Source organism: Monodelphis domestica, chromosome 3 (assembly GCF_027887165.1).
Source record: "Monodelphis domestica isolate mMonDom1 chromosome 3, mMonDom1.pri, whole genome shotgun sequence".
Classification (NCBI taxonomy): domain Eukaryota; kingdom Metazoa; phylum Chordata; class Mammalia; order Didelphimorphia; family Didelphidae; genus Monodelphis; species Monodelphis domestica.
Window position 1 is genome coordinate 183,187,841 of NC_077229.1, and position 144,179 is coordinate 183,332,019.

The window sequence follows — 144,179 nt, forward strand, 5'->3', positions numbered from 1 at the left end:
AAGACAAATAACTGGAAACTTAAAGGATGTCCATCAATTGGAGAATAGATGAACAAATTATTGTATATGATTGTAATGGAACACTATTGTGACATAAATGACAAATAAGATGATCACACACACAGACACATACACACAAACCACCTAGAAAGACTGTGATACAGTCTGAAGTGATACAAAGTGAAATGAGGAGAACGAGGAGAATGTTGCACATATTAACAACAAAAGATGATCATGATCAACTGTGAATGACATCTTTTATCAACAAGGATATAGAACAATTCCAAAGCACTTATGATGAAAATGGCTATCCACGACCCTAGAAAGAACTGAGAGAATATATAGAATATGAATTCAGATTGAAGTATATCATCCTTTTTTTTTTTGGTTAAGCATACCATTCTTCATTTTATTTTCTTGATGAAGATTTTGCTAGTTTAAGCGATATATGCCTTCAACATGACATAGAAAATGTTCATTTTATTTGGTGTTTATTAAATTTAAGGTAAAAATATATATAATTAATTTTTCTATAAGATGGCATTGAGGTTATTAAACTGAGTTACTTGGAGAATAGAGGTATCTTAAATAGAAATAGGAATGTTTAGAAGAAATGAGAATTTAAGTAGTAAAAGAATGATGCTAACAAACATCCAGGTTAATTCATAAAGGAAACATTTGGAGCTTTGGGAAAAAAGTTCAGAGGAGAGATTAGGGATGGATATATTGACTTGAGATTTAATTGTGCATAGACAATGCACATGAAGTGCCAAAGGATGAAACACAAAAAACAAAAAGAAGGAATCAGAGCAGAACCTTTGATGGCATCAATGCATAGCAATTTGAGTTGGATGTCCTTATCTGAGTCTGAAAACAATCCTATGACAGAGGTGGTACAGATATAAATAACTTATTTTGCATACGGGAAAAACAAGATTCACATGAAGTGAGATTTTTAAACTATAAAATGACTGACAAGGCTTATAAACACTAGAAGCAAAACTAGAACTCAGGTCTATACTAATCAGTCAATCAATGAGCAATTATTTAATACCATTTGCCACGGCATTTGTGCTACACACTGGATACACATTTAGTGCTTTTTCTAGTCTACCATACTAACTCTCTCTTAAGTAACTGAGCTAGCAAAAACAAAATGACAAAGAAAATTGTTGTTGTTTTTTTTTAAGTTGGTCTCTAGCCTTTCAGAAGCTTCATTGATAAAATCAGTATAGGCAGAAACAGCTCAGTTGATATCAACTTTGGACAGCAGAACATCGTGGATGAGATTCTCCCATAGGTATACTCCCAAAACCCAGTTTTCCATGTTCTGAGATGTCTAGGACTGGCAAATTTTATAAATTCCTTAATTTCTCATTTCTGTCAAATGAGTAATCATGGCCCTCTCTGCCAATCTCTCCCCCCTCATAATGCTTCTCCATTCTCAGCTATCCAATATTACCATTTTAGAAATAAACTCCATGTTTTTCCCTATATTCTTCCTCTCTGTTTTTGTTCATACTATTGCCCAAATAATTACTCCTGTCAGGATTGAGGTTAGGGAAGGAATACCACCTAAGATACTGCAATACAAATTGAGTAGAGAAGCAAAAGAAGGGATAACACCTATCATAAATAGTTGTCATTTCAAAAATGTTCTTAATTTCTATATGTCTCTGTAACTAGTCTCTGCCTTTCTCTTGATTTATTGCAATAGCTATCCCTCACAGATTCACTTTCTTGCACAAAAATTTTCATTGTTTCTCAATTTTTTTTACTATTTTTAACTACAGCCTCTTTTTCACTATTTCTTCTATCTCCATTTGTCACACTATATACTTTAAAGGCCTGGTTTCATAACTCTTTCCTAACCATATCTGAGTACTTAGGTTTAGCTCCAGTTTTAATGGCATGTTGCATCTCTTGCAGATCAGATGCCTGCTTTGTGGACTTTAGCGTGTAGTGAGAACAAGTGGACTTTTTGTACCTAGTTTGTGAATTTTGTGTGTTCTTGTGTTCTTAATCTCATGTTTCTTCTTCAAAAAACAATTTTTAATCAAGTGACCTCGCTTGTGACAAAAGAAACATTCACTAGTTTCTCTCTGCACTGGTCTTGGTTTATAACTAGGTTTTGTGTAACTAGATTTTGTGTAAGGCTTAACCGTGTTTAGTTTCTTGATTTCTTCTATCTCTTTTTCCTTTAGATTTTTCTCTGTCATCTCTAATTTGTCTCTCAAGTCTTGGACTTGTTTTGTTCTCAATGATTATCATGCAAGTAACTTGATGTTTCACACAGTTTAATGAGGCTAACCTTATATTCTTAGGGAAATAATGCCTAAAGAAGTTTTTCAAATGTGGTGTGCAACCCCTCAAAAATTGCCTTCTTACATGACTTGCAGATTCCTCACTATTTGTCTCTAGACATAATATTGATTCCGCCATCTCTGACAGATGGTCAATGTATGTGGCAGGATGTTCCCCTTTGCTCTGCATGATCTTATCAAACCTAGCCCATGCATTTGGCTTTGAGCAGCACTTAATCATTTGAAGCAAATATTCCCTGCATTTCCTTAGGTATGACATGCTAGTGGGGTTAGCAAAGTCTAGATCTTCCCTTTGCTCCACAGTGGGCCAGCTAGTCAGGCTAAGATCAGCCCTGGTCTTTTCTAGGAATTGTCTTTGTTCATGGGGGCTAAACAGTTCAGATAGTAGGAACTCTACATCCTCAAAATCAGGATCAAAAATCCTAAAAGCACATTTTAGTTCCTTTTGAGATTTGAAAGGATGTTCTACAAAATTTGGGAAATGTCTTTTTAGGGACTCAAGTTACTATGAGGTGAATTGCCTGTGAACCTTAGACTGCAGTACACCAGTTGTACTGGATAGTTTGGTGACCTTTTTCAATGGACAAATTTTCTCAGGTTCACTGTCAGGTGTGGTGTCATTGTCACTTTCATTTCCCTTAGCTACACTATCTGCCTGTCCATTGTCTTTACCCTCAAACTTATCTAGCCCTTTTTCCTTGATCAATTCCTCAAACAAGTTCTTTATCACAGTTTCTAAGTTGTTATCAGTAACCAGTATCTTTTCTGCCTTTAGGGGAATCACAAATCTAAAGATCTTCATTACTTGGGTCAGAGTCTGAAGGGCTGCTATAACAAGAGTGTATACTTGAACCAAAACCTGCCATAGTATGGGGTCTGTTTGAAAAGGCAACTGTAATATAAACATTGTTGTGTTGCCAATGTAATCAATAGAGTCAAAGATCATATGGGTCATTTTACTGTAAAGAATGTTTTCCAGTAGACCCAGAAACACAATGGCTGCTATAACCACAACTCCAAAGATAACCTGCTTAAACATATCTTCTACTTCTCTGCCTTTCTAAGGATTGTGGGGTTCAGTCTGTCTTAAAGGTGCCAGTTGTAATAAAGTGATAATCTTGTAACAGAGAGATACTCCAGAGGATGTGCCTATTGATCAATACTGGATGACTAATGGATCAAGATTTTACCTACCCTCTTCCCTCATTCCAAATGGAAAGTTCCTTTTGATTGACAGCTCTTCTGTCCTCAGCTTTGTGTTGCATGCTTGCCTTGCAAATTCTCTCTTACATACTATATTCTTCCTCTCTGTTTTTGTTCATACTATTGCCTGAGCCCTTGGCTCATATCTTCCTATTCTTAACCATCCCTAAAAGCAATATTCAAAGGTAATTTATTTCAGGAAGCATTTCTTAATGTCATGGGTCAACAATGACATTTTTCCTCTACAGAACTTTACTTTTACCTCTCATAAGTCCTTTTTACCTATTATTTTGCATTATTGTTATTTATATTTTACATATTCCTAAACTAGATTGTAAGCTCCACAAACTCAGGAGGGACATTGTCTTATCTGAAATTTTTGTCTTCTCCTTTGCCAAACTCTACCACAGTAACATAGTGATTTATTACAATAAAAACTGAATATTTTTGTAAATGAATTGAACTACATTGTGTATTATTGTTGACAGCATTCCTAAATAAGCATCCAATAAATTTTTTTCATACATATATACACAAATATTGGCTTTTAAATTACATAATTGTTACATTTTGTGATTTATAGTTTATTAGGTTAATAAGAATTTTCCTTTTTATCATTTCATTGAAAATGAATGTAAATGTAGTCTTAAAAGATTCACTGATGCTGAGATTTTGCTTTTGCTTATGTTTCTATTGTCAAATTAATTGTCAAATTCTTTGCTCTTAAAAAAACAAAAAAGATTCAACATTTAATTCTGTTAAAGCTTACTTACAAAAGCTGCACACAAAATCATTTTGTTCACTGAATCTGGCAAAAATGATAAATTGTTTAAATTCATTTATTACCAAACTGTTTAATCTTTTGTAAGGCAAAATCCTGTCCTTCTTAAATAATGACATTTTGTACTTTGAGAATACCTAATTAAGTAAGAAACACCATTAGATTATAAACTAAAGCCTTTATACAGGTGTAATGTATTAATATTCTGATCTTTGATACTTGTTACTCTTTACTAATCTGTAACAAATTAAATTATATAAAAAGTTATAACAGGAGAGGCTGACTAGCATTAACCACCCTGAATTCTGTTTAAGCATATGTTTGAAGAATGCAAAGATATTTGGAAAAGAGAATTGTCAATGCATATGTGTGTGTGTGTGTGTGTGTGTGTGTGTGTGTGTGTATAGAGAGAGGGAGAAAGAGATATATACATATGTATGTGTGTCCCAAAATCTGTATAATACATACATTTATATATACAATAATATACTTGTATATATGTAGATATGTAAATACATATTGCCTGTAAAGATTAAATTTATTTATAATCAACTAATAATTCAATAATAATTTATTTATTAAATATTAATTTAATGACAATTAATTTAATAATAAATGATAATTATTTATTAATTATATTTATTATAAGTATTATGTGATGTGTGTTATATCATAATATTATGATAACAGGAGGTAAATATCAATAAATTATCAAAATAATAATTAATAAAAATCAAATAATTTTGACTTAATCATCTGACCCCCTTTTCCATGAAATTAGTATTCAAATAAAAGTCTGTATAAAAAATGGAAAGTATACAGTAGGATCAGACTAGTCATTCCCTCTAGAAGTACATTGGCCCTAATATGAATTGCAGTTAGGAGGTAGGCTAGAAGAAAGAACAAAGAAAATCCATGAAAAGAAAAAAAACAAGTTCACAAAACTTTTAAGGGTCATATTCTGAGCAGTAATATTCACATGCAGAGATTTCACAGACTTCAATAGAAGTCACCTCAGTTTCTCTAGCCAATAGTTTTTTTTTTAACTTCCAGAGTTGTTTTTCTATTTTTTTATTACCTTTTTATTACTAGGAATATGTCTGTATACTGTTACCTTTTTCAGCATTAATCTCTTCTTTTGGTACCCATTTCATGCCTAATATAACTATCTTCCATCTAATTCTGCCAAAGAGAGTCTATTTCTAGATTCATGAGCAATGGAAGTAAAAAATCTAAAAGATATTTTGGTTATTCTGACTTTCATAATTTGAATTATTCATCATTTCAATGAATATGTACATACATACATACATACACATATATTCTTATCCATATCTTCTCAAGTGTTCACAGAGAATCACCCAATATGTTGGAGGCTAATGACCTGCATTTATAAAACAGTTTAAGGTTTAGAAAGCACTATCAATTAATGAGCACTTATAAAGTGCCTACTATGTGCTAAGCACTGGGGAGTTAACTATAAGGAATGAAATAATCCTATTATTTTATAACACAATAAGCCTGTGAGATGAATAAGTAGTGCAGGCATTGTCCCAATTACTCTTTTAGCTGTCCAATTAATATTTCTCATTCTCATTCCATGACTGGTCCATCCTTCTTTTTCAATCAGACATAGTTTCAGAAATGTCCTTGATACCACTTCTTGCACACATTTATAACTGAGGTAATGTGGCTTCATGGATAGGAATGTCATGCCTGCAGTCATGAAGACATGATCATATCTTGATTCTAGTATTTACTAGCTCTGTGACAATGAGCAGGTACCTCAATAATTATTATATAGTGTATATAGATAATAAAGAAAAATCCCAACCTATAAGACATGTCATATGGGAAGAGCAATGACAAAATAGGCAAAGGCCTCCTGCAGAAGGTGGGATCTGAGTTGACACTTGAAATAACCTGGGTATTCCATGAAGTTTGAGGGTAGAGGAAGGAGAATATCCCAGGTCCAGAGGGTAGCTAGTAGAAAATCATGGAGATGAAATGTCATGTATCTTTAATGTTACTATAGAGTATATGGAAGAGAATAATGTGTAAGCCAACTAAGGGAGGTGGAAGGGAAGCTGGTTGTGAAAAGCTTTTATTATTGAAGAAATTTATATTTGATGCTAGAGATAACAGGAATTTGATGCTAATTAAATTTGGAGGGGGTCATATGCTTAGATCCATGTTATAAGAAATTTGCCTTGGTGGTACAATGAAAGACTGTTTGGAGTGTGGGGGGGGGAAGAGGGGGAGGAGTGGGGTAAATGTTAGGCAAGAATATAAGTTACTGCAATAGCCTGGGAGAGAGATGATGTTGTCCTAAAAAACCTGATGGCTATGTGAAAAGAAAACAATAGCTGTATACCAGAGGCATTATTGATGGAAAAACTAAATGGTTTTTTGACTGATTGGATCAGTAGGTGAGTGAGTGAAGAGTTCACAATGATTAGTGTAAAAATTGATACTTAAATCCAGGACTTCAATTCCCCAGAAGTCCTTGCTCCACTTCCCCAGAATATTTTGTAATATCACTGAATTCTCACCTGGGCCAAGACCAAGAAGGGGTATCTAACCTAATTGGAAAGGCTTTTGCGGGCTTTTCCAGTTTCCGCTTGCAAGCAGATACGGCTCTTTCATAATGTAGGTGAGGTTGTCTAGGCCCCTGGGCCTAGACATGTGCTTTCTTATCCTGTATTTTCTTTAATCCTTAATCTTCAATAAACCTCATAAAAATATAATACTCCTTGCAGAGAGAAACTAATTTCTACCTGCCTCAGCTTCCCCAAAATTTTCATCTTACAGTTGGCAACCTAATGGGAAAACGAAATACTCTCAATCTTCTGATTCTTTTCTTTACTGAGCCTTTAATAGCTACTGCCTAGAAATTTTTTAAGCCACGTTTCTCCAAGATGCTTTTTTAGAAAACCATCTTGATCAGCTCCTGCCAATTTTAATCTTTACATTAAGAACCTGAGAGACTGGAAGGATGGTGAGCCCTCAACCGTAAAAGGAAAGTTTGGTTATGTTGAGTTTGAAATACCTTTGGGACATCTACTTTTTTTTAAAACATTTTATTTAATTAGATGATTTAAAATATTTTTCCATGGTTACAAGACTCATGTTCTTTCCCTCCCCTCCTCTCACCCCCTTCCTGTATCTGATGCACAATTCCACTGGGTCCATAGGGACATCTACTTTGAAATGTCCATTAGACAGAAATATGTAGTGAGGCATCTGTATAGACATGAAACCTAAAAGCACTGGGGCTGAGGAGACAAGTGAGAGAGAAAATAAGGTCCTGAGAAGAGTTTTGATGGTATAAATATTATATATATATATATATATATATATATATATTTTTTTTTTTTATACATTTCTGAGCTCCTAAACTTTTTTCTCGCCCTCTCCTGGCATTTGTATATCATCTATGGCTTCCACAAAACTCCAATATTTCCATTTACTTTCTTATGCCCACTAGGGACATATCAAAGCAACAACAAGGAAAGTCAAGACATGGAATGGATATCCTGTCTAATAAGGCAATAGTTTAGCAGGGATTTTTACTTGCATAGTATTTGATGAAATTAGATGCTTCAAGGACTCCTACCACTTCAAGGAAAATGTGATTTTTTAAAACTACCAGTAAATATTTTTTAATAGTTCATTCTTGGTGCTGCAATTTATAGTTATATTCATAAGGGATAACTGATGCATTAGTGTGTCATTCCCATTTCTTCTACTTCAAGAGCCCAATATTGACCCAATTACCAAATATTGTGATCTTCCCCTCTCCCCACCAAGTCAATGCTGCCTCATATTCATTTCATATAAGCAATATCGTCCTTTGATCACAAGTTATTTTTGCATTGTAAGGGGCCAACATTAGAAAATAAAATTAACTGGCAAATACTAAAGATCTTTATGAATGCTTCTTTTCTTTGAGTGTGTGTATATTTACATAAATAGACACGTAACATATATATGTGTTGTTTATTTTTCATAACAGGTAGTAAAGTGTTTCATCTCCCCTCTTCAAGAAATGTATAGAGCTACCTGTATAGTAAACGAGAATAATAGAAAGAGCCTATCAAAAATCTGCAAATGTTACTAGTCCCTGCTGCATTGTATGATTCCAGAATCATGTGACTTGCAACAAATTAGAAATATCAAATGTTTTTGCTTTTCTGGCTTTACTGCCATTGTGGTTGATAATCTCCCCCTCCATCCCTAAAATCTACACTATTTCTATATAAAACTACTCTGCTATAATTTTCTATTATAAAACACAGCTTCTGTTATTAGATGAATGACATATTTTTCTCTTCTCCACAAATCTAAGTCTATCATTTCCTTTAAGTTACTTAAGGTCAGAACTCAATTCATCAAGGTCAAATTTGTAGGTGAGAACCCAATAAAAGAGAAAGAATGGAAAGGGTCATTGCAGGGGATAAAATAAAAGGAAAAGTGAGAGCTTGGATAGGAAAATAAAATAATTCAAAGAGAAGTAAAACTATAATATTATGTGCAGTAATTAGGGAAATTAGACAAAAGGGAAGGTTAATGGGAAACAGTTGTCTGTTATTTACATAAGATTAGCAATAAATTGTTTTCATCATTATGAAGCATTAAGTAATTATTATGTGCCAGGAACTATGTTAAGCTCTGGGGACTCAAAGAAAGGCAAAACTTTAGGGAGATGGAATTCTAATGGTAGACACAACATGCAAACAACTAGGTAAATTATAAGATTTATTGAGTGTAAATGAGAGGTCATCTCAGAGGGAAGGCACAAGTTTAGAGTTAGCAGGGCAGAAACTGGAAAAGGCTTTTCTAACAAGTTGGGATTTAAATTTTCTTAAAAAAAAACCAACAACCCCAAAACCAACAACAAACAAAACCCCCCTTAACCTTTTATCTTATAATCAATACTGAATATCAGTTCCAAAGCAGAAGAGTGGTAAGGAATAGGCAACTGGAGTTAAGTAACTTGCCTAGGGTCACACACAGCACAGAAGTGTCTAAGGTCATATTTGAACCCAAAACTTCTTGGCCTGCCCCTCCAGTCACCTAGCTACCCCTTGATTTGAGTCTTGAAGCAAGCTGGAGTAGCCAGGAGATGCTAAGGAGGGAGATTATTTCAGGTGTAGGTTCAGCCAATGAAAAGTGTCACTGGATTGTAACCTATGGGAGGGAGAAAAGTGCAAGAAACTTGGAAAGATAAGAAGGGGCAAGATTGTGAAAGGCTTTAAAAGTCACAAGATTTTATATTTGGTCCTGGAAATAATAGGGAACTACTGAAATTAAATGGGTAGATAATCAGATTTGTGCTTCATGAGGATCACTTTGGCAGCTGAATGGAGGAGGAGTGGGCTTGGGAAGAAGGATCTACAGGCTACAGCAATAGTCCAGTTTGAGAGAGCATGGGCCTGCAGCAAGATGGTGATGGTGTGAGTGAGGGCAATCCTGTAGAAGTGTTGACAAGACTTGGCAACAGACTGGATCTGGTGGGTAAGAGTGAGGAGTCATAAATGATACTGAGGCAGTGAGCCTGCATGACTGAGAATGGTGGTAACTGACAAGGATAGAGAGGGGTTCCATTCTGGTTAGGGTAAGTTTGAGAAATAAGATGTCTAATAGAGTTGGGGATATGAGACTGAATAGATTCTAACTAAAATGTATTCTGAAATGCAATTCAGAAATGAACTGAGATGACACTCAGAAATGACAACTTGGAAAGCTCCTACAGCATCCACTGAACTCCCAGAGATGTGGGTATTTCCTCTCATGGCAATTATCAACAAATATTTATTTAGCTCTTAGTATGGGGTAGGCAATTAACTGTGTGTGTGTGTGTGTGTGTGTGTGTGTGTGTGTGTGTGTGTGTGTGTGTGTCTACTAATAGAAGCAAAAAGACAGCCCTTGCCCTTGAGGATTTTATATTCCATTGGTGCAGGACAACACATTAAAGGAGACTGAAAACTGGAGAGGAGAGAAGAGAGGAATGTAGGGAAAACGTCTTTCTTGTGCATTCAGGAAAAAAAGGAGACCCAGCTGACTTGGGTATCTTCTGTAAATGAAGTTTTGGGAGAAGCTATCTAATCTGAGGAGGATATGGCAGGATACTTCCATTGTGTGAATTCCAGCGCTGGAGGGAGCTGCTTCTGCCTGAATGATCTTAGAGGCAAGTAGAACACCTTAGATAAATAGGATTTTAGAGATAGATGGAATTTTGGATATTAATTGCCATTTAAAAATAGGAAATAGGCCCAGTCTTGCTCCAAGTCACAAAGTAGTACAATCCCATCTCCAAGTCCATTTAATATGGAATTCAGTTTTTTGAAGTCTTCCTCTAGTTCACTAACTCTATCCCACCCCTCACACAGGACAGGGCATTGTCAACTTGCAATATGGAGACCCTAATTCTGCCTATTCCCCTGAGAATTCATCCTGAGGGAAGTTTCAGATTTAGCCATTTCAGATTGAATAATAGACCTTAAGGTATTTAAAGATCCTAGTTAGGTGGAACTAGTAGACCTAAATCAAATGTTAAGTACCCCCTTTGTCCTGGTAGTTTTTCTTTTTGTATCAGAGTCTTTGTATCCAATATAAAGCATCTCTCCCTGATAATACTGTCTTGGGCTTCTCATTTCCTTGTAACCATGATAACACCAATTAATCATATTCCCCAGTCCTTAGTTCCCCAAATAACATATAAATTCCCCAAATTCTATTGTTCCTTAGAGGTTCATCTAAGGGTAATCCTCTCAGGGATACTGTTACCAGAGTTCCAGTCTTTGGCTTTGTGTGGTTTTAGGAGCTTGACTCTGTGTGGAGGTGGAATATTGAACACTATCTCTTTCCTGATTAGACTTGGTTTTTCTGATTACTTTAGTAGTTCTGTGTTTTTCCCAGATTAACAGCATTAATCTCCTACCAAAGAGGAGAAAGTCCGTAATAAAGGGTCTTTGGGATGGTGGTTACAGTTGTAAGAGATCAAGTCAGGATCAGAACACAGGTCTTTGATTCCTAATAAGAGTGGGATGAGTTCTTCCCACTATACTTTGACTATTACATAGAGCCAAGCAAAGTATATTATATATGATAAAGTCTTAATAGATCTACTTGTTTAATGAATGGTTAAACTGACCAGGCATCATTTGGGTACAATGGAGAGATAGACCTTGGTTAGCAATTTTATAAAAAGTCAAGAGGTATATTAATTCCAACTTCAATAACTACCAGTAAATACAAAGCTCTTGCTTCTGAAATACACAGAATCTTTCCACTTGTATGACTTAACTTAAAAGGAAAGGGAATGCTTAAAACCTGCTATTTACTGACAATGATCAAAGGAAGGCAATCAATATTCTTTTGTAATTTCTAATTTACACAGACTTCTCCCTTCTCCCCAACCATGCTAATTGGATTGTAGGCTGGTAGAATTAACTTTTCAGAGCCCTATATTTCAAAGAGCTTCTATTTGTTTTATAGATTACCTTTCCTTGGAAAGTTTAAAGCTCCTAGAAACAAGAGCAAGATGTTGAGTTCCATTCCTTTACCCAAGCCCAAAGAATACATCTATAGCATATATCAGTAAGAAATTGAGGATGGGGAAGGCATTTCATAAGATATTAGGGGTGTCAACATGGAATCTAGAAACCCAAAACTTGTGGCCTAGTGGGATCTGGAAACCCTAGGTTTTTACCTTGCCACAAGAGAATTCCTCTCTGAGGGAAAGGCCAGACTTCATGGCCTCTCAGACTAACAATAGACTTTAAGATGTTAAGAAACTCTTAGGTCCCAATGGTCTCTTCCCCCCAAGGCCAAAGTCCTCTATCAAGGTAGCCCAGCTCTTGGCTGAGTCTTTCCTGTTTTTGTGTCCATAGTAAAACATCAGCCCCTCACTGTTATTCTGTTCTGGAATTCCTCATTTTCCTGTATTACCACTGTAAAATCAATCAACTGTCCCTCTCATCCTTAGCCCCCATGTTTCACCTAGAAAAGTATTTAAACTCCCCAACTTTAATGGCTTCTCGGAGTTGCCATCTAGCGTGGTGGCATTCCCAGGGATAACATCCCCAGAGTCCAGGGTTTATACCCTGAAAAAGTTGTGGCACCAGACTTTGAGTAAAGAATTAAATACTGGACTTATCTCTATCCTGATTAAAGACTTGATTTTTCTGACTATTTAATAGTTCTGTGTTATTTACAGTTTAACAGGGGAAAACGTGGGACAGAACTTCCAAAATGAATCCATAACTCCATTTTCTTAATATTAATATTTCCTTCCAACATTAACTTTCACCAAAATCATATGTATTTTTTTAAGGACTTAGGGGTCGAAATAAACTTGGATGCCCCAGTTCAAATCCTGCCTCACATATATACTATATGATTGGGGAAGTCACAGTTTCCTTTTCTGTAAAATGAGGATAACAATAATAATAGTGCCTACCTCATAAGGCTGTTGTGAAGATCAAATGAGTAAATACATGTAAAATATTTTACAAACATTAAAGCTTACATAAGTGCTAGCTATAAACACATATACAAAATATATAAATTCACCATGGAATTTCTCTAAATAGAACTTCCTAAAATAACTTACATTTATATAGCACTTTTCCTAACAACACTGAGGTTGGAGGTAGTATTATCTCCATTTTACAGATTAAAAACAAAAATAAAATAAAAACCTGAGGCCCAGGATGTCACAGCAAAGATTCAACCCCAAAGGGCAATTAAGAAAAAATGGGTGGAGGTCACAAAGAGACTGATTTTGGCTTCATGGAAAGAGAAACTTAACAGCTGTATTGTTAAGAAGTGGAATGGACAGCCTCAAAAAAAATAAAAATGAATTCCCTGACTCCATAAGTCTTCAAATGGAAAGTGGATGACTTAATGGGATGTTGTATACTGGGTTCTCAATAGAATAGATGTTGGACTAGATGATTTCAAAAGGCATTCAAATTATGCAGCTCCTAGTTCTTTTTTCTTTTTAAAATTTTAATCATTTTTTTCATTGGCTACTTCCTAATGGCTTCCTTCTCTTAAAAATAACCCATCCTTGAAATAACTACAATCTAGCAAAATAAATACATTGGCTATATCCATAAATATATACCTTATTTCCCAAATATTGTCCATTACTGTAATACTGAAGCTAGGGGCCCTTCATCAAATTCTCTCTAGTCCCCACTGCTAGTCAATGATCCTTCCTCTGGAGGCAGCTAAGGCTGGGATCAGGAAGACTGAACCTAGCAAGTCATTTAAATCTTTGAGTGCCTCAGTTTCTTGTATTGTAAAGTAGGGATAATAGCACCTACCTACTAGGGTAGTTTCGAGGAGGGAGATATCTATAAAGTTTAGCATAGTGCCTTGCACATCACTGTGGGTGCTTAATAAAACTTATTCCCTTGCACTTATTCCTACCGTGCCTCCCCTACATCACAATTTACAAATATTTTATTTCGGGAAAATTTATGCCCTTAGTTGAATAAAACAAGTAACATTTGTAAAAACCGATGTATTTCCATTCCCTGATCTACCACCACCTTGTTCCCACCCACCAAACCTAGCACTGGTGCCCACAAGTAATTACACTGTTTAAGAAGTGGCAAGTCAGAGCAAAAGAATCAGAAACCAGGGAAATCCACAAACTAGATAATTTAACACCTGGGTCAGAGAGGTGGCCCATTTTATGTTACTTTATGTGGTATGTAAAGTCCTAGGGTAATATCATGGCCCCGGGACAGCTGCATAAATCTAACATTCCTCCCAGTCTCCCTAGGAAGAAAAAAGCTCCACAGTTGGCCGGCAGAGATAGCTACCCCTCCAGGGCTGCCACCGAGGCTCAAAACCCTAAGGCCATTTACAGATCAGCAGAGGTGAGGTGGCACCGCTAAGCCCAGGCGTCCCGCCCCCGTCCCACCCCCTCTTAAACTTTTAGGTTAACGGTCCTGCAGCGCGCAAAGCCCCTTGGTCCAGGGACCTCCGGACACCCCCTTGTTCCCCGACTGAGTGCGTAGCCAACCAGAGTCCAATGGCTTAGCCCCAGGATCCATAAACCCTGCACAACAAGGTTTTAGGGTAAAAGCCATAGACTCAGCGCCCACTCCCCAGGCCCGCACTCTATCCAACTCAAGTCGCGCGCACGCGCACCGCAGCAAAGCGTTGTGTTGGAGGGTGCGCGCGCGCGACCGGCTTTCCCCGTTTACCCCTTCACCTCTTCCCACCCAATCACTGAGGCTTCCCTCTCGCTCCCCAAGGCGGGGAGTGGGTGTGGGTGGGTGCAGTCGCTCGTGATTCCTCCGACGGGGCCCCTCCCTAGCATCACTCCCTCCCTCGTATCCTCCAGAGCAGCAACCTAGTCTGTTCACCTCTTCCCGTCTTCCTCTCCCCTTCGACCCCTCGGGTTCAGTTGGGTCGGCGGCGCGCATACGTCACGAGGTCGGGGCGGGGCCTGGCGGGGCCCCGTCCCTTTTTTCTTTGCCCGCCCCAAGGGGGGTCGGGCTAGCCCCGGTCGGGGGCGTGGGGGGGGGCGGTGGGACTTTGCCTCGTTTCCCCGCAGGGTTGGGTTGACGCCGCGGTGGCGGTGGTGGGTCTGGCCCTCCGTTGTTTTTTGGTTCTCTTTTAAGGGGTGGCCTTGGGGTGAGAGTCCGGGCGGGGGGCGCGGAAGGAGGGGACCATGAGCTGCCGCAGCGGCCACCTCTGCCTTAGGGCCCCTGGAATCGCGGAGGGGCTGGCGGGCTGAGAGGCCGGGATTTCTTGGGGTGCAGGTTGGGGAGTGGGGGTGGAGCAGCGGCCGCCGGCCGTGGCATGTGGAGCTCCACTGGGAGCATGCTCCAGTTGCTCCCCAAGCTCCTCAAGTACGCCGCTTTGCAGAGCCGGCGGCAGGAGCTGCTAACTCGCTGGGGCCCGCCGCGGGCAGGAGGAGGCGGCGACCCGGCGGACCGGCTCCCTCGGGGGTGCGGCAGCGGCGGCGGCGAGAGCGCTGGGGCTGCGGGCGCATTGCTTAGCCCCTACCAGGAGCGCAACAGTTTGCAGTCAGACTTGGAGCTGCCCGCGGTGGGCAGCTCCTATCCCGGGAACAGTACCAGCGGCGGCGGCGGCGGAACAGCCGCTGCTGCCTCTGCTACCGCCGAGGTGAGGACCTGGCGTTACTGCTGCCTCCTGGGCACCTGTTGGTGCAAGAGCTTCCTGCTGGTGTGCGCCCTGGCCGCCCTGTGCTTCTCCTCTCTTTCCCTGGTCCGCCACTACCTGCAGCATCTCCTCCTGTGGGTCGAGAGCCTGGACAGCTTGCTGGGCGTGCTCCTCTTCATAGTGGGTTTCATTGTGGTCTCGTTCCCCTGTGGCTGGGGCTACATCGTGCTGAATGTGGCCGCTGGCTACTTGTATGGCTTTGTGCTTGGCATGGGGCTCATGGTGGTGGGGGTCCTCATCGGCACCTTCATCGCGCACGTGGTCTGCAAGAAGCTGCTGGCCCACTGGGTGGCCTCCAAGATCGAGGGCAGCGAGAAGCTGAGCGCCGTAGTCCGAGTGGTGGAGGGGGGAAGCGGTCTCAAAGTGGTGGCCCTGGCCCGACTGACCCCGATACCTTTTGGACTTCAGAATGCAGTGTTTTCGGTAAGTATTAACCTACACACCCCCAACAGAGCCCCGAAGGTACTGTTACCCTAAAAGAAGGTTCGAAAAAATTTTCTGTGACACTGGACATACTTTCTTACAGGCAAACATCCAAAGTGGGACAAAAATCTTTTAAGTATTAAAACTTAGCACTGCACCCAGATTTTTAGGACACTTTGTATAAGGGAGTCTGAAGTAGAAGTAATACCACTAGAAGCATCGTTATGAGTTCGATCCTGCTAAGTGTGCTTAAGAAAGGCTTGTTGACTGTTGGGGACATGGGGTTTGGAAGACACAGGTTTGAGATCAAATTTTACCAGCTAACTGACCTTAGGCAAGTCATTAAGCTCTACAAGCCTAAATTTCCTCACCTGCTAAATGGGGATATCCACCACTTTCGAGTCAAGATTCCTTTATTTATTTATTTTTAGTGTTTTTCTGTGTGCCAAGCTCTGGAGATACAAAGGAAGGCAAAAAACAGTGCCTGCACTTGGGGAACTCACATTCTAATGGAGGAGACGTTATACATTTACGTTGTGTTTTGGATGTACCTAGTTATTATTAATTACTAGGTACATACAATTAAAGGATAGATTAGAGGTATTTGTTGTTGATCTGTTGAGGATCTAGTGGGATAACCACTTAAAGTGCTGTTACAATACCTTAACAACAACAAAATTGTGTCAAATACCTATCTGATCTGTAGATACTGAGATAAAAATAAAAATATCTATTGTGTAATATTTTTCCTGGAGTTATTTGGTAAATAGCATTTATTGATAGGAATCAATTCAATGCTTATATATGGATGTATATGTATATATTTTTTAGGTTCAGGTATATATGATTTCATCTTTTTTTTTTACATTCTTATCTCTTGCCTATATTTTGATATTTAAGAGTACTGAAAAGAAGCATTTGTTTAAAACAAAATTTGGGGTATGTATTTAGAACTGGACAAATAATTTCATCAATGAGATTCTAGTGAACACTTTGCCCATTATAGTATTAGACAGCTTTCATGAACAAAGACTTGCTTAAGTTCAGTCATCTAATGTGCCAAAGGAAGGATTTGAAGACAGCTTTCCAAGTAGGCTAGTTCTTTGCTCATTTTTGTGTAAACAAAAATTGAAAAAAAAAAAAACAGAATGATTTTAGTGTAAATTCATAACATTTTAATACCATTTTTGAAGTTCAAAAAACTTGAGGAGCTATCTAACAAAAATAACCCTTGATTGCTGTGAAATTTTTGTTTGCTTAAAATAATATACAGGTCCTACAAATATCAGATAAGCATGTACCTTCCTATAGGAAGGCAGTTCTCTTCCATTTTTTATAAAATCTGATTTTGTTTTTATAGCGAATACTTTTATCCACATAGGTTTGAGTACAGATAAAGCTAGTATAAAGAACACTAGATCAGAAATTAAACATAAAATCCAATCAGAATTGTGCAACTTTTTTTCCAGTAGCCTCTGTGCCTCAGTTTCCTGATCTGTAAATTTAGTCTCTTCCAATTATGGTATTCCGAAATACAGAGTTTATGCAAAATATAGCTATCTTATAATGTAACTGAAAGAAACATTCAAAGTTATGAAGTTTATATTTTTTAAACATCACAGTAAGTCTAGTGTAATTGACTAATTCTGAAAGAAGGAATACTGTACATTTCTTTGGAAACTTGTTGATTTTAATGAACAAATGACTCTTCCTGTTAGTGCTCTTCTTTTCCCTATGGGCTTGTGATTCTTTAAAATCTTAACCATTTTTTAAAGTATATTTGAATTTCATGGCATTGCTCTTCATTAGAATCCTCATTGATGTGATCAGCCTAAAGAAGTAATAAGTTAAAGACCTTTCTTTAATGAAATATGGAATAGGAAATAGACTGGTCATTTTTTTTTGTGTAGGGAACTCTTGGATGAGAAAAAGTTCCCTACCAAAAAGAGTTGGGTACTTTTTTTTTTTTTTGCAGTTTGGTTATAGAGAGTTGCCCACAGCACTGAGAACATAAATGAAGTCACTCAACCAATATTTAAAGAGGTGGGAAGGAAAACCCAAACCCAAGTTTTAGCAGAAAGACAGATCCTTAATCTCTTCCCATTTGATTCTTAGAAACAAACTTTCCTGGAGTTCCTTCTGCAGAAAGAATAGAAACCCAAGTTGCTTCATTCCTGATACACTATTTGTATAAATCACTTGTCTGCACTGGTTGAATGGACTCCACATCAGTAGAGGGGGAATCAGTTAAGTTTTTATTTTAAGAATGATGTATTTTTTTCATATTAGTTACTTTAGAAAGCTGTTATTTCATCATTAGGAGTATCTTTTAACTGACACAGAAAGCAGTTCCTCTACATTTTAGTAGATGGTTGTGGGGAGTTACTATGGTTGAAAAAGTTATCACCATCTCTGTACTTGGCTTAGCTGGTCCTTAGACAACGGAATTAGAAACAGTCACCAACTGGCTCTACTTGAAGCATATAGGATTTTTTAGAGCTATCTTTCTCCTTTCATTACCTGGGAAGAACCCTTGGTTAATACCAGGCCCCAGTGAGACTTAGGAAAAGGAAAGGAAAAAGAGTAAAGTATTTATATAGTGCCTCATATGCACCAGATACTGAGCGAAGCACTTTACAAATATCTCATTTGATCTTTACTACTACCCTGTGAGATAGGTATACTATTATTACCCCCTTTTTAAGGGTGAGAAAACTGAGGTATACAAAGGTAAATGACTTGCTCAGGATCATGCAGCTAGTAAATACCTGAGCTGGATTTGAACACTGGTCTTCCTGGCTCTGGACCTCATGCTACTGTGAAATCTAGAATGCTAATGTGGGTCTTGCCTTTTTATGTGTAGGGTTGATAGTAATCCTTGGTGGTGGTCATGTTGCTTTCTTTGTTGCCTCTTCCTGTTTCAAAACAATAATTACCTTGCTAAAATAGTTGAAACATTTTTTGATGGATTTGATAACCTCTAGATCCCTAAGTATTATCTATGATTCTCCCAAAATCAGATGATGTCTTTTTCGGTTTTTAAAAAAACTTTTACCTTATGTGTTACTAACAATACTATGTATTGGTTTCAAGGCAGAAGAGCAGTAAGTGCTAGGCAATGGGGGTTAAATGACTTGTCTGGGGCCAAACAGCCAGGAAGGATCTGAGGTCACATTTTAACCCAGAACCTCCCATCTCTAGGTTTGACTCTCAATCCACCAAGTCATTTAGCTGCCCCTAAAGATAGAAATTTAAAAAATATCTTACTGTAGATATTATTTTCAGCTTCTCATGAATTAAGCAAAATAGAAATCCTTTGTGAAGTACTTGACTTACTTTAATCAACAAGATTTTTTTGTCTGGCCTTTTAAATCCATCTCCTTTAGCATGGGGAGCAGGAATGGGATTGGGTATAAGAAGAAAAGACTGAGTTTAGGAATTGTTGTTAGAAAGGTTAGAAATCTCACACTCTCTTGTTAAGGATCTTCTACCTCACCCATCTTGGCTCTTCCTGAAGGCATCCAATGAGTTTGCTTGAGTGTTTGGACTGGACTTTAGTTCAGGTATTTACTTTTTAAAAAGAGATGGCATTCCCACAAGATTCCAGGACCAGACATTTTGGGGGAGAGAAGGGACCTTAAAAGTCCTCTAATACAACTGTATCATATTACCTAAGTGTAGGAAGGTTACAATGATTTGCTCAAACTCTTACAGGTATTAAATAGCTATGGTGGAGAATGTGGGAATATCAAGTTCTCTCAAAGCCAATCCTTTTTCATTACTCTATTTCTTGGTAAAAATGTTTTTTAAGGGGAGTGAGGATGGAGTGGGAAGGTGAACGATTTGGCTTGTGCCTCTGTATGGTCTTTGTTGTCTGCTACTTCACAAAAGTATGGAGGAATCAACAAACTTACATTACCATTTTTAAAGATTTCTAACCCTTTTTAGATGCTCATAACTTATTATTTGCTTGTCTTTTGTATTTTTAGAAAGTTTTATAGTTTTCTTAAAATTTATACTTGAAATATTTTTCCTATGATAATCTTTGCTTTTGAAAAAAATAAAAATGAATCTTTGTAATAAAGACAGTTTAATTAGTACAGTATTTTTTGTCTAGTATATCAACTTTTTGTGCTTTTTACTTGTGTTCAAATAGTATCGCACATTAATATGTCTATATCAGACTTTAATGTTTAGAAATTATGGATGAAGACTGTAATATCCTACTTAACTTAGAAATGAGAGTCCTACCACCTACAGACTGGAACAAAAAGGCACTTCTTTCTCCCCACAAGCTGTTTTACTTTCCTTTAACTCAGAGGAAGATGGGTTTTTCTAGCCCAAAGGAGACTGGAAGGACTTAAAGGGCTTTGAGAAGCATCCTAAGCAATAACTTCTTTTTTTTTAAAACCCTTACCTTCAGTCTTGGAATCAATACTGTATATTGGTTCCAAGGCAGAAGAGTGGTAAGGGCTAGGCAATGGAGGCTAAGTGACTTGTCCAGGGTCACGCAGCTGAGAAGTGTCTGAGACCAGATTTGAAACTAGGACCTGGAGCTAGGACCTCTAGGCCTCCCTCTCAATCCACTGAACTACTCAACTGCCTTGCCTAAGCAATAACTTTGATAAGGAACAGGATAGACAAGAAGAAATGGGGAATACTGGAATCATAATGCCAGAGATTAGAAGGAAACCTCAGCATTCATCTAGTCTAAACTTTACAGGAGGCATGAATTAAAACATTCTTGACAAATGATCAAGCTTCTTTGTTTTAAATAGTTCCCCTTTCCTATCCTTGAATCTTTTAAACTAGAAAAATTAAAACTTTGAACAATTTTATTGAAATGTTTAATTTAAAATAAGATTTTGCATTTGTAGTATTTTAATTTTAAAAAATTAATTCTTAACTCATATGTCCTAGCTTTGAGTACTCACATCAAAAAAATGCTTAAAAAATATGTTGAAGGGCCCAAGTCAAGACTATTTTCATGAGTTAAAAAATGTAGTTTATAAAAAATGAGTTTAGATTTTTAGTGCTGTTTTGGATTTTTTCATTGAATATAGGAAATCATCAATTAGAAGAACTAGGATAACTATTGTTTCAGTTTTGTGTTATGTACCATCCCTTATAGTAATCATGCATGCATATATATATATATATATATATATATATATATATATATACACACACACACACACATATATATACACATTTCTCACAATCTTGTCATAATAAATCCATGAAGAGAGATGGTCTTGATTTAAGCCAATTTTTTGACCATTGGGAGCTGTAGAATCTACTACAATAAATCATTAATATTGAGAAGTAATAAGACTTCATTAGCTATAGGAAGATAAGAACAAAAACCTCTAGTTATAAGTGTGGTGTTCCTTTCTGAAAACTGTGGAACAAAATCCCCTGATCTCAGTTCTTCAAAATTACTATGAGGAAATACATATTTTCATATTTGCATGAAAAACCTGAACTATTTCAACATCTTAAGAATATAAAGTTGTATGAAGGTTCAAATTTCTAATGGTTTTCTTATGCCCTAGAAGTATTAAATTGCCACCTCATAATTGAGAGAATTCAGAAGGCTTTTTTAAAAAGATATGTCAAAAATTGTGATTACATTCACAGCACAACCTATAAGAACATATTTAATTTACAGTTAAAAGAGTATTAGGTTTGCTCAGATTCTTCTGAGCCTTGAGTTCCTTGAATTATGAAAACAACAGGGAGTAGGTTAGAAATTAAGCATGTGGAAGAGGTTCCAGTGGTTGGGCAGCAGCAGGCAAACTGCCTTTGAATAGTTAGCCATCAGAATTAGAAGCATAAGCAGAACTTTGGAATTGGTATCATACCAGGGCTAAAAATTATGTTTTCTGAAATGGGAAATAGATTCTTTTTACTGAATTAATTTCTTTCCTCTTCATCTGATTTAGCTATGTGCTATGGAAAGTGATAATGCAAATTCACATTCATATAGCACTGTTTTACAAAATTAAAGCCCCCAACTCTGTGAGTTAAAAGTATTAATTATTCTCCTTATAACTAAGGAGACAAAGGTTCAGAGAAGTCCTGGGGATACAGTAGTAAGTAGGAGAGCCAGAACTTGAATTCAAGCTCTCTGACTCTCCAGGGCTCTTTTCTGTTATATCCTGAATGGTAACAGTAAAGGAAACATGGTGAGTGGGTGAACATGCAAGCACATCATTTAATTAACAGAACCATGTTTGACTCACCTTTTGTATAGCTGTAATTTTGAGGAAGTTTTTTTTTTTCTTTGTATGTAGTGTTCCATTTCCAGCTAGACCATCAAAAAAAGTCACTTAATCATCCTGGAGCTCATTTTCCTCAGTGCAAAGTGAGAGGTTGAAACTAAATGACTTCTGAGAGTACTTTTGGCTCCAAAGATTTGATCCTGTGTTCATATCTTAAATATGCCTCTGCAGATTTCACTCACTGATCTAGTTATGCTCGATGGGATCATAAAGCAAATTTCAGTTGTCTTATGTGTGATATCCCATTACATTCTTGAAGAAAACTAGTATTTATACAGTGGTTTAAGGTTTATAGAGTACCTTACATACATTGTAACAACCCTTGGTGAGGTAGGTGCTCTTATTCCCAACTTTTACAGATGAGGAAATTAAGCCTGGGAGAAGTTGTGACATACTTGGAGGTCATAGATATTGATCTCATGTCTTCCTGATTCAAAGTCTAGTGTTCTCTTTGTTATGCTACTTATCTACCTCCTAAGAGATACCCAGTACTTACTTTATGCAACAAATAACCTATTTTTATTAAATCATTAAGGAACTTTGTCAAAGTGTAAGGGCTTGTGGCTTGCTGAAAGTAATGAATTTGTTTGAATTGGAACTATGACTTAGATGAACTCTTAGTAATTTCACTTTATAGTTGTACAATGACTTTACTATCTCAGTATTTAGATGTTCTATGTAAAATGAACTATGTTTCTTAAAGTGAGTAAATTCACTTTAATAATTGTGCAACTAAAAAGTAGAGGGGTTTACAAATCATTCTGTTGCTTTTTGTGTGTGTCCTGGAAGATAGCAGGCTGAAACTTCAGTGACTCACTCAACAGTGAGAGATCTAAAGATAGAGATTCTCTTCTGAAAATTTTCTGTTGCCAGCTGCCTAAATATCATATTCAGAGATGAAGACAGGATGTTTCTCCTATTAAAATTAAGTGGTGGTTTAGGAAGGTATTTACTACTTTTGTTAGATTCTATTTGTTACCATATAACACAGTGAATCAATTCCTTGTTACTTGGATGGAGTATGGAATGGAATGGAAAAAACATTAAATGATTACACTCTGTGTGTGTGTGTGTGTGTGTGTGAGAGAGAGAGAGAGAGAGAGAGAGAGAGAGAGAGATCTTACAACAGTGAATATTCAGCTTTTATCTTTAAAACTTCTGTTTAACTTTGATGATGATTGTATGAGAATTGTAGGGTTTCCTCAGAATTTGGAGACTATAACCTGTGCTGTAATTCTGAGTAGTTGTTCCAATAGGTTCTGGAGTCAGGGATATTTTTCCTAGAAATTTTTTTGCTTTCATGATTAAATGGATCCCTGATTTCATCCATGCATTTGAACTCAACAGCAGTAAACACTGAGAATCTGCCATGTACAGATAGCAGTTTCTCTATGTTTTTTCATATTTGTAATTCTTTTCCATAAATGTTCATTTTGCAATTCACCCAATTCAGTAGGAATTTTAAAAAATTAATATGATAATTATAACATTTAAATAGTCTATTTTTGATTTTCCTGGTTCATGACCAATCTGCTTTCCTTTCCCAGTCACGTGTGCTTCTGAAAAACAGCTTTAAAAAGTTGTTCATGACAAGTCATCATTGGTAGTAGTATTCTGCAGACTATTTGCACCCATCTCTTGCCTTTGGGATTACTTGCCATTTTTATTCTTTTCAGACTGTGATATTCCATGATTCATATCTATGTAATGTTGGATAATGTTGGTTTTTGTGGTAATGTGCAGTTTCTTCTCAGCCCAATCCATTGCCTAACAATGCTTGTTTAAGATCAATGTATTGACAAAAAACCCAACAAAATGCCTGCCTATTGTGAACAAGCATTTTTCATCCATTCTGCTTTCAATTTGTTTGGTATTGTTATAGGTTTTACTGAGAAACTTCAGTAATTTTCTGGGCTTCCAATTAGACACAAATATTGCCTCTTCTCCTAAATAGAGAGATTTCGCTTGTTTGACTGTCCAGAGGTCATCACTCAAAATAATGGGTGGAAATTGCAGAGAAAGATTTCAACCTTATATAAGGAGAAACTTGCAAAAAGTCAGGGCTGTCCAAAAGTAGAAGTACCTTGGGAGAGTACCTTTCTTACTAGAGCTCCTCAAGTAAAGTCTGGTTACCTATGGTTTGAGGTTGTTGTAAGAATATATTTTAAGTACATATTGGCCTGGATCACCTTCATTGTCCTATGAACTGTGAGATTCTACGATAATATAGTATGGTGCCCTTTTCAAGTAGGAATATTTGGCAAATGTCAGCATCAATCTTCTTTTATTTTAGTTTTTCTTAGGATATCTCCTAGGATACTTGTGAACACACCTTTGGAGAAAATATCTAAATATGTTTTATGTCTTATTTTAAACAAAGCCATTTCTTTGATCACATCTGTCTTAGAGTTTGATATAATTTTAATTTAAACATGAGATATTCCTTGAGGTGAGATTTTAAAACATGCATTTTGTTCTATTGGTCAACTGCTTTTTAAAAATAAGTAATATAGTGAAATATTGTGTTTATGTCTTTCATTGAATCTTACTTTCAAGATATATCCTGTTTTAGAAAATCATCTGTGCAAGTACCACTTGTTTCCCTGTAATAAAAAAACATTGTTGATTATTCATATAATGTTCTCAGAAAGATTTTATTGAAATAAGAAAGTAGTCACATAGGCCTGTTTTGAGTCACTTATTGGGGTTTGAATTGTAAAAAGTGCTATCTGTAGAAGCCTGATATTGAGGTATCTTGAAAATTGATCCCTACATAGCTTTAAAATTAAGATTTAATATTGCTTCTGTTAAAAATTTCTTCTTCATTTTGTCACTTCCTTTAATACCATTGTCTTGTTCTCAAATAGTACATTAGAAGTGAGGTTGATGTCTAATGTGTTTCACCAGTGATTATCACTCTAAAAATGCCTGCATATCTGTTGCACTTTGCATTGGGATGGGGAGGTGTGTAAGGTGTAAGAAGGCTCAAAAGTTGGGAGAAGTCCAGATTGTAAGGGGCTAGAATGTCAAATAGAATTTCATGTTTGGTCACAGGTGAAAAGGAGTCATTGGAGTTTTTTGAAATGGTAGAGGATATGGTTAGACTTGTGTTTCTGGAAGTTCAATTTGATGGCTGAGTGGAGGTTAGACAGAAATGGGAGGAGACTGGAGGCAAAGAGACCCACAAAAAGGCTTTTGCGATAATCCAGGGATGAAATGATACAGGTCTGTACAAGGGTAGCAGAAGTGTCAAAGGAGAGGAGGCATATATAATAGATGTTAAAAAGGTAGAGTTGAGAAGATGTGGACTCAGTAAAGTCATATGACCAGGTGTTCCATGAAACTGTTTCCTGTTATTATTTGGTGCATTTTATTTTTATTTATTTATTTTTTTTAAACCCTTACCTTATCTTGGAGTCAACATTGTGTATTGGCTCCAAGGCAGAAGAGCAATAAGGGCTAGGCAATGGGGATTAAATGACTTGCTCAGGGTCACACAGCTGGGAAGTGTCTTGAGGTCAGATTTGAACCTTGGATCTCCCATCTTTAGGCCTGGCTTTCTATCCATTGAGGTGCATTTAAAAATTTTGTCAGTTCCTTATATTTACTTGCAAGGCAATCTTCAATTTACCTGTATATTTTTTGTACTATTTGATTTATAGCAGTAACTAATGCCATCATAGATGTTATTTAATTCTTCTAACAGTTTGTCAATTCCTTAATTATGTACAAATATCAGACACAAAAAGTACCAATAGTTAATCAGAATCTAGAGCTGGCAAGGGACCTTGGAGCATTATCCAGTTCAATCCCCTCATTTTACTATTGAGACTCAGAAAAATTACATGATTTCCTCAGGGTCACACAGTAAGCAGTGGAATTAGGATGCGGTCTTATTTTCACTATGACATATTGCCCAAGTCTAGAAGAGATATAAGTCAAAACAAAGATAAAGAGAAGTACAATATATGCTATTACATAAATTCATTAAAGTTATTAAACAAAATTCCACATTAGACTGGGGGGTAGGAATCAAGATTCACTCAGGCCAGAAGTTCATGACTTCTTTGTGTGTCAGATAACAAGTAGGCAGTCTGGTGAAGCCTATGGATACCTCAGTGTATAAGATTTAAAAATGCATAAAATAACTCCCCTTTTCTCTCTGTTCCATTGGCCTGATGAGCTCCCACAAATTTAATTATCATTTCTACAGATAATTCTCAGATCTATTTATTCAGCTGTGACCTATCTATTCTGACTTTCATTTTCACATCTCCAACTGCTTGACATCTTGAACTGGATGTCCTGTAAATGTCTGTAAATTCAGCATGTCTAAAACTGAACTGCCTTATCTTAACTTCCTGACTACAATCAAGGGTCCTACTATCCTAAGTTACCAACATCTTTAAATAAGGTGGTGTTCTCAATTCTTCACTCTCATCCCTCCCAAATGCATTCAGTGCCAAGTCCTCTTGATTCTACATTTCGTAGTCTTATATGATCTTTTCTCCTTTGACATTGCCACCACCCTGGTGCAGGTCTTCAAGACCCTATTCGTAGTAGCCTGCTACTTGGTTTCCCTGTCTTGTCTTTCCCTATTTCTGTAATTTTCTATTCAGTTGCAAAATTGATCTTCTAAAGCACAGGTTTAATCATGTCATCCTTTTATTAATAAATTCCAGTGGTTCCCTTTTATCTAAAGGATCAACTATAAATCCTCTATTTAGCAACAAAAGGCCTTTATAACATAGCTTCTTCATATCTTTCCTGGCTTCTTATTCCTTGCCTTCCCTCCCTTTATTTTGCAATCTAATGATACTGTCCTCTTGGTTATTCTTGCATTTTCATTGGCTGTCCCCCATTCTTGGAATTTTCTCCCTCCTCTCTTCCTGCTTCTCTGGCCTCCTTTAGATTCTAGCTAAAATCCTACCTTCCTCAATAAACCTTTCCTGATTCTCTCCTTCAGTTTAATTCTTTCTCTGTGATTATCTCCAATTTATGCTATTTTCTGAACTGGTTTGTATGTATTTATTGCATACTATCATCCCTTAAAGTGCTTGAGAGCAATACCTTTTTTTGTTGTTTTGCCTTTTTTATACTCTGCAATTAATACAGTGCTTAAGGGAACATACTAGGTGCTTAATAAATGCTTTTTGATTTAAATACAAAGGAAGCCAATTATATTGAAATATAGTAATCAGCATATTTTTTAAAAAAAGGAAGTTAAGGAATAGCAGGTAAAGAATCTGTAAACCAGGTTGTAAAATGTAATTTGGCCTTTAAAGGATGGGTAATAATTCAATTGGTATAGTTGGAGAGGGAGAAGATGAGACCTAGGAAAACAATGCAGGCAAAGTCAAAGAATCAGGGGAATATATTCAGGAAACAAAAGTTGAATTTGACTAAATCAGGAAAAGCATGGAAGGGAGAAATATGACTGGAAAGATCAGATAGTACCAGATTATATTAGGCAGTAGAATGTTGCTGAAGATTTTTGAGGAGAGGTACCATGATCATATAGAGGTGTGTGTGTGTGTGTGTGTGTGTGTGTGTGTGTGTGTGTGTGTGTTTGTGAATCAAAGACTGTCTTGGAAGGAGCTTGAAGAAAAGATTGGCAGGATTGAGTATGGAATTGAAAAGACCTTTTAGGTAACTGACTGTTAGAGTAGTCTAAGCCAGTGATAATAGGAATGAACTTGGTTGAAATATGAAAAGGAGAAATGGATAGTTCCATTGATTGGATTTAAAACTTAATGGACATGGCTGGTAAGGGATACAGAAGGAGTGAAAGATAGTTCGAGATTATGAGTGTGGGAAAACAGTTGAATGTAGTATTACAAGTAACAGTGACCTTGGGAAAAGCACATTATAGGAAAGTTAATAATGCTTTTATTTGTATTTATTATAAGGTACTAGGGGAGATAGATAACTAGAAATGTAGAAAGGTTCGGTAAGCAATTGAAGTTATAGATAGGTCTCTCACCAGAAGAGAGGAACATACTAGTGGCATAAAAATGAGGATGCCAAATGAAGTTGTTACAGCAGCCAAAAAAAGGAGGACCAAGGACAGTACCTCAAAAAACACTGTATTAATAGAATCAGGAAGACAGTAAGGATTACATAAAGAAGGAAGTCCTAGACAAATAGATGTTTCTGAAACCAAGGGGAAGAGAGTACTTACTTAGTAGGAAGTAGTTATCGCTTAGAAGCTTCTAAGCAGAATGAGGAATAAAAAAAGGTTATTTGATTGATTAAATAGGAGGCCATTAAAACAAATCTTGACTTTTGATAGGCATTAGAAAGGTGGAGGTGGAAATAGGTTGCAAGATGTTGAGGAAAGAGTGAGTATTGATGAAATGGGAGATTTAGATTTAAACAGCTTTTCTAAGTTTTGGTGGTGAAAGAGAAAAGAGAGATGAAACTAGCTGAATGAAAAAAGCTTTATGTATGATGTCCACAACAGGGGAAATAAGCTTCTCTTTTCTGCTCTGTTCCTATATATTAAGATTTTTGTTCACTTCATGTCTTAAATTTTTTCCCTTTCTTTTTACTTTTACCTTCTAGTTCCAAAATTCTATCTCTGCAGCCCCTCACTTGTTGAGAAGGCAAGCAATCTGATATCAATTATACACGTGAAATAATGCAAAATATAATTCCATATTAGTCATGTTGCAAAAAAAAGCAAGAAAATTTAAAAAATGAAAAAAATACTTCAGATTGTAAATCAAGAATTTATCAGTTTACTCTCTGGAGGTTGATAGCATTTTTCATCATGAGTCCTTTGGAATTATTTTGAATCATTGATCAGAATAGCTAAGTTTTTCATAGCTGATTATCGTTACAATATTGCTGTTACTGTGTACAATGATTTCTCTTGGTTCTGCTCACTGCTCTGCAATAAATTCTTATAGCTCTTCCCACGTTTTTCTGAAACCATCCTACTCATCATTTCTTATAGTATAATAGTATTCTATCACATTCCTCAAGTGATGAGGATCATCCTCAATTTCTAATTCTTTGCTATCACAAAAAGAGCTGCTACAAATATTTTTGTACTTATAGATCTTTTTCCTTTTCCTTTGATTAAGTTTTTATGTAGACCTAGTGGTTTTGCTGAGTCAAAGGGTATTCACAGCTTTATAATCCCTTTGGATATAATTCCAAATTGTTTTCCACAATGGTTGGACCAGTTCACAATTTTACTAATAATGAATGTGTCCCTACTTTCCTACATCCTCTCCTTTTTTCTGTCATATTAATAATAGCCAATCTGATATATATGAGGTAATATCTCAGTTATCTTAATTTACATTTATCTAATCAGTACTTCTTTAGAGTATTTCCCCCCATGTTCTTTGACCATTTATCAATTAGGGAAAGGCCCTTGTTTTTATGAATTTGACTCAGTTCCTTTTACCTTTGAGAAATGAAGCATTTATCAGAGAAATTTGCTGCAAAAATTATTTTCAGATTTCCTGCTTTCCTTTGAATTTTGGCTGCATCAATTTTGTGCAAAACCTTTTTAATTTCATGTAATTATAATTATCCATTATGCTCCCTGTCACCCTCTCCATCTTCTGTTTGGCATAAACTCTTCCCTTATTCATAGATTTGACAGGTAAAATTTGCAGTGCTTCTCTAATTCCAGTTTTCCCAGTAATTATTGTGAAATAGTAAGCTTGTGTCCCTAAAGCTTTGGTCTTTGGGCTTACCAAATATTGGAGTACTGTGGTCATTTACTACTGTATATTTCTGCCCTACATTTTAGAAAATATATTGAAAAACTCAACCAACTAAAGAGGGCAGTGAGAATGATGAAAGGACCAGAAACTATGCCATAATAATAGTAATTGAAAGGCCTGGGAATATATAACTTGGTGAAGAGAAGGCTTAGGGGGAATCTGATTGCTTTTTTTTTTTTAAGTGGGGCATTATGGAAGAAACATTAGATTTGTTTTTGCTTAGCAGCAAAACAGTATGGAACTAGTAACAGAATGTTAAATGTTGCAGAGAGATATAGTTCAGATTTGTGTAAAGTAGAAATGCCCTATAATTAGTGCTTTTCCAAATGAAATAGGCTTTGTGATTAGGTATTAAAGTTCTTACCACTGGTATGATGTTCTAGTTGATATTTTTGTTCTGTTATAGATAAATTGACATTGAAAACCATTTCCAATTCAGATATTCTAGTTGATCATGAAATTTCCCCCTCCCCCCTTTTTTTTCAGAAATGTATTCCTCCATATGTATATGTCTGTATGTAATACTAATTGTCCTTTACAACTTAGACAAACTGATACCTCTATGAAATCTTCCTAAATCAAGTCAAATTACTTTTCCCTTCATCTTTACATCTCACTTTTTAAAATACCTCTTTTAAGCGCTAATGACCTCCTTTGCATTCTCAAAACTTGAAGACTCTTGTTTTTGTAGCACAAAATGTCTGATCATTTTTTTTTTTAAATCTTATGGTGATATCGGATACCTTGCCCTAGGATGAGAGATATTTAGTTTTTTGGAGACCTAGTGTTTTCAGGAAAACTAAACCCTTAGAAAATTTGGTAGGCTGTGTGTTAAGGAGTAGGAATGATCACACACTTGCTATTAAAATTATGCAGGATGCCATTTTCAGTCACTTAATGTAAATATTTTAATTGCAAGGATCAATTCTTAGGTGAGGTCTCTATACAATGAGGCAATTTCTTTTTCAGTGATTGGAAGAAATAAGCTTTTAAGAAATCTTTTATATTAAGTTCTTCAAAAGAGAAAGATAAGACAAACTTTAGTGGATGAGAAAGATTTCTTTGGTCAGACTCATTCATGTTTAAAGGTTTAGCAATTGTTCCTTGATTGCCATTCTTATGTTGTGACATGTACTTGAGAATTTAAATGTTAGAAGTCTACTGTAAATATAATTCAGTTGCATATTGTTGATTTTGTAGATGAATGTTGATTATATGCTGTGATTAGAGCACTTCTGTTGAAAAGCTAGTCAGCTGCAAATTCTGACATTTTAGAATGTAAAGCATTAATTTTTTAATCTGAAAGGTATATGCTGTAACTTTTAGTTCTATATGATATAGATTAATAATCATACTCATTGCATTTTATTAGCATTCTCCTGACTTTTTGTAGAGGTGTATATATTTAGTTTTATTTTAAAATTTAATTGTTAATTGAAAGGTAGTGCTTATAGTGGTTAAAACCCTGGTTTCCCAATCCAGAAAGAGGAAATGGGTTCAAATTCCACTTCAGACACATTGGCCACATAACCCTGAGTAATTTACTTTAACTTAAAGCTTAGCATTTCTAAGAGTAGAAATTGTTGAAGAAATTGCTGATTTGCATTGTTGGAATTTCCTCACCAGGAGTTTTCTACATGATTTTCTAAATATTTGAACAGAGATGATGTTTATAATAGTTTTATTGGACATGAAAAGATAATTATAGTTTAAATGAATAGTAATATTTATGTACATTACATTCAACCCTTGACTTTTTAAGAAATCAAGATGTTTTTATATTAAGATATTTTAGCTTGTCTCAGAAGCAATTTTTGTTTAATCAGAATAATATTAAGTAATTCATTCCTCCTTTTTAATCTACTATTTTAGATTACAGATCTTTCATTACCCAACTATCTGATGGCATCTTCAATTGGACTGCTTCCTACCCAGCTCCTAAATTCTTATTTGGGTACCACCTTACGTACAATGGAGGATGTTATCGCAGAACAGAGTTTTAGTGGCTATTTTGTTTTTTGTTTACAGGTAAGTTTGAGTCAATAGTTGAATTTTTTAGTGTTGACTTAAAAAAAAAAATTGACCCTTATGAAAATGGTTTGATAAAGATATACCCTTTTGTTTTCTTGTTCTAGCAATGTCCTTAAGCTGTAATTACATTTAGACACCCTATAGTACAGATATTTATGTGGGTCATATATCTCCTCAGTATATTGTCATTCCTTGAGGGGGAAAACAAAGTATTATAAAATGAGATGTCATGGAGTCCTGTTCACATTTGCATTTTTTCATGAGTCTTGGAAAGTATTACAATATGCATTATATCCAATATATTCCATTCCAATTCCAATTGGAGCTCTGGCATGGGTATGCAACTAGTTTAGAATTTTATAATATTTTTAATTTCATAAAAGGTGGTTGATGATACTGATTTTTTTGCAGGGAGTGGGAGGGAGACAGAGTAGTAGTACATAGAAACTCCACGTGTGGAAACACCTTCCACCAACATAAATTTGTGGTTCCTCTGCAGTTTACTCTTATTGGAACATTGAGAGGTTAAGTGATTTGACTATGGTCACACAGAGAGTATGTGATAGACAGAATGTGAACCATTGTTTTTTTTTGACTCCAGGGTTATCCATGCCTCTATTTACTGCCATTGATAGTGAGTATATCATCAGTATTGTTGACTGTTTTTTTTATTCATTCTATATAAGCAAGCCCAAATAAATTCAACTGTCTTTAATTTGCACACAGGAAGAGTTCATCAAAAGACCATTTGATGATGATACATTTATTTCTTGAGGTTGACCCAAATTGAATAGTTAATGGGGTGAGCTGATAAAACTATAGCAGTTATATTAAATTACATTTTCAGTTTGCAAAGACAAAAACTGAATGGCTTTGACTTATACTTCAATTGAAGAACATAACAAAATATGAAAATTTTTATGGGTCATGCTGAACTACGAAAAATCTGAGGGCATTCTATTGATATCAGAGAATGGGATAATTATGTATGGAGTCAGAGTTAACTTTCTCTGCTTCTGATATAAAAGTTTAATAAAGAAGGCCTTGGAATATTTACATTTTTATACTAATTAAAAGTTAAGTCAGAATGAAAGATTGGATTTAAAATAAATTCATGTTCTTGTTGAAGTTTAGGAATTTTGCTCTTTATTATAATTTATTTATCTATATATAATTAATAAGTATAATTACATTTAAAAATGTTATTTTGGGATTAAAGTTTGCTGATATATGATTTAATGTGTTCTGGAATTTTGTAGAAGTGGAAAATGAATCCTTTGTTATATAGAATTTATACATATTCATAGTTTCTTAATTGGTTATAATGATCCTGAGATACAAGAAATAGAAATACTTTCTGAATCATTAGAGAAAGATTCAGTTATGCTTTGAATTATATAATTCAAACTTCAAAAAAATTTTAAGCCATGAATAATTTAAATACTCCTGTCAGAATACTTCATTTTGTATGAGCTTAAAATTATTAGGGTATTTATAAATTAGTACTTACTATATTTCTATTTTGGGTTACTTAATAGAAGAATAACAGTTTGAAAGAATTATTGTGCATTATTTGTCAAGAATGTGGGTTCCCTAAAATTTTAGTGGGTATATTACTCTAGCTATTCTTTTGCCTCTTTAAATTAGATCTGGCAGAACTTAGAAACCTTTGGGAGTAATTAAAATGTAACAATATCCTTAGAAATGATTCTACATGGAAAACAGGAAAAAAAGAACATTCAAATGTTCAAATGGAAGTGATTATTCAGACAATCCAAACATTCAGAGAAAGTAAATGGATATTTATTCATTGAGCAAAGTAAAATATGTTGACCCTAAATATCTTTTTTCCCCCAGAGCCTTGTACCCTCTCAGTTCCCTGCCGTAGCCCATCACTAGCCACTGTAAAATTTCAGAATATCTGAATCATTATTGTTGCTTGCCCTTTTATCATCTTAAGAGGTATAAATCAAATAAGTTTCCTGTGTTAATTTTTTGATGCTATAGAAGGACTTCAGCAAATCAAAGATCTTGGGCATGTGGTTGGAAGAGATTACTTTACTCACTTTAGCAAACTTTTGGAATTAATAATATCTGATAGAATTGTTATACACAGAATTCTTAGAAATAAAAGGAACCTTAAAATTCAATATATAGATAATATATGTAAAGCAGAAAATAATGCTTTATTTTAAAATGTGATATACAAATAATTAGATGCTATCCAAATCCTGATAATTGCATTGCCATGTTTCCTTATTAATATTACATTATTCTTTTTTTTTTAACCCTTACCTTCTGTCTTGGAATCAATACTTTGTATTGGTTCCAAGGCGAAAGAATAGTAAGGGCTAGGCAATGGGGGTTAAGTGGCTTGCCCAGGGGTCACACAGCTAGGAAGTGTCTGAGGCCAAATTTGAACCCAGGATCTCCCATCTCTAGGCCTGACTCAATCCACTGAGCCACCCAGCTGCCCCCTGTTAATATTATTCTTTATAGTAGTAAGCTACCTTATATCCTTTGTAACAGAAAAGGGACAAGTCAAGTCCAGCAGTCAAATCAATCAATAAACATTTATTAAGTGTCAAATATGTATCAGACTCTCCAGTTCTATGGGGATACAGAAAAAGTTAAAAGTCTTTGCTCTCAAGTAGCTCACAGTGGGGGAAGACAATGCTAAAACAAATTATGTACAAATAAGCTATGTAAGGGACTAATTAGAGATAATCAGCAGAGGAAAGATACTAGAATTAGTGGGCATCAGAAAAGTCTTCTCATAGAATATGGGATTTTGTCTGAGACTTGAAGGAATCAGGAGACAGAAATAAGGAGGGAAAGTATCCCAGGCAAAGACAACTGCCAGTGAAAATTCCTTGAGTCTAGAAATGTAGTGTTTTGTTCAAGGAAGAGAGAGGAAGTCATTGTCACTGGACCACAGTAAAAAAAGAGGGGCATAAAAGTATAAGAAGATTGGGGAGAGAAGGGAACAGATTGTGAAAGATTTTGAATGCCAAATGGAAATTTTTAAATTTGATTTGGGAGGTCATAGGGAGCCACAAAAGGTTATTGAATTAAGTGGTTAGATGGTCAGTTCTGTACTGTAGGAAGGTTAAGGTGACAGCTGGGATGAGGGCAGATTAGCATGAAAGAGACTTGAGGCAAGGAGACCAGAAAGTTCATTACTGAGAAGGAATAGTCAGAATTACCTAAGATTTAGCTACTGCTATAAGGGAGCAGAAAACTAGGAAAAGGATATTTTTAGGGATATTGAGTTATAAGATTGTGTTAACATGTTTTTCAATCATATCTAATTCTTTATCACCCCATGCTTCATAGCACAGGAAGAGGCCCTTCCTTCTATCCTCCACTTCCTCCCAAAGTCTGTCCAAGCTCATGTTCCCATTGTTTTCATGACTGTCTATCCAACCATCTCATTCTCTGCTGTCCCCTTTTTCTTTAAACTTTTTCAGTATCAGGGTCTTTTCCAATGAGTCCTGCCTTTTCATTATGTGGCCAGAGTATTTAAGCTTCAGCTTCAGTATTTGACCTTACAGTGAATAGTCTGAATTAATTTCTTTAAAATTGACTGATTTGATCTCCTTGCTATCTGAGGGTCTTTAAAAAATCTCCAACACCACAGTTCAAAAACTTTGATTCTGTGGCACTCAGTTTGACTTTTAGTAACTCTCGCATTCATACACCACTACTGGAAAATCCATAGCTTTGACAGTATGGATCTTTGTTTCTAGTTTTTAGTATACTGTGCCTATTCCCTATAGTTTTTCTTTCGAAGAGTCTTTTAATTTTGTGGCTGCACTTGTCATTTGAGCCCAAGAATATAAAATCTGACATTGCTTTCATTTCTTCTGAGCTTTAAGCCAACTTTTACACTTTTCTCTTTTACCCTCATCAAGAGGCTTTTTAATTCTTCACTTTCTGCCATCATAGTGGTTATGTCTACATTTTTGATGTTTCTCCTGAAAGCCTTACTTCTGGCTTTTGATTTATCCAGGCTAGCATTTTACATGATATATTCTGCAAATAAGTTAAATAATGTGACAATCATGATCAGTTCTAAAAGATGCTTCTTGGCCCACATGCAGGTTCCTCAGGAGACAAGTAAGATGATCTACTACTCCTAAGTCTTTGAGGATTTGCCACATTTTGTTGTCAGTCAAAAGCTTTAGTGTAGTCAGTGAGGCAGAAGTAGATGTTTTTCTGGAAAGCTCTTACTTTCTCCATAATTCATCGAATGTTGGCAATTTGGTCTCTAGTTCCTCTGCCTCTTTGATAACCAGCCTGCTCCCCTGGTAATTCTCAGTTCACATATTACTGAAGAGATAGCTTGCAGGATCTTAAGATAATCGTGCTGGAGTATGAAATGAACACAGCTGTTTGATAATTGGAATATTTTTTTGGCATGCACTTTGTTAGCACTGGTACAGAAACTGATATTTTCCAATCCAGTGGCTACTGTTGAGTTTTCTAGATTTGTCGGCATATTGAGTGTAGTATCACTTTAACAGTATCATCTTTTAGATTTTTCAATTTAGCTGGAATTCTATCACTTCCACTAGTCTTATTGTTAGCAGTGTTCCTAGGACTCACTTGACTTCTTTTTCTAGAATATCTGACTCTAGAAAATTAACATACCCAATAAAATAGGGTGTAATTCTGAAGGGTAAAAAAATAAGTCTAATGAAATAAAGCAGTCTAATCAATTGTTAAATATTTAATAAAAGCCAACTATGTGCCAGGAACACACATATGTAGGTTATAAACACATTTATGTTGCATTTTATATTTGTTGAAATTATATCTATATACAGATATAGATAAGGAAACTATCTCATCTGTATGTATATATAATTTCTTAAAATAATTCAACATACAAATTGTTAGCTGGAGGAAATCTCTAGTTTTTATTGTAAGCCGGAATACATGAAAATATTCTTCTGCTTGCCTTCCACACAGATATTGAGGTGTACATTTTAATTTATCAGGTCAGTCAAGAACAATACAGTTGCAAACACAATGGAGGCCTTTTATAGTTCATGTTTATATTCAGTATAAAGTTATCTGTAAATTTTATTGGCTGGATTAACTAGTTTATCAGAAAAAAACTTCAACCCATTAGGACAGCCCATAAAGCCATTAGAATTATATCTGATTTCAGATCAGCTGGATAAACAAGTACTTGTCCAATTTTTAACTAGTTATGTTCATTTTCACAGAATTTGTCTTTGCCAAGTTCTCAAAGTCTTATTCATGTATGGAAGTCAGAGCTATTTTAACACCTCTTCACCCCTTTGGGACAACTTGCCTATTGTTCCCTAATTCAGAGCACAGTGGGAGAGGAATTGACCTAGTGAAGTTCCTCTTATCAAATGGAGAGAACTAACAAAGAACTAATGATTGGTTGCTAGGGCCCATTCCACCTAGATCTAATATATTTCTTGGTATTTCGAGATAAAACTCTAAGTACTCTTTGCTTTGAAACAATGTTATAATTGAAATAATATCATTACTATTATTTTTGAGTGGCATTAGACAAGAATAAGGAACACCAGACTTGGAATCAAAAGACCAGGGTTTATTTAATATGATAGCTTCTCTCTGTACTTGGAACTAAGGCAATCATTGACCCTCATCTCTTGTTCTAAAATGAGAAAATAATACTTGTACTACCTTATATCACAAAGTTATTTGGGAGATACTTTGTTTTCCTGTTATATAAATGTGAGCATTTTTTATTAACCTTTTGTTGCAAAAATGGAGATTTAAAAGCTATGTAATTGTTTTAATATGAAAATACCAGAATCAAATGACTAAAGTTCAAAAACTGCCTTTCCCTTCTATATCCAATTCATTTTTATGGTCTTTTGTTTTCAATGCTCATTGTTTTGTTTATTGTGGTTTTATGGTCCAATTTAAAGTTGATTGAAATTTCATTTTGATTATTATATAGAATCTTGTCCATTTGCAAGTAAGGATATTCTATAAATTTGCAGCTTCCTACTTCATATGAAGTTGAAATTTTAGTTGAAAGTTTAGGTTGTCATCTAGTCCTGCCTTTTACTCAAAACAGTGAGGAAAAAAATTTTCTTGCAATATAGCTAAAAATATTTATTTAGTACCTACTTAAATGTGTTAATGTGTTCATTGATGGGAGCTCAAATCTAAACCAGATAGCTAATTTTAGGAATTTTTTTTGTCCTTATTTTGAGGTGACATCTGCTTCCCTGTGATTTCAATTCATATTAGTTAATAGTTCTATCCTCTAGAATTAGAATAAGTATAATTGCTCTATCATAGCTCTTCAAATATTTTAAGGAAGCTACTAACTTTCCTTCCCCTTCCTGCCCATGCTTTCTTTTCTTTGGGTTAAACTAATATGTTCAGTTTCTCTGTGTGTAATGCCACATTCAGATCCTAATTCTATCCTCATAGTCCTCGGAATGCACTACATTTTGTCCTTCTGAAACTTGGAGTTATACATAATAATCTAGATATTGTTTGTAAATCTTTCTTGTTGTGGTTACAGTGCTTCTGTTACTACTGTTTAAATATTCATTTGTTTTTTTGTTAAATGTTTTGTCATTTGTCTCTATGCAAGGAGTTTATAGTTGGCTTGACATCTTTTCCATGAGTGTTTGCCTACTAAGATACCGCCTCTTTTCTTCTTTTACATTTTTTTTTGCCTGAATGCAGAGTTTCAATTTATTTTTGTTAAATTTCATTCTTTTTATTTTGATTTATTGTTCCAGGCTACCAGCAACTTCAGGTTATTGTTAAATTTAATAAGCATACTTTTATTGCATCCTCATAATTGATAAAAATGCTGAACACTATAGAATAAACAGCCCAATCATAGGCCTCTACTAAAGACACTTTACATTGATTAATCTAAATCGAGTCATATGACTCACATGTCTGTTTTCTACAAGATAGCATGAGACTTACTAGAATGAGCACAGGATTTAGAGTCAGAAAACTTGTGTTCAGGGCCTCTCTCTTATTTATTAGTTGTGTAACTTTGATTAAATCACTTGGCTTCTTTGAGATTCCTTTTTTTTTTCTCCATGTGTAAAAACAAAGAGATTGGATGTGAAATGACCATTAGGTCTTTGCAGCTCTAAATTTATGACTGTAATCCAGATTTAAATGAATACTTAGTGTGACTGGTATTTATCTGGTCCAACAATCTAGCAATTGTAACAAAAAGGAAATGAGGTTAGTTTGGCATGATTTCTTAGTGAATCTTGTGGTTGTTAATAATTGTTTTTAGAGTGCTCACAAATAATCTGTTTAATGTACAGTCCAAGTATACTCTTAAATTTGTCAGGGACTGGCATCAAATTCACTTATTTAGCGTCCTCATTCCATAGTTTTAATCCTTTTTTTGAAAATTTAACATTTGCTAGTCTGACACCTTTTCCTTTTTCTGTGGTTCCTTGCACATCATAGACATAGGATTTAATCATATGTCTAGCCTTCTCTAATTGTAATGGTAAAATGTAGTTTTAAAAAATCTCTTCACAGAAATACACCATTCTTTATAGGATTTTTTGTTTGACTTGAGGACATCTACATTTTTCAATAACAATGGGTGTCCCCCAAGGCTGAGTCATGACTCTTTTACTGATTCAATTATTATCTCTGCAGATGATTCTTAGATATATTTATCCAGCCCTAACCTCTTTCCTGATCACTTGTCTCACACTGACTACCTATTGAGCATCTCACATTAAATGTCCTGTAGACATCTTAAACTCCGCTTGTCTAAATCTGAGCTCATTCTCTTTCCCCCAAAAAACTTCTTCCTAGCTTTCCTATTACTATCGAAGACATCACCAACCTCCCAGGCACCCAGGGTGCAACCCCATCCTCCTCACTCTCAAACTATATAGCCCACTTCCCATATGCAGTCAATAGTTGGGAATCCTCCCAATGCTACCTTTGTGATGTCTCTCATAAACCCCCTTCCCTTCTGATATTACCACACCATGTGAGTACAGGTCCTCTTCATCTAATGTCTGTGCTATTGCAGTCACCTTCTGTCCATCTCCTTACCCCATGACTTTCCCAGGCCATCTTCTCAGCTGTCAGTCATCCTCCTAAAGGGCAAGACACTCCAGTGTCTCCTTGTCAACCCCCAGATAAAATATCAAGCCTCTATTTGTATTCAAAGCTCTTTATAACCCAACACCTTCCTGCTCTTCCGGTGTTAAACCTTACTTCCCCCACATAGTCTGTGATCCAGAAACACTGACTTCCTTATTTACAGGACATGATCCTCCCCATATCTCAAACCAGTGCATTTTCACTGTCTTTCCTTCAAGCCCCAGTTAAAATCCCAATTTCTACAAGAAGCTTCTCAGTCTTTACTTTCATGCTAGTGCCTTTACTTGTACTTATCTTCCTTCATAGATCCTTTTTGCTTGCACAAGGTTGTTTGCATGTTGTCTTCCTTTTGGATTGTGAACTTTTTGAGAGCAACAACTTTTTTCTTTTTGCTCATCTTTTTTGTCTCCTCAGTGTTTTGCATAGTATGTGACACATATTGTATCTGTCAAATACAGAAATGTGTTTTGACCTGTATAAAACAAGCATAATTTGGATGGGCAAAAGGGAGTTGCGTTGGTTTATCTTATTTACATTTAAAAAAAAACACAAATTTTTGTTACTTTTGCCCTCAAGGAAAGCAACTAAGGAAAGTGAGAGTATATAACAACAGTAATTACAATAACAAATAGTGCTTTATACTTATTTACTTATAAATAGTTATAAAATATATCAGTATTATTTTATCCTCACAACTCTAGTAGGTAGGCACTATTATTATCCCTATTTTGCAATTGAGGGAACTGAGGCAAACAGGTTTAAGTGATGTGCCCAGAATCACATAGCTAGTAATTTCCTGGGGCTGAATTTGAAGGATATTTAACTCTAGGCCCAGAACTCTATCCCCTGGGCCACCTACTAAATGATAGTCCATTTCCCACTCTGGAATCATTCTGAGGGATAGAATCTTCAAAAGGCATCTGTACTCAACATTTGTAGAATTTTATTTCTCCTTCAAATTTAAGTATTTTAAAATTTTGAGCTTTTTCCTTACAGCATATTTTCAATTCTTAATGTTTTTCTTTTATTCACAGATTGTTATAAGTATAGGCCTCATGTTTTATGTAGTACATCGAGCTCAAGTGGAATTGAATGCAGCAATTGTAGCATGTGAAATGGAACTGAAAACCTCTTTTGTTAAAGGCAATAAACCAAACACCAGTGGCTCTTCATTCTTCAGCAAGAAGACCCTAGCATTTTCTGGAGGTGGAATCAATATTGTATGAGCCTAGTTAAAAAAAAAATGTATATAATTGTTAAGAACCTGATGTGTTGCTAGATTCCTATAAATCACTTCAGTAGTGGGCAGCCAGGTTAGAAATTAAAATTCAAGTTGTATTATGGCACAACCAACTGACCAGTTCTTAAATTGCACAATGGCTTTTTGTTTTGTTTTAAAGTGAGGACCATTAAAGGGTAAAGAGTTTAAATGTAGATGTAATTTTGACTGCACCTTTTTACCATATATTATGCCTGTTATGGCTGGTAGGTCTGCACTTTAGTGACTTTATTTTTAAATTTATTTTATTTTCTGTGTACCTTTTAAATGGAAAAATAGCCTAATATTTTTCTTCATAACATTTTTATTTATAAGTCTGTGAATAGTTGTATGTATCTTTCTTATTGATAAAGAACCACAAAAGTATGCAATTTAATGTACAATATTCTTGAATGTCCTTTGCTTTGGAAATATTTCTGAAACTGATAAACAGTATTTTATATATTATGGGACCATTTGGCTTCCTTTTCCCTTTTTATTTTAAAAAACAAACATTAACTTTTGGTTGAATGTATTTTTGTATATCATCAGATCATTGCAGGGCCATTTATGCATATTCACACAAGCTTATATCCTACATTGTGGGACTGAAGTGCTCTTAAGATATCTTTTTTATTTATACTGTGTAATATGCAAAGCAAAAGGAAAGCTATAGAATAGTTGATGGACTGTGTGACTTCTATTAAGGTTGGTTTAGAATTGAAACACATCATCTAATTTTATTACAGTGACATATTACCCTCACAAGTTCTTTCATAAAAGGGCTGTTACATTGCAATTCTACTTTAAAAAAAAAAAAAAACTTAAAAAAATTTTTTTTTCTTTTTAGTTTTAAAATACATTTAATTAGGCTTTCAAAAGAAGGAAGATATTTCTCTCTTTAAAAACGCTGGAATTACCAATACTACAAATATAACACAGGTGGCCTTTTTTTAAAAAAAAGCAATGCCTTTTTTCTTGTAAAATTAAGCTTTAAATAAATAAACTTTATAGTTTATTCAAATATATTTTCCCCAGATTTCAGCTTTAAAAAATTAACTATATTACTAAGTTACATGTCCAAATTTGGGGACCTTTTCCTCTTTAAAGAACAGGTTTTGTGTTGTTTTGGTAAGACTCAGGAATTCCGAAATGTGAAATTGGAATAAACATAGGGTCTTGGTTCTTCATTATGTAGCATGAATTTAGCATATTCTGTGTATAGCACTTATGAGCATAGGTACAATATATTGTTTTTAGACTTGTTTTTATGAAGTGAATATGCATTCTTACCCATTTTATCACCTTACATTTTAACTTGATTTTGAATTTATAATTTGCTGTTTACAAAGCGATTGTATATTATGTGTTAACTTAAAATTATGGTTTATATTAGTTGCTGTGATGGATCAGCAATCTTTTTACAGTGCCTCCTTCTATTTTGGCCTTTAGGGCCAAAATTTTGCCACTGATTTTAAACATACATTCTAAAAGTTATTTGAGGCAGAAGGTTCTAATGAGGATACATTTAATAATTTTTTGACACTTTTTCATTTTACAAGTTCAGTTTTGTTTAATGGTTCATATGGTGTGTAGCTCTCCCATTTTGAGTGTTATGATCTTGGAAACAACTGGATAGCGCTAATAGTGAAATTAAGACAATCAGTACAAATGCTTGAAAGGAATACAAAGTATAGAACTGGCTTCCAATTTTTCTTTTCCTTATTCTTGGATCACTATTAGATGAAAAAGTTAAAGTACTCTTATTATTTGCTACAAAATCATTTAGTAAAAAGTGATTTTATTTTAACTATCATGAGTGATATTATATCCTGAATTATGCCCTAGTTTGACTAAGCTGGTAATAGATTTAACCATTTTTTGTTGTTGTTGATCAATTTCTTTAAATACAAAAAGTATGATTACATTAATTGTTTACATTGCTAATTGTTTAAAAATTCATGAATATGTATTTTAAGTGCATTTATTTACACAGCATTTTGTAACTTGAATAACTTCAAGTTTTTGGTAGTTTGAAATGAGTTCTTCCAGTTGCATTTTGGTTGGAACTTGTAATACTTGTGTACAGTTTAAAGAGTAATGTACATTTTAAAAGATTTTTTCTGTATCCTGCCAATCATAATTTTATATAATAAATTCATTCCGATTCCTTAAAGAAAAAATAGTTTGGATTGAATGTTCTTAAAATCTTGAAATATCAGGGATTTATCTTTCACTTCATTATTTTGATGCTCTGCATAAATCATAACCCCTTATTTTATTTTGATGAAAATGTAAGATTTTTTTCAGGTTCCATAGAACATAGTTATATTCAGATAATAAGTCAGGGGTTCACTACATCAGTGTCCCTGGTTTCAGCCCACAGCAGCAGGAGCAGCTTTCTTTTATATTATGTTATATTATATTATATTATGTTATGTTATGTTATATTCCTTTTAGTAACTATTATTGCCTTCTGAATTGGTATTTGTATATTTACAAAACTCAGGGCTTTTGGGGCTTTCCCCAAGTGTTTGTTTCATTTTGTACATATATTGAATAATATGTCTAAACAGGAAGGAAAAAACCTGAAGCTTTTGGGTTATGTATCTTTAAAAGAATGCTATCAGGTCCTTTTATAGATAAATACCATAAGTTAATATATCCCTCTTCTATGAGTTCCATCAATGCATATAACTTAGTAGGTAAATCTTAGAGTGGGCTAAACCCAGAGCGTTTAGGTAACATGACCATGGATACAAAGCTAATGTCAGATGTGACACTTGAATCTGGATCTCCCTGTTTCCCAATCTAGTACTCTATCTACTATAACACATGGTCTCTAGATATCAATATCATATAACTTGTTTTTCCTTCAGTTATCTTTCCAAACTTTCCATGCCTTTTCCTACCATTATTGTTGATTGCTTTATTCATTTTCTCTGTCATACTCATTAAAAGAATTCTTTCTTACAGACTCATAGAAAGATTAAAAAAAAAAAGTAAATTAGGTCCAAAAATCTATAGTCTCATAGTCTAAGAAGTTGTTTTTACAAATCAGTTGTCTGTCCCATCTACTCCTTTCTCACAGTTCCTGATTGCTATTCTTTCTTGTTTTGGAAATTCATAAGGGTTGTTATGAGAATCAAATGAGATAATATTTGTAAAGAACTTCATAAACATCGACGTACAATGTAAATGTTGGTTGTTGTTAGTGCTTATCCTTGTTTCTGTCCCAGTCCATGTGGCATCTGTCATTTCTCGGCCACCCAAACAGGGAGATGGTGAGGGTAAAAATAGTGTGTATCTTAAAAACAGTGGCACTGACCCTGGGTTATTGGCCTGGGTAATAACAACTGCCAGGGCCCTGTGTGTCTCACAGAGGCACCTGGCATATCATTATGTGGCATACATGCTGGAAATTGCTGATATCTTTTATGTCATCAGTTTATTGAAAACAATGTTAATAGCCATTTAGTTTATTGTAATATTAGGTAGTATAGAAACCTTAAGATATATATTATATTCAGATATGATTGGGGGAGGGAGCTTATTCCAAGGCCATCACTTTCTTCCTATAATTTCCTCCTATGTGGTCTGAAAAGAGGAGTCTTTAAAAATCTCATAAGATAAAAATAGTAGAAGTCTTGCTTTACTGACAAAATGCTAAAAAAAAAATTTAAGCATAAAATCTCTGAACAACTCTTATAAGTAGAGAAGTCAGTTAAAGTTTTTGATTGTTCATTAGTAGATGTGGAAAAAAAATGAGACCATTGTCATTGATTTCTTTCTTGTAACCATGGCATGGATATATAGTCAATTTGAAGTCAACTATTTATATCTCACTTAGTTTTTGTTTATGAAGAAATAATATAAATTAATGAACACATTCTCTTCTATTCATAGGATTGTTTACTAAGTAAAAGCAGTTTTTATAAAAAATATCATAATAGGTGAGACGGAAGGGAAAGATTTAATGGAGGATATACTGGGCCAGAAAGAAAAAGTAATCTTTGGACAGTAGAATTATACAAATACTGATGTGCTTAGAGTTAGAGTAGCATGTTATTTTAATACATTCTGTGACAAAAATAGTGATCAAACTATCACTTAATGTTTTAAATTGAATTCAAGGAAGATAAAAGAAACCTTTTTATCTCTATACTATCTGTAAATCTACATTGATTGAAATTGGTTTGGATTATACATCATCCTGCTTAAACTGTAACTTAAATTTTCCTTCTGACTAATTTTTTGTCTGGTTTTTCCATCTACTTTGCATAGGGAATTCTCATAATCAGATCTCTGCCCAAAGCAAACATAAATAAAACTTTTCACTTGAGTACTATCCAGTTGACTTAAGAAGCAATTCTGATCATGTTTCACGGTTCTGTATTCAACAACTGCAAAGACTCCATCTGAGTGAGGCAAGTCTCTCTGTTGAGTCAAAAACTGAATAATTTGTATTTTCCAAACCTTTTTTGTTAGAAAGGATTGTGGGTGAAGTAAAAATGAAGAAGTAATGACTAATCCTATAATCAAGAAATAATTCCCTGATTGTAGTAGATTATGGTAATAATTACCTTCAATTTGACTGATGGGGAAGAGGTCAGAGAAGATACTTACTCTTTGCCTGACATGTAGGAAATATTAAAAGAAGCATTTTGAAGACACTGTTAGATCTAGATTGTGCCTTCAAAGAGCTGATGTTTTGTTCGAGAGACAAGATGCACACACATCACAAACACTGAAAAATAGTTTTACAGGATAAATAGAAAATACTGTACTGGATCTCAAACTCAGCCCATGGAGGCAGATTACGGGTTTTAAGTCATTTTCTGAAGGTGATAAGGTTCATAAAGTAACAGAAAGAGAAGGCAATTCAGGTGATATAGCCTTCAAAAACAAGAAAACATGAATCCATCTTAACTTCATGCAGTTTGATTTGCTCTCTCCCTTGAGGTTCTGCATTCTTCCTGCTTTTAAATCCCTGCAGGGATTCATAACTTTTTGTATCCAGGTCCCTATTGGCAATCTGGTAAAGCCTATGAACCCCTTCTCAAGATAGTATTTTTAAATGCATAATAATATATAAGATTATGGAAAGATGGATTGATTTTATCTAATTCCCTCTTTATACAAATGAGAAAATACAAAAGGCAAAAAAAGTGACTTTCTCAAAGATCATACTTGGAAATAATGGTGTCTGGAATGGAATTTAAACCAGGATCCTGACCTTTCCTCCTGGGAGTGGAGCCAAGATGGTGGAGTAATCCTCAGCAGCTCTGAGGCACCCCAAGAATCCTCTCTGACCAAGATTAAAATATCGCCACACGCCAAAAGACTGTCTGCCCTTTGATCCAGTCATAGCACTGCTGGGTTTGTACCCCAAAGAGATAATAAGGAAAAAGACTTGTACAAGAATGTTCATAGCTGTGCTCTTTGTGGTGGCAAAAAATTGGAAAATAAGGGGATGCCCTTCAATTGGAGAATGGCTGAACAAATTGTGGTATATGTTGGTGATGGAATACTATTGTGCTCAAAGAAATAATAAAGTGGAGGAATTCCATGGGAACTGGAATGACCTCCAGGAATTGATGCAGAGTGGAAGGAGCAGAACCAGGAGAACATTATACACATAGACTGATACACTGTGGTACAATCGAATGTAATGGACTTCTCCATTACTGTCAATGCAGTGATCCTGAATAATTCAGAGAGATCTGTGATAAAAAAAAAACACTCCACATTCAGAAGAAAAAACAGTGGGAGCAGAATAAAACCTTGGATATCATATTAATAGAAATTATCAAAGAAAACTGCCCAGAGATCCTTGAACAAGAAAATAAAATTGAAATTGAAAGAATTCAAAGATCACCTCCAGAAAGAAATACTCAAACGACAACTTCCATGAATGTAATAGCTAAATTCAAGAGCCACCAAACCAGGGAGAAAATAATTCAGGCAACCAGAATCAAACTATTCAAATACCATGGAGCTACAATCAGGGTCACACAGGACTTAGCAGCTTCTACATTAAAGGATCAAATGACATGAAATTCAGGAAGGCAAAAGATTTGGGTTTACAAACCAGAGTCACCTATACAGCAAAACTGATTATATTATTTCATGGGGGGAAAATGGATATTCAATCAGATAGCAGATTTCCAAGCATTCCTGAGGAATAAGCTAGACGGAAACAAAAAAAAAGTCAAAATATGAGACATGAGAGAAGCCCCCAAAAAAGGTTAGAAAAGAGAGCATTTAAGGGATTCATTAAGGTCAAAATTTTGTCTACCTGGAAAGAGGATTTCTGTAATTCTCAAAAATTAGTCTTAGTAGTAGAGAAGATAGAAGGAATTTATTCAGAAAGAGAATGGAGAAGTAAGCTGAATGTGATGATATATATGTAAATATGATATGAAATGATAAAAATGTATGATATGATATGTATGCATATGAAGGGTGTCTAAAAAGTCAGTCAAAGGCTGAAAGAGAAGATTGCACTGAGAAAAGGGAGAGATGGAATGGGGTAAATTATATTAAAAAGTGTGAAAAATCATAGAGAGGGGAGGATAAGGGTGGTGACAGGCAATGTTTAAACTTTGCTCTCATTGTAAAGGTCTCAGAGAGGGAAAAATGAGTATATTCAGTGAGGTATAGAATTCTACCTTACCCTACTCAGTGCTGTATAGAATTCTATTTTACTCCCACAGAGAAGTAGAAAGGAAAAAAGACAAGGGAAGGGAGAGGTAATTGGAGAGAGGGGAAAGTGGTGGGCTGACAAAAAGCAAAATACTGGTGAGGAGGACCAGAGAGAAAGGGAATAGAGCAGGATTTAAAGGGGATTGTTAAATTTAACTGTGGTTGGACTGAAATATATTAATTAGGTGGTCACTGGGGATTTTATTTCTAAATCCCAAATTGAATTACTAAAGTATATGGAATTTTTGGTAGTTTATTTACAATAGAGGGAAGATATTAAGAAATGAGAGAGACTGACCTTTTGGGGATTAAAATCTAAAATCTAAAAATAGATTGTGGATTACAATTCAATCTTCCCAATAAAGGAAGAGCTAAGTATCTTCATTGTTATAATCAGGAGATAGCTAAATCCAATATTCACAGGGTAATATGATGGAGGGCAATACACAGTAATCATAACACTGAATGTAAATGGGATGAACTCAAACATTAAAAGGAAGAGGACAACAGAGTTGATTAAAAACCAGAATCCTACTATATGTTTACAAGAAACACATTTCAGGCAGGGTGACACACAGATTCAAGGTAAAAGACTGGAGCAGAATTTATTATGCATCATCTAAAGTAAAAACAAAAAACAGTAGAAATCATGATACCAAACAAAGCCAAAGTGGAAAATGATTGGATTAAAAGAGTTAAAGGAGGAATTTACATTTTGCTAAAATGTACTATCAGGGGGCAGCTGGGTAGCTCAGTGGAATGAGAGTCAGGCCTAGAGATGGGAGCTCCTAGGTTCAAATCTGGCCTCAGACACTTCCTGTGTAGGCCTGGGAAAGTCACTTAACCCCCATTGCCTAGCCCTTACCACTCTTCTGCCTTGGAACCAGTACACAGTATTGATTCCAAGACAGAAGGTAAGTGTTTAAAAAAATGTACTATGAACAATGAAGTAATAACTAAACATTTATGCACCAAATGACATAGCATTTATATTTCTAAAGGAAAAATTAAAGGAGCTTAAGGAGGAAATGGATTGTAAGGCCATATTAGTGAGGAATCTCAACCTCCCCCTTAAGAGTTATATAAATTGAATCAAAAAATAAATAAGAAAGAAATAAGGGAAGTCAATGAAATACTAGAAAAATTAGAGTCAATAGAATATACTTTTTCTCAGCAGTACATGGTACATGTAGAAAAATCAACCATGTACTAGAGCATAGAAATATTGCAAGCAATTGCAGAGATGCAGAAATAATAAATGTATCATTTTCAGATCATAATGTGATTAATAATTATACTTAAAGGTCAATGGAAAGGAAAATGGAAAATTAATTGGAAACTAATTCTTCAAAACTTGTGGGTCAAAAAAGAAATCATAGAAACAGTTATGGACTTTATTAAAAAGAATGGAAATGCGGAGACATCATATCAAAACCTATGTGATACAGCCAAGGCAGTAGTCTGGGGGGGGGGGATTTATATTTCTGAGTGCCTATAGAAACAAAATCAAGAGGGAGGAGAACAATTAATTGGACTTGCAACTTAAAAAATTATAAAAACAAATAAAAATCCCCTGATAAAAACTAATTTGGAAATCCTAAAAATTAAAAGAAAAATTAATCAAATTGAAAGTAAAAATACTATTGAACTAATAAATAAGACTAGGAGTTGGTACTTTGACAAAAACAAATAGAATAGATAAAATACTGGTTAATCTAATTAAAAAGAAGAGAATCAAATTTACAGTATCGAAAATGAAAAGGATGATCTCACCTGTAATAAAGAGGAAATTAAGTTAATTATTAAGACCTATTTTGCCTAATTAAATGGCAATATATATGACAATCTAGGTGAAATGGGTGGGTGAATATTTACAAAAATATAAACCAAGGACCTTTTCATTAAAGAGACAGTGTTGTTTCCACTGTCCCATGCTGCCTCCCCAAAAGTGTATTATGAATTATTTTCGCTTTCTTAATTATCCATAAATGTTTTTAGCTGTGTTTTTCATGCATTTCCTTACATAATGAAAGTCAATGGGAATAAATGCTTAATTTGTCTGAATTTCGATTTTTATTAGAAACCTTACAGGCATATATTAGGGAATATATGCATACACATCCATCTCTATATCTCTTTATATATATGAAATTGTTATAGTGGAAATCCATAGAGAGATGAATTGAACTTTGCCCAGAGTACCGTCAGCCTATATTTTCAGTTACTTAATGAATAGATTCTTGGTATACTATATATGGAATTTTGTTAAAAGATTATTATTACTATTCTAGTTCAAACTACTTTTCATCTAAAAAATAGAAAATGTTAAAAATGCATAGGAGATAGCTGTAGTGCCTATGGTATCCTTAAGGCATTCTAAGTCTTGGATCAAGTCACACTACAAACTTCAGCAGCCAATATTTTCAGAACATTTCAATCAATTTAATATTTTAAACTCAAAAAATAAATTATTAAAGGGCAACAATGGTACAGTCTTAGAGGTATACATGAAAAGAAGAATGTTCTTTGTGTTGGTGCCCCTAAACTTAAATTCCTTAGAAACCTCCCCAATTGGCATTACCCTAGGAATTTTGTTTAGTCATTTGAACATGCCCAACTTTTTGTGCCCCATAGCCCACCAATAGCACATTATGGCCCATAGCGTACCAGTGCTATCCATCCATGAGGTTTTCTTCTCAAAGATACTGGAGTGGTTTGCCATTTCCTTCTTTAGTTGATTAAAGCAAGCAGGTTAAGTGACTTGCCCAGGGTCATGTAGCTACAAAGACTGGATTTGAACACAAATATTCCTAATTCTAGACCCAGTGCTCTATCCACTGAGTCACCTAGCTGCCTTAATTTAGGAAGCTTAACTTTTAAAAGATAACAGAATTCTATTGCAGGTGAATTGTAACCTTTCACAAATGTGAAATCTGACTAATGCCTATAAATATTTGCTAAAACAATTTTTTTAAACAGTAGATAATTTTTTTCTAGGTCTTTTCTTTTATCTCCTTTGGATAAAGGAAAGTGGATATATGGGAAATACATGCATAAATTTTGTTATGTTTGGTAAAATTGTTTCATGTTAAAGGAGAATAAAATTTTCATTCAGTGTTTGAAAGTGAAAACTAATTAGACGTGTTGACTTAACATTTAGAAGTAATTGGGGTGGGAAGGAAAATAGTCTATATATAGGTTTGAGGTATTATGGCTTACAGTATACTATTAGGTCATATCAGGTTATACAGCATTTTCTATCTAACAGCCTCAATGACTTGAGGACTTTTGAACTTTGCTCTGATCACAAGCCAGCTGAAGGGAACCGGTGGGTAGATTTTTTGCTTGAACTGATGAAATGGTCAGTACATCATGTATTGTGTTTGCTTCTGCTCTCTAATTTCTATGATTATAAAATTTATTAAGTGAAAAGTACTCATGAAGTACCCTAGAGCACACAATGAACTGCCAGATATGCTTAAAAATGAGTTTTTTTATTGATAGCTTTGCATTTTTTTCATTTTCATCGTTTTCCTTAGTATCCTTCACCTTTCCAGAGAGGCCTCCCATATCATATAATTTTTTATCAAGGCAAGAAAAAAGAAAAAAAACAGTATTAAATGATTAATTCAGTCTAATGTGCAATATATAATATCCTTGGACCTCCCCATGAAGGGCCTGTAGGGAGTGTCCATTCATGTCTTCTTTTGAGTTATGCTTGATCTTTATAATCTTAAAACATTCACTTTTTTCTGTATGTGGTTATAAACAGTTATATTGTTACAGTCATTGTTTACTTGGCTTTATTTTGCCTCAACTTTCATAGACCTTAACTTCTTAAACTTCTCTGTCTTCATCTCATAAATCATTTTTTATAGCAGAATAGTATTTCTTCATATTCATATACCTCAAAAATAATCATTTTTTTCTGTTGAGCATCTAATTTGTCAAATTTTTTATGCTCACAAAAAATGCTGCTATAAATATTTTTGTGTACACATAGGAATTTCTTATTATCAAAGGCTTTCTTGGGATATAAGCCAGTAATGTAATATCTAAGTCAAAAAGTATGGACATTTTAGTGACTTCTGCATAATCTAAATTACTTTCCAAAATGACTGTCCTAATTCCCAGCTCCATTCACAAAGATTGTATGTTTATCATCTCACAATCTTGCCAAGATTCACTATTGCCATTGCTTGTCATCTTTACCACTTTGCAAAGGACAAGGTGAAATCTCAGAGTTGGTTTTTGATTTTTCTTTTTATTGGTGATTTGAAACATTCTTTTATGTGTTAATGAATTTATTACTGTTCTTATTTTGAGAAATGTTTGTTCAAATCCTTTGGCTACTTATCTACTATGGAATGATTATTAGTCATAATTAGACAGATGTAAACAAATAAGACACATTTTCATATGTATGTATTTATAATTATGTATCTTAGGTAACAAACTCTTAACAGATTTGTCTATAAAGAAGCTTTTTCATTTCTTTTCAGTTCAAAATTATATCTTTTATCTGTTGTAGTTTCCTTTATCTCTTGTTTGATTTAAAATATACCTCATTAGCTCCAAGAGATATATGTTCTATTTCTCATAGTTTTTATACTATGATTTCTTTAATATTAAGATAGTGTCCATTTAGAATATATTGTGGGAAATTAATATAACATAACATGATGTGATATATGATATGATATATATGCATATATGTATATGGTATGATATGATGTAGCACACAGAGACCTCTTTTGGGGCACCACTCTGTGGCCCACTAGCGTTTGTTACTAGAAAGCCAGAGGGACATGGCAGAGCTGCTCTCCTCCTCCTGAAGACATTTCTCACATGACCTGCCCCTCTGCTCAGCAGCCCAATGGTAGTGCTTCCTCCCTTTTGTGGCTCACAGGCAGTAAAGCTGGAGGGGAGGGGAGTGCTCAGGCTATTCCCCTCTCCCTCTCCTTGTGCCTAAGGACATTCCTCACTTCACCTGCCCCTCTGCCCAGCAGCCAATGAGAGAACTTCCTCAGTCCCTGTCAGGGGTAAGGTGGTGGGGGAGAAATGGCACAGCACTCAGTCTCTAAAAGGTTTTCTATCACTGGGATAATCCTAATTTCTACCAGTCTGCTTTCCAGTTTTCCTAGCAGTTTTTAATCAGATAGGGGTTTTTTCCCTAGGTAATTTGGGTTTTCTGCTTTGTTGAATTATTCTGTTGTCACTGATTCTCCCATGTCTAGTATATTCCATTAATCTATTTTTTCATTAACACTAGATGGTTTGATGATTTTGCTTGATATTCTTGATATTTATACTAAATGAATTTTTAAAATTATTTTTTTCAAGTTCTATAAAGTATTACCTTGGTGATTTAATTGGTATAACATTAAAAGTGTAAATTAATTTTGGTAGTGTTTTAATTATATTGACATGACCCTGTTAAATATCCCTCTAGCTGTTTAACTTGTCTTTTATTTCTATAAGGAAAACTTCACCATTAAATCTATTCAAGTCTTTTGTGAAAATTCCCAGGCATTTTATGCATTTATTAGTTATTCTGGAATGAGATTTCTGTTTCTAATATTATTATTTTTTTCCACTTTAAACATTATTTTATTTGGTCATTTACAAACATTATTCATTGGAAACAAAGATCATTTTCTTTTCCTCCCCCCCACCCCCTTCCCACCACCTCTCCCATAGCCAACGCACGATTCCACTGGGTTTCACATGTGTTCTTGGTTCGAACCCATTTCCATGTTGTTGGTATTTGCATTAGAATGTTCATTTAGAGTCTAATATTAATTTTGAAATGTAGTTGATTTTGGAGGCTCTGTTTGTAGCCTATAGCAACTGCTGTTGTTCCAATAAGTATCTTTCTTATTCTAGGATTTACCAAGTGTACCATTATATCAGCAAATAGCCATAAATTTATCTCATCTTTACATGTATTTATGCCTCCAATTTCTCTTGTTTTATTGCTGTTGCTATAATTTCTATGATGATATCAAACAATAATCGGGAGATGAGGCATCTTTGTACTCTGTTTATTGGAAAAAGTTCTAGTGAATTTACTTTGCAGATGATGCTTGCTTTTGGTTATAGATTTGCCTGTGCTTTGTAGGATTTTTAGCATAAATGATTGTTGTTTATCAAAAGCTTTTTCTTTTTGCTTCTATTGAGATGATATGATTTTAGGTATTTTAATATTTATGTTGATGTCAAATGTATTATGAAAGATATATCCAAGCTTTTAATAGCTCTTTTGAAAATTCGTGCTTTTTTCTCTATCTCTTATCACTTATTCTTACACTTTATGGACACCAAACTAAAAAAGAAAATAAATTGCATCAGGTCAATAGGAAAAACACCTTATTTCTACTGTAAATAGAGAAATTTGGTTTTAATTTACAAAACGATTGTATGTACAAAATAAACATAACTTTGATTTTTCATTTAGAAATTGTGTTATAGTTGAAAGATTGCTGCATTTGGATTCTAAATTTGAATATGAGTTCTACTAATTAATAGAAAGTCATCTGTTTCTCAGTTTTTTTAAATATATAAAATGAAAGAACTGAACTAGACACTCTAAAGTTTCTTTCAATGTCAAATTTTAGATTTCCATTTGTGAACTCAACAGTCATGCTATCTATTCTTTATATGTTAACTATCTTCTCTGATACTATTTTAGCCACTTTAATTGATTATTTATCATGAAGCTTCCTCGAACCCGCGAGAAGCCTCAAGATAGGAAGATAGAGGAAGGATAGAAGTTCTGTATGCCGCGAGGAGGGTGGTGGAGTCAAGTTAGAGATATGAGGTGGCAGGAATGAGTCAGAAATCCAGGCCTTATTAATTATCAAGGAGCCACAGCAGAAACTCCAGTCAGTGGACTACTCAGAAGGCTTATACCCGTCCAGTGATCCAAATTTAATACCACACAGGTCGGAGACATGATAGAGAAAAGAGAGTGCCTGGCCAAAGGCCAGGTCCCAGGTAGGAGAGGTAGATAAGGAAAGGAATCGAAGAAGAGGCCAAGCTCCAGCAAGGACAGGCATCAGTGAGAGCTGAGATCCAAGTGAGAGAGAGAGGCAGAGCTTGCTGTGGCCCGGTATTTAATCTCTTTGATATGCAAATATACACAATACATAGGGATGATTATCATTGGTTTATGACAAGGTATAGGTGTGGTTTCTCTTAGTCAGGTAAGCACAAAGAAACCTGTTTTCCCGCCTAACCTGGGGGAAGCTGGGGTCAAGGGTCAGAGGCTTTCCTAGCCATGCCCAAGACTGAGCATGCTCAAGCATGCTCTCATCTAAGCCACTCTGTACACACTAACTGTTTCCCTTGCCCATAGCTAGGGGTGGACTGCTACATATCAAAAATAAACATCTAATATTTTTCAATGAACACAATTACTGAATTCTGGTTTCTGAAAATATTAAATGCATAGTTTTAGAGAGTGTAGAATGATGAGGTAGAAGGTGAAGAAGTTAGGAGACCCATTTGCAGAACAGCCAGTGGACAGATGTTTCACCAAATAGCTTTTTGAAATTCTATATAGTTCTATAGTCTGGTTCACATAATCTTGGTGAATCCACTGATATGTTCTTACATTTTATATGTGTGTAGTTTTTGTATAAATTAAGGTTAACTATGATCAGATAGATGATGTGTTTTGGTGTATAAATGCCCATAGTTAATTAAATCAAGTTTATTTTGACCAATTTTATATTCCTGAGATAGAGCCATGAAATCTAAAAACAAAACACAGTCATAAACTAGTTCTATGTCAGAAGTAAGGACTAAAGAGGATTCAATATGAAATTATGATTACTCTGTTAACCTCCCATTTTTGTTGTTGTTCAATTGTTTCAGTTGTGTCCAACTCTTCATTACCTGCTTTGGGATTTTCTTGGCAAAGATACTGGAATGGTTTACTATTTCCTTTTCCAGCTTATTTTACAAATGAGGAAACTGAGGCCAATAGGGTTAAGTTACTTGGCCCTGGAAACATAGCTAGTAAGTGTCTGAGGCCAGATATGAACTTAGGAAAGATGAGTCTTCCTGACTTGAGGCCCAGCACTCTGTCTATACACTTTGCCACTTAGCTGCCCTCTTTATTTCTTATGGAGAAGTCATTAAAACTGAATAAAGCTTACTGAGATTTAAAAAATTGCAATTATATCATTAATAAGAGATTCAGATTTTGAAAACTACCAGAAAATTAGACAAATCAAATTAAGAACTACAGTTCTATTTTAATAGAAAAGTGATACAATTGTAGAGCTGGTCTATTTATTTTTATTCATTGATGCCTTTTTTAAGCTTTATTGAATTTTTTATATTACACTTATATGTTATTACTATCATGTGGATTTTCCTGTTACAAAGTAAAACAGTTCATTTAAATATTAATACAGTGACCTCATTTAAAAGTGACCTCATTCAACATTTCGCATCTGTAGAACTCGCCCACCTCTTGTTTTTTTAAGTTAAAAGAAACTTATTTTATTTCCCTCCTAACCCCCAACTTATTGAAAAAAAAAGAAAAAATATTTTAACAAATCTATATAGTAAAGCAAAACATTCCTTTTGTTGCTATATTATGAAATCTAAATGTTTCACTCTGTATTCAAAATCCATCATCTCTATGCAAGGTATATCAAATTATATTGTCAGGCCTCTGAATTTGTGTGTGGTCATTGTCTTGATTATACTGCTTATAGCTTTTATGGTTGTTATTTTACAGTGTTATCTTGAAAATGAACCATTTTAATTTGGCTCCTTTCATTCTATGAGTACTCAAACTCATTTATATTTATAATATTTATCCTATAAAATTTATCTTCTATTTTACTCTTTCAGTTTATGTAAATCTGTTTTTCAGCAATTACTACTAATTGTTTTCTCTTTAAGACTTTAAGACTATCAATTCCTCTTCTATACTATAGAGTCCTTTATAAAGGAAAAACCTTTGTAAAAAAAATAAAGGAAAGCAAGAACCATATTTTTATTTATCTTGGGTACTCCCTTAGCATCTAATATAAGAACAAATATTTTAACTGTAGTCTTTTTGATAAAACTTACACAACTTATTTAAATTTATTACATTATTGAATAATATCATTAATCTTTCAGTTAGAAACAATGTATTGTAAGTAACTCTGATTAGATTATTCTGGAAAGGTTTTTAAACAGTGTCAGAGAACTAAATGAGGAATTGCTGTCATGGAAAGGACCAATTCAATGGTTTGGCAAACCTACATTTGAATTCCACCTTCCTTGAATTATTGGACAAGCTATAATCATTGTTCTACTTCATATAAATAGCACATGGAAAATTATTTTTATGGTGCTTAAGGAGCAGAATAGACTCATTATGGCAGTAAAACTATATAAAACTGATCACAACTGTAAGCAAGAATTCTGAAATTTAAAAAGAATTATGCCCTCATTAAATGCATCTTTATCTCTATGGATTTAGTAGATTATATCTTAAGATTTTTCTTTCCAGTAGTAGTTGCTCAACCTATTTTTTTTTTTTAACTATCAATACTGTCTATCGGTTCCAAGGCTAGGAAGTGTCTGAGGCTAGATTTGAACCCAGGACTTCCTGTCTCTGGGCCTGACTCTCAATACACTGAACCTAGATGCTCCCAGCTCAACCTATCCTAAAGGCAAAGAAAACTCAAGAAAGTTTTATCAGGCAGGAAACCACTTGTACCTTGACAACAAATAACATAATCTTAAAATATTGGAACCAACACTTAGAACTATGCAGGAACAAATTACCAAATATTTTTAACAAATAAAATATGAACTCTTATCTTTTATGTCCCATATGTTTTAATATTTTATTTGTTTATGTGCCCTTTATATTTCTCCTATTTTGTGCTAAGAGCTTTACTCCAATATATTAGAAACTAATAAAATTGTGCAAAAAAGGAAATAGTAAAAATCTGTAGTTTGTTTTACAGGAAAAAAATTTTATGTGTGTCCCCAGTTTATAAAAAGGATTATGTTTTTCTTATGGTCTTTCTGTATTATACTTTCTGTACACTTGTTTACAACATGTTTAACTCATGTGTTTTCCTATTAAATTTCTCAAACCTCTTCCCAGCCCTTCTTCCCCAAAAATCACCTGGACAGGAAATTATCTAGATATGTATCAGATAGACTTTACCTTCCTCCCTCCTTGTCTCTTTTCCTTTTCCTATGCTCTAGATTAGAATGCCCTGAAAAGAATTATGGATTAGGGATTGAGGAGCTGTTAACTTTTAAGTGAAAAAAAAATGCATGTACCCTGATAGAACTTCTCATTAAATAGCAAATGGAAGCACTTAATAAATAATGAATGACTAACATTATAGGCACTTATTATATAACTTTGATAATTCATTCCATGTTTTTTAGGAATTAAGGTTATTTACTGGCCAGGTGTTTGCAGACTTAATTATCTTCCCTTTTATGAACATTGAGGAAATATGCCCTTCTTTCTTAGGGTATCCTCATAATTCGTGAATTTTCAAAGATAACTGGCAACCTAACAAGCACATATACTATTTTAGTAGCTTGGAAATATAATTTATTTAGACCTAGTGCCTTGAACTCATCAGTGTAAAGTGTGGTATCATGGAAGGGTTGCTCTGTTTGTAATTATTCAAGATTCAGTTAACTTGTATGAGTCTGTTTCCAAACCACTTGGAACTTGTTTGAACCTGTTTTCTTCTCTGAAATGGAGGCAGTAATACCTGCAGCACCTGCCATACTAGGGTGTTGTAAGTATGAATTCACACACACACACACACACACACACACAGATTGTGTACAGACGTGTTTGTAAAAGGGGGAGAAAGACACACACAGACAGACAGAGACAGAGAAAGAGAGAGAGACAGAGACAGAGACAGAGACAGAGACAGAGACAGAGACATTCCCTATCCTTCTTAATAGAAAAAAAAATGTTTATCATAAGATGATGTTGCCAAATAGAAAACTCACTTCTCATTCTCACCATTCCCGTTCAGTGGCATATTTTAATTCTCTTTGACATCTTAAAAATAGAGCAGTACCAAGGAAATAAGATTCTTATGGCCCCCAGAGGTTGATGGAGAGTTGTGGGAGTTCTCTTCCTTTTTTCACCACTACAGGATTATCTTGGTTCTCCAGCATTATGCCAAATAGTTGCCACCATCAATTAAGAATTACTTTTAGAAGAATGTAGCTAAAAATAGAAATCTTTTAAATATTCTTGTAGTATATATTTGAGAAACTTCTTGTTGAAGTTGGCTGGCTAGAAAAAGATATTTAATTTAGTTTTGTTTTTTTTTTTGGAGAGGAAAACATGTTAAAATAGCAGAAGCATTTGGCTACTATTTTTAGGGTATTGGCATAATTAAGCCATTGTAAATCCTCTAAAAATGAGAAATTCTGAAAATTACAGGGAGACAACTAGCTGTTTAAATCAAAGCTAATCAATGTAAGGAGAAGAAATTTCTGAGAATTGAATATATAGACTTGGAGCCAAAGAATTTTAGAAGTAGTAGAATACTGCTGGCCTAGTGGAGGGAGAGAGAAAGAGAGGGAGAGGGAGAGAATGAGAGGGATAAAGATAAAGGGGTGGGGAGAGAGGGAAAGAGTCATTCAAATTTTACTGACATCTACCACACATTGTTAGAACTTCCAATGAGATCATGTATACAAAGTAATTTGTAAACTTTTAAGTGCTACATAAATGTTAGATTAATTTGAGTGCACAGGAGGAAAATTTGCCCCAAGAGCAATAGTAAAGGCTTTAGAAATCCATGAATTCTACGAAATAGAAGGGTGAATCAATGGACTAGATTAGGGATAAATGATCTCAGCAATCTAGTGTTTGATTAACCCAGAGATCCCAGCTTTTGAGACAAAGAGCTTACTATTTGACAAAAACTGCTGGGAAAACTGGAAAACAGTATTGCAAAAATTAGATATAGATCAATATCTCACACCCTATGCCAAGATAAGGTCAAAATGGGTATATGTTCAAACATAAAGAGTGATAACATAAGTAAATTAGAGAAACAGAATAATTTTTACCTGCCAAACATATAGAGAAGGGAAGACATTACAAGATGCAAAATGAGTAATTTTGACTATGTTAAATTAAAAAGTTGTTGTACAAGTTAAACCAATGTAACTAAGATTAGATGAAAAACAACAAACCAAGAAAAATATTTACAACAAACTTCTCTGATAAAGGTCTCATTTCTCAAATATATAAAGAACTAATTCAAATTTATAAGAATACAAGTCATTCCTCAAATGACAAATAGTCAAAGGATATGAATAGGCAGTTTTCAGATGAAGAAACCTAAGTTATCAATGATCCAATAAAAAAAATGTTCTAAATCCTTTATTAGAGAAATGCAAACAAATGCATACCCTTTGATTCAGTAATAACACTACTAAGTTGGTATCCCAAAGAGACATTTTTAAAAAAGAGTGGACTACTTCAACAAAAATATTTATGGCTACTTTTTGTGGTGGCAAAGATTTAGAAATCAAAGGAGTGTCTATCAATTGGGAAGTGACTGAACAAATTCTGGTACATGATAGTGATGGAATACTATCATGCTCTAAGAAATGATTTTAGAAAGACCTTCATGAACTGATGCAAAGTGAAATAAGAAGAACCAGAAGAACATTATACACAGTAACTGAAATATTGTGGAATGATCAACTGTGATAATAGACTTAGGCATTCTCAGGAATACAATGATCCAGGACAATTCTGACGGATTTATGACAAAGAACGCTATCTTCCAGAGAAAGAACTGTTAAGGAGTCAGAATGCAAATGAAAGCATTTGATTTTTAACTTAAGTTTATTTTGGGGTTTTTGTTTTATATGATTATTTTCTTACAAAAATGAACAACATAGAAATATGTTTTGCATTATAATACATATTTAACACAGATTTAATTGCTTCAGCTCTGGGAGGGGAGAGGGACAGGAAGGAGGGAGATAATTTGGATCATAAAACTTCAGAAAAAGTATGTGGAAATTTATTATACATAATTGGTAAAAAATAATGTATCTTTATAAATATAGATATTTCAATAGAGTTTCCTTATGCTGAACATCATTGGAACTGTCAATGTTATTTAATCTGCACTGAGTGATTTAGAAAAAAATGGAAAAGATCTATAAAGATTTTTATGACAAATTTATTGTATTAGAATTCCTAATACTACAGCTTCTGATATGTGTTTATAATTGAAAGTAGAAATGGCACTAAAGACAGAGATGGGAAGAAAAGCTGTATCAGATCAAGTATTAATATAGAGGACATATGTGCTGGAAGTGATATAATTTTCAGGTCATCATGGTTTTCTGAATGAGGAATCTACCCAAAGAAACAAAGAGGTGAGAAGAGCAAAAACTATTGGCTCTTGTGCATATGCTCTCATTTGTACAAAATTCTTATTAGAATAATCAGCATATGCATCAAAAGCATAAGAAGATGAAAGTAGGAAAAGAAAATAGGCTTTCAATGAACACTATACTACAATATGACATCTTTAGTCTCACACAGATGACTCAAGATTGTTAAGACATTCAAGATACTACTGTGCTCATTGTTTTAAACCATAAGAAGTTTTGAACCTCTGACACAAAATACCACCAAAAATATATTCTCCAACAAAGGAAATATGTCAAAATACAAATGCCAAAATCATACAGGATTCCTTGAAATGTGTAATAGGAAAGTCTGTTTAACAACCCATTGTTACTCTTGTGGAAGTACAGACTGCACTGCAAGGACTTGATTTACAAGGAAACCTCATGCAGAGAGGAAATGGAACTTTGGCTGGCAATGGGGGTTGGGACTAGAACCTCCAGTCAAGAAAAGCAGATGGGACAGTTGCAAAGGAGTTTGTATCTCTTCTGAACTGAAAGGGAGAAGAGCAACTTCCCTGAGCTTAACCTATTATAATCCCTCATTGATCTGAAGAATTTAGATTAGCCACCTTTCCTCAATAGTGATAGATAGAGACTTTTCCCCTTTTTTGGGAAGGCAAGAGACTACCCACCCAGAAGATTTTCCATTGATATCTTCAAAAGATGTATCTCTATAATAGGAAATTTCACCTACCTGACTCCACAATGGTCCACAGGGACTCAGGTCCCCATACCTAAGCCCTCAGCCCCTGAAGGGAATGTGGTTTGAAAATAGAAATAGGGACTTCCTGTTTTTCCTTTTCCCTAAATATGTTATTCCTGAATCCCTAAATAATAAATAGATCTTATAAATTACAGAAGAACTGAACATCTCATCTTTCAAAACATACTAAGGGGGTCAAGATAATACCTATCCAGGGAAGAGAGCAGAAACCAGAGGTTTAAGGGGATTTCCTTTTTACCTTTTAGCTCTGGACATTGATCCAACTTTCTCTGGGGCAGGTCTGCCTGGGAGGAAGTAGTGCTTCTCTTTATCTGTTCCCTCCCTCTCTGAGACTTGTCAAGCTTTTGGTTCCTGATCTCCCGCTAGTACACTCTTTAGTAAGGCATGAAGATGTATGCTCGCCAAAGTTGTTTTTTATTATCAGGGAGATTGTCTAGTACATTTGCAAGAGGGATTCCCCATCCTTAGGTGCTCTTGTTTCTGGATGACATTTTTCCTGACACCCATAATCAAAAGAATTCAGCCTAACTATCTCAAATGGAAATATTATAAGGACAAAGAATGCAAATGTCTGGATCATGGGTCATGCATGCATTACAGCTGGGAACTAAGAATGATTTTTATATTGCAGTTTGAAAGTTGTTACTATTATGTCACATAAAAACAGGCAGGACAAGCTGGATTTAGCCCATTGGCCATGATTTGCTGACCCCTAGTCTAGATCATAAATGAATTGATAACCCATATAACTAGTCCATTCATATAAATATTTTGGAAAGATACTATGAGTAGATGTTGACCTTGGTCTAGAATTGAATAGGAGAGTAAGCAAGATTATATGATATATATGTATGTATATACATACATGTTTATATAGCAAAGTGCTTTGAATTAATCCAAACTTTTCTCTGGGGGGGGGAAAATCAGTCAGGTGATGTCATAGGATAACTTGTTCTCCAAAGGATTGATTTGAAGATCACATAGCATGTAACCAAAACCACATGGTAGTTATGAGATACCTAGAAAGTTATTTCAAAGTAATTATCCAAGTGAATATAACCAAGGGTATACTGGAACCATCTCATATTGACTTGCAAAATGATTATTATGTTGTTAGTATATTTATACTTCAGAAATTTGCAAATGCTACTAATAGGGCTTCATTTATTTTTTGGTTGATTATCAACTAAAGAAAGTGATGAAGAAAGTGTTAATGATGTAGGTTAAAATTAAACTGTTTTATATATGCATATATCAATAAATATATCCATATGTATATATTTTTTTCAGGAGATCCAGTTATTAAATATTTACCAGCATATCCCTGCATGTAATTCCCCAGAAAATGGCCTGTTCACAAAATTAGTAAGAATGAAGGACAACCAGTGCTAGGTCTTCATGCTCCACTGGCATCATGCAATGTTCAGAAAGCTAAGGTAGGGCATCCAAAATTTTGAAAAAACCGTCCATGGAAGACTTATGGAAAGACATAGACAGGAGTCACATAAGCAGCAGACATAAATCTGTATTCAGTTACTAAAAGGTATCTCCACACTGATGAAATCAGACCCTTTGAAATGTCAAGAGTAATTTGAACCATCAGCATTGTGTATACGTACAGAAAAGCTTTTCATTGTTGTTCAGTTGTTTTCAGTCATGACCAATGCCTTCTGACGCCATTTGAGGTTTTCTTGGCAAAGGTGTAGGAGTGATTTGCCATTTCCTTCTCTAGTTCATTTTATAGCTGAAGAAATAGAGGCAGCCAGGGTTAAGTGGCTTACCCAGAGTCATACAGCTAGTAAAAATGTTTGAGGTCAGATTTGAACCCAGAGTCTTCCCAACTAAGCATAGCAATCAATCCATCAAACCATTTAGCTGCCTACATAAAATCTTTTGGCTACCCCTAAAAAGGACTATAAAATTGGCAATTGTATTTAATGTTTATATGACCACTGGATAATGTTCCAGAGTTGTTAAATCTTAAGTAGATATTCCTCATTATGGTCTTCCTTTGGCTGCATGGTGTTAAAAATATTGTAGCAAATCAAAACTTATTTTTAAACAAATGGATGAATCCAATTGGAGTGAGTTTTTTTCTTTTTCATTTTTTTTGTTTGTATAAGATAGCTTTATTCCTCATAAGTGCATTGGGAATTATCTCTTCATATGATACTCTGTTGCCCTTGGGTCTCATTAGGAACTTCTTCAGTTGGATAAACAGGTAACCACCTCATTACATTTTTGAAAGAGGTTTGTATCTTCTTGCTTTTTAATTAATTGGTGGCTTAGTCACTGATAGAGAAAGTTTTCTTGAATCAGTTACCTATCTATCTTTAATCTATTTAGGTTTTCATAATCCTTACACAACACTTTTAACTAGTTTTTTTACTGGTGTCTGTTGACAGAGAAGTCAGTTAAAATGATAATGGTTTTTTTTTTAAATAAGCTATAGGCACTTTTGCTATAATCCTAGTTGAATAAAATGTCATAGTTGACATTTATGAGGTAGGGAAACAGTTGGACATTGTATTTGGAGGTTGTTGGAGACTGCTAATGCTAAAGGAGTGGTTGCACTTTGTTAATAGCACTCCAAAGCAGGTTAGTCAAGCAAGGTTAAAAGACTACAAAAGCAGCTTCCTGTGAACAATAGGACAGTTTTTGTGACATTGTGTAGAATGAGTTTCCAAAGGATAGCTCTAAAAGATTATAATGCTTCTGCCCAGGAAGTATGGGGACTGAAGGATCTGTATCTGCAAATCATATGATTTGCATTTTTTTTTACCTGAGGTTTCACAAGTCTTGCATTATGTTTTATCTGATAAAGGGGAAGGTGAACGATTATGAAAAGTATCTTTCTATCTTGTCTCTATTAGTAAGAATGAATGATCCCTAGTGTTGGGAAAACTTGAAAGTAATTTGACAGAAACTAGAAACAGACCTGTATCTTACACCTTTTATCAAGAAAAAATCAAAATGGATACATGACCCACTCATAAAGGGAAACCTCATAAGCAAATCAGAAGGATGGGAAACTTGTTACCTATCAAATTTATGAGTAAGAGAAAAATTTATGAATAAGTAAGCAATAGAAAGCATTGTAATATATAAAATGGATATTTTTGAATGCATTATATTTAAAAAGTTTTTTGTTTTTGTTTTTTTTCAAATAAAACTAATATAGCTAAGATTAGAAGGAAAGAAGTTGTGGGAGGGGGATTTGTAGACAGTTTCTCAGATAGAGATCTCATATTTAAATTGTCTTATTTGTGACAATTCTTTAGCCATAATCCAATCAATAAATGGTTAAAAGATATGGACAATTTTGGGATGAAGAAATCAAAACTATATGTAACTATAAGAAAAAATGCTCCAAATCATTATTAATTGGAGAAAAGTAAATCAAAACAACCAAATTGCCTAAAATTATAAAAGGACAAAATGACAACTGTTGGAGAGATTGTGGAAAAATAGGGACACTAATTCACTGTTGGTAGAACTGAACTTTTCCAATCATTTTGGAGAACAATATAGAATTATGCCCAAAGAGTTATAAAACTGAATACCTTTGGATCCAGCAATAACATTATTAGGTTTATTTTCTAGGGTGATCAGGGGAAAAGGAAAAGATCCTATATGTTCTAAAATATTTATAGCACCTCTTTTTGTGGTGGCAAAGAACTGGAAACTGGGGGGGAGAGCAGAGAGGGAAAGTTACCTAGGTATTTTAATGTAACAAATAAATCAATTTAAAAAAAAAACAATTAAAACAGGAAGAACATTATTTCTGTTAACAGAAGGAAACTGCAGCCAGTGCCAAGATGATGAAAGGGAAGGTGCACTACTCTATTATTGATTGCCTTTTAAAGAAGGTACAAGCCATGCTCTACCGAACACTAAGGTCTTATACAAAAATATTGATAGCTGCTCTCTGTGGTGGCAAAAAATTGGAAAATGAGGGGATGCCCTTCAATTGGGGCTAAATAAATTGTGGTATCTGTTGGTGATGGAATACTATTTTGCTCAAAGTAATAAGGAACTGGAGGAATTCCATGTGAACTGGAACAACCTCCAGGAATTGATACAGAGTGAAAGAAGCAGAACCAGGAGAACATTGTACACAGAGACTGATACACGGTGGCATAATTGAATGTAATGGACTTTTCTACTAGCAGCAATGCAATGATCCAGGACAATTCTGAGGGACTTATGAGAAAGAACACTATCCACATTCAGAGGAAGAACTGTGGGAGTAGAAACACAAAAGGAAAACAACTGCTTGGTCACATGGGTCAATGGAGATATGATGGGGGATGTAGACTCTAAACAATCACCCTAGTGCAATCATCAATAATATGAAAATAGGTCTTGATCAATGACACATGTAAAACCCAGTGGAATTGTGCATCGGCTATGGGGGACACAGGATAGGAGGGGAGGGAAAGAACATGAATCATATAACAATGGAAAAATATTCTAAATTAATTAACTAAATAAAACTATTTAATTAAAAAAGAACACTAAAGAGTATACACAAATGTAAGTAAATGGAAATAACTTCAGAAGGAAAAGATACATAATATAAACTTACTATTTTAAGACAAGGAGGTAAATCCCTCATATTAGTGGATTGGAACTTATTTGTACTTTGTTCAAAGGAATAGATCCAATAGAAAAGAGGATAATATTACCTGACAACCAAACCTAATAGCAAGAGTGTTCACTGAATGGGGATAGGAAGAGTCATTTAGTGGTTAAAGTACTAGATTTAGAGACAGAAGCTAGAGAATCATTTTCCTTGAACAAGTCACTTAATCTCTCACAATGTGTTTATTCATCTTATGTAGATAGGAGATAGAATAATAATATTTGAACTACATATATCATGGGGTTCAAAGGCAAAGGACCTTAAAAGTCATCAAATCCAACTTCCTCCTTTTACAAATAAGGAAACTAAAGGCCAGGAGAAGTTCAATGATTTGTCCAAAGTTCCAAAGGCAGAACATGAACCCAGGTCCTCTGACTCGAAATCCATTCATCTTTCTGTCATTGCACATCTGCTTCACAAGTGTTTTGTGAGGAAAAGCACTTTGTAAACTCTGTAGATTTCTACCCAGCTGTCTTCTTGCATATTAAAATTTATCAACTTTAAAATTAAAAAAAAAATTCTTCACGAAATTCCTATTGATAGGTAAATCATAGACTGGGGACTTCCCTTCAAAGCAAATGCTCAGACAAGTGCTTATCTGTTGAATTCTAATTATAAAGTTGCCTTTGAAATTGTTTGCAAAGTCATTAAAAAGACCTAGGTTTTTTAGCAAGCTAATGCTAGTATTATCAAAACATAAGTTAATTTAAATTATAGATTTTCTTAGCAATTATTAAGGAAGACAGTATGGAGGCATGAGAAGGCACCTAATGGAAGAGGTGACCATTTCCCAGGATTATAATGTGTGGGTCCGTGTCTGGTGCTCTGATAATGGACAATGGACAGCAATATGAGTGAAGAACAGGGCCTGGGATGTGCTCCAATGGTATCCAAAGGTGTTTTTTTTCTAATGGACCTAGTCTTCCAGTTGGAAGTCATGCTTGGCTATGAAGTAGAGACAGGGCAGAACTTCTGATACCTGTTGGTGAACAGACAAAATATTAGCATCTGACCACATGTAGGGTGGTTTCTTCTGTTAACTCATTTGATATGGAGTGCCATAACAACATCACATGTCCTTAGGCCTTGATTTGGTTCCCAGTATTCTCAGAGGATGTGAGAGGTGAAACTTATGATCTCTAAGTCGATTCTTAGTACAAATCGTAGCTGTGTTATTTTTTTAAGAATTACATTTCATGCTTCTATGGTATGGAACAAATGCTGGACTTTAGAGTTAGGAACACTTAGGTTCAAATCTTGCTTCAAATGCCAGCTATATGACCCTTAGTAAGTCTGTATCTTGGTTTCAATATCTGTAAAATGAGATAATTGGACTTAATGGAAAAACTTTCTGGCTTTTAATCTATCATCCTTTAGATTGGTAGACTCAGAGTGATGTGGGCAGTGAGAATGCAGCTGAATCTGCAAAGTCATGTAATTTATATTCAGTTTGTTTTCCATGAGGTTTTAAGGGCCTCTGTCTTCACTGTTTGACAAGAAATATAAAATATAGGTCTCAGTGCCTTTAAAATTTATATTAAATTTAGCAATATCTGCTTTCTATAAAGGAAACACCAATCCATTCTAAATAATAGCAAACAATTGTAAATACATATTCAAGAGCAACAATTTATTCATTGTTAACAAAAAGTTCTCATAATAAGGGGCTCAACTTGTTTGTTGATTTCCCAGTTTGCCTTATATACAGAATAGTTCAAGTAATATTGTTGGGCTTACAAAAAGAAGGTTACATAAATGTGTGATATGGATTTTTTTAAGGGTTTATTTACATATACTGTGGGCCAGGTTTTGTGCTAGGAGTACAAATAGGAAAATGAGACAGTTCCATTTCTAAGGGAGTTCTCATTCTAAATGATGAAGAGAATACCCAAAGAATTGCCAGATAGATGGTAAGGCTTGGTAGACCTCACAGAGCAATGGCAAAGCAGATAATAAGAACCAATGATCCTTCCTCTTACCAGAATAATTGCAGTTAGTGAATCCCTGCTCACCCAGGCACTATGAGTGGCCATGTTTGCTCATCAAGGAGATAGAGTGCCATAAAGGCTCTTCTGCCATTACATTAAGTGGGAGCATGCCCAATGGTTGAATTGAGGTTTGATTTCCATTCTATAAAGATTCTATATTCTTTAAATGAACTTCAAAATAGCATCCCTGTGAACTAGGAGATCGTAAATTTTGCCTCAAAGAGCATTTAGAAAAGGGTTGGCTTTTTCTATTTTTTCTTTCTTTTTTAAACCATTACCTTCTGTCTTGGAATCAATACTGTGTATTGGTTCCAAGGCAGAAGAGTGGTAAGGGCTAGGCAATGGGGGTCAAGGGACTTGCCCAAGGTCACACATCTGGGAAGTGTCTAAGGCCAGATTTGAACACAGGACCTCCCATCTCTAGGTCTGGCTCTCAATCCACTGATCTACCCAGCTGCCCCCAATGGTTTGCTTTTTCAAACAAATTCTTTCACCCTTATATCTCCATCCCAATGGGGTTAAGGGCACATAATGAATGACACGAGCCATTCAGAAGACAGAAGTGGGGCATTGCTATAATTATTAACTTCTATTAGGTTTAAGTCTTAAAATTACAGACTGACCTCTTGCAAGGTGAATTAAATCAATTTTCTCAGCTGTTTTATATGAAGTAAAGGTAAGTAAATAAGATGGAATTTTCAAGTGCATTTGGGGTCCCTCCCTCCATCCTTTAGATTGAGAGTGGGGAGTGGTTAACTTTCCCCTGAATCTTCATTGAAGAAGGGTACCCAGGCCAGTCAGCCCTTCATTTCCCACCTATCTGGATTCCTGGATTTCTTTGTTAAACCCATATGCTAGGGACCTTTATTTCCCCTTTATGTTATCTCCCCCATTAGATTGTAAGCTCCCCTTTGAGGGAAAGGACTTTCTTTTACTCTTCTTTGCATCCCCAGCACTTAGGATAGTGCCTGGTGATATAGATGCTAAACAAATATTGATTGATTGGCTAAAAACATAACTGGAAACACTACATTATTAATGTAAAAGTCAGGCCCTTAAAAATATGAGGCTTTCAAGTTCTGAGATGGAAGAAAAGCCAGGGGAGGGAGTAATCATTGGAATGGTCCTTTGAGTCTCTTCTTGGCTGCCACTCCAAACTTCCCAGGAATTTATGTCCACCTTGGTAGGGCTTGACATTACACCCTCTTGGGGACTTTTGACATTTTTGCTTGCATAGTAGATTGATGGTGTATCACAAAGAAAACTTTTACCTAAATCAGAGTAAGCATAGATCAGAACTATATTTACACTCTCCATCTTCTTGAACTCAGGAAGATGAGTCTTCCTGACTCCAGGTCCAGCACTCTATCCTAGCTGCCCCAGATATAACAGTACATAATAATTAATAACAATAACCCCCTAATAAGTTTCCTGCCTAAAATGTCTCCCTCCTCCAGTGCATCATATATATTACTGCAAAAGTGATTTTCCTTTACTCCAGTCAGACCACGTTTCTTGTAATCCTACTCACTAAATGCTAATGGCTTCTAATTCCCTCTAGAACCCAGCAGAAATGCCTCTGTTTAGCCTTTAAAGCCCTTCTTAATTGTACTTCAACCTACCTTTCCAGCCTCAACGGATATGATTCCTCCTTCTGCACTCTGCAGTTAGCTGAACCAGTTTTCTCTCTGTTTCTTACACATGGTATTCCATCTCTTATTTCTCTGCCTTTGCCCTGGCCATGCCTCATGTGTGGACTCTCTTCTCACCTCCACCTCATAGGATCCCTTTCTTCTTTCAAGATGCAGTTCAGATATTACCTTCTTCATGAAGTCTTTCCTGATTTCCCCAAATGCTGATTCCTTCCTTCTCAAATTCATCTGAATGTTAGCTACTTTACAGTTATTCTTTATATACTTATATATGTTCTTGACTTCTCCCCTGTTAGAATATAAGCTTCTAAGGAACAGGAATTGGTTCATTCACCATATTAGTATCCCCAGGATCCATTCCTGGTACGTAATAACATAATACCTGTTATTTATAGGTAAGCACCTATAAATATGTATACATTTAAGACATCTTTTTTACTTAGTGTGTTTAATGGATACATATACATTAAATACACTGATATATATATATATATATATATATATGTATTTAATTCCTTGTCATTTGGTGCTACCAGCATCCCTTTATATTCATGCTATATATAATGTGAGAACTATATTTCAAAACAAACAGAAAAATGACAAAATTACCATTTACAATAATATAACAATTATCTGAGACTTTATGCTAGAATTTACAGGGAAATGATGAGTTTGCATAGGAATTTATTAATGGGCAGCATTGGAATTTATTAAGATTGACCAACATGGCTTAATTTCTCTGAGGCTGTAGGGACTATATTGTATAGGCATTATCCTTATTTTTCAGGTGGAGGGCATGCTATTCACCTATTCATAGTGCTCCTTTATTTTAATATGAAACACAAATATCTGGGATCTTTGGATTCCAGATTGAAGGTCCTAAAGTTCAAAAACAGTAGTGGTCAGTTTACCTGATGGGAATTTTTTCAGCATTCTTTCACATGATGACTTTGTCCTGCCTCCTCCCCCTTCCCTCTTAACTAAGGGAAGAACTTGTGAATTTTGAAAGGTCCAGAATGCTTTGCCTTCTGTGGGTGTCCTAGCAACGTCTCCAGAATAACTGACTGCATTGGGAGCCAAAGATAAATGGATGCACCAAGTAATGGCAGCTTCAGATATGTACAAGGAGTCCAATAGAAAGGTATACAATGCCAAGAGGGCCATCATAAGGACTCCATAAAAGGGGGAAAAGACTTCCATTCATCCAGGAGCTGCGAAATTCCCCCTTTGTAATATGTGTTCTCAGAGCTTGAGTACTCCCCCCTGCAGCCTGCCCCCCCCCCATTTTCTTAATGTACTTGTTGGAGAGTATATCCCAGATCTAGAGGAAATATTTTTTAAGCAATTGAGCTAACCATCTTAGTAAAATCTAATTAAGTTTGTTAGGCTAAATAGTATAAACTGGTAATTGATGGGAGGAGTGTACTGTCCCCTGGCATGCTGAAGGGAAAAGTAGCCAATCATCTTCTGGGCACCCAGCCTATCAATTCCAGTGAAAGTTGGGAGAGTAAGCCCGAACCCATTTTACATAAATAAAAATAAAAATATATATAGAGGCTATTATAATACTGAAGGAATGAATACCTTGATAGGAGAGAGGATACAAGGATATTTTGGATAAGTAGCCAAAAAATCTCTGCCATTTTCATAGTTTGATTCCCCTTACCATTTAAACTTTATTGACTAGCTTCCCATAATTCCCTTTACTTTAATCAAGCAATTATTGTAGCTCTGGAATAATAATTATTTCTTCTCTTCCTAGGGACAATTCTGTAGTATCTTCAGATTCAATTGCTTTAGTCCATTGTATAATCACAGTAATTCTTAGGTATTAGTGTAGAATTTTCTAGTCATAATGTTATGAAATTAGGTATTAATTTTTTCTTTTATTTATGTTACAGTAAAATTCCAAATGTAGAATGATAATGACAAGGGATATCTACACAGTAATAAATTATTTTTATTGGCATTTGTTCTTTTTATGTTTTCTGGAAAGTTTCTGCCTTAGGTTGTGAGGAACGGTTTGTTTAATTCTCTTGGAATCATGCCTTGCATATTAATATTACCTCAGAAACTGGTACTTAATGCTTTGATCATGGTCGTGGTGAATTGAATTATTAGTCCTACATGTGTTCATCAAATGCACATTTGTGTTTAACCAGAGGGGTGCTGGAGCCAACTCTATTGAGAACTGATGGTTAAATTTTCAGTTAAATTTATTGTTAAATTTACACCTCACAAATCAGCAATTGAGAATTTAAAATTTAAAATAAAATACAGTTGAATTGTAAAAATCACCAATTGCTATAAATTATGAATTAATTTATTGTGTAGACTTAAGAAACGGTTCAGGATGCAGATTAAACTTTTGTGGCCATACTTTTTTTTTTCTTCTTCCTTCTAGAGAGTCTAATTATTAAACATTTACCAGCACATTCCTGCATTGCTCTAAAAGTTCACTTAATCTCAGCAAGAATGTAGTAGAAGGCTCAAGGAATGAAATCACCTTCAGCCTGGAGGCCTAATGATTCTAGGTTAATAATAATTATAATAACTGGCATTTATATAGTCCCTTAAGGTTTGCAAAGTGCTTTATATACATTGTCTCATTTGAGATTCATATTGCCCTTATATTTATTTTTTCTTTTTTAAAAATTTTATTTAGTTAGACAATTTAAAACATTTTTTCCTTGGTTACAAGAATCATATTCTTTCCCTCCCCTCACCCCTTTCTATAGGCCACGCTCAATTCCACTGGGTTTTGCATGTGTCCTTGATCAAGACCTATTTCCATGTTGTTGATGTTTGCACCAGGATATTCATTTAGAGTCTACATCCCCAACCATATCCCCTTGGCCCCTGTAATCATGCAGTTGTTTTTCTTCTGTGTTTCTACTCCCACAGTTTTCCCTCTGACTGTAGATAGTGTTCTTTCTCATAAGTCCCTCAGAATTCTCCCTGGACATTGCATTGCCACTAATGGAGAAGTCTATTACATTCAATTGTAACACAGTGTCTCAGTCTCTGTGTACAATGTTCTGCTGTTTCTGCTCCTTTCGCTCTGCATCACTTCCTAGAGGTTGTTCCAGTTCACATAGAATTCCTCCAGTTCATTATTCCTTTGAGCACAATAGTATTACATCAGATACCACACTTTGTTCAGCCATTCCCCAATTGAAGGGCATCCCCTCATTTTCCAATTTTTTGCCACCACAAACAGCGTGGCTTTGAATATTCTTGTACAAGTCTTTTTCCTTCTTATCTCTTTGGGGTACAAACCCAGCAGTGCTATTGCTGGATCAAAAGGCAGACAGCCTTTTTAGCACCCTTTGTTGCCCTTACCTTTAGCTAATGTTCAAGAATAAAACAATTCCTGAAGAATTGTCTTATTTTCATTGTAAAACATAGTACAAAATAATACTCATTACCTATGATATTATTTATCAAGAAATATAGTTATTTATTCAATGGTGTGTTCATTTTGCAACTGAATTAATTTTGGTTTAAACTGAATAATAATTTAATAAAATTAACACTGGATACTAATCATCTATATTCAAGCATAAATCTAAGTGAAAACATTAGTTGCGTGTGTGTGTATACATGCATATATAAATATATATACACATATATAAAAGTAATTTGCCATATAATGTATGTATACTTTCCATTCATTGTTGTTGTTGTTGGTTGTCTCTCGAACCGAGGATGACGATTGTCTTTGTGTGTTTTTGTGCACAAAGACACTTGTGCATGAAGATTTAAGTGGAAAAGTCGATGCACAGAGACAGTCCCACTCTCTCAGCGTTGGAAGCCTGGGTCCATTGGCACAAAAAGTCGTTACATCTGGAGACTTCCTCAGCTGCATTGGATGGCTGTGTTGTCCTTTGTGCTCCAACACGCCCTAAGCACTCCACAGTGCTTTGCTGCGTCGCCCTCTCAGCCGTTGAACCTTCTTGTTGGTTTCTTCCACCTGTTCCACCGAAGCAGTCTTCACATGCTGGGTGAGCAAAGCCCTAGTTCACCAGGGGTCTACGATGACCCGATGGCTACCCTCACAAGGTTTAGCCGGCCTGTCGAAGCCGTTGCCCGGGGTGTGGCCGCTGCCGCATGCTAGCAGCTACTGGGAGCCACAAGTGAGAGCTGGGTGTCAGGTGGGGGTCAGAGGCTGGAGAGCTGCCCTAGAAGGGCACGACAAGCCCTCCATACCAGAGATACTACCTCTCCCTGAGCACCCCATACACCCCTTTCTATTCATTAATTAAGGCCTATAATAAGGGGATTTCTGTTTAATCTTGGATTATGTTTAAAAAATAACCCTTATAACATCAACATAAAAAGAAGCTACTAAATGTTTTTGACTGTGAAAATAAGATGAAGAACAAGCTTGCAACTCATTTGATTTGAAATATTTTATCAAATTCTTGAACAGGAAAAAAATCTAAAGAGATGTTAACTTTTAGATGAAAACTCTTTCATTTGCCAGAACCATCTGAAAATACTTGTCAGTTTTTACTTAGCTAGTATTCACAAATAAAGTGCTTTGACTTTACCTCTTCTATAACATTAAAAAGACAATTTCGCGAGTGAGGCAACAAAACAATTTTTTCCCTCAGGGAAAATAGATCCCATTGTATACAGAGAACACTTACACGAATACACACACAAAAATATTTGAATAAATTATACATATATACACTTGGACAATGTATATTTATATATGTGAATGCAAACTGTTTTTCACTTCTGAATAATAATAATTGCCCTTTTTTTTCCATGATGTGAAGAAACTAAATTAGAATATAATACGCTGTAAATTGTTTCTCTCCAATCTGGTTAATATAGCTTATTAATACTAAATTGGACTCATGACTTTTTTAGAGTTGGAATGGAACGTAGCAATTGTAAAAATCTAATTATTTCATTTATGAGTGAATAAACTGAGGTCTAAAAAGGTGAGATGGCTTAGTAGAGCAAACTGGGACAGTTCTCTGAGTAGAATTCAGTTTTTGTAACTCATAGGCTAATGTCCTTCCTCTATTCTATACAGCCTCAATTAAAATAGGGGCTAACAGATCTTTCTAATAGAGTAACAAACTACCTTAACAAGTAGAATGTTCCCCATTGTTGGAAATAATCATTTAGAGATTGTTTCATTTCCCATCATGAATGCTGTAGAAGAAATTACTCCATTGGGGTCGGAAGAGTGAACTAGGTCAGAGGTGTCACGCATGTGTCTCATGGGCAACAAATGACCCCCTACACTCTTGTGTTCAGCCCAAATCTGATGGAATTGGGAAATACTTAACAAAGTAAATAAAAACACAATAGAACATGAATAATGTTAGTAGCTGATTTCCTAAGTCAATAAGGATCCTTATTCAGTGAGACACCACTAGACTAGGTAATCTCCATGAGCTCTTATTAGGATTCTATAATATGATTAAAAAAAAAAGATTTTAAACAATTAAGTAGAAATCCTATAACATTGCCTTGGATTTTATATAAATCTGAATTGGTGGTGACTATTCTTATATCATTTATTGGCTATCCAAATATGAAATTTCCCTTTTCTGCAGGATTTAGGTGCCATGAGGCAATACCACACAGCCTGATTGATCCCAGTTCAATTTCAGGCCAACCAGTATTTATTTGATGCCATCATCTAGTGCCATCTACTGGATTTCTGTTGCCATCACTCCACCTGACCTGGGGTTCCCTAAATTCTTAGCCCTTTTACAGAGGGAAAAACATCATCTACCCTTCTACTACCAAATAATAATAATAATAAAAACAATGTTTCAAATAACATTTTGAAGTGTATGTGGAATGGGGAAAAGGTTGAGACATCTGAAATCAGATGAGAGACTCATGATAATAGGAAGGACAGATTCTTATCTGGGTTCTTAGCAGCAAGGGTTAGGCACCAGGGCTTCTCTGCATGGATTCTCTCCTGAATGTAACTTCGTTTCTGGCTCTGGCTTCAACATAGACTTATTTTTAGTTCCTTTTCTGTGTACTTGGGTGGCCAAGGATACTGTGTTTCAGATTTCTCAAATCAGTTTTTTTAGTCCTAAATAATGGATTGTAGACATGTGGTTTTTAGGATCATTTTCACCTACAGCTCCTCTTAATTCAATTACTCTGTAGAATGTCACCCCCAGCCCTCTGGATGTTCTGTGAAAGGGTCTCCTGGTGCATCATCCCCAAAATCTTAGCCACAGGCTAGGAGTGGGGGAAACCTGGAGAGCTGATTACTGCTCCAGCCCCATCCTCCTTTGAGAGTTTTACAAGGTACCTTCCTTGGAAACCATTCTTCTCTTTGTGTTATCTCTCACCCTATTAGCCAGATTACTTTGATGAACATAAACCTGGAGGAAACTAGATCCTATTGTGTATAGAGTGTTGGACCAGAAATCACAAAGAACTGAATTGAAATCTAGCCTTGGATATTTACTAGGGAGGTGACCCTGGAGAAGTCACTTAACCTTTCAGTTTCACAGTCCTCATATGTAAAATGGGGATAATAATGGCTCCTATCTCACAGTGTTAGTGGGAGACCCAAGTGAGATAATATATAGAGATTGTGAGGCAGACCTTAAAGAATGTATAAACACTAGCTATGGTTAGTACAAATGATCCGTCCCTGTCCTGCTCATGCAGGATGTGGGCAGAGGGGACAGTGTCCCCTCCACACTATATGGCAGCCCTTCTCAAACAAATTGGAATTTAGTTATGAATATTTTTCCCCACGTGAGCCCTACCATTAGTGGAGCTAAGATGGAGGAGGAGGAGGAGGAGGAGGAGGAGGGTGTTGTGCCAAGATACCTATGTGACTCAGCTCTATTCCCTGCAAAGCGAGGGCATGAATTCTGAGGGCTCTTCCAGATCTAAATCTAGGAGCTTTGAGCTTGAAAGAGGATTTAAATTTGAGCTGCTAGTGTTGATTTAAGTATTAATCACCTGAGAGGTGTAAGAATAATTGGTTCTTATCTCTCACCATGGGACGATGGATTCCTCCAAACATAATTTGGATAATTACACTGGAAATCAAAGATGGACTGATATGCAAGATAAATTGGAAATAGGCTCACAGAAAAGGCACTAAGATTAAACAGTACCTAGAAAGTCTGCTTGGAAAAGGTAGACATGGAGTTGAGGTTCCCCTCCTAACTGGACCATTGAACACTTGTGTGATGTTGGGCAAGTCAGCCTCTCTGGGCTTCCTTTGCCTCATCCATAAAAATGAGCAGATTGGCATTGGTGACCTATAAAGTCCCTTACAGTCCCTAGCCTGTAGACAGCTTTTGGTTTTTAATGACTGGGTTTCCTTTACAACCTTTTGATAATATTTGAATAAAGAGATAGAAAAGGGAAGCAAAACTGTGCCTCCAGGTGAATAGAAGAAACCCATGTACCCAAACTGTGGCCCTGAAAATCGACAAGTATGTAGACTTCTAAAACGCTCGACTAGGTGACTTTCAGCAATGTCTTCCACTTGAAGCTTGTGTGAAGTACTTCACAACTAACAAGGACAAAGCCTCTACCCTCTAACCCTCATACTGGCAGCATTAAGAGTTTAAGGATGATTATAAAGCACTTTCGATGAATTATCTCATTTAAGACTCAAAGCTGCTCTGGACAGTAGAAAATGCAAGGTAGGTGAGGTATGCACTATTAATATGCTGTTAAATGTTTTTTTCATTGATGAATTTTATTTTTGTATCACTTTCATCACTGCACATATTCACTCCCCCCTCCCTACTAAACAATGTTTTTGCCTTGGTTTCTTTTTCTTTTTCCTATACCTTGTTTTAACTTGTAATGGAAAAGACCCCTAGAGTAATAAAGAATTCATTCAGTTATTTTAAAAAGTATTCTTTGCAATAAAGAACAAAACAGGGAGGAAAATAAACAATAGAACAAATCTGATTACCACTGATAATATGCACAACATTCCACATAGTGGAAGCATCTTGGCCAAGAGAAAACCGAGATTCATTTTCTCACTTCTCTGACACCAAACTTAGAGAATATAATCATACATCATTCAGTGGGGTGTGTGTGTGTGTGTGTGTGTGTGTGTGTGTGTGTGTGTGTGTGTGTGTGTGTATGTGTTTGTGTTTAGTCCTATTTATTTATGTTGTTATATCACGTTGTGTCTATTTCCCCTGGTTCTGCTTACTTCATTCTGCATCTTTTATTCCAAGCCTCCCCTTACATCTGTGAATTCATCATATTTGTTTTTTCTATGACACATAATATCCTATTCATATACCAGAATTCTTTGCTGATCTTGGTGAATGAAAACCTGGACACAAAATTAATCTAGTTATGACCTGATGAGCTCCCAAAGATGAAAAGAGCTGTCAAAGGTCCCCTAAGCAACCAGAATTGCTAGGAGAGGTCACTAAAGCCCCTAGCATCAGCATCTGAGTCTCTTGAGATGCCAGTGCAGCAGACCAGAGACCAGACTAAACCAGCCCAGCAATGGACCAACCCAGCAGCCAAGACACCATGCCCAACAAGGAGTCAGCCTGTCTAAGCAAAAGGATGATTTATTCATCAGTGATTTATTATATAATTTGAGATCTAAAAATACTATTCTTCTTTTTCTACTTTTTTGGGGTGAATTCATTTGAGATTCCAGACGTTTTGTTCCTCCAAATAAATTTGTAATTATTATGTTTAGTTCTAAAAACTGTCACAGCATGAAATCTATAAATTAATTTAGGCTATATTAACATTTTTATTATATTGCTATACTCAGCCATGAAAGATACATATTTCTTCAATTATTTAAGTCATCACATTTCTTTAAAGAGTGATTTTTTTAATCATGTTTAAGTACATTTTGAATGTTTTGACACATAGACCCCCAGATATTTCATACATTTTGCAGGCCTTTTGAATAGGATTTGTCTTTGAATTATGTATTCTGAATTTTGTTATTTTATTACTGCTTTATAGAAATACTAATAATTTTGTGGATTTATTTTGTATTTGCTATTTTAATGAAGCTAATAAGTATTTCAATGAGGGTTTTTTTTTTTTTGCTCACTTTCTGGAGATTTCTAAGTAAAAACTATACCATTAGCCAATAGATATTTTTCCTTTTCTTTGTTAATATTTATATCTTTAAATTATTTTTCTTGTTTTATTGATCTTTCTGTGACTTATAGGACTGTATTGAATATCAGTAGGGGGAGGGAACATCCTTGCTTTGGTCATATATTTCTTAGAAAAGCTTTTAGTGTTTCCTCTGTGCAAAAATGCTAATTTTTCATTTTAGATATATAGTTTTTATCTTTCACTTAAAATGGTCCTTTATAGCCTTCTTTGATAAGACTTTTAGCATAAATGTGTTTTACTTTGTCAAATTTTTTTTTCTCCACCTACTGATATAATCAGATAGTTTGAAGTTATTTTTGTTTGTAATATGTTTAAATATTTCCTTTTCAATATAATATAGTTTTGTTTTATTTTTAATATGATAATTTTTAAAATAGTAATTTTCATTTCTATCTCCAGCTCATTTTACAGATTCAGAAACTGAGGAAAACAGAAAATTGACTTTTCCATAGTCACATAGCTAGGATGTGTCCAAGGCAGATTTGAACTCAGATCTTCCTGACTTCAGGCCCAAGGTTCTTAATCACTGAGCCACAGCTGCCTCCATAATGTAGTAATATCCCTCCCTAAACTCTATGCAGATGGAGGTCTACCTAGGAGTTGATCCTGTCTGAATTTCTTGGTCTGCATTTTTCCATTGTAGGGTTTATCCCAGAACTCAACAGGGGCTTTTATCTGACTGTTTCTTCACCCTAGGATCTACCAGGAGGGTGACACCTTATATGATGAGACTGATATGGTAGGATATCCTTTGTCCTTATGAATATTCATTCTCTGAAATCAGAAATTGTAAACCTTAAAATTCCTTAGACTTATAAATGTTGGAAATTTCACCATTGGGAAATTTCATACTTGGAAAATTTCTTATTTACAAAGATTCTTCTAACTTGTCTTAAACTACTCTCTTTAGTTAAGTCCCAATCTAAGTATCTGTCCCCAAATTCGATAATTCTATCCATAAATCTGGAGGGTGTTTCTTCTTCCTTTTGCTTAATTTTTTCCAGTTCCATCCACTTATCTGTACTGTCTGCAAAAAATGAAGGGTGAGTAGAGCAGAACCTTGTTTGATAGTGATGGGCATGGGAGAAATGATCTGTCAGAGGTCTCCTTAGGCTAAGGAGGGGTGGGCTAGGGATGACCTGCATGTTCCAGGGTCTCCTTCTGAGATCACAGAACATCTCTTCAGAGAGAGAAAGAAGAAAAAGAAGAGAGAAAAGCCCATGTACCACAGGACGATGAAGAATGGTCAAATTGGCAAATAAAGGGTGAAGATCTGACATGTTGGTATGGGGAGACACAGCATGGAACATGAGGAGGAACCTGAGGGTTCTTTTGAGCCAGAGCCAGGTTTGGGAGAAGAGAAGAATTAGGAGAACAGGAGAGATGGCTTCAAGTCTCTGAAGAACTGAGAGGGCTGAAGCATAATTAGAACATTTCATATTCCTAAAACATTGATTTGACCATGTCATCCTTTCTCCATCAAAGATCTTCAGTGGTTTGCTATTATGTCTAGGTTAAAATGCAGATGCTTTCACTTGGGATTTTAAACTCTATAATCTCTGCCTCCACTTTCTGCTACCTAACCTCCTGGCCCTGGCCATCTCCCAGGCTTCTTTTCCTGGACTTCCTTTTTCATGCTCTTCCCTCTACCTCCATGTGTTGGCACAAATAGTCCTCCCAACTTCACTTGTATTCTCTCTTTTCTTCACCTCTGGTTCATAAATTCTCCTGTTAGAGTATGTTGCATTCCCACTGCCTACCACCCAATTCCCTTAATGCTAATGCCTTCACTCAGTTCATTATTTCCAATTTATCATGTCTGTATCATGTTTGTATATAGTTGTTTGCAGGTACTGCCTTTTAGCCTTCCACCATTAGCACACATTTGTTATTGTTGTTCAGTCTTTGTCAGATACATTTTTTTTCTGTATTAGGATTCATACCATGTATTGGTTCCAAGGCAGAAGCACCTTCCACTATTTCTCAAAGTTTGTCCAACCTCCCATTTGTTGTTTCCATGTCACTATCTGCCCATCTCATCCTTTACCACCCCTTCTCCTATTCCCTTCAGACTTTCCCAACATCAGGGTCTTTCCCAATGAATCCTGCCTTCTCATTATGTGTCCAAAGGATTTAAGCTTCAGCTTCAGTATCTGACCTCCCAGTGAGGAGTCTGAATTAATTTCCTGAAGTTTTGACTGATATGATCTTGCTGTGCAAAGGACTCTCAAAAGCCTTCTCTTGGCACACATAGTGGGGACTTAATAAGAGGTTGTTGACTGGATTCACTGCTAGGCTGAATTGTTGATTACTCCTTGAGGTTGGCTTCTTTTGACTTTTCAAAGCTAATCAGATTTTCTGTCCATTCTATCTTTACTCATTCTCCTAAGAGTTATAAAGCTCAAAAGCCCAGAGGAAAAGGAGCAAGCCACATGCCAATGGGGGGGGGGGAGGGATTAATAGGTCCTGAGGTCTCTTTACCCAAATGAATGCTTACAGCCTACCTTCTCTAATTCTCTACCAGTAAAAAGAGAATTATTTCACCTTTGTTCCTTTTGTGTATGTAGTCAGATCTTCTTCATTCATTTAAAAGCCTTTTCTTTATTATTCTGTAAGTGGACAGGAAACATTCACAGCATACTTTCTCATGTCCTGAATTGAACTGGGAGTAGGGGTGTATGGTCCTTCCATAACTTTCATCTCACACTTGGAGAATCTGACTCACTAAACCCTTTACATGTACTATGAAGATTGGATCTCCATTGGTCAGTTCCCATAATCCACGTCTTTAAATTTTCTCTTTTGTTAGCATTTAACTGTTTATACTAGGTTATGATCATTCTTTTTATCTATTCTCTGCTGTGATTTCACTTTAATAAATTTGATTTTCTTTCCTTTTCTTCATGACAAGGTTAGGTAAAAGTTTATCAATTTTGTTAATCTTTTCAAAGAATGTGATTTCAGTTTGTTCATTATTTCTATAGTTTTTCTTTTGCTTTTTTATTCATTTCTCTAATTTTTAACATTTGTCATTTTGTGCTTATTGTGGATTTTTAAAATTTGTTTTCTAGCTTTTTAATTGCATAATCTATTAACATATGTATGTTTTTCCTTTGAAGGTTACCTTAGCTATGCCTGGAAAATTTTAGGATATTATTTTAATGTTTTCTTCTTATTTATTTTAATTATTTTGATAATGCCTTTTTAAATATTACTCAATATGCATGTCATAATAAATATCCTTTAGAGATATTGTTTGCTTGTTTTCTGCATTCATCACTATTCTATTCATTATAATCTGTAATATCCTTCCTTTTCCCACTGATGTCTTTTTCTGTGCCCTAGAATGTGGCCTATTTTTGTAAAAGTACCATGTGCAACTGAAAAAATATATATACTTTAATACCCTCATTGATAATTATGCCTTGTAGCTTCAACTTTTCCAACAGTTTTGTTCAGTTCTATATTTTTCCATTCATCTATTTATTTTTCTCAGAGTTTATGAATATTAAAATCTCATATGTATTATGTTACTCTGAATTTTTAAAATTCAACATACCTTTCCTTTATGAAATTAGATGCTATAGATTTGGTGCATACATGTTTGGTGTAGATATAAGTTTGTTCTGTGATCCATTAAAATATGTTTCCCAGTTTTCTTTCCCTTGGCATTGTGACTTTTTTCCTTTGGCTAATAGCTTCATAGAAATTCTGGAATTTGATTTCCTTCCCCTTTTAAATCAATACATTTCCCTAGATTAGTATTGCTGACTATTTTGATGTTCAACTAGTTCTACTCAGTTTCTCTCCATTTCCTTTAGCCTGCCCCATTCTATATTATTTGAGTAACTTATACTGTTAATTTATCTTATCATTTGTTTATTTGATTTTCTGTTGTTTCTTCCCACCTCTTTTGTCTTTTCCTTTTCCCATTGCAACCGTGGTTCAACATTTCTCCCTTTTACTTCATCCTCTTCTTTTAAGTAATTTTATTTTGCTATACACTCTTTTATAAGAATATTCCTTTGATTTGACCCTTTCATTGTTCCCTTCCTTTTAGCCTATTATGAATCTTATTTATTTATTTATTTTTGGTTTATAAGCTTATTCTCTTTTTACTTCTTTATTCTCCTTGTAGCCATAATGAGGGTAATGCTTCTGAAATGACAAATTTGAGCTCCTTCTATCTTATTCCTGTGTGTTGCCTATGTAAACCTTACCACAGCCTCTCTATTTTCTTCTGTTTCTCAATCTTTGAGGTATGGATTCATGAGAGAAGCAATATAGGTTACAATTAATGTTTTGTGGTTGAAATTTTTTTTGTGTGTGTCCTGAATCACAAGACTCAGTTCTATCAAATGACCTTACCAGTATTAATCTCCATTTCTAAGGTCTTCTTTAATGTTACTCATCACTACTCTAGGTGCTGGCTAGTTTTAGGAACTTAAGTGTCATCCTTTCTTCCTTGAATAGGATACTGACAAGGATGGTCAATCAGTCAGTCAGTCAGTCAATAAATATATATCAAGTGCCTATTATGAACTTGGCACTGGGGTACAAATACAAATTAAAACAAAGACAGTCTTTGCCCTCTAGGAGTTTGCCATTTGATGGGGCCACAAGTCTAGTCCCTTCATTAGAGTTCTTAATCTCAAAAATCATTCTCCATTCTTCGTCTTCCTTGTCACATACCCAACCAGTCACTAAGCCCTGATGATTCTACCTCTACAATATCTCTTGCAACTTTCACCTTCTTTTAACTCATTTGTTCTACCCTGATTAACACCTATATCACCTCTCACCTGAACTAGCACAATAGCTTCCTTATTGGTTACCTCACCACTGGTTTTTTCCCTTCCCAAGGCCATCCTCCATATGGCTACCAAATTAATATCTCTAAAATTGTGGTTTCACCATATTCTTCTTCTATTCAAGGACCTTCATTGGCTTCCTATTGACTCTCTTATAAAATACAACATCCTTTGTTTCATTAAGGAAACTCCTTCGCAATCCAACTGTAATCTATCTCTTTGGAATGACGTCACCTTACTCTCCCTCATGCATGTCCTACTCCAACCTTGTCCATTTGCTATTCTCCATATATGACATTCCATCTTTCTGTGCTATTGCATGGCATGGACTCAAAATGCTCTTTTTTTCACCTCCTGAAATTCACAAGATCATTAACTCCTTCAAAGCTCAATTTCAAGGCAGCCTCCTAATGGAGACCTTTCCTTGGACTTCATTCTCTAGACATTATTAATGCTATCTTCCTCACTGCCATCAAATTACTTTAACTATATTCTATATTTACTTATTGATATATGCAGTATTCCTCAATGGAAAGTTACTCAGTCTGATTATTTTTATATATTATTTATAGAAATATTTTATTATATATAATTTATTAATTATGAAATATTTGTGAAGCACCCACTATGTGGCAGGCACTGTGCTAAGTGCTGAGCATTCAAAGACAGTCAAAAACCAGTCCTTGCTCTCAAGGAACTCACATACAAACAAGCATAAAAAAGAAGCTATAGGCAGGGTAAATTAGATATCAACAACAGAGGGAAGGCACTAGAATTATAGAGGATTGGGAAAGGCTTCCTACAGTTGGTGGAATTTTAGTTGGGACCTGGAGGAAGCCAGGGAAACCAGGAAGGTCAAGAGATGGGAATGAGGGGAACATTGTAGGAATAGGAGACAGTCAGTGACAATGCCCAGAGCTGAGTGATATGATATTTTGTTGGAGAACAAGGAAGCCTGTTTTATGGGATCATGGAGTATATGGAGGAATATAAAATATAAGAAGAATGGGAAGTTGTGTATGTGGTGCTGATGGTGGTGGGGAGCCAGTTTTGAAGGACTTTGAATGTCAAATACAGGATTTTATATTTGATCCTAGAATGAAAACACAATCATTGGAGTTTATTGATTTGAGGGATTTAAGTGGTGGGGGAGGGGGCTGCATGGTGAGAACCATACTTTAGGAAAATCATTTTGGCAGCAGAGTAGAAGATGGCTTGAAATGAGGAGGGACTTGAGACAGGGAGATCAATCAGTCAGGCTATTGTAATAGTCTAGGTATGAGGTGAGAACACTATGCAAGAGGGGGTGGATAAAGGAGTGTCAGTGTCAGAGAAGAGTAGGGACACCAGGAGAGATGTAATTCAGGTAAAATCTACAAGCCTTGGTAATGACTTATTGAATATGGGGGTGAAAGGGTGAAAAAGTGAAGAGACAAAAGATGACATCTCAGTTGCCATCCTAGGTGACTGGGAAGATGTCCACCATAGCAAGAGGAAAGTTAGGAAGACAGATTGAGGAGAAAAATATATAAACTTCCAGAGGGCAGGGAATATTTTATTTGTGTCTATATCCCTAGCACATAGTACAAGGTCTAGAACACAGGAGACATTATTTCCATTGTCTAAGCTTTATTTTCCATTATATAAATTAAGGCAGCAGTTTTTCTTTCTCTACAATTCTTTATTTCTCAGAGACGTTAGTAGCTGAATGCAAAGGAAACAGCAAGAAGCTTTCAGACATCAGATACCAAGCAGGATGTTTCTCTAGCAACAATCAGCAAAGTAAAATCTTTTAGAATTTTAGTTCTTTTACTCATATGACCTAGCAAGTAAAAAGCTTTTTTTTTTTAACCAATTAAGAATCTCTTTCCCACTACTGTACCATAAAATAATTTGTCCTACTTGGCACTTATGATGTAAGTTAGATCTGTACCTTTTCAATAAGTAGCACTTTTTATCTGTGCCTCTAAATGGTGATAACTGGACAGATCTATAATTGATCTATAGATTCTAATTATGTCACCCTCATTGATTAGTCTGTCTTGTTATAAACTTAGCTGGAGCTGAGCATATGTGGTATATCTGCCCTTTCATAGAATATTGTTCCAATCTTTCTCCCTTATAAGCTTGACTCTCAGCTGGGCTTTGAAATGCCACTGGCAACTCTTGTTATTTTTCATGACACTTTTGCCAGAAGTATAGTGGTAGCAGGGATAGCAATGAAGAGTTCAGAACCTTGCTATCTTTGCTGATGAAATAGCCATTCTCATTGGAGTCTCCTACTTGCCCAACCAATTGTTGGATAGATTTCTGTGGCTTGTGTCTTAAATTTTGAATAATTACCTAACATTCACAGTGACACTAGGAATGATGTGTGAGGTTACTTTCCTTACCCTTTAAAACATTCTCTAGTCAGGTGGCACAGTGAGTGCTGTTGGTCTAAGCAATGAAATTAGAGTAAGGAAGATTGAAGTTTGAATTCTGCTCAGATACTCACTAGCTATGGGACAATGGGCAAATCATTTAACCTGCCTCAGTCTCATTGTCTTCATCTTTAAAATGGGGAGAACAAGAAGACCTAAGGATAATAACAGGACCTACTGCCCAAGAATTTCATGAGAATCAAATGAAGTAATAAATGTAAAGCATTTTGTAAATTTTAAGGTGGTGTGTGTGTGTGTGTGTGTGTGTGTGTGTGTGTGGTGTTGTAGTAGTAGTAGTAGTAGTAGTAGTAGTAGTAGTAGTAGTAGTAGTAGTAGTAGTAGTAGTAGTAGTAGTAGTAGTAGTAGTTACTATTATTATTTTTGCTTTGTGGCCATTCTTTTTGAGAATATATTTGGGAAGTTGAAAGGCATCTTAAAAGTTGTCTGGTTCAACCATCCTTCATCTGACTAAGAATCACCTACTTTCACCTCCTCTCCCCTTAGTCCGCTAGATGTGTAAACCTTGTGCTTTCCAAGGATTGGTTGCCAGAGCACCTGGAGATAAGAGCATCAAAATATAATTACTGCCACCCCAAAATATTAAATGCAACCCTGATATGACTTTGCTGACCACTTTGCAAACCAAGGTGAACAGTCGTTACTTTCTCTTTTGAACTAAAAGAAATAACATTGACATAGACCAGGTGTTCTTAACTTGTTATCTTAATCCATCCAAGGGTTCCATGGACAGATTTCAGGGGATCCAGGAGCTTGGATGGGGAAAACAAATACATCATTATTTTCAGTAAAGCTAAAATGAAAGTTATTTTTCCTTCAGTTACTTAAGAATATAATTTTGAGGAGTCCTCTAAACTTTGCCAGACTACCAAGGGTTGAAAAGATACTTTGATAAACAGTTGAAACTTATGAGTCACAATAAAACCACAAGCATTTAAGCAAAAAATGAACCTGAGACCTACATCATATGTAAATATTATGGTTTTGCCTTGTGGAATATGTGAATTGTTGGTTAGAGCAATAGAGCATATCTACATAAAGCATAAGCTAAAACTGCTTAAGTTCTTTCTTTTTTATTTTACATTAATAATAGACATTTTGCTTTAAAAACATAGAGATGATAAGGTTGCATTATATTAATAAAACTTTTATTTCCTGATAAAGCTTTAAAGGCCTATAATTTTATTTTTAATATAAGAATTAATTCTTCTGATTATTTTCTTTTTATTTAGATCTTTGGTGACAGTTTTTTTTTAAATTTCAGTATCTACTAGTTCTTCTCTGGTGTCAGATAAGCATAAACCCTTCAAAAGTTAACTCAGGGACATTTAAAAGACCAAGTTTCTTAAATTCTCCAACAATGGGAAATGGGGATAGAAATGAGTTCAAAAGAACAGGAAGTGGTGACCTATAAGAGTTGTTTGTGGTCCTAAAACTATGATATTCTTGCTCAAAATGGTGATAACATTTGAATAAGAACCAGTCAAGGTAAGTCAGAAAGTTCTGATCTGAAAATGTTCAGAACATAGAGATCTTCATTACAAACCAGAAACGATTTTTATCTTTATTACTCAATAATATATTTATGCCATGAAATTCATGTATTGTAAAGGAAGATGGATTGGTCTTGTGGCAAGAGGGACAGATTGCTATTGGATAGCTAGAGTGCTCCTTTGGTGTACCCTTTTGACATATCCTCCCCCTATCCCTTAGAGTGTTGATCAGGTTCTTTTAGCTGAATTTAAGGGACCATATGGATGAAAGTCATACAGGATCACCAATAGGCATGGATGGATATGATCACTTCATCATGAAGGGGCAGACACATTTATTAGCTCTAGCTGAAATTCCATGAGTCAATGAACATTCATAAAGATGACATGAGGGCCCTTCAGAACCCAAGAATACCTCCAGGCCATGATGAGGCATCCAAATAGTATTTTAGTGGGCTAAGGCAACTATAGAACTGATTTATTAGGAATTCTAGTTGTTTATCTTGCTAACTGAGAAAAAATGGCCTTCATGGAAATTATAAGTAAATTAGAAACCATTACAGAATCAGGGATTGTTAGAGCTGGAAAAGACATTAGAGATCATCTAATCCAACTCCCTTTTCTATGGCTGAGAAATGTGAAGCCAAAAAAGGGGTAGGAAGTGATTTGACAGAAATTAGATTACAGTTTTGGATTTGGGTCATGGTGTTTTCTTTCCTAGGAATATTAGAATTTTAATTATTTTCCCTGTTGTTAGAAATGAATTTAGTTTCCTATGTTTTGTTTTTAGTCTGAGTTTTCTCTTTTGATTATGAATTTAAAAACAAAACAGACAGATGGTCTTCAAAAAGGCACCCATCCACAAGAATTATTTTGACATTTTCTTTTGCCTCCAGCAGCATTCTGTAACTTGCATGTTCCTTTGCTATTTTTATATAACCAGTTTAAAAAAAAGCATAGCAAATAAATTGTCTATTTATCACCTTTGATAGGTGATGTTTTGTTTATTGTATGACCTCAGAAAGTTCTGGCAACTTGGTGGCTCAGGGGATAGAGTACTGGGCTTGGAGTCAGGAAGACTTGAGTTCAAATTCTACCTCAAACATTTCCCAGCTCTGTGGACCTTTATCAGTCTGGTGAAGCCTAGGCACCCCTTCTCAGAATAATTTTTTAAGAAATTGAAAGAAAAGCTGAATTTCATTTAGAGGTTAGTAAAAAATAAAGATGTATTTCTTTTCCCACTCTAAGCTCACTTCTTGGTATCTGTCCATGGACCCCTTGGGTGAGTTTGGTCCTCAGTTGTAAGGTAGAGATGATAATAACATCTACCTCAACAATGTGAGGATCAAATTAATTAACATATGCAAAGAACTTTGCAAACATTAATGTGCTACATAAATGCTAGCTATCATTATTATTATTTTTATAGACTGAAGGGCAAATGAACTATGATTCTGAACTGCGATGCTATCACTCCTCATAGTTTTTATAGAAGTTTAAAAATACTAGACTTCAAGTAACTCTGGAAGGTGCATAAGGGCCAGATTATGAAAGTTTCTGAATCCAAAACCATTTAACCATTAAATATACATAGTATGTTTAGAAACTTCTCATTATTTTGCCATAGCAATAAAGGAAAAAATCAGAGATTCAATTTTGGGGCACTTGTTTTATAATTGGAAGCAATCTGTGATTTTTTTTTCTTAAACTCTTCACTTCTATCTTAGAATCAATACTACGTATTGGTTCCAAGGCAGAAGAGCAGTGATGGCTAGGCAATGGGCATGGGGGGAGGGAGAGGGTAAGTTACTTGCTCAGGGTCATATAGCTAGAAAGTGTCTGAAGAGATTCAACTTAAAAGTGTGTCATGTATATATATTTTTGAGAGCAGGTTGTTAAGCTTTTACCAACAAAATCTTGCCTCCAACATGTCCCCTTTTGTTGTCAGCACCTTGGGTCACAGCCCCTTTTACCTCATGTTAGGCATGGTTCTGCTAAGCACCATCACCAACATCTCTTTCTAAGACAATTAACCACAATTTCCAGTAGAATGAGTACTTGTGCTTGAGTCAAAGAACCTGGGTTCAAATCCTCTTTCTGAGACTGCTGAACAAGATATTTCTTTTTTTTTTTAACCTTTACCTTCCATCTTGGAGTCAATACTGTATATTGGCTCCAAGGCAGAAGAGTGGTAAAGGCTAGGCAATGGGGGTCAAGTGACTTGCCCAGGGTCATACAGCTGGGAAGTGTCTGAGATCAAATTTGAACCTAGGACCTCCCGTCTCTAGGCCTGGATCTCAATCCACTGAGCCACCTAGCTGCCCCCCTAGACAAGATACTTCTGAGCCTTATTCTGAACTCATTATCTTAATCTACAAAATGAGGAGATTAAACATGATTGATTGTCTCTGAGAGCCTTTCCAATTCTAGATATATGATCCTATGACCCCATGGCACTTTGAATTATTGTAACTGTTTAGCACTTTCAAATTCTATCAACGCTTCTTTTATGATGATGCCTGATATTTGCTTAGAGTTTTGTAGTTTGCAAAATATCTATTTCATCTAATTAAATCTATCAAATTTATCAAAATCACTTTCTTTGTGAATTGATGAACATATACAATTAATTCAGGAAATAAATTTTATTTTCACAAACATTTATTAAGTTCTTGCCATGTGTCAGATACTTTGCCAGGCACTGAGAAGATGAAAAAGAGGAAAAACCAGAACCAAATGATGGAGGCTTTTGAATTTCCAAATCAGTAGATAATAGGAATATGCAGAGGTTTGTAAGTAGAATAACACATTCAAAGTAGTCTGATAGGAAGATAATTTGGGAAGTCATTTAAAGAAGAGGAAAAAGACTAGAAATAGGAAGCTTGATGCCTTCTTTCTGCGAAGACCTCCTATTTACATGGTGTATGTATTTTGGATGGGAACTGTTACTGCCCTATTGTGAGCTCCCTAAGGGAAGGGGCACTTTTTGCTTCCCTTTCAATCAGCACTTCAGACAGCACCTAATGCATAGTGATTACTAAATATTTTTTGATTTGTTGATCTATAGGACACTTTAAGGTTTGCTTATGTAAACATGTTACCTCATTTCCTCCTCACAGCAGTCCTGAGAAGTAAGTGCTTTTATTCCAGTTTTATCTGTGAGGAAATTAAGGCACAAAGTGACTAAGTGATTTTCCCAGGGACACACTGCTAGGAACTTCCTGAAGCAGGATCCAAGGATTCAAACTCAGGTCTTTTTTATTCCAGGATTGGCACCCTCACTGCCTCAGGCATTTCTGTTTGCCATCACCATTTTATAGGTAGTCTATTGTGTAAAGGATAGTTTAGCATGTGACCTAAACTATGTTAATTATTTGGTCGCCATGGATATCCCAAATATATTAAAAAAAATAACCAAGTCAGCTGGAAATTTATGGTGATTTAATCAATATGGTGGAAAGACATTAAGAAGATGGAAGAAGGAAAAGGGTGTAGGATTCCTCCCACCTGGCTAGTGCCAGGAGGAAGACCAGAGGCTCTAGGAAGATAAGGTTTTTGAAAAGTAAGGAGGAAGGAATCAGCCTGAACTCCAAAGAGCTCAGCCAAGATGCCTAAACCTGAATCAGCTCAAGGGCAAACTCACTGCCAAACCCAGACAATAGCTGCCACCACGCATGCCAAGCTTAGCATCCTGCCAGCCAGAGTCTCCTATCCAGAGAGAGAGAGAGAGAGAGAGAGAGAGAGAGAGAGAGAGAGAGAGAGAGAGAGAGAGAGAGAGAGAGAAAGTGACATGTCTTATATGGATGGTTTTATGTCACTTTCCTGTGTCTCATCTGTACCAATGATAGCTTAGTTTGACTTAGGACAGCCCAGGGGTCTGTCCGCTTTTTCTGCACATGTCTTTTGAAGGCCATTTCCTCAGATAATTAAATCTTTGAGTATGGTGCAGGCATCCTGACCTTGTTAAACTGAGTAGGGTGGAGAAATGTATAGTTCCCAAGACTTGATTCTGTTAAACCAAGTATCTCCATTGTTACAAATCAGGAAATAACTAAATCTGATCTTCTAAAGTATGGCCTGAATAGAGTGGAGTAGTTTTAAAATTCACAATTGGGGCTAATGAGGATTTGAATTCCATCCAGCTTTTGGAAAAATGAGCATTTTAAATTTAGCAAAGGAGTTTTTTATCTGTGACAATAATTTTGAGCTTTTCTGAGGTTGTGAATCCCTACTCTTTTGCCCAATTAAGTTAGGACTCAGGTTAGGCATATCCAATGATGCTATTTTTTTTTTTTATTTCAAAAGACCCTTACAGATTCCTAGAGTTTAGCAGAATAGAGTTTGAGATTTAATAGTCTTTAGGATTTTTTCTTCCTTCCAAAGCCTTGAAATACATACTTTGACCATACATTCCAGCTCTCTTTTGACCTTACTTACTCCATACCTAATCTGCCTTCAGATTAAATTATTTGCCTTTTACCTGTGTCTTGAATTGTAGTGATACAATGGATAGAGCCTGGACCTAGAAACAGATATGAATTAAAATCTGACTTTAGACATTGCTGTGTGATCCTGAGTACATCACTTAATCTCCGCCAGCCTCAGGTTCCTCAACTCTAAAAGGAGAATAATAATAGCATCTACATCCCAGAATTGTTGTGAAGATCAAATGAGTTAATTTTTATAAATATTTGTCTGTGGCTGGATTAGAATTCAGGTCTTTCTTGACTTCAGACCCACTGTAATACAGTTGTTACCTTAAAGCATGTGTCAGTGCAAGGATTCAAATGCTTGTTAAATAGCTCTAGATCTGACCCTTATACCAGGCTGAGTTCTTTCAAAGCAAAAAATTAAAATGGAAATTAAAAAAAATTTTTTTTGAAGTTAGCATGGTGGTCACCAGGTTTGGAATCAGGAATACTCATCTTCCTGAGTTCAAATTTTGCCTTGGATACCCTGTAGCTGTGTGATCCTGAGTGAGTCACTTAATCTTGTTTGCCTCAGTTTCCTCATCTGTAAAATGAGTTGGGGAAGGAAATGGCAAACCACTCCAGTATCTTTGCCAAGAAAACCCCAAATGGGGGGGGGGGTCACAAAGAGCCAGGCGTGACTAAAACAACTCAACAACACAAAAAAATGAATATCAAAGGAAATAATTTTAAATCTGACACTTTGCCTTAAAATTCTGTTCAAGGTTCTGATTATAGTCTGCTTCCTGTCAAGCTCCAATGAGAAAAGGTCAATGGTGACCTCAAATCCAGTCGAAATCAGGCTAAGAAATCTCTCGGTGGGACACAGAGAATGGGCCAGCCACACAAGGGAAACTCCCAATAACACAGTCAATTTAGCACCATCCCAGAAGATATGTCAGAAAGTTAATATTCTTGTCTTTATTCCACAGCAGGAATCATTCCAAGGAAAGTTTAGTCCTTCATCAAAGGGTGCTACAAAGGCCAGGAAATTAATGGTACTTTAAATCAGCTTTCTCCTCTTATTTATTGAGCTTTATCCCCCCAAACAGAAACATCTTCATTTCTTCCTTCACACAGCCTTTCTTTTAAGCTGGGGGTGAATCCTCAAGGAATGGCAGCAGAGGTGCCTTAGTGGAAATGGTTTGCTCTGACTCTATTCAAGTCCTGGCCTTGGAGATCACAGAACCAGAGTAAAGAATGTGCCTGAGTGGACTGGTCTATTCTGAATTCCTATTTGCTTTAGATGTGCAAACATTTAATTTTCCAAGTCTTTTTCTTTTTTGGCACTGTTTGTTTACTGGCTATTTTGTTAACGAATACCTTGATATCTGAATAACCCAGAATTCCCAAGTTACAGATATAGAATTCTCTAGAGGATTGTATCTTGTGCTTACTTATTATTATTGACAATTGCTTTACGTGTCAGGGATATGAGTAGTTTTAGATCCTTATTATTACTTAAAATGTTATGAAGAAATTAAGTAAGACATAATTTCTTGATTAAACTATTTTTACTTATATACATATATTTTATTAAATAAAATTTTATTGGTGTCTTTTTTTAACTCCTTACCTCCTGCCTTCGAAACAATACCATTGGTTCTAAGGCAGAAGAGCAGTAAGCACTAAACAATGTGGGTTAAGTAACTTGCTCAGGGTCACACAGTGAGGAAGTGTCTGAGGCCAGATTTGAACCCAGGATCTCCTATCTCTAGGCCTAGCTCTCCATTCACTGAGCCACCCAGCTGCTCTACTATTGGTATTTTTTTTTAAAAACATCATCACAGGGGGCAGCTGGGTAGCTCAGTGGATTGAGACCCAGGCCTAGAGACAGGAGGTCCTAGGTTCAAATCTGACCTCAGACACTTCCCAGCTGTGTGACCCTGGGCAAGTCACTTGACCCCCATTGCCCAGCCCTTACCACTCTTCTGCCTTGGAGCCAATACACAGTATTGACTCCAAGACGGAAGGTATGGGTTTAAAAGAACAAAACAAACAAACAAAAAAAAACATCATCACAGTTTCCCTCAGTTATCCTTTCTGCCTCATATTGTAAAAATTAAATTTTAGTCTCTAGTAATAAAAGTTTTATATTTTATTAGATTTATTAAAGATTATTAGAAATCAAGGAATAAAGAAAATACAAAATAAGAAAACCACGTGCCTAGGGCCGATTAGCCCTTTCACAGCCTACTTACTACTTGTTGCAATATTTCAAGTCCAGGAAGAGGCTCTTGGGAGGCAGAGAGCCCGTTAAATACTAAATTGTGATCTCGCCCAGGTAGAGACTCAGGTGAGATTATAGGGAATTCTGGGAAGTACCAAGGACTTCTGGAGTTTGAAGTCTAGGGTTCAAAGCTCCATTTTACAATAGGCAGCTATCCCATATAAAAAATGTCTTTTAAAATAAATTTTTATTTTCCATCTTAGAATTAGTACCATGTATTGGTTCCAAGGCAGAAGAGCATTTAGGGCTAAGCAATGGGGGTTAAGAGACTTTCTCAAGGTCACACAGCTAGGAAGTATCTGAGGCCATATTTGAACTCGGGAGCTCCAGTGTTTAGGCCTGGCTCTTAATTCACTGAATCACCTAGCTGCCCCCAATAATGATGCCCTTTAAAGACAAAAGCAAAGAAAAAAAGAGAAGGAAAAATTTTATAATGGATCAGAATATATCAAAAAGTTTGAAATTATTTTCAATGTGTGGCACTAATGAACTTCCTTCCTCTGCAGAGATCACCCATATCTTTCGAGATGAACTTGTAAAGATCATTAATTCTGTCCCTAGATGACATTTTGCCTTCAACTTTTATACCTTTGTACTTTTTTTATCAAGTCATAATGATGTTTCTTTTGTACCAATTCTTCAACCATTTAATTTGACCATACTTTCTAAGTAGCTCAAATTCTGTTGTTGAGGTAATTCAATGACTTTCTCCAAGTTCTATAATCATTGGGAGCACAGAAGCCTTTCTTCTCATGCATCTTTGTATCACAAATTCACCCTGTTCTTTGGGAGTATCAAAATGTTGGCCTGGTACTTGAGCTCATTTTTTTTGGTAGAGGTGATACATAAGCGTGAATAAAACCCAATTGCTCTTTATTCTCCCTCATGGTCAACAGCCTCTATTTGCAAGCAGCTGGGTAGGGCTTGGGATCCATGAAGCAGAGCAAAGCTAAATAGTTCATGCAAAAAGGCATGACCACCCAGCCAATGACTGAGGAGACCCAGTTGGAGAGAGTGTGTGTGGCAGCACAAAGCCATAACATTTCTGGGAAAACATCTGGTTTTTCAGGGCTGATGTCTAAAGCAAACCACTCTCACTTCAACCAGCAGCATAGCATATCTGTACTTATTAGAAATACTTTTCAAAGAGTTCATTTGAGGAAGTATCATGTAGTGGAATGGAATAAAACACACACTTGAAGTCAAGACATAGCTGTGACCTGGTTCTGCCACTTTGTTTAATCTTGGCTAAGTCACACAAACCTCTTTGATTCCCAGTTTCCTCATCTAGAAAATGAGGATCATCATATTTGTCTGACCTACCTTACAGAATTATTTTAAGGATCAAAGGAATTGATGAATATAAGTGCTTTTGGAGTACAGTTTAATGTAAACTATTATTACTTTAGCTAAAAAAATAGTTGTATGAAATGCCTACAGAAGGGGGAATACATTTAATGGTTTAGGAAGGAATTAGAAATAATAAGGGTGAGTAGGTGGTCTAGAAAGTACCAGACTTGGAGTCAGGAAGACCTGAGTTCAAATGCAGCCTCAGACACTTACCAGCAATGTGTACCTAGGTAAATTATTTAACTCTGTTTGACTCAGTTTCTCATCTATAAAATAAGCTGGAGAGGTAAATAACAAATCTCTCCAGTATCTTTGCCAAGAAAAACCCCAAATGGGGTCATGAAGAGTTAGATGTGACTGGAAAATCACTGAAATGAATAGAAATAATAAATTAAAATTTAGTAGAGTCACTCTCTCTCCAAAGTGTTTGAAAACACATTCTCTAACTTAATCCTCAAACTCTAAGGATTTCACTGTGCAATACTGTCCCTTCCCAGAGAAACTAACAGCCCCATGTTCAATACCAAGAGAGATATGAAGTCTCTTTTAATATACCCACATTCAAGTATGTTACAGCTTATTTTTAGTCTGACAAATTTTAAAGTGCTATTTAAGCATATGCCATTTAATAGAGATATTATATTGGAATAGCGAGGAAATTTGACAGTGGCTCACTAAGAAGATATCTAGCCCCTCTTGGTCACCATGCTATTTAAATCAAAGGAAGAGTCTTTCTTGGATTTAATGCAAAGAATGGGGTGGAGAACAGGACTTTGCTTAAGTACTGATAGTTAAAGAAAGACCAATAAGATTCCTCTTTCCCTTTACGTGGAATGTGAAAGGCCTCAGAAGATTTGAAAAAGATTCCTTAATATTTCTAAATGAGGGAGAGACCAGTAGTTGGGCTTTGTCAGTTTCCATAGACTTAGTGGCTATCTTGCCCAAATTCCTCATTTTATTGATGAAGAAACCAAAGTTTTAGGTTAAAGATGCTTCATACATGATTATTTAGGTAGTAAAAGTGTTGGATAACTTGCAAAGGCTCAAAATAGCAGCCGAAGAGCATAAAGAATGGATAATCACTTGAAAGGGAGAGGGGTGCCTCTGAAAGCAACATGGGTTTGAAGAATCCAGAGCTGGAGAAGTTCTTAAAATCAGTAATAATAAGGGAAGATAGGTGGTACAGTAGATGAAGGACTGGGCTTGGAAGCAGGAAGACCTGAGTTCAAATCAGGCTTCAGACACTTCACCAAACCTGTTTCCTTTAATCCACTGGAGAAGGAAATGGCAAACCCCTCCAGTATCTTTGCCAAGAAAACTTCATGGACATCATATCCACAGGATAACAAAGAATAGGACACAATGACGATAAAAACGGAATCACTATCTCACTATTCCATAATGACTCTTCCAAATCTTTCTGTCTTTCCTCAAGTCTTTTATATGGGCAGTTAAGTGGTGGAATGGCTCTTTATCCATTTGTCTTCCTGAGTTAAAATCTGGCCTAAGACACTAGCTATGTGACCCTGGGCAAGTCACTTTGCCCTGTTTGCGTCAATTTCCTTATCTATAAAACGAACTAGAGAAGAAAACACAAACCATGTCACTAACTTTACCAAGAAAACACCAAAAATAGAGTCACAAAGAGTCAGACAACTGAAATGACAACTACTCTACTAGGGATTTGAATTCCCATTTTGGAGGTCCAAAATCAGTTCAATTAGCTCAAATCAATAAATATTTATTAAACACCTACTCTGTACCAGACACTGCTAAGTACTAGGTATACAAAAAAAGGCAAAAGACAGTTCCTGCCCTCAAGGAGCTCATAACCAAATGGAGGAAACTAAATAAATGTGTACAAAAAAAACTAGATACAAAAATGGAAAATAATTAACAGGGTATTGTATTAGAATTAAAAGGGATAGGGATATGGGATTTTAGTTGGGACTTAAAGGAAGCCAGGGAAGTTAGTATTCAAAGCAGAGGAGGAAGAGAATAATGGGCACGGGAAACAGCTAGAGGAAATGCCTAAAATTCAGAGATAAAAAGCTTTGTTCATGAAACAGCAAGGAGGTCAGTGTCTATAAATTGAAGAGTATGAATTGGAGAGTAAAGTGTAAGAAGATTGGAAACATGGGAAGGGTCTAGGTTATGAAGGGCTTTGAATGCCACCAGAGCATTTTGTATTTGACCCTGGTGGCAGTAGGAAGCTGCTGGAGTCCCCTGAGAAGGGTGGTGACATGGTTGGACCTTAGCTTTAGGAAAATCACTTTAGTAGATGAATGAAGGGTATATTGGAATGAGGAAAGACTTGAGGCAGGCAGACCTATCAGTAGGTTATTGCCATATTCCAGGTATGAAGTGATCAGAGTTTGCTCTAGAGGGATGGAAATGTTCAAGGAGAGGAGTGTGTATGAGAGATGTAGCAGAGATGGTTCTTTTTTAAACCAAACTCCCAGGAGTGTAGAGTCAGGATTTGAAAACATGTGTTCAGATTTCAAAGGGGAGCTAAGGCAAAAAGCACTGCTCCAATATTCTTACTTTATAAGTTTATTGATAGCCAGGACTTGCCTTTTGCCTCTTTTTGGATCCTCTGCACTTAATACAGTGCCTAGCACATCATAGACACTTATTACATTGGATTGATTAAATAAGTGATTGGGGGTGGGGGGAGAATCCACAGATACCTGTATTGAATATTTAAAAAAAATCACGCAGAATCATTTCCATTTTCAATGAGCTAGTACAGTGGCTCCAACTTCTTTATCTTTACAGATTCCAAAGCACTCAGATCAAAATATGAGTCACTGATCACTTCTTTTCTTTGATGACACAAAACACACACACATTGTTTCCTATCTGTGCTGTTCACTTTCCATAGGTCCAGGGAAACATCTTTTTTTTTAAATTTCATTTAATTGATTGATTAAGAAAATTTTCCCATGGTTACATGATTCTGTTCTTTCCCTCCACTCCTCCCCCCTGTAGCCAAAAAGCAATTCCACTGGGTTTTACATGTGTCATTGATCAAGAACTATCTCCATATTATTGATATTTGCATTAGGGTGATCATTTAGAGTCTACATCCTCAACCATATCCCCATTGAACCATGTGATCAAGCAGTTGTTTTTCTTCTCTGTTTCTACTCCCACAGTTCTTTCTCTGGATGTGGATAGTATTTTTTCATAAAAGTCTCAGAATTGTTCTGGATCATTGCATTGCTTCTAGTAGAGAAGTCCATTACATTAGATTGTGCCACAGTATATCCATCTCTGTGTATAAGCTTCTCCTGGTTCTGTTCCTTTCACTCTGCATCACTTCCTGGAGGTTGTTCCAGTCTCCATGGAATTCCTCCACTTTATTATTCCTTTTAGCACAATACTATTCCTTCACCAACATGTACCACAAGTTGTTCAGCCATTCCTCAATTGGAGGGCACCCACTCATTTTCCAACTTTTTGCCACCACAGAGAGCGAGGCTATAAATATTTTTGTACATGTCTTTTTCCTTATTATCTCTCAGGGAAACATCTTGCATGAAAGGGCACAAAATATTACAGTTGACGTGGGTGCTTCCAGTATCTTCATTGCTAAAGGTCATTTCAAAAGGATTTGACTGTGGTGGGGAAAATGGCATCACTAATACACAGTAAAGATTCTAGAGAAGGATATATCCCTAAAAAGCAATCAGTCTTTAGCTAAGATTTCACTTTCAAAACAATTTATTCTTCCTTACTTAGGAATAAATTGTTATGGTAATAGTTTTTTGCCAAGGTAGACCTCATTAACTTTTTACAACTTAGTCATTGGAATTTTAATTGTCAACAGTCAACATTTATTAAATATTTCTTATACCAGGATCATAGAACTAGACCTAAACGGGACCTTAGAGGCAATCTAGTTCAACCTCATTTTATAGTGGAGGAAATGGAAGGGAAGCAAATAAACATTTATTAAGTACCTACTATGTTCCAGGCACTGTGCTAAGCATTTACAAATACTATCACACTTGATTCTCACAATGAAGAACCTGAGTCAGACAGAGGGTAAGTGATTTGCCCAAGATTATATAGTTATTAAGTAAGACAGCTAAGTGGCTCAATGGATAAAGTGCTGAACTTGGAGTTAAGAAGCCTTGAGTTCAAGTGTGGCCTCAGGTACTTACTAGCTATGTGACCCTGGGCAAGTCACTGAACCTCTGTCTGTCTAAGTTTTCTCAACTATAAAATGGAGATGATATCAGCACCTGCCTCCCAGGGTTAGTATAACAGAGATAATGAAGTGATTATAAAGCAGTTAATACAGTGCCTTGTACATAATAATGGAGAAAGCTAGGTGGCTCATCAGATAGATAGCCAAGGCCCAGGCCTGGAGTCAAGAAGATCTGAGTTCATATTTTGTCTCAGATATTAGCTGTGTGATCTTATACAAGTTGATTAACCCTATTTGCCTCAGTTTCCTTATCTGTAAAATGAGCTGGAGATGGAATTGACTAACCACTCCTGTATCTTTGTCAAGAAAACCCCAGATGGGTCAGATATAGCTGAATGGACTGAATAACAAATGATGATGATCATCAAAGATGGTGAGGTCAATGGCTATAGGACCAGCTTTGAATACAGCTCTTCCTGACTCCAGGTCCAGCTCTCTATACTGCTCCGGAGAAGTTAAATAGCCTGCCCAACGTTACATGGGTCAGGGCTGGGTTTTGAACACAGGTTCTCTGACTTCAGAGCTAGTTATTTTTCCAGGAAGATAAAGTCCCTATCCCTTGAGCAGCTTGTTATCTCAAAGGAGACCAGTCACATTCAAACATGAGAAAAGTTTTGCCAATTATCCCTGTCTCCCCCTCCACAAAGGAAAGTGTTGTCTTTGGCTATTTTCAAATGGAAACAATTTTCTATTTTTTCATTACTTTTGAATTGAGAGGAGAGTCAAAAAAGGAGAGTCTATAAATATAGATAAGACAGCAAGCTATAAGCACAAGACAGGGGAGAGACAGACCTAAAAGGAAAAGATGGTATGAAGAAGAAGAGAATTAGGGCAAAAAGAAAACATCAAGACAGAAACAAGAGAAAAAAGGAAAAGCATAATCATGTGAGTCTAGGTAGGGTAAGAGAACTGGATTAGAAATTGGGAAACCATGGTGCTAAGACCTGCTGTGCCAATAAGTAACAATGTATGACCTTGGGTAAGTCATTTTAGAGTCAGAAAATCAGCTTTCTAACTTTCTAAATCTATAACCCTATGATCTCTAAGGGTCTTTTCAGCTCCAAATTTTAAGGAAAAAGTACAAGATTGTGGCCAAATTCTATCCATGCTGATATGTAAATCTCAATTTTTGCTTTTCTTATATGTGTCCATTCTTTAAAATAACTTGTTGACTCTAATTCTGAAACTATCTACCTTCTTACTGAGTTGATTATTTTAAAAATTGTATTTTAACAGTGGTACCTTGGAATCTCTTGACATTTTCTCTCCTAAGGCCCTTGCCCTCATTAAACCAGTTTGACAATTTCGATTTAAAAGTTCAGAGAGATAAAATTAGTCTATCATTGCTACAGAGCAAATACTGAGGGAAAACAGATTGAAAGATTGAGTTGATCTCTGTCAACCTATAGCAAATTGTTTCTCATTAGGAACTTTTTATTTTTAGCTTAAGGATGTAGTTGAAAGAATAGGCCAGCTTGATAGAGTCAAAATAGAGGGCATTCAGAGCTGCTGGTTTTAACAGGAGCTCCAAATAAAATGCTAAATTCAGTGGAAAAGGAGGGGAAGACAAAAAAAATTGAAATTGACACTGACCCTCCCAAAATATCAGAGATTCAAATCAGGAGGCATAGGGAATGCTAACTGTAAGTTGGTGTCCAATAGCCTAGAGACCCTTGTCCAACCCAGGACTCTGAAAATTCATTTTAAAGAAAAATTTAAGTCTGAGGAGTTTTAGTTAGCTGGGTGGATCCTCTGTCCCTTAATGAGCTTGGACACTGAGGCACAGAATTTCCTGAAGCCAGAAAAGCTTTTCAGCCAAAACTCTATAAAGGTATAGTTACCGTATTAAGCACTTTACAAACATTACTTCATTTAATCCTTTATAAAATAGCTTCATGAAGGAGAAGCAGAAGAAAAAAATACTCCAAAGCCAAGTTTCATCTCCCTGGGGCTGTTGCTGGCCCTGAGGCTGAGGGTAAGGGTGGCTACTTTTCTCTAAGAGCTATAAAAGTGCTTCTGGCTTATACACTGAGCAACCTGAAAGAGCCCTCTTTTTTCTTGAAAAAGAGAGAGCCTAAATAAAATTAAGGATTTCAGATGAGGCCAGAGGCTAGAACAGAGAGAAACTCCAAGACCCAATTGGGCTTGAAGGTCCAGCAGGATTCGTTGGAGACTGTATCCAGCTGGATCACATTTAGCTGAATTACCAACATGGAGTAGTATTTGGATGTGCCTTCTTTTCCATTGGTACCATAGCCAACAGAGAACCTGCACAATGCTGTCTTTCAAAGACCTCCTTGGCTTAGAAATATCAGCATTGAGAATTGTTCTTCCACACATGGAGCCGGAACATAAATGCTACCTGAATGGGGGCCTTTCCACCTACATGTCCGCCCACATATTATATCCCTTTTCTATTTGCCACTCGTATGTCAGTGCGCACTCGCCACCTATTCCCAATGTGTGTGCTACTCCACAAGGGTGATTCTCCATGTGGGCACCCTGGTCATGTACATCCCCAGTTACTCCTGTGGGTACTTTAACCATGCATGTGGGTCTTTTCCATGTATACACATGTTAGTTCCATCCATTTTCCTACTGATGCTGTATTATTTGTAGGAGAGCGTACCCCAGGTTTACAGGGGGGATATTTTATGGCTACTTTTCTTAATATGCCATTTCATCAAATGCCTTTGTTTTAAACTAATTATATCCTCTGAATGTTAAAGCCAACACACCGATGTAGGCTTGTAAACTGTCAGTGGATATCTTGAATCTAAGACTGACTTTCTCTGGGGAACCTGTCGTTCAAGTTAGGGATATCTGAAGCACAATATTATATTTTTTTAAAAAAATTCTAGAAAGGTACAAGATAAAGGACTCTGTGATAGTGGAGGGAAAAGGTCATTACCTAAAAAGGGAATTAAAGAAGGTTTCAGGGACATGGTATTTGAATTGAGCTTTAGGAAAGAAAGGAAAGAAATAAGCATTTATATGGTGCCCATTTTGTGCCAGGTATTTTACAAATATCTCGATTCTTCTAGAAATCCTGGGAGGTAGGTACTATTATTATCTCCATTTTACAGTTTAAGAAACTGAGGCAAACAGGGATTTAGTGATATACTTGGGGTCATACATTAACTAATAAGTGTCTAAGGTCAGATTTGAACTCATGTCTTACTGACTCAAGGTCCAGCACTTAATTCACAAGTGCTACCTTTAAAAAGTGAGAATGAATTTATTAGATGAAAAAGCAGAGAAAGACCTTTCAAAACATCAGAAAAATTGGGAGTGAACGTTTGGAGACAGGAAAGCATAGTGTGTATTTAAAGGACAGAGTTAGTATAGTATGGCTATAGTAGTGTATAACGAATATAAATAAGGCTAAGAGATAGGGCAGTGCTAGATTGTAGAAGACCTTAAAAAGCAAAAGCTTTTTATTAGTAGGCAATGGAGAGCCAATTAAAATTTTGGAACAAAGGGGTTACATCTTTTGTTGTTGTTGTTATTTTGTCTATTTCTGTAAAGTGTGAAGTACTTCTTAATAATTTGATTTAATAAACATTTTTAAATACCTATTATGTATCAGGTATTGTGCTAAGAACTGAGAAAACAAGTACGAAAAAGACATTCCCTGCCCTCAAGAAGCAGTGGATAGAACACTGGGCCTGGAGTCAGGAAGACCCTAGTTCAACATTGGTGAAACATTGGTACGCATGCCCAGCCGGCAGGGGATGGGGCTTCTCTGTTCCCAGTTTTCTCAATGCCTGAGGACATTTTTTGCATGCCCTGCCCTGGTTATGTGGGGACTCACAGGCAACTTGAAGTTGCAGTTTGGATTCATGTTGGAAATCCTCACCAATGCTGCCCTAATTCATATCTGACCTCAGACACTACGTGACCCTGGGCAAGCCACTTATCCTGTTTGCCTCAGTTTACTCATCTATAAAATGAGTTGGACAATGAAATGGCAAACCACTCCAATATCGCTGTCAAGAAACTCCAAATAGGGTCATGATGAATGAACGACAATAACAAGCCTGCCCTTGAGAAGCTTATAATAGAATAGGGGGTAAAACACAAAAGGAAGCTGAAAGGGAGAGAGAAGGGGAAGCCATTTGGTTATACTTGGCTCAGGAGCATGATGTTCCTGGAATAGAAACCAAGTGGAGTTGCTGATGGAGAATGGAGAGTTACCTGGAAAGTTCTTGAAGTTAGAGGACCTCTAAGGCTTTGGGAGGATCTTAGTGCTCCACCTTCCAAACTTCCAATGGAGGGGAGAGGTCAATGAGGTGTTGAGAAGATGTTAAATATAAAAAACGAAGTCAATCAACATGATGTTGAGATTTCAGGGGACCAACTTATCCTAGTTTTGCAAAAACTAGGAAACTGCTAATGGGAAGTGGAGTTACTTTGTTTTTCTTAGTAGTTTCAGAGAGCCCCAAGTTCTATAAATTAATTTGGGTATCATCTCCATTTAAAAAATATTTTTGAATTAAAGTATTACAGTGGAAAGGTTCCTGGGTTTGCAACCAGAGGACCAGATTCAGATTCTACATTAAACTTACTATATGGCAACACTGGACCAAAAATTTCACTTTTTAGAGTGTTTGTTTTCTTATCTATAAAATGAAAAGGTTGGACCAGATGATTTCTAAAGGTCCCTTAGAGCTCTAAATATCTGATCTCAAGTCAATCTCTTGGTGTAAGATGTGTGTGTGTGTGTGTGTATGTGTGTCTGTGTGTGTGTGTGTGTGTGTACCCCCTCCTTCCCTGCCAATTTCAGGAAGGTTAAATTGGAAAGGGAAAAAAGAATGATGGTGGAAAGACCTACTGGGAAACTATTGCAAAAGTCCAGGAAGGTGCTAAATAAGGTAGGAATGGGGGAAGAAAGAAGACTAAACAGATGTAAGAGATGTTGGGAAAATAGAAGCAATAGCACTTGATAACATTTTTTTAATGTTGTATGTATTTGCACTCTGTTAATAGTTCACAGCTCTGTGAATAAGTAATTTCATAATGTTGGCCCATTAAAGTATAGTTTCTACCCAGTGCTAGAAAGCTAATTAAAAACTGAAAATGCATTAAAAGTAATTGGAAGTTTGACATAGCACAACTGAACTTTTCCATTTCCATTCATATATCCATCTCAAACTAGATGTGCAGTAGACATCTTAAACTCAACTTGTTTAAAATTGAATTCATTATCTTTCCACCTAACCTTTCTCCTTCTCCAAATTTCCCTTTTACTCTCAAGAGTAGCATCAACCTTCCAGTCCTTCAGGCTTACAACAGAGATCATCTTCAATCCCTCACTATCTCTTATTACCCTCATAGTCAATCTACTACCAATGCCTGTCTATTTCATCTTTGAAACACCTTTCAAATGCATTCTCTCACCTTATAATACCACCATGCTGGTGCAGACCCTCATCATCTTACATCTGGACAGTATCCTGCTGGTGGGTCTGCCTGCCTTGAATCTTTCCTGACTCCAATCCATCTTCCATTCTGCCATTAAAGTTATTTCCTAAAGCACAGGTCTAACTATGGCAACCTTTCCCAGCCACAACACTTCAATAAAACTCCCATGGTTCAATTCCTTAATGCAGCTAGAACCAGATCAAAATATAATTGGAAAGTTTTAACAAAATAAATAAAAATACTGTACAATACAAAAAAAAAAAACTCCCATGGCTACCTATCACCAGAATGAAATACAAAATCCTCTGTTTGGGAATCGAAATCCTTCATAATCTACCCTTGCCTTCCACCTTTTTGGTCCAGAGCCATTTTCTGTTCTATGCACCAGATACTCCATCTTATGTCCCAGCATTTTTTCATGATGTCTCTCCCATGCTTGGAAAGCTCTCCCACCACATCTCTGCTGTCTGTCTTTCTTGGCTTTCTTCACATCCCCTCTAAAACCCCATCTTTTACAAAATGCCTTTCTCAAGTCCTCTTAATTTGAGTGTCTTCCCTTTGTCGATTATTTCCTATTTATACTGTGTGTAGCTTGTCTATACATATTTGTTTGCATGTCTCATTAGACTGTGAGTCCTTGATGGTAAGGAATGTTTTTTGCTTCTTTGTATCCCTAGCATATAGGAAGTACTTAATACATGTTTAATAACTCTCTGACTATATACTTGATGTGAGATATTCCTCTTCCTTTTGTGTGGGTTGCTTTCTTTCTTGTGACACTAATACAATATTCTTATTGTGGCAACAGTGCAGAAAGATTGTTTCCAGACTTTGGAAGACATGATGAGATTGGAGATGGGGGACTGTCTTCATATAAGTACTATCAAAAGACTAATTTTGGATTTATTTTGAAGGACAGTCATACTGTGCTTTTCAGTAATCTTTATTTGTTATCTAGTAGAGTGTCTGTTGTTGTTCCTTTATTTCAGTTGTGTCTAACTCTTCTTGACCCCATTTGTAATTTTCTTGGCAAAGATACTTGTCATTTTCTTCTTTATTTCATTTTAGAGATAAGGAAACTGAGGCAAATGGGATTAGGTGACTTGCCCAGGGTCACATAGCTAGCATGTATCTGAGGTTGGATTTGAATTCAGGGCTTATGATGAGATTCAGAACTCTATCCACTGTTCCCCCTACTTGATCAATATAATGGATTGTACACAACCTCCGAGGTTCTTTCTAGTTCTAAATCTATGATCTTACTTCAGACCATATTAATTGATAATAAGGCTTAGATCTAATGAACAGAGAGGAATTTTATGAAATGTTGCAATATCGCTCTGCTTGTGTGTTGGGGGCAGCTAGATGGCACAGAAGAAAGATCTCTGGGCTTAGGATCAGGAAGATCTGAATGAAAATCTGGCCTCAGACGTTTACCAGCTGTGTGACTCTGGGCAAGTCACTTACCCTTGTTTGTGTCTATTTCCTCACCTATAAAATGAGCTGTAGAAGGAAATGGAAATCCACTCTAGTAACCTTGCCAAGAAAACTCCAAAAGGGATCACAAAGAGTCAGAAACAAATCAAAAACAGTTGCAAAATAATCACGTTTCTGCTTAACATACTGGGTATATAGTAGGCATTTAATAGATGGCTTATTTATGAACTCATTAGAATCAAATTATATAGGATTTTCCAGATTAATAGGGACTTAAAGATCACCTACTTCAACTTCCTCATCTGAAAGAAGAAACTGAGAACCAAAAATGTTATTTTTTTTTTTTGAGGTTGTACAGGTTGTAGTAATTGACCAAGCCAGAATATGAACCTGGATCAAAGAATCCAGAGAGTCTCTAAAGTTCGAAGCCCCTCTTCTACTTCTAGGGATTATCAAAATTTTGTAATTGTGATCAGCTTTTTCACTCTTGTGCTTTCTGTGGAAATATCTTTATCTTTTTTAAAAATGAAGCAAATGTGAAAATTGTGACTTTGGTGACATAAAACAATTGGATTTCCCCTTTTTACCACAAGATGGCCTTGCAATATTATTTTAACACATAGTTCCGTATTTACAGTGCATTCTTCTAAAAAATCACTCCATCCCAGAACTATTCCTCTTCAGATCATCTGCCTGCCTGATTATTCTGTACTGTAAATGTGGAATATATTTGGAGCATAACACTGTGATACTTTATGTAACCACTGGATGGCAAGATAATAACACCTTTAATGGTGTTCATAGAATTCATTGTCTGTCTTGGAAAATTCTTTTGATTACTTTTTCTCTGGGGGAAAAGACCTTTAAATATATACCATCAATCCACTTTGCCCACTACCTCTTAAATTTCAGATTGCCAGAAAGACTTTCTAGTAGTCATGTAGAGAGTTTTATATGTCACAAGAATCTCAAGGAGAAAGCTATGAAGTCTCTATGTCTTGTGTGAATGATGCAATTTGGTCTTCTACTGTTGATGTTTAACAAAAATCTTCTTAGAAAACCCTACCCAGAAGACTTTTTGAACCAAATAACGTAGTGAAATTTGAAAAGTCCATTCTTTGTAGATATGGCCACAGTATGCAGGAATTAATGCTTGTCACTTCCCCCTATATGATCATCTATTTTGAAGTCTGAACTGTACTCTGACAGATATATTAAAGTTATTCTTGGAGAAATAACTTTGGATTTAGATGCTCCCCTTTATTCAGTCAAATATACCTACTTAAGACCTTTTACCATTCACTTAGCAGATTGCTGGAACTGGCTTGGTTTATCTCTTGGCTCTAATCACAAAGAAGGATCTGTCAGTACTGGAACTATGGGTCTCCACACCTTGTAAATAAAGCAGCCTTTAATCTAATATTCAAATAGCATTTTAAAATTCTGACTCCATGCAATATGGAGAAGACACAACAATGACATATAGAACCATGTTTGTAATAGATACACGGTCAGTCTCTCTGAAAATGTGTGCCTAGAGCTCAGCTGGTATTGGCAAGGAAGGATTACAGATTGAGTTTCAGGTCAAAAGTCTAATTTCATTTACTCGTCTGTAATTTGTAGAAAATTAACATATGATTTGATTATACTTTGCATTTAATTCATAGAGTACTCCATGTTTTAACTTGTTTACCAGACTTCTACTTGAATAATTTATCAGTTTTGCTTTTTTTATGGAGAGCCAAAGGTGCAGGTGCTTCATTCATTCATTCCAGACAAAATGAAAGAAAATCTGTAGTCAAAATCAATATACTTTTCAGTAATATTTATATAGCACTGATGCAACATCTTTATCATAAAGAACTCAAATTATTTCCAAAGAATAACTTCATTGGCTTGTGAGATATGAAGTATACATGGCATTTTTATCCTTGTCAAGGGAATGGTGTTCAACTCGAAAGTATAGGAGAGCCTCCAAATTTGTAGATTCTCTATTCATGACTTGGAATATTTATCCATTGTGCCAAATTATTTTTTCCCTTTGACTAGGTTTTTAAAGAGCTAAGGGAAGTGCAAAGGTAAAAAAGGGTTGGTTTGTGATTTGTACAATTAAATCACACTGATTCCATATATTAAAATACTTATTTTTCATCTGTCCTCTGAATCTTCTCCAGACTGACCATCTTCACTTCTTTTTTGATATGTTACTGGCTAATAGAGTTAAATAAATAATAAATGATATAGGAGGGAAATGTACATTTTGTTTTTAATCTATGTAATGTGCTTATCACATAGCTTTGTGTATTTCCTGTGTGAATGTTATATCCTTATTAAACTTGGAGAAAACAGTAGCACAAAGAAAAAATGATTGATTGAGGATCCAATTTCAAATCCCAGCTTGGCCATTTACCATTTATGTGATTTGGGTTTTAGTTTCTTCATCTTTAAAATGGAAAGCTTGAACTAATTGTTTTCAAAGATCCTTTTCATCAGGAAATATTTGACCTCATAGAAAGATAATGTGGGAGTATTGAATAGAGAGTAAATCTCAGAGTCAGAAAGACCTGAATTTAAGTCCCAACTCTGACACATATGGATATTGTGACCCTAGGCATGCCACAACTCCTCAGGGGCTCCAGGAAACCTTTTGAAACTAGAAGTTTCTGAAAAAATTGCTGGTCTACATTGGTAGAAAGGGTTTCCTTATTGGGGAATTTCTTACATTGACAAAATTATAGATTTATATCAAAATACACACATACATATATAAACATATAAATGTGTAAACACCTAAATAAACAGATAAATAAGTAAATGAGCCAATGACTATAACCTCCATAAAGATAAATTCTGTCTTATCTAAACTTTGGATCTCTTCCAGAACCCAGGCTGGTGGTAAATGCCTAACAGGTTTTTTTGTTGTTGTTCAGTTTTTTGCTAGTTTTGTTGTTCAGTTGTGTCAAACTTTTTATTACCCCCCAAATGGTTTTGTCCTCATAGATCCCCTGAACATATCTCTGAGACCCTCCAGAGGAATGCAGAGTTGAGGTTTTCTTGGCAAAGATCCTGGAGTAGCTTGTCATTTTCTTCTCCATCTCATTTAACAGATGAGGAAATTGAGGCAAACAGAGTTAAGTGATTTACTCAGTGTCTCAGACCATTTTTGAACTCAGGTCTTCCCAAGTCTAGACCTGGCGCTCTATCTACTGTGCCACCTAACTGCCCTCTTTTTGTTCATTGTGATTATGTTTAATACTTTTTGTGCCGTCCTTAGAACTAATTTGGGATGATGCCTAAAAAGGGGTACTAATGCCTGCAATTTCTTTAGTGGAGGCAAAAATTGACCTTCTATACTTAGAAATAAAACTACATTCTATGATTAGATATGAAAAGTGTTAGCACTAAAGAAATATATTCATCGAAGCCCATTTAGACTGAAGCCTGTCTCCATCTTCAAACCTACACTGGTAGGCTGAGTAGGACTCCCAAAGAAAAGGTGGGTGTCCCAGCCAGGGTAAGAGATTTCCACTGATGAAAGAAAGGACAAAGTTAGTAGAATGGGGGAGTCATAGGGCAAACCTAACCAGTCTTACAATGTATTTATGGACATGTTTGCCTGTAGCTAATGGGGACAAATAGAAGGTGGGAAGAGGTATTTCTGCCTTTTGTGATACAAAGCATGATCTATAAAGACTACATTGCTGCTTTTATACCCTTCTTAGCTTTAAAGGAACTGGATGGGAGCAGTGAGATGGTACAGTGGATAGAGCACCAGGTCTGGAGTCAGGAGAACCTGGGTTCAAATCTGAATTTAGACACTAGCTGTGTGACCCTGGGCAAGTCACTTAACCCCAATTGACCAGCGCTTTCCCTTCTGTCTTAAAGTTGTTACTAAAACAGAAAACAAGAGTTCTTTAAATACAATAATAATTATTAAGTATCCAAAGAACATTTGTTTATGTGGATATACATAATATATGCACATATATCTATATATACTTAATCATATATTTATAATAAGAAATTAAAACTGATCTAGTTTAAATATTTATTCTTAAATAACACTTTTTGGAAAAATATCTATATTTTTTTAAAAATCACATATGGCATTGTTTTAAATATCTGAAAATCTCTTTAATGACTGATGCAGACAGATTCTCATATCTGCTTGTGCATTTAATCTATTGTAATCTGTTGTTTTGATTGAAAAAATGAAGAGCATTATATGAAGAAAATTCAGTCTATCAAATATATTTAGTTGGGAAATGGAGGAATATTTTAAAAGGTAAATACTATCCTAGTATTATTATAAGAATGGTTTTGACCTCATGGATCCCCTAAAAGTATCTCTGGGACCCTCAGGGGAACATGGAGTAAACTTTAAGCATTGAATGATTAAATGACCTGCCCAGGACCACATAGTATGTTTCAGAGGTGGGATTTGAACTCAGATCTTCTGACTTTAAGACCAGATTTGTTTAGATAATCATGTACATGATGACCACAAAAATGTGAAGGAAAATAACTGTAAAGATCTAAGAAAGCTGATCAATGCAATAATCATGACTTCAGAAGACTGATAAAGAAGCATGCTTCCCACTTACAGAATAAAGCACAGTTTCCGACATGGTTAATGTTTGTTTTTCTTGAATATGCCTTTTTTAGTAACAAGAATGGAGCTTCTATTTAGGGCTGGGGATGAGTTAGGGGAAACTGAAGGAGATTCAAGAAATAGAAATATTAATTAAATTAAAATACACAGAAGGAAAAAAAATTCAGGAAGAGGAACAAATATACAGGACGATTTTGTTACTACTTTGTTAAATTTAACATATTTTCCTCCAAACAAATTGCAAGTAACAGAAGTTTGCTTTCATATCTAGTCATTCTTGTTCTTTGTATATTTAAATGTTTTTTGTTTACTATTGATTTTTAAATTCAGAAGAACAAAGTAAAAAGAAATAATGATTTGTGTGCCCCAGAGCTTGTGACAACAAACTATCTTCTATAATCCTGGCTCGCCAGTTGGTATCATCCAGTCTCACTACCTGCCTTAGATGCAAGCTACACATATGCCTAGAATATCTTCTTCCAGTTGTTTTCCTTATTCTGTTAGTAAGTTAAAAATGTGGTGAGGAGAAAAGAGCATTGAATATGGAATTAAGGGGCTAGGTGCAATCCAACATCAATATTTACTAACCCTATTACCCTGGCAAGTAAATTAGCTTCCTTGAGCCTCAGTTCTTTGAAATTAGGGAGCTGAATTAAGTGGTCCTAAAGCACCTTCTAGTTAACCTTAGATCTAAGATTCTAATAGTCAGTGAAAGTACTTTAATGTTTTAAAATTTGCAAAAAAGTATTTTACATAAAGACTATCATTTGACTCTGAGAACAATCTTGTGACACTGGAGCTTTTAGGACCCCTATCTTTAAAATGGAGAAATTGAAGCTGGGGGAAGTTAAATGACTTGCCCATGGTCATATTGCTAGCAAGTATTGAGAGAAGCATTTGAACTTAGACCTTCATGACTCTCTATCTGACAAACTATCTACCATCTTGTGACCTTTTCTTCTACCTTTTCCCTCACTTCAAATCTCTAAACCTTTTCAATTCTACCTCAGTAGCATCTTTTGTATCATCCCCTTCTTTTAATTCCCACTGCCACCATTTTAGTAGAGGCCATTTACCACCACTTGCCTTGACTGTTGCAGTAATCTTGAAACAGCCTCTATTCTTTCTTCCCTCTGGTAAAAGTCTTCCTTAAATATAGATCTGGCCATGTCACTTCGCTACTTAGAAACCTTCCCTGACTTTCTATTGTCTACTATATTAAATTCATACTCCTTTTGTTGGCATTCAAGGCCCTTCACAATCTAGTTCTACCCTTTCTGCTCATCTGCCCTATTATTTGTCTTATATTTTGTGATTAAATCCTACCATATCATTCTCAGAGCTCTGGACATATATACTGCTCTTACCTCAAGGGCTTTGTTTAGACCCTATACTAGGAACATCCCATTTCCTCTGTAATTCCTTTCCATTCTTTATTTTTATTTTATTTCTAAAAAAATATTCATTTAATTAATTAATTTAGAATATTTTCCCATGGTTACATGATTCCTTTCCATTCTTTAAAGTACAAAACAAATGCTGCCTCCTCTGCAGGGCAGGTAGGTGGCATAGTGGATAAAGCACTGGGCTTGGAGTCAGGAAGACTTCTTGAGTTCAAATCTGGCCACAGACACTGGATAAGTCTCTTTACCTCAGTTTTATCATTGGAAAAATGAGTCTGAAAAGAAAATGGCAAATGACTTCAGTATCTTTTCCAAGAAAACCCCAAATGGGGCATGAAGAACTGGCCAGACTAAAATGATCGAAAAGCCAAAATAACAACCTTTCCCAGTGAAGCCTTTCTTGATCCACCCCTGTATCTACAATGATATTCCCTCTTGAAATTCCCCTCTTATGCTCTTTCTCCTCCCTCAGAGGCCCCCAGTGTTCCTTTTACAATTGTCTTTCTTTATCACTTTCATTTTAAAACTTATTCTTTCGGTGCTCCTTTATCAAGTGACACAGAGGAAAGACATCTGATAAATGGGTAGATTGTGAGATGTTAATGACTGGTAATAGCTGATGCTTTGTTTTTTTCTCCTAGAGTTCTTTCTTTGCTTACAAAATGGTATCCCCAAAGAGGCAAATTGTTGAATTCCAAAGGAAAAATCTTAGATATTGGAGTCAGTTGGCTAATGAGGAATTTCTGGACAGAGGAACTACCTGATAGTCCTCAAATCACACCATGGAGGCTACTTTGTACTCTGACTACCTACTAAGACCAATGTAGGTGGTGCAGTGGATAAAGTACTTGGCCTGGAGTGAGGAAGTCCCAAGTTCAAATTTGACTTCAGACACTTACTCTTGGTGTGACCCTGGACAAATCACATAGCCTTGCTCTCCTCAACTGTGAAATGGGGGTAATAATAACAATAACAATGAGATTTTTTTGTGTATAGAACAGTACCTGGCACAAATGCTTATTCCCCATTTATTCCCTTTCTTTGCCAGAAAAAGGAAGACATATTAAATATTGTATAAAGTTTTTAGAGTGACATATTTGTGAAGATTGATGAGTAAAAATTGGTTGTTTCCTGCACTGAATTGCTATGTCAATATCATCTAGGGTCAGGACACACATCTAACTTTTTTTTCTTCAGTCAAACAGAAAGCTTTTATGAACTACAGGAATATAAACTCAAAAAGCTTTACTCTTCCATCTTGCTTTCTCTTTCCATAGAAAACACTTCAAAACAAGATAGAAAAGAAAGGAGTGTCAGAGATGAAGCATTTTAAAACTAAGGAACTATGAAGAAATGTTATTTGAAAGGTGGGAAGAGGTTGGTGGCAGAAAAATGTGAAGACATAAGTTTTAAAAGGTAAAAACCATCTCCTAAAAAGAATATAGTGAGCTAGAAATGGTGGGAACAAAGAAGCCACATATTAAGGCAATTTGCCTTTAGGGAACTGGAATAAAACTTGAACTGGACTTGGAAGGAAACTTGGGGTCCCAAAAAGAAGAGAAGGTAGAGAGCATTCAAGGAGTTAGAGACAGCCAGCCTGTTCAAAGACATAGAAACAAGGGAGAGACTGACATAGAGGGAACAGCAAATGAGACAGTTTACCTGGAGCTTAGAGGGTGTGAGAGGGAATAATATGCAATCATCTGGGAAAGAGAGTTTAGAGCCAGACTGTGAAGGGCTTTTAAAGTCAAGAAGAGCATGATCCCTTCAGGATTTATTGGTTCAATACCTCATGAGACATTAGGTGTTTTTCAACCAACTTCACACATCATGGCAATGTTTCTGTTAAATTGTCTTCAGACTTTCTTAATCTAGAATTTCTAGACCAGGAGTTCTTAGCCTTTTTTGGTGTCCTTTTCCCCTCTAGTAGTCTGGGAAGAACTAAGGGACTCCTCTCAATAATATTGTTAAATGCATAAAATAAAACACAAAGGATTACAAAAGACACCCCCCCCACACACACAAATTCACAGTTACCCAGGTAAGAACCCCTGCTAGATAATAGGAATGTTTTTGTTACTTAACTGACATGAGGATCTTCCTCAGCCCCTATTTACTGGTGCTTTCTTTTCTTAAAAAATTAATTAATGGATTCTGGTCAAGGACACATGTAATACCCAGTGGAATTGTGCATTGGCTACGGGAGGGGAGGGGATGGAAGAGGGAAGGGAGGAATAGAAAATGATTTTGATAACCAGGGAATAATGTTTGAAATTGACCAAATAAAAAAATAAAATAAATTTTAAAAAAGTTAATTTTGAGGGCAGCTGGGTAGTTCAGTGGATTGAGAGCCAGGCCTAGAGATGGGAGGTCCTAGGTTCAAATCTATCCTCAGGCATTTCCTAGCTGTGTGACCTTGGGCAAGTCACTTAACCCCCATTTCCTAGCCCTTACCACTCTTCTGCCTTGGATTGACTCCAAGATGAAAGGTAAGGGTTTTATTTAAAAAATTAATTTGCCATATATATATATATATATATTTATTTATTTATTTATTTATTTATTTATTTATTTGCCTATCTATATACACCCATCAACAACCTAGACCCAACCTGTTGATTACTCCTTTTTGCTCAACTTTTGGTAACTCAAAAAACAACAACAAAATTCTTGTCCTTAAGGAAGGAGATTAAAATAAACCCTGCCCTTAAGGATGTAATTTTTTGTTGTATTATTGGCTGAACTTAATTGTTCACTGTTGTCTTATTAAATATAACAGTCATCTCTTTGGAGTCAACTTAGTAGACAATTCAGCTCTTAATTATCCACGCTAATCAAGGGATATAGCCATCAATAATCTCTAAAAATCTTTAGCATTTGGCTTTGAAAAAACCTTTGCATTCCTGTCTGAATGTGGAGATGATATGAAAATTCACAAACTTCCCACATTAAATCTTGATGAGCACCACCAAAAGAACCTAAAAAGCCAGCCTTCCCATCCTAGCTTTTCACTGAACACTCTGTCCATTGATTCATTAATTAAATGTTTATGTATTAATTTCCTATTGACCCAGAGTATTCAGTATCACATGACATGGTCTCTATTCTCTAGGAGTTTACAATTTAATTGGGGAGATAAAACATGTGCAAGAAGTTGTTTAATAATGGTACAAGTCTTTTTATTATTGGTTGCCACATGAGTGATATAGACATAATAGACAGACAGAAGATGCCATACATAGCATGACATGATCAGGCTGAAGATATTTGAAGTGAGTCCTAAAGAATGAGTAAAATTTGGATAGATTGAGGGTACTTCAGGGAATAGGAAAGATATAAACAATGACTTGGAGTCAATGGTTTCAGTGCTTCAGAGAGAAAAATAATGAGAGTGTCAGGTTATATTAGAGAATGTATTGGGGAAGTAAGGTTGGGTAAGTGAGGTCTAGGAAGATTATCAAGGGCCTTGAATTCTAACTTAAGGAATTTAGATTTTTGTCTTTTCTTCTCTGCTCTCTAGAGCATTCAGGTGATGGATGCCACTTTTTTTCTTATTCAGAAGCCTTCTTTCTTAAAGTTCCTTATTTGCTCACATCTTGAATGAAACAGGTATTTAAAAGCAAATAAGGATTTTGTTTTGTTTTGTTTTTTAAACCCTTACCTTCCATCTCCTTTTGGAATCAATACTGTGTATTGGTTACAAGGCAGAAGAGTGGTAAGGGCTAGGCAATGGGGGTTAAGTGACTTGCCCAGGGTCACACAGCTGGGAAGTGTCTGAGGCCAGATTTGAACCTGGGATCTCCTGTCTCTAGGCCTGCCTCTCAATTCAGTGAGCTACCCAGCTGCCCCAAATAAGGATGTTTTATAAAGGGCCATTACTGATGACCACTGTAGGGACACTTTCATACTACCTACCTTTTAGTTTCAAGTAGTTCAAGAGAATCCAGGCTGAAAGCCAGCCAAGAACATCTCATAAGTAAGCAGAACAATGGAGGAAGTTCAAGGTATGTAGCTACTTTGCTTAACTCCTCAAAAGACTCTTGTTCAGTCCAATATGATCTAAAACTCAAGTACTATCTAATGCTAATGACTAGAGAATACACTGATAGACAGCATATAATAGAGGCCTCATTTAATTCTGAAAGGAGAAATGCAACAGAGTGTCCATCAGATCACAGCAGATTTAAACATCTAACTAGAATGATATAAAGTCAGATTATCCCTTTCATCTCCACAAGGGTGGTTTGGTTCTGAAGATCAAACGGAATACTTGATGTGAAGATGTGAAAGCACTTTTCATAGTTAAAATGTACAGAACTACAATTTAAAGAGCATCCATTAGAATTAATAATAGTATCATTATTTATGCCAAAATACAAAGTTTATCAAATAAAGTGAATCTCTACTGTTTGTATAAAGAGTTTCATGATGTTTTTCTTCTGAATTCCTCTTGTAGTTTCAATTGATTGAGGTGTTTTTACTTCCCCCTCAAAGATGAACAGCATTGTTTCTTCATGTTGTTTAAAAGCTAACATATTCTACCCCAGAGACATTGTCTTTTCAGGTGAAGGTAACATGACAGAGGTGGATGTGCAATTTATAAAGTCTTTTTGTGTGTGATGTGAATGAATAGCATAATGAATCCTCTAAGTCTTAGGGGGGAAATGTGGAGAGGATCTTTAGCCCTGAAGTATTTTACTGTAGATAATTCTTTTTCAATACTTTGATGGAGATATGGGATATCATCCATATGAACAAACCCCACAACAATGGAGACTGAAAATTATTCATGCTTTTTCATGCTATACAGGTCTTTTCTATGACCTTCCAAAAAAGCATCTTAGCAGGTCCACTGAACATACTTGAGGTCCTTCCACTTGATATTGCTTAGATACCAGTGTATCAAGCAGACTGTTGATTGGTTATCTATTGGTATCACCACATGACTAATCTATTTCCTTTTGTAATCATAGAATTCTGGGATGATATCTTCACAACAATTCTTATGTACTTTTGGATGTCATAAGTTTCATATTACCATAGCAACCATTTGCCTCTTCATTGCCTTTTGGATAATCTTCAATTTCAATTCTTCAGAGACCATAGCTTTGACTCATAGCCATCTAATATCCTTGGAAGAAAGATGACATTAAAAAGGTAGACCTTTGTTTTAGGAAGGAACTTGAGGGCATAAAATGCACATTTCCAAAGTACAATCCAGACCATTCTGCTCTTCCGAAATTTTCAAGTCTAAACCTAGTTCATTTCCTATCTATGGTGTCTGTACAAGACATGTGTACTGGTGGACCAACTCTATAACTATTCATTTCATAGTCTGATCAATAAATATCCTTTCAGTGTAGATGTTATTTAGAAGACTTTGCAACCTTATAGTATAGTAGTAGTCTCTCGGTAATCGAGGATGACGATTGTCTTTGTGCGTTTTCATCTATGATAGATGAGTGTGCACAAAGACACTTGTGTGTGAAGGAGATTTAAGTGGAAAAATTGATACATAGAGTTTAATAAAATTACACAATGTCTTCCATGAATAGAAGCATTAGCAATACCTGTTTCATTTGGATTTTTCATTAGACATCTACCATGACAGTAAAAAATTTTGATTATTATACATACATCTCTCTGCTTTATCCCTCATTTCATATTAATCATCAAGGAGCTGTTGAACAAAACCGTCTTTCAAGGAATAGTGAATAATTTTAACATATGCATTAAAGATGCTTTGCATTAGGAGAAAGCCTTTGAGGTTGCATTTTACTCTACTGAATCAAGTTCTCTGAAAAAAATAGTCAATAGATAATAAGCATAATAAGCTTGTAAGTTTCTACACCTTCAGTCAATTGTGTGATACAAAAGGTGTGGTCTCCTACTGAGTATTGTTCATGTCTTTTCATTTTTAAAAAAAAAATCTTCAGTGAAGATGTTATTAATGTGTATAAAGATTACTGAAAACTTTGTATAAATGCGAAAGTAGGCACATACTTCTAAAATTACTAATATTCTTTTGGTCACATTTTTTGACAACAGAATGCAAGTTTTTTTTTCATGTCTTTGGTATTCTTTGATAGTCTACCTTTACTCAAATAACTTGAGAATCAAGCATTCAACATTATCAGATTCATATCTCTTCCTCCCACTTGATCTAATCTAACTTCCTTCCTGCCTTTATTTTCTTCAGTTGCATTTCTTATTTCTCAATAGCATATCTGGAATGGTAAAATTAGTATCAAAACAAGGTGGTCCCACTGGCATTGATGATGAAGAGAGTTTGTTATAAAATTCTGTACTGATATTTTCCATTTTTATCTCTTTGCTCACTTCCTTTCACTTTCATCCTTACATGCCTTTAGGATGCCTTTTAAAAGAGACCTTGCTTCATATTTCACTTAAATTTGTTTTTCCTTCCACTGCTTCTAACTCTGTTATTTGATGATACTACTAAGAATCTTCCATAACCTTCTACAAATGAAATTTTTTCTGTAAATTGGTGTTGGTTTTGTTTCTCATAGGATTATAGGAATATAAATTGAGAGCTGGAAAGGACCTTACAGGCCATTGAGTTTAACTCCCTCAATTGTAGATAGCTCTAAAATTGTACCTCCTCTGCTTTGAAAAGAGACCAAATGTGTGCTTACAGAACCACTTTCAATATGGCAGTCTGTATTGTTTCCCCCATTGGAATGGTAACTTCTTGAGGGTAATGGCTATTTTAGATTTTTCTTTGTATTTTAATTTGTTTGGCTCAGTCCCTGGCATTTAGTAAATGCTTAATACATGTTTATTGGCTGACTGACTGAATCTAGAACCACCATACTATTCTACATTGTTTATACAGGTGAAAGAACGTGGAAATGATATATGTCATATTGTCAGACATGGTTAATGGGTTTGTTGAAGTTCTATTTTTCACTCAATAGATAAGGGTTATTAGAGAAATGAATTAAGAAATTAAGGTCAGATTAAAACAAAATATATCAATAAAATAATATTATAAAGAAATATTATATATTAACTACTTTGAAAAAAGTAAATCAACATATAATGGCATCTGTTATCATGGCCGTACTAGAACTAATCTCATAGTCCACTGAAAGTGATAAATATGAAATCCCCTCTCATATTGTTTCATTTGGCTTCAAACTGTGTGATGAGTATTTTAATACTTATACACAAATGATATGCTGAGTTAACTGTTCTAGAAAAGCCAGAATGTGTGGGAGCTTGCAATGAAAAGACTGTAGGTGTTGTTTGAGCTGATTATGTGATCAGATACAATAGCTGAAACCCACTAACTTATTATGATGCACTAAATTTACTTTCAATGTATCTGAATGTAGGCAAAATCATTTTTGCACCTTGATAAAATCATCAGAAAGACCATGGAAAGACATGTTAACTCTATTAGTATCACATGTTTACAGATTTGGTGGAAACTTTTGCCTAAGGTATTCAACTTGTGTATCCATTTCCTTGCCTCTCATTTTTTGTGCCTCAACCTACCCTTCTACTAAACTTTCCTATTTCTTTTGAGGGTCTCTTGAGGCGTGGGGTCTATCTTTCCCCTTTCTTCTTCCTTTTGCTCTAGCACTTAGCATAGTGCCTGGCACATAATAAATACTTCATAAGTGCTTATTGACAGACTGTTTAGGGAAGAAGATTAACTCAGCTAATTTTGGAGACTCCATTCTCTAGCAGACTGGCTACCTGGTGATACTATATATATATATGTGTGTGTGTGTGTGTGTGTGTGTGTGTGTGTGTGTGTGTGTGTGTGTGCATTTGATGCTGGAAACCCAGGAAACAAAGAAAAAAGTTTTAAATGGTTCTCAGTCTTTGACTCCCATCCTCACGTTTGTAGTTGCAGTGGCAGAGTAGTAGGGGGCCCCATGTTTAGACAATTAATAAACTATAGCTTGATTATTGGGACTTTTGCAAAGATGAATGTTTCTACCTAAACCCTAACTAATAGAGACACACAAAAGCCAAATATTTCAAATGAATCAATCAATTAAAATTAAGTATGAATAAGTTCTCAATCTTAATGAAAGGATCGAAAGGGCCTTAGGTCATCTGATCAAAGCAGATAACAATGCAAAGGACATACATTGTTATAGGATGAAAGAATCAGAGGATCATATATACCTCTGGGTCTATGTATAAGTCTAGCAGTAATGAATCAAATAGTGCTTGAAAATAGCAATGATTGACCATAGAGAAGGAATTGTCTTTGGAAGGGGATTTTCTGCTTTCTCTCTCCACCTTCTGTGTTAACTCAGTGATGGCCTTGTGAACTTTGAAAGAGAAATCTCGCATTCTGAGTGGAAGTTAGCTGTGTTACACCAGAGCCTGAAGCAGTGTTTCCAGAGCATCAGTGGTCAATGGCAGCATCTGCAGAGAGAACTGAGAGGTGCACTAAGGGCATATGAGGTACAATGAGGAAAGGCACCTTCAGGACTCTACAAGGGCACCACCCTCATAACTCTCCAGAAAGTCATACTTGTGAGGAACATGAGAGCTCCACGAAAGGAGAAATGGACTTAAAGTACTTAGACATTCTAATTTTATCCTTTGGACATGAGTGCTATGTTTGAGCCAAGACTCCCTAAACAATATGCTAGGAGAAAGTGTCACTGATGTTTGGGGGAATGTTTCTGTGACTACTATCCTTGCCATCTCTGTTTAGTATATACTCTTTCTAAAAGCTAATTAACTGATCATCTTTGGGCTGATGAATGTCAGCTAGAGAATCCCCAGTGACCCTCACGGTTACCTCTTGAACACTGTGGGAGTAAGGGTGAGCTGGGAACTCAGCCCAGTGAGACGGAGGGTTGAAAAATTAGCAATGGAAAGTATGCCTCACTTTAACTATGATATTCTTGAACAAACACTATTAAGTAGGTATATTACTTGAGGAGCTGAATCATATCAATCTTTATATACTTTTATTATTGCTATAAGTAAAACCAAAAGAAAAGTGAAAAAATGGTTTAGAGTTAGTCTGAGGATATGAAGAGGTGGAAGTTTTTTAATCTGGTCAAAGACAAACAAAACCATTATTTCATAAGAAACCCTAATCCCCTTCCCCCCAAAAGAAGACCAAATTCATGAAAAGACAATATCAATATAGATTGCTGAGGATGAAATAGGAGCAAAATTCTACAAAGAATGTGGGATGGCTCTCCAGATTAAATTGACATTTACTCGCTCCTTGGTGAATTCATTATAAAGATGTAAAAAGACACACAAATGGAAAAATATGGGAAAGAATGACTCAGGAAAAAGGAATAGAAGAGGCCAATGACACAGATTAAAGAGGGATCTTTCAAACCTTTGTTTATTGGGGTTTTTTTGAGAATAAAAATTGGTGGACAAAGCAAAGAATAAAATGAATATTATTTAAACAGAAAGGAAAAAACTTAGTATTACTGTCTGTGTATAGTCAAACCATAACGTGATTAGAGCTAAGATCAGAATTAAAGAATGAATGAATGATGATGAAAAGATATGTTATATAATAGAAATAGCAAACACAAAGCATTTAATTTAGTAATTGATAATCAAAAATGGAAAATGGAGGGCAGAAAATAATATTGATACTGAATATCATAATTTTATCGTGAAGTTTAATCAAGGTAAGTTAATCATTACAACTAGATGACAAAAAAGCCCCAAATACCTCTATCAACAATCTTACTGAACAGTGAAAGATAACTGCCAAAAGCAACAATGAATTCAGTTCATTAGATTATAAATTGTAAAATCATATGAAGAAGGATGAGGGATGATATGAACAGTATCACTTCATATTCCAGAGAGAAGCTATGGAAACCAAAACCATTTAAAAATAACTTTGTATGACACCCAACTAAACAAAGTCATTCCAAGGGTATTTAAGAATAAAAATGAAAGGAGGTATTACCTCACACCTAGCAGATTGGCTAACATGACAGCAAAGGAAAGTAATGAATGCTGGAGGGGATGTGGCAAAGTTGGGACATTAATTCATTGCTGGTGGAGTTGTGAATTGATCCAACCATTCTGGAGAGCAAATATGCCCAAAGGGTGCTAAAAGACTGTCTGCCCTTTGATCCAGCCATAGCACTGCTGGATTTGTACCCCAAAGAGATAATAAGGAAAAAGACTTGTACAAGAATATTCATAGCTGTGCTCTTTGTGGTGGCCAAAAATTGGAAAAAGAGGGGATGCCCATCATTTGGGGAATGGCTAAACAAATTGTGGTATATGTTGGTGATGGAATACTCTTGTGCAAAAAGGAATAATAAAATGGAGGAATTCCATGGGGACTGGAACAACCTCCAGGAATTGATTCAGAGTGGAAGGAGCAGAACCAGGAAAACATTGTACACAGAGACTGATACATTGTGGTACAATCGAATCTAATGGACTTCTCCATTAGTGGCAATGCAATGACCCTGAACAACTCGGAGGAACCTACAAGAAAAAACCACTATTCACATCCAGAGGAAACACTGAGGGAGTAAAAACACCAAAGAAAAACAGCTGCTTGAATACATGGGTCGAAGGGATATGGTTGGGGATGTAGACTCAATGAATATCCCAGTGTAAACAAAAACATGGAAATAGATTCTGATCAAGGACACAGGTAGTACCCAATGAAATTGCACCTTGGCTGCGGGAAGAGTAGGTGGAGGGGAGGGAGCAAAATAATGTGATTATTGTAACCAAGGAATAATGTTCTAAATTGACTAAATAAACTTATTCAAATGGGAAAAAAATGAAAGGAGGACTACAAACAGATGAGAAATTAGAAAGATTTGCAAAAGACTTTTTCATTAAATTGTTTTCTCCATTGAGGACCTTGGAACCATCACAGTTGGATCCTAACATTACTGACCTACAGGTGAAATTGAAATAATACTGATGAGAATAAAGATGGGAAAAGCAGCCTGATTTGACAAAGTATAGATCCATGCTAGAAGCAACACAATTGTGAGGTTATTGAGGGCCAATATACAAATAATTTAAAGGAGGAGGGTAGAAAGTGTAGAAAAATATGAGGTGTAGAACAGAGAACCTTGGCCCTTATTAAAACAAAACAAAAAAAAAACACAAGAAAGAGTACATCAATAACTATTATAGAAGCCTTTAAAACCTCTTCCCTCTACAAAAAATTTGTATGAGTATTATCTATAAATACTCTCTATATGAGGCTATTAGAAAGGAATAAGTGGTCTTTTGCAAGCAATATTTAACAATGAATCCCATCTTAAACATTTCAGAATTAGTGGTAAGATGTAGAGAATGTAGTATTCCACTGTGATTATTGTTTATTTAGTCAAAAAAATAATAATTAATTTGGTGTGATGAAATGCTTTTTTGCAGACACTTTTAGAGCAAAGTGCCTTACATCAAAAATTTTAAAGATTCATAGCAAGTTACAACAACAAAAAAAAAACTTGTTCAACAACTCTCTAATTATAAACATTAAATAAAACATAAATCAGGAAGATTGTTTCTTACCAAAAGTGTTCTAAAGAACCATATAATGGAAGTGATCTGTCCTGGAGCCCAGGTCAAAATGAATTCTTGTTGGATAGTGAATTTCTCTCAATGCTCCTATCAATCAGTGACATTGCTGTGATCACATTAAGTCCTCGCTAGAACCCTATGGAGCCTCTAGGAAGAAATGTGTAATTTCTCATAGAAGCTTGGTTTGACCAATCAAGTGGTTAAAGAACTTCTATTGCTCACATTACGACATGAATTTGAAAAGAAAGCCTATAGAGCTTATCTGTCAGTATGTTTATCTGGGACAAAATGTATACATGGATAATGCCTTGGGCCCAGAGTAAAATAGGAGTGAAGTACTTAAACTGTAAGAATTACAAAATTCCTTCACTGAACCCAAAACAATGAAAACAAAGGACCACCTTTTTAATATAAACATTCTACTGTCATTGGAAATAATATTCTACTGTTGTATGGAAATAAGAATGGAATAAACAATCTCTGAAGAATTCAAAATGAATATTAGGTAGTGTGAATTTTAAAACTATTCCACCCTAATCAGACCATACTTTAGAAGATCTGATTTAGCTATTTCCTGATCAATAACAATAGATACTTGGACTAACAGAATCAGGTCTTGGGAACCCTGTATTTCTCCACCCTCCTTAGTTTAACAAGATTAGGAAGGTCTGCACCAAACTCAAGATTTAATTATCTGAGGAAATGGTCTTCAACAAACATGTGCAGAAAAAGCAGACAGACCTGTCCCAAGTCAAATTAAGTTATTATTGGTACAAATGAGACGCAGGAAAGTGATGTAAAACCGTCTATATAAGGCATCTCACTTCCTGTCTCTTCCTCTTTTCCTGGAGAGGTGACTCTGGCTGGTAGCGTGCTAGGCATTCTGACATCTTGGAGTGGTGGCAGTTATTTTGTCTGGGTTTGGCTGTGAGTTTGCCCTGGAGCTGTTTCAGGTTTGGGCATCTTAGCTTAGCCCTTTCTTTTTGGAGTTCAAGCTGACTCTTTCCTCCTTCACACTCCAAAACCTTATTTCCTAATCTTCCCCCTCTCCTCCCCCATGCTATCCAGATGTGTGTGTGTGTGTGTGGAGAAAACCAACTCCTTTACTTCTTCCTTCTCCTTAATTCTTTAATCTCCTACACTATCAATTAAATCACCATAAAATTTCCAGCTGACTTGGGTGTTTCATTTAGGCTTTTATAAATAAAATCCTTGGCGACCAAAATAATTATTACATTTAGTCTCAACCATAATTTTAACCTTTACAAGAGAGAGCAATAGAGAGGTGCATAGTGGGCCCAAGTATGCTATTATATATAATCAGTAAGGCACTCTGAAGACTAAGAATAAAAGATGTCATGTTGGGAGTATGTCATAGGAAGAGAAAAGGGATTACTTACAGGGTAAAGGCCAAGGGTGACAGGTGGACAGTTGAGTGATCCATTATTAATCTCATGCTATAAGTAGGAGTCTAGGAATTTGGAATCTAGGATTTTGGAATGTAGGAATCCAGCACATTTGGTGGACACCTTGTGGCTAATGTATGGACAGATATAATGTACAACAAGTGTGTTAAACTTGAATAAAAACAGGAGCAATTAAACACTATAAAAAGATCCCCAGGATGAAATACTAACTTAGAAAATGATGTATTAACATTATATATGTTTTCTTGTATTTTTAAATTTATTTTGTTAAATATTTCCCAACTACATTTTAATATGGTTCAGGTTACAATGAGGAGTATTGCGGAAGTATTTTAGACATTTCTGCTTTACCATATTTGGACAGTATGGGCAGACAAGAATGGCCTTCAATCTGTATCCCTGAACAGAGGTTCTAAATCAATGAGATCTCAGCTCCACTTAAATATGAGATGATGCAAGTCTAGCTAAAGTGAGTCATTTAAGAATTTCAGAACTTCTGGTAAGGTAGAGGAAAGCATGAGATGCCCAGGGATGCTAGATGGTCTAATGGATAAAGTCCTGAGACTAGAACTAAGAAGATTCCAGTTTAAATCCAACTTAAGGTACATACTAGCTGAGTTACCCTGGGCAAATCACAATCTCACCTGCCTTAGTTTCCTCAACCATAAACTGGAGGTAATAATAGTTCTGACATCAAAGGTTTGTTACAAGGATCAAATGAGATGATGTTTGTAAAATGCTTACCACAGTGCCTGGCAGATGGTTGTGGTTCATTCTTCATTTTCAAAGAGGACCAATGTAAAGATTAAAATTTAGGGAGATGGGGAGACTGAGGCAGGTAGAAATTAGTTTCTCTCTGCAAGGAGTATTAAAGAAAATACAGGATAAGAAAAAACACGTGTCTAGGCCAGAGGCCTAGACCTCACCTACATTATGGAAAGAGCTGTGTCTGCTCCAAAACGGAAGTCCAAAAAGAGAGCCCCTCCAAAGCCTTTGAATCAACTTAAATACCTTCTGGATCTCGGCCCAGGTGAGATTACAAGGCATTCTGGGGAAGTGGAGCAAAGGCTCATGGGGATTGTAGTCCTGTATTCGAGTCTATTTTTTACAATAATGACATTGCAGAGGTCATGTCTTGACTCGCAAGTGAATTAGAATTGTGAGATAGAGTTGCTCAAATTCATCAGATTCACTCTCTCTTTCAGTCATCTAAGTCCAGGGCTAGGACAAAAGTCAGGACAACAGGAAATGGCCTGGAATGCAGTGGATGACTGTGGTATCTTTAATATCTAACCAAGTTCTAGGCTCTCCTTAAGCCCCTGCTTCAGTCACTTTCATGGACCTTGAAAGAATTTTTCTTGTCTGGTCATTCCACCAGGGGAAGTCTTCACATGCTTCAGGTAAACAGCACCTCCCCACCCCAGCTCACCCAAAGGTTTGAGGACTATCAAACTGAGAGTAATTACCCTCAGCCTGGTTTAACCCATCTGCTGAGGTAGTTTTACTGAGATATGGCTATTGTCCTTGCTCCTACTTCTTGAAACCAAAGGTGAGAGTTGGGTGAGAGTTCACCTCAAAGGTAGATGAGCAACCTTGAAAAGGGCTTGGCAAGTCCTCACACCAGTAATAACAGTCCTCCTGGAATACCTCTGAAATACTATATACTATGGTAAACATCCTTGCTCAAGAAATCTCCTAACTGAAGATCTCCAAATTCTTTTTATGACACAAATATGGCACTTAAACCTAAATCAGAAAGATCTTAAACAAAGAAAGAAAACTATAGACCAATTTCTCTAATGAATATTGATGCAAAATTTTTAAATAAAATACTAGCAAGAAGTTTCTAGCTTTATATCACAAGGATCATACACCATAACCAGGTGGGTTTTATACCAGGGATATAGAAATGAATAAATATTAGGAAAATTATCAGCATAATTGATTATATCAATAACAAAATCTACAGAAACCATATGATTATCTCATTAGATGTAGAAAAAGCCTGTGACTAAATATAATACCCATTCCTTATAGAAACATTAGAAAACATTGCAATAAAAAGAAATTTTCTAAAAGTTATAAATTACATCTCTCAAAAACCATCAGCAATCAATTGCTCATGGGTAGGCCAACCTAATGAAATAAAAAATGACAACCTTACTTATTAATCTACTTTTCACGTCCATACCAATCACAGTGACAGGAAGTAGAAATCATAGAGACAGGAAGGATATAAAAGGGGAGAGTGTCAGTTGGCCAGGTTGTCAGTTACTGACAGTTTGGGCTGGCAATTTGGGGGGTCAGTTGCTAACACAGTTAGAGCTGGCTATTGTGGGGAAGTTGGCTGCTGGGCATGAATTGGTTGTTGAGGGTTGGTTGCTAGTAATGTGTTGGGTTGGTGGTTGGCATTTAGATGCTGGAATATAAAGGTAGGTCTGAGCTTATTGAGTCGGCTTTTGGTTTTGGGGTTTTTGGCTTTTGGTTTAGGATATTAGTTTTTTTTTTCTTTCTTGAACCTTTTGGGAGGTGGCTTGTCTTTGTTGACAGACCTAATTGGGGCTGGATTAAACATTTGATTGTGTGATTTTGATTGGGCTGGACTGGTTTGGAACTTTGTGGTGTGGTAGTTATTAGCAGTAGTTAAAGGTAGTTATGGGTAGATATAGGCAATTTTAGGTAGTAATTATAGATAGTTATAGGATAACTAATATAGACATTAGGAAATTTTCTTTCTCTTCCTCTTTCCTACATTTATCTCCTTTACTATATTTATTTATTATATTCTTTTACTATCTCTATTTTAATTAACATAAATTGTTAATTGTTAAAAGCTGCTAGAAGTTTTCTTTTCTCTGGCTTAAAGTGATAATATTAATTTACAACTCTACTATAGTCTCATTAAAACTTAAATTATTAAAAGCTGCTCTCTTATTTTGTCAAAACTCCTAATTTAACCCTTATACTACTAAAAACTATTTATACAAGTCAAAAAATAATAACAAAATTCATCCGGAAGAACAGAAGATCAAGAATATCAAGGGAATTAATTTTTAAAATATAAGGGATGGTGGCCTAGCAGCATAGAACTTAACCTGTACTGTTAAGTAGCAATCATCAAAACAATCTGGTACTAGTTAAGATATAGAATGGTGGATCAATGGAATAGATCTTGGGTAAATGACCTTAGCAATGTAGTGTTTGGTAAATCCAAAGATTCAAGCTTTTGGGATGAGAACTAACTATTTGACAAAACTGACAAAAACTACTAGGAAAATTGGAAAATAGTATGGCAAAAATTAAGTATAGATCAATATCTCACACCCTATACCAAGATAAGGTAGACATAAAGTGTAATATTACAAGTAAATCAGGAGGACATAGAATAGTTTACCAGTCATATATATGGAAAAGGAATGAATTTATGACTAAACAAGAGATAAAGATTATTGCAAGATATAAAAACAATATTTTTGACTATATTAAATTAAAATGATTTTGTACAAACAAAGCCAATGTAACCAAGATTAGAAGGAAAACAATAAACAGGGAGGGGGAATTTTATAACAAATTTCTCTTATAAAGGCCTCATTTCTCAAATATATAAAGAACTAAATGAAATTTATAAAAACAAAAGTCATCCCCCCATTGACAAATAGTCAAAGGATATGAATAAGAGGTTTTCAGATGAAGAAATCAAAAGCAATAATCATATGATAAAGTATTCTAAATCCGTCTTAATTAGAGAAATGCAATTTAAAACAACTCTGAAGTACCCCTTCATACCTATCAGATTGGCCAATATGACACTAAAGGTAAACAATAAATGTTGGAGGGAATGTGGCAAAATTGGGACACTAATGCATTGCTGGTGGAGTTGTGCCCTGATCCAGCCGTTCTGGAGGAAAATTTAATACTATGTCCAAAAGGCTATAAAACAATGTATACCCTTTAATCCAGTAATACCACTACTTGTTCTATATCCCAAAGAGATGAAAAAAAGGGGAAAGGACCTACTTGTATGTAAATATTTATAGTTGTTCTATAGCTGCTCTTTGGTGGCAAAGATTTGGAAATTGAGGGGATGTCCATCAATTGGTGAATAATTGAACAAATTTGTGGAATATGATGGTGATGGAACACCTGTAAGAAATGCTGTAAGAAAAAATGAACAGAATGATTTCAGAAAGACCTGGAAAGATCTACATGAATTGATTCAGAGTGAAATAAGCAGCACCAGGAGAACATTACACAGTAACAACAATATTGTGGAATGATCAACTATGATAGACTTAGCTACTCTCAGCAATGCAATGATTCAGGACAATTCTGAGGGACTTAGGACAAAGAATGCTGTCTACCTCCAGAAAAAGAACTGTTGGAGTAGACATACAGATGAAAGCATATAATTTTTCTCTTATTTACTTGTTTTGGGGTTTTGGTTTTATATGATAATTCACTTACAAAAATGAGCAAAATGTAAATATGTTTTGCATGATAAAATATATTTATTATCATACATACATATTCATTATCATACACACAAACATGTATAAATCCATGTATGTGTACATTCCCAGATCAAATGGCTTACTAGCTCCAAGAGTGAGTAGGGAAGATAGGAAGGGAGACAATTTGATCATTTAACTTAGGAAAACATATGGAAATTTCTTATTACATGTAATGTAATATTAATTATTAATAATTAATTAAAATTAATGTGTACAATTAATTAAAACCATCATCAAGGATTATCTATAATGAATATAAACTAGGACCCTTCCCAATAATATTATGGAAGAAGCAAGGATGCCCATTATCACCACTACTATTTAATATTGTATTAGAAAGACTAGCTAAAGCAGCAAGAGCAGAAAAAGAAATTGAAGGAATTAGAATAGGTAATGAGGAAACAAAACTATCACTCTTTGCAGATTGATATGATAGTATGCCTAGAGAACCTCAGGGAATTAACCAAGAAATTAATAGAAACAGTTAACAACTTTAGGAACATAGCAGGATATAAAATAAATCCACAGCATTTCTACACTGCCAACAAAGTTCAATCGCAAGAGATAGTAAAAGAAATTTCATTTAAAAATAATTGAAGGGGGCAGCTGGGTGGCTCAGTGGATTGAGAGTCAGGTCTAGAGACAGGAGGTCCTAGGTTCAAATCTGGCCTTAGACACTTCCCAGCTGTGTGACCCTGGGCAAGTCATTTGACCCCCATTGCCTAGCCCTTACCACTCTTCTGCCTTGGAGCCAATACACAGTATTGACTACAAGACGGAAGGTAAGGGTTTACTAAAAAAATAAATAAATAAAAATTAAAAACAAATAATTGAAGATGATATGAAATGCCTGGAAGTATACTTACCAAAACAAACCCAACAACTATATGAACACAATTACAAAACAATTTTTACACAAATAAAGTCAGACCTAAACAATTGGAAAAGTGTTCATTGTTCATGCACAAATGGAGCTACTATATAAAAATGATAATCCTATCTAAATTAATTTACCTATTCAGTGTTATACTAATGGAAAGATCCCCAAATTATTTCCTAGATCTAGGAAAAAATAACAATTCCACATCTGGAAGAAAGAAAGATCAAGAATATGAAGGGAATTAATAAAAAAAAATATGAAGGAAGGTAGCCTAGTCTTACCAGATCTCAAACTACCCTAATAAACAATTATCAAAATACTCCAGCAGTGGCTAAGAAATAGAGTAGTGGACCAATGGAATGAGTTAGGTCATCAATATATACTAGTTAATGACCATATTTGATAAATCCAAAGATCCAAACTATTGGGGGAAGAAATCACGATTTGACAAAAACTGTGAGGAAAACTAGAAAACATTATGGTAGAAATTAGGCATAGACCAACATCTCATACCATATGCTAAGATAAAGTCAAAATGGATACTTGATCTAGAAATAGATGATGTTACCATAATTACATTACAGGAACATGGACAAGTTTACTCATCATATTAATGAATAAGGAAAGAAATTATGAACATTTATTAGTAATAGAGATCATTATAAAAATGAAAAAGATAATTTTGATTACATTAAATTAAGAAGATTTTTGTACAAACAAAATCAATGTAACCAAGATTAGAAGGAAAACAACAGGGGTCAGCTAAGTGGTGAAGTGGACTGAAAGCCAGACCTAGAGACTCAAGGTCCTGGGTTCAAATCTGGACTCAGACACTTCCTAGCTGTGTAATGCTGGAGCAAGTATGTCTACATTGCCTAACTCTTTCTGCTCTTCTGTCTTAGAACCAGTTGGAAGGTGAGTGTTTAAAAAAATAAAAGAAGGGAAACCACAAATTCAGGAAAAAAATTATAGCAAGTTTTTCTGACAAAGACTTCATTTCTCAAATATATCGACAACTGAATCAAATTTATAAAAATTTAAAGTATTCCCAATTTCTAAATAAAAGACATGATGAGGCAACTTCAGATGAAGAAATTAAAAATATCTGTGGTCATATGGAAAAATGTTTCAACTTTGTATTGATTAGAGAAATGTATATTAAAACAACTCTGAGACACCATCTCACATCTATCAGGTTGGCTAATCTTGCCAAAAAGGAAAATGATAAATATCATAGAGGATATAGGAAAATTGAGACACTATTGCATTGATGATGGAATTGTCAACTGACACAACTATCAGGAGAGCAATATATAACCACTGCCAAAGAACCATAAAACTATGTATACACTTTTGACCCAGTCATACCAGTACTGGGTCTATATCCCCAAAAGACTTGAGTTTGGGGGAAAGGATCTACTTGTACAAAGATATTTTAGCAACTCTTTTTGTAATGGCAAAGAATTAAAAAATGAGGAGGTGTTCATCAAGTGAGGAATGGCTGATTAAGTTCTGATATGTGGTTGTAGTGGAATATTCTAGCACCATATGAAATGATGAACAAGATGCATTCAGAAAAACCTGGAAAGACATGAACTGAAGAAAAGTGAAGTGAGCAGAACCAGGAGAATAATGTATATAGGAAGAGAAATACTGATCAACTGTGAAGGATTAAATTATTATGAGCAAAGCAAGGTTTCAGGATAACTCTAAAGGACTCATGATAAAAAATAACATCCATAGCCAAAGATGGAACTGTTAGAGTCTGATTACAGATGAAAGCACGCCATCTTTCACTTTATTTCCCTCAAGAGTTTTTTTTATTATATGTGTTATGTGTCTTCAGTTAGGGCATGAGAAATATGGAAATATACATTACATGAAAGCATTGGTATAATTTATATCAGACTATCTCCTCAGAGAAGGGAAGGGGGAGAAGGAAGGAGGAAAAGAATCTGACTTGCAACATGAGAAAATAATTGTCAAAAATTAATTATACATGTAATTTTAAATGTGCTTTAAGTTAAAAAAAATCCTAATTTCACAAACAAAGACTAACCTTTCCTGAAATTTAAGAAAACATTTTTTAGTTTCTGATACAATCATGTTAGGCATATGACCATCCTACTTCATTGCAGTAAAAGAATTACAAATACATCATGTGATGTTTTTGCTTACTTGAAAGTTTTCCTAAAATTTCAAACATGGCCCCATTTGTTGTATTGCCAAGACTAAGTAGGTCTTGGCTGACTGATCAGAGACAATCCATTAAGCAAGTCCATGCCCAAGCCAAATGAATCAATCATAAACATTTATAACAGCGCATTGGAGGTGCTTAATAAATACTTGTCCTCTTCCCTCTCCCTTCTGTCCCTGTATCCTTTCAATAGTACCATATAGGGTGCTGCCCAGTCTTTCAGTGTCACTCTGTTTGTCACCTTGAATCAATCCATCCTCCATGTTCACAAGCCTATACATTTATTGTGTCCACAAACCAGAGACATTGACTAACCGACTTGTATTTAAAAACTGATGGGAGATGTAGCCAACAAAAGTTAATTAAAACACACTAAAATAGATATTTAAATCTAAAGCTGAGTATCTTCCATTTGTTCATTAAAATTGTTATGGAAAAGGTTTGTAGCACATACAAAGAGCTTGAAAAAACTTCCTGTACCTTTCCAGCAAGGCCTTGTCTTGGCGAGGTAAAGGCTGCTATTTTATTCTTCAATGTCCTCCTCCATAGTTCTTACTCAAATGGAAGCATCACCCACCTTTTATCTGGAGGCTGAATTTATTCCAATGTAGAATTTCCATTCTTCAGCCTTCTAAAAAGGAGATAGGCCACAGATACAATTAGCTTCCTTTCTTTTCAGCATCCTATCTTTCTTGGGGTATTTCTTGCAACGATGTGTTGCATAGTACTGATTTTCTGGGCATGAAGCCCAGTTGGAATTAATTTGTGTTTATTTTTCTTTGTGCAGCATCCCAGATTCTATTTTGATTTGGACACTATACATATTATTATTTCTTATTTCATTACTGTAGTATGAGCCATTAAAGTCTGGGCACAGGGTTGAACCTGGATCTTCATGTCCTCATTCTATGTCTCTGTCCAGATGACATTGAGTTATCCAGAGAAAAAATAAAAATAATTCACCAAATTACTCAGTTTACTCAAAGGCCCATAAACCATCACAATTGGAAGAGGCCCTTGAGATAATCTAATTCCTTTATTAAAAAATATCTTGATAATTTTGTTTCAATGCAATTGATTTTCTCTAGCATTCCAAGCATTTTATTTTATATGCTTAAATCATTATTTTGAAAAGGAGTCCATAGATTTCATCAGTTTGCCAAAGATGTGCATGATACAAAAAAAAAAGGGTAGAGTAGCCTGATAATCCAAACTTCTCACTTTATAGAGGCAGAAACAAGTGACTTGCCCAAAATCACACAATGAATTAGCAGTAGAACTGGACAAATAACAACAAGAAAATTGTTTTTCTTTATATCTAAAGTTCCTTTCTCTAAATAATGGGAGAAATTATAGTATTTGGTAGAGGCAACTAGGTGGTGCAGTGGTTAGAGTACTGGGCAACTATTGTGAGGATCAAATAAGATATTTCTAAAAGGATTAGCTTGATTTCCCCAAATCAATAGTGATAAATACTTATTCCTTTCCCTTTCAGCTTATGATTTAAAATATATAAAAATTAAGTTTTAACATAAACATATTTAAATATAATATGTATATATACACTTAATTGTAAACCTTAAAATTTCACAGACTTATGAATGTTAAAAATTTTACTCCACATTGAGGAATCCTCCAATTCCCTACTTGAAATAATTCCCTACCAGATAGTGAGAACTCTACTTGAATGTGAAAACTCCTTGCTATGGAAGGACCTCTATTCCACCCATACTTAAGAATGCTTTAGGGCAGAAAACTCCTTGCTAAACAATGAAAGTACTTGAAAACCATACTTATAAAGGAAAGGAGTTCTTTGTGCCATGCCTATTTTTGGAATTGATACAATGGGATGCTAAGTGCCTATAAAGGTGGGGCAACTTGTAAACTACTTAGACCTAAAAGGTGAAAACTTACTCAGAAGTTTTCTCTTAATGAAATTAGTCAACACAGCAGCATTTTTTCTGACTTACTAAAGAGATTAATCTACTCAGCTGGGAATTCAAAATGGGCTGTCTTTTAGAAAGCATCTACAGTGATTGGTAGATGGAAGAACTTAGGGGAGGTGACATAGGAGATTTTGCCCTTAAAAATAAGAGCTCAGAGAAGAGCTGCAGGTGATTCTGAAACATTCAGATTGAGGAGGTCATTCTGAAACATTCAGATTGAGGAAGGACTGATTCTGAAACATTCAGATGGAGGAGGGAGCTGGTGAAAGCAGCTGAGATGATGCTGGCCTGGTGTCACTAGAATCCTTGCTTAGGCAGACCTTGTGGTGAGTGTTAAAAGACTGGCTGACTGATTCTCTCTCTTAAGACTCAGGTCTAGGCCATATTGGCTTGAGGCCCTTCATAATTATTCCTTTCCTACTCTTTCTCTCTTTCTCTAATTCCTCATTACATTATTAATTAAAATCTCTATAAAACCCAGTTGACTTGGGTATTTGAATAATTGGGAATATTTCCCTGGTGACCACCTTATATTTGATTTAAAAACCAAGACAATGTAGTGAAACATATTTTCTGCGGTCAAATTTACTCACCCTCTCTTATATCTATCACAATTTATATCTTCCACCATTTTAACTCACTACAGTTTATGGGCTTCACTATTTTAAATCTCACATAATACATATGATACATTTTCCATTTCGATGAATGTTTTTAATTTCATGAAAGTGAAACCCAGAAACCAGCAAAGGGACTGTCTGGAAGTCTGGAGACTATGAGTTCTAGTTAAAGTGTTGAGTGCCCATCACTAGTATTTGATAATGGAGCAAGAATTGCATTCTTTTAGACATCTTATTGCTTTGACATCATGACCTAATAAATCAGAAGCATAATTAATCTTTTCTTTTGAATGAATGAATCAGTGAATAAAAAAAAGCATTTATTTAGTATTCACTATAAGAGAGACACTATGTCAAGTCGGGGAGGGAAAGGGGTAGGAAAGAGAAGACAAATACAAAAGCAAAGATAGCCTATGTCTTAAAGGAGCTTACATTTTAATAGGTGAAGGAGAATGTTAGCAAAGTAGGGTATTTTGTTTTGAAAAATTACAAGAATTCATGTGAATGCAATAAAAGAAAAATAGTTTGGTATATATATCCTTTCCAGGAGCAATGGGAGTTTTGGTTTGATTATGATTCAAGAACTTGAAAGGGAATGGGGTGATGTATATTGCGGTGGCATTGGGTGAAGTAATCTCTTCATCCCATAATTTACTTATATTAATTATAGTTCTAGTCTCTATAAATTCTGCAGCCCTTCAGCAAAATGTTTCTAAAATCAGATATGGTCTTATGATATTTTGTACTTTATCCAAAACCAAGGTTCCTTCCTTCCTTCCTTCCTTCCTTCCTTCCTTCCTTCCTTCCTTCCTTCCTTCCTTCCTTCCTTATATTCCTTCCTTCCTTCCTTCCTTCCTTCCTTCCTTCCTTCCTTCCTTATATTCCTTCCTTCCTTCCTTCCTTCCTTCCTTCCTTCCTTCCTTCCTTCCTTCCTTCCTTCCATAATTTGATGAAATCAGGAATGAGGGGAGAAATCAATGGGATTAAAAATATTTTGAAACAGAAACAAAACAAATTTTTATTTTAAGATATATTGTCCAAATAATATATATAATAATATATATTTAATAATGTAAATCTAAGACAGAATTCATAAGGAAACAATCCACCAAAACGTTAAGAGGCTACAGCAATCCAGTGGTGTAAAATTGATTCTAAAGCAGGCATAGGTCATTACTCTACATTTCAAACGCCTGGCTTACAATGATCTGGACTCTGTTGCTATGGCAGCTGATAGAGAAAGACAGAGAGGAAGTAAACGTGCAACTTTTAGAGAATCTGTGGGTCAGAAATCTTGAAATGAAATCAGCAGGCTTCATGTTGGCAGCTCAGAAGAAAGGTCAGGACTGGAAAGATTTGGATTTGGAATTTGGAATCACCTGCATCGAGGTGCCTCTCAGAGCCATAGGACTGATCAAGGTTGTTAAGAGAAAGAATATAAAAACATTCGAGAAGAACAAAGAGACTTTTGGGGGAACATACAAATTAAGGTATTCAGGAACCAGGAGTCATCAACAGTTGTAAAGTTGTAGACAGGAGACAGCTAGCTGGCTCAGTGGATAGAAAATGAGACTTAGAGTAGGGATGACCTAGGTTCAAATCTGTCCTCTGACACTTCTTAGCTGTGTGATCCTGGGCAAATCTCTTTACCCCAATTGTCTAATTACTCTTTACCACTCTTCTGCCTTAGAACTGATAACATCAATTCTAAGACAGAAAGCAAGATTTGCTATTATTTTTAAAAGAAAAAAAAAAGAAAAGTTGCAGAGAGGATGAGCACTAAGAGTAGATAATGGTATTAACCTTGAGGAGGTTATTAATGACTACTAATAATGCCATTTCCATAGAGTGAGGCAGGAAGGGGAAAGCTATATTGCATGGAATTAAAGTGTGTGGTAAAGAAGTGCAGTATCAGATATGGTCATCTTTTGGATTTAGGAGACCTGGGTTTGAATCTCATTTTAGGAACTTACTAGCTGTATATTCTAGATAAGTCACCTGAGAAGCTCAGGTTACATTTCAGTGAAGTAATAATAACAATATCTATAGTACCTGTTTTACAGTGTTATTATAAGTAAATTGCTATTTAGCTCTAAAAGTTATACATATGTTTATTATTATTGGCTTAAACATAACTAATGTTGTCTTCTAACTACTATCTATAAGTAACTCTTATCTTCTTTATTATTTTCCTGTTAAGAAAGACAGAGGTTAAATGACTTGTCCTTGGTCATCTAGGCAATAAGTATCTGGGTGTGGACTTAACCTCAGGTCTTCTGGACTCCAGGTTCAGGACTTGATCCACTACACCATCTAACCATCTCAAGACAGGAGGGCAGGAACTATACCATACACTTCCCTTATGTCTTCCATGCCTCTTGGTTATTTTACTCAATATTTAAGATATTTAGAAAATATTTTTAGGTTAAATTGAAATAAATATTTTGGCCAAATAATTTAAAAGATAAATACTAGTAACTATCAATTATATGAGAATTAACTTATCAATAAATAGAATCTGTATAAGGCAACCCTAGAATTATGAGTGAAAAAAAATGGTCTGAAACAATTTGAGAGATGTTTAGTCCATATAGATAGGTTAGATTAATTTAGCAAAAATGATAATACTTCACAAGTTGACTTATATAGTTGATGTAATGTTAAAAATTCTAGAGATTTATGGTTCTAGATCATAATGCAATTTTTATAGATGTGGTAGATGATTTAGAATATTAAGGAACATACTAGAAATAAAAGAAGCTGATGATATTGATCTTAGGCTCCCAATCTTTAAAACATGTTATTGAGGATGCTATAAATAATTATCATCATAATAATCTAATGTTGGGCAAATAATGCTTAGTATAGTATAGTACCTGGCGCATAGTAGGTGGTTAAGAATGTTTATTGATCAATTGAAATAAAGAACCAGATAAATAAAGTAGAATAGAAAATAAAAACTTGAAAAGTGACTCATCACTTAATGTATATGCTTGGAAATATGTTGGCAGTTTGGTGGGAAATAAAAATAGATTTCAATTCACATTTTACACCATATTCCTCAGGAATTTGAGCTAGATAATAAACTTAAACATTAAAAAATGAAGAAATGATATAATGTATTGAACTTACTTGTGGAGGAGAAATCATTTTTTCCTGTTTGTGTTAAATATAATGGGGATAATACGGATATACTTGATGAAATTCAAATAAACAGTTCTGTAGTACAAAAACATAAATGAAACAAATTTAACAGAGAATGACCAGGGAAAGCCCAGCCATTATGAGCACTGGCAGAGGTCTAAGCTTGATGCTATCATCCCCCATGTGGACTCTGGAACATGGAGAGGTATTCTATGTTTTGTCAACTTACCATATGGTGAAAAATAAGATGTTTTTGACTTGCCTCTGAGCTAGAACTTATCATGTATACAAAAGATTCTTAGGGGGTGCAACTTGAATCTTATTTTCCTGGTAGTGATCAAGTCAAGGACTGGGGTAAGCTTATAGGTGGGGAGTAAATGAATAGCAGTGGCAACTCAATTCTGGCTTCCTGCTGCCAGCTGCTTATCTCCCCAACCCAGGATAACATGAAGCCATTAACACATGGTCCTGCTATTGTGTCTTTCCTTAAAGAAAAGAAATACACACATATTTCTTATTATACAATCTTTCTTACCTTAGATGAAGAAAGATTGAGATAAAGCTTAACTATCTCTGGAGACTCAACTTATAATTTTAAGTGAGTTAAGATAAGGACCTACAGAGTTTATAAAGACTATACAAAAGTAATGAATTGGAAAAATAATTTTTGAAAATATGTCAGATACATTTGGACATTTAAAAGATATAAGAAACTTAAAACTGGTAAAACAACTTGCCATTGAACAATAGATAAGTTGGTCAAAAGATATGAATAGTAAATTTTTAAGAGAGAAAGCACAAATTGTTAATAATCACTTGAAAACATATTCCATGACACTTTTTATGAAGGAAGTTCAAATTAAAACAATCTAGAGATACTATCTCACATTCATAAAATTGGTAAAAAATATAAATATTTAGAATAATGCTCAGTTACTTCATCTGTAAAATGAGGGGTTGGACTATATGGCCTCTACAACAATAGAGTCATCTTTAAATGATGGAAGAAGCAATGTAGCATAAGACTAGATCTAGAGTTTTAGAGGCTATATAGTTTAATCCTTGTTTTATGGAAGAGGAAAGTAGGATCCTGGGAGGTTGTGACTTGCACAAAGTAGTAAGTATCAGAAGTGGGAACTGTTCTCAAGATTATTTGCCTCCACAACCAGTATTTTTTCTACTGTACCCCATTGCAGAAACCTAGTTCTGAAGTCAGCAGAACCTGGGATCAAGTCTCATTTCTGAATACTTGCTAGCTGTCTGACCCTATGAAAATCACTTAAACCCTTAAGCTATAACTAGACTTTTTTTTCTAAGTCATTAATTGTTTAGATGTGTTGAGGGAGTTTCCATATTGAAAATTCCTCATGCTTATGATACTACTTATCTTTTATTCTATGGTACCAAGTACGAGGAATGTAAAAAAATCTGGCAATATCTTTATGAGATAATTTGATGCCAAGAAAAGCAGAACCAGCTGAAAATATAGAAAAGAATATGGAAACAAAACAAATATGTCACTACTTCATTAAATTTAACAGGCATGTTAAAAAAGCTACATGTCATAAATTTCACATGTTTCACAATTTCACATATAGTCCTTTTTAGTTTTTTCTTCATATATTAGATTAAGATGTTTGTGTTTGTTGATGACTATTAAAAATATCAGACATTTTGAAAGGCCCAGTGTTCTATAAATACTTAGTTCTATCTTGAAGAAAAATGTGAAGGGGCTTATATATTAAATATGTATTTTAAATGAGATTTCTTTGAGTGAATTTGTATAATAATTATTATAATTTCTTTTAAAATGAAAAAAAATTCTTCAAAAAGTAGAATGGAATGCATGAGTTTTCCAAAAACCTAAAATGATTGTCATGCCGTGGGATGTAAGACAGAGATTTGCTGATATTAAGCAGAAACATGTTATTCAGTTCTTAGGTGTTATACAGAGAACTGTGAGCTGATAAATTATAAATTATGAATAATCAGTGCAAAGAAATAAAGCCAAAAGAGAGAACAAAAATGCAATAAAGTAAATCCTTAGATCTTGGCAAGGAGAAAGGACACCTTCTCATTAGAGACTGAAGTGAAGGCAGAAATAGTTGGGGAGGGAATGATAAAAGGTAGATATGAAATGATGAAAAGGGGCAAAGAGGGACCTTTGTGTTGAGTGGCCTCAATTGTTCTTTCAGTGAAATTTGAGACCAACTCATTAGGTAAGAAGGTGAGGGAAAGGAGTGCCTTGAGAGATTTGAGGAGAGAAAAGAGGGTTTGGAATAAATCCTGTAGTGAATGGCATAAAGAACTAATTGGGGAGGAGAAGGACAGCCTTGTTTCAGTGGAGTTCAGTTGTAATTAGAAAATGCCCTTTCATATTAGAGACAGTCTTGATGCCTTCCTCCAGTTTTACTGAGCAGCACTTGAGTTGGAACAAAGGTGGCACATGGTGGGAGTAATCCAGGGCAAGAGTTTAACAATATTATTGCAATAGATGCCTGCTAGCCATGTTTGGTTTACACCATTTTATTTGCCCATGCATCCATGGTTTATATCAATGATACTGCTATAGGCACCTACGATATTTCTGCAAGCAATTTTGACATTTAGTTACCAAATCAGCTTTGTGATATGATGCTTTGCATTCTGCTTTGTATACCGCGTGCAAAGTTAATGGGGCCGTAAATGGTACCATTGGATAATAACCTGCTGAATTCTCAGTCTACAAACGATCATCTAAGCACTACATTCCAGGCACTGTCAGGCAGTAAGCATTAGTTAGACACTTCCTATGTTCCATGCTCTCTGGATAAGCACTGGGGATACAAAGACAGGCAACAGACAGTCCCTGTTCCCAGGCAACTCACAGTCTAATAGAGGAGGAAATATGCCAACAACTATATACAAATAAACAGGAGGGGTGGGGGAGAGAGTTAACATAAACAGCTAGATCCATAGAAGATATATTTATTCATGACAAAGATCTTAAAAGGGAAATAATTAGCTACTGAAAGGATCCGGACAGTCTTCCTTTGGAAGGTGGGATTTGAGTTGAGTCTTGAAGGAAGCCAGGGAAGCCAAGAAGTGGAGGCAGGGACGGGAACATGGAGGACCTTCAGAGCAAAAACACAGAAATGGGTGATGGAGAAAAAATAGATTTGTGTAGCTCACCATAGAGAGGAGCACAATGAGCTATATTTGGAAAGGTAGGAAGGAGTCAGGGGAGAAAGGGAATATATAGAAGGAATGTTGTGAAGGTAGAAATGATAAGATTGAACAATGGATTGGACATGAGGGAGTGCTTGAGAGAGAGAGGTTGAGGTTGACTCCAGAGTTCAAATCCAATAATATATCTTGTATTCCATACCCTTTGCCTCCCCAAAGAGAGAGAATGAGAAATTAAGAATGAAATATTGGTTAAGAGACTGGGTGATGAGGTGGATGGTGGTTATGTAGCTCTAGATGTTTTCCCCCTTAATTGTTGCCAAAGGAATATAAGCTTGGAGTGAAAAGATGGATACCAGGTTGGAGGGTTGTGACCTGATGCCAAACTCTGGAAAGGAGACGTCTGTGGGTTTCATTTAGTGTTCTGTGTTAAACTTGGGGGGATTAAAACTTGCTTTCAAGGAGCTCACAGTCTAAAGGGGGAGACAACATGCAAATAACAATACATTAAATAGGAAAAATTGGAAATAATCAAGAGTGAGAAGGCACTAGCATGAAAAAAATAAAGGCTTCTTATAGAAAGTGGGATTTGTGATAGAGGAATAATCCAGGGACTTTGAATGACAGCCTGGAAGAAATGCAAAGGTTTCCGTCCACAGCGGGAGATTGTTGAGAAGCCTTAGAATCTTGAGGGAAGAGGAGATTCCAGGGGAAAGGCAGTTGGTCTCTCTCTCTATCTTGAGGCAGCAACAGGGAAGGTCTAATTTGAGACTGGATCCTGAGCATTAAACTAAATCCCTCCTTGAACTTGAACCACCATCCCCCCTCAAAGATCCCAAGATATCAAGAGGTGTGGCAGAAACCTGAGAAGAATAAAAGGCAGCCTCACAAGATCTCACACAGCTCCTCTGACACCCTGGGTCTGGACATTGCTTTGCTGTAACAAAGACCAGGGGTCACAAACCTGAACCTCTCAAAGGCCAGGCTGCCAAGCTTGAGTCTCTTAACTTTGGGGGTAGGGAAAGGGAGGTTTAGTTAGACAGGGACTTGCTTTCTCCTCTTTCCTTTAGGCCCTAACCCTTCAGACATCTTCCTGTTTTACTTCTGACCATTATTGTTAGAATAAAGATTTACCCTAAATTTATTTTCCTTATGAGTGAAGGAAGTAGTTATAGTGGAAGAGGGAGAGAGCTGATTT

General features: G+C 35.6%; 1 protein-coding gene across 4 annotated transcripts; it reads left to right on the forward strand.

Moving 5' to 3' along the window:
• Positions 1–14,832: 14,832 nt before the first annotated feature.
• Positions 14,833–115,395, forward strand: TMEM64 (transmembrane protein 64). Of its 4 annotated transcripts, none has more exons than XM_056823338.1 (3): positions 14,833–15,942; positions 31,841–31,996; positions 114,837–115,395. In XM_056823338.1, exons 1-3 carry the CDS (start codon positions 15,136–15,138, stop codon positions 114,906–114,908), a joined length of 1,035 nt encoding a protein of 344 aa, XP_056679316.1. In that variant the 5' UTR covers positions 14,833–15,135; the 3' UTR covers positions 114,909–115,395. The 4 variants fall into 4 exon arrangements, with proteins under 4 accessions (XP_056679316.1, XP_001379196.2, XP_016287299.2 ...); XM_001379159.5 differs by lacking the exon at positions 114,837–115,395 and adding an exon at positions 41,158–43,564; XM_016431813.2 differs by lacking the exon at positions 114,837–115,395 and adding an exon at positions 32,601–33,099.
• The last annotated feature ends 28,784 nt before the right edge of the window (positions 115,396–144,179 follow it).

Bases quoted from the DNA above. Each gene is read 5' to 3' on its own strand.
- TMEM64 (XM_001379159.5), top strand. From the start codon at position 15,136: ATGTGGAGCTCCACTGGGAGCATGCTCCAGTTGCTCCCCAAGCTCCTC. The intron at 15,943-31,840 runs GTAAGTATTAAC...CTACTATTTTAG, and splicing joins TTCAGAATGCAGTGTTTTCG to ATTACAGATCTTTCATTACC. The intron at 31,997-41,157 runs GTAAGTTTGAGT...TTTTATTCACAG, and splicing joins ATTTTGTTTTTTGTTTACAG to ATTGTTATAAGTATAGGCCT.